This window comes from Syngnathoides biaculeatus, chromosome 16 (assembly GCF_019802595.1).
Source record: "Syngnathoides biaculeatus isolate LvHL_M chromosome 16, ASM1980259v1, whole genome shotgun sequence".
Taxonomy (NCBI): domain Eukaryota; kingdom Metazoa; phylum Chordata; class Actinopteri; order Syngnathiformes; family Syngnathidae; genus Syngnathoides; species Syngnathoides biaculeatus.
Window position 1 is genome coordinate 5037501 of NC_084655.1, and position 104509 is coordinate 5142009.

The 104509-nt window shown below is 41.0% G+C and overlaps 4 protein-coding genes across 10 annotated transcripts in view; 1 reads left to right on the plus strand and 3 right to left on the minus strand.

The window, feature by feature from the left end:
• Positions 1–4072, plus strand: part of si:dkeyp-72e1.6 (transmembrane protein 238-like) — a 16504-nt gene extending 12432 nt beyond the window's left edge. The window contains exons 1-3 of one of the 4 annotated variants that reach the window (XM_061846598.1): positions 1–787; positions 876–965; positions 4008–4072. The exon at positions 1–787 is cut by the window's left edge and continues 251 nt beyond it. In XM_061846598.1, coding sequence (XP_061702582.1) covers positions 438–787; positions 876–965; position 4008 — 441 coding nt within the window. In that variant the 5' untranslated portion in view covers positions 1–437 and the 3' untranslated portion in view covers positions 4009–4072. Of the gene's footprint in view, positions 3746–4007 lie in introns of those variants that run through there. The other 3 variants (XM_061846596.1, XM_061846595.1, XM_061846597.1) reach the window with 3 other exon arrangements.
• A 478-nt stretch (positions 4073–4550) lies between these two features.
• rogdi (rogdi atypical leucine zipper) lies at positions 4551–32895 on the minus strand. 2 transcript variants are annotated; one of them, XM_061846594.1, is made up of 11 exons: positions 32615–32895; positions 26346–26417; positions 20365–20447; positions 18919–18973; positions 18749–18829; positions 15740–15835; positions 15566–15664; positions 13733–13846; positions 13592–13641; positions 12961–13087; positions 4551–6282 (listed from the first exon to the last, which is right to left on the minus strand). In XM_061846594.1, exons 1-11 carry the CDS (start codon positions 32687–32689, stop codon positions 6250–6252), a joined length of 885 nt encoding a protein of 294 aa, XP_061702578.1. In that variant the 5' UTR covers positions 32690–32895; the 3' UTR covers positions 4551–6249. The 2 variants fall into 2 exon arrangements, with proteins under 2 accessions (XP_061702578.1, XP_061702577.1); XM_061846593.1 differs by lacking the exon at positions 4551–6282 and adding an exon at positions 8544–9932 and having other exon boundaries at positions 32615–32893.
• Positions 32896–36772: 3877 nt separating this feature from the next.
• glyr1 (glyoxylate reductase 1 homolog (Arabidopsis)) lies at positions 36773–74530 on the minus strand. 2 transcript variants are annotated; one of them, XM_061846374.1, is made up of 17 exons: positions 74408–74530; positions 73206–73242; positions 73040–73119; positions 72830–72968; positions 70703–70813; positions 61704–61781; positions 52170–52223; positions 51752–51802; positions 51591–51664; positions 50095–50194; positions 46382–46492; positions 46192–46293; positions 45801–45963; positions 41994–42173; positions 41698–41822; positions 37565–37645; positions 36774–37392 (listed from the first exon to the last, which is right to left on the minus strand). In XM_061846374.1, exons 1-16 carry the CDS (start codon positions 74443–74445, stop codon positions 37571–37573), a joined length of 1518 nt encoding a protein of 505 aa, XP_061702358.1. In that variant the 5' UTR covers positions 74446–74530; the 3' UTR covers positions 36774–37392; positions 37565–37570. The 2 variants fall into 2 exon arrangements, with proteins under 2 accessions (XP_061702359.1, XP_061702358.1); XM_061846375.1 differs by lacking the exon at positions 61704–61781 and having other exon boundaries at positions 36773–37645.
• A 3011-nt stretch (positions 74531–77541) lies between these two features.
• ppl (periplakin) lies at positions 77542–100613 on the minus strand. 2 transcript variants are annotated; one of them, XM_061846365.1, is made up of 23 exons: positions 100345–100613; positions 100124–100267; positions 95529–95628; positions 93773–93927; positions 93571–93691; positions 91877–92002; positions 91659–91700; positions 90243–90404; positions 89919–90026; positions 87972–88067; positions 87749–87871; positions 87516–87662; positions 87016–87167; positions 86838–86938; positions 84937–85094; positions 84667–84845; positions 84373–84511; positions 83569–83762; positions 83341–83491; positions 83148–83231; positions 82952–83068; positions 80695–80787; positions 77542–80618 (listed from the first exon to the last, which is right to left on the minus strand). In XM_061846365.1, exons 2-23 carry the CDS (start codon positions 100168–100170, stop codon positions 77946–77948), a joined length of 5268 nt encoding a protein of 1755 aa, XP_061702349.1. In that variant the 5' UTR covers positions 100171–100267; positions 100345–100613; the 3' UTR covers positions 77542–77945. The 2 variants fall into 2 exon arrangements, with proteins under 2 accessions (XP_061702349.1, XP_061702348.1); XM_061846364.1 differs by having other exon boundaries at positions 100124–100613.
• Positions 100614–104509: the final 3896 nt, after the last annotated feature.

Here is a 104509-nt window from a genome sequence, read left to right on the forward strand (position 1 = left end):
TCTGGAAATATTCAATAGTGACAGCTCTAATAATTGAATCTGAACTGGGGCTCTAACATGACATATTTGAAAAGTAGGTGGCAGATATCTGAAGATGTCATATACGTACAGTGCATTGGGATGATCGTCAACGTGCTTCCTTCCCCCCCTCACATTGTGTTAGGAAATACAGTACTGTGCTGTAGAGTACTCTGCTCAGCTTTCATTCTGTACTTCACCAGTCTGTGAGAGTTATGAAGGATTTATACTTTGTGTCTCACAACCAGTGATACTGCAACGCTTTTGTGACAGACGACGTAGCAGGTTATAAAACCAACACCAAAAGAGCAAATTGCAGGTAGTGTCCTTTGAGCCCCTCCTCCATTGAGTCCCCACCTGCGGTCTCTCACCGGTCTCACCTTACAGCCGTCCTACTGACACAGACACCGCACGCTGACATGGAACCAGCCTACCGGGGTCTGGGTCGCTGCGTCTGTTGTTTCTGGCTCGCCGTGGCCTTCGACGTCTTGGGACTGCTCGTCCTTCTCATCGGGGTGTTCGTCAATGTATTTTTCTACGACCTACTCATCTACGCCGGTGCCATTGTCATCTTCCTTAGCCTCATTTGGTGGGTGTTTTGGTACTCCGGCAACATTGAGGTCCTCTCCGCAGAACTTGAGGATGACGTGGGCCTGGTAAAGAAGGACAAGGGCGCTCTGGGTGGCATCAGCGTGGTGGTCCGGCGGCTGTCCACCCGTGTGTACAGCGGCATCAGGAATTCTTTGCGCAGGAACGGAGGCGCGCAGAGGTCGGTTGCAGAGACGACTGTGGCCCCATGCTCGAAGCAGGTGGTTGTTACTTTAGCGACCTTAACGCCAAGCGAGCGAACTTTACAGACATGTGCCTCTTCGGTGGAGTGGAATGATGCAGCGATGCCACCCACAGCAACAGAGACTTTCCCGACATAATGGAAGGGAAGACCAGTGGTGAGGACTTTGCCATGACTGTATTATCAATCAATTATTTTGTAGTAACTATAATTTTAGAATCACAACGTGACCATAGTGCATTTTTTTAAAAAGTGTAGTAATTTAGCATTTTGTATATACGATTTACAATCATATCAAAATATTAGGGATGGTCGAGTATCAATAGGAGATAATTGTATTGAGCGATACCAGTTTTATTTGAAGGTATCAGGTACTTGTGAAGGCTACTGATCCCAGCCATTGAGAGTTACAGGCCAAAAAAAAAAATCAGACATTGACAGTAGAGTGCACTACTCTGCAGCAGTTTGACACATCACTAAATCATATGCTGTAGGGGGAAAAAATAATTACTGTATAGAAATTGTATTTATCAAAAGCATTATTCAGTGCTCTGTATCAGTATTTGCATAGCTGGTCGTGCAACCCCACCACAACTTTTTTTTTTTAATCTGTTTTCAGTTCAAATTGGTGGTAATCAATCACTTTCTGCCCACTGAAGTATTCCAGTACCTATTACTTAAAAACATGTGTCACATATATGCTGTACATGTATTATGTGCTTTTCCACTGTAATTTAGTACAGCCTTTTCTGTAACAGCAGACGTTTTCCTCTTATTGCGATAAAATCAAAAGTGGGTCACCCATTTTCGACAAGTTGAAGTTAAAAAAATATGGCTCATTGCCTCATAATTGCGCCTAGAGATTCTTTCCATTAAAGTTGGGCACAAAATCGGTGACTAAAAGGGCAAACCCCACAGGACTCCCTGAGATACACGGTCGAACGCCTTCTCCGAGTCCACAAAACACATGTAGACTGGTTGGTTGAACTCTCATGCAACCTCAAGTACCCTGCTGAGGGTGAAGAGCTGGTTCACTGTTCCACGGCCAGTACAAAAACCAAATTGCTCCTCCTGAATCTGAAATTGGGTTTCACGACGGACCCTCCTCTCCAGCACCCCTGAATAGACCTGAATCTGAAATTGGGTTTCACCATGGACCCTCCTCTCCAGCACCCCTGAATAGACCTTACCCTGGAAGCTGAGCAGTGTGATCCCCCTGTAGTTGGAACACACCCTCTAGAACCCCTTCTTAAAAAGGAACGACCACCCCAGTCCGCCAATCCAGAGGCATTGTCCCCGATGTCCATGCGATATTGCAGAGGCATATCATCCAGGACAGCCACACAACATCCAGAGCCTTTAGGAGCTCCGGGCGACTCTCATCCAACCCCAGGGCCCAGCCACCTCGGGGATCTCAAACCCCTAAGATAGAAGATCCTACCTCAGAGAACCCAGATTCTGCTTACTCATGAGAAGGTGTGTCGTTGGAATTGAGGAGGTCTTAGAAGTATTCTCCCCACCAACTCAAAACATCCCGAGGAGAGGTCAGCAGTGAACCATTCTCACTATACGAAGTGTTGGCGGTGCACTGCTTACCCCTTCTGAGACTCCGGACAGTGCACCAGGATTTCCTTGAAGCTGTCTTAAAGTTGTTCTCCATGGCCTCACCAAACTACTCCCACGCTTTGGCTTCTGGCTCAGTGACCACCAAAGCTGCATTCCACCTGGCCAGCCGGAGGAGGTGGGAGTTAAAACTGGCAGGATAATCTGCCACCCGTTCCCAACAGACCCTCACAATACTTTTGGGCCTGCCACGCCGGACTGGCATCTTCCCCACCAACAGAGCTAACGCACCACTTGGTGGTGATCAGTTGATAGCTCCACCCTTCTCTTCAACTGAGTGCCCAAGACATGTGGCCGCAAGTCTGATGACACGACAACAAAGTCGATCATCGGACTGCAACCTAGGGTGTCCTGGTGCCAAATTTGGACACCCTTATCCCTCAGCATGTGTTCATTATGGATAATCCGTGATGAGCACAAAAGTCCGGTAACAGAACACTACTTGGGTTCTGATCCAAGGGGTTTTTCTTCCCAATCACCCCCTTCCAGGTCTCACTGTCATTGCCCGTGTGGACATTGAAGTCAACCAGTAGAATGATCAAGTCCCCAGAGGGAGCGTTCTCCAACCTCTCAAGAGGACTGGTACCCGAGCCCAAGCGGTGGGTAGAGGCGAGTCCAACTTTATCTCTTCGGAACTTCTCGACCTCACACACCAGCTCGGGGTAACTTCCCTGCCAGAGAGATGACATTCCATGTTCCTAGAGCTAATTTCTGGAGTGGGGGATCAGATAGCCAAGGTCCCCGCCTATGGCTCCTACCCAGCTCACATTGCACCCGACCCCTGTGGCCACTCACACATGTAGTGAGCTCCTGGGAAGGGGCCCAATATCACCCTTTCGTGCTGTTCCCAGCTGAGCCCCATGGGTGCATGCCCGGCCACCAGGCGCTCGCCTTCGAGCCCCACCTCCAGGCCTGGCTCCAGAGGGGGGCCCCGGTGACCCACATCCAGGCAAGGGAAACCAAGATCCAATTTTTGTAGTCATCATAGGGGATTTTGGAGTCGTACTTTGTCTGGTCTCTCACCTAGGACCTGTTTGACATGGGTGACCCTACTAGGGGCGTGAAGCCCTAGACAATTTAGCTCCTAGGATCATCGGGACACACAAACCCCTTCACCACGATAAGGTGACTGGTCAAGGAGGGGACCAAATATCACACCTTCACTAATGTATTATCAACACTGAAGTATTAACACAACCCGGTATGGGTTTTATTTTTAAAGATAATATATTACACTGTTGTAATAAAGACAGTATTATCATCTCTTAACCAATCTTTTCGTGTGCGTGTGTGTGTGGGGGGGGGGGGGGGGCTATTCCCACCAGAGTGTTTTTGAGCATTTTAATGGCTCTCAAATGTTCAACTAAAGCCTCCAAGTGGTTTCGCGATCACAAACCACAAAGTTTTATCAGTAGCTAATTATTAACCCTAGTTCGTTACTTACTGAACGAACACACTAGTTCAAACATTGGAAACCTGATTTCCTTACAATACAAATCAGACACCAAGAGGTGCAAAAGTCATGCGTTAAGTTTGTCAAGTCCCTGATGCAATTTCATTTTTGCTTCACTTGCAGACTCGGTGAAATAAAATCCTGGCCCAAGAAGACTCTGCATGTCCTTCCTTCAACTTGACTCAGTGATTTTTATTTTTCTTACAATATCTGTCTTGAATCAAGAATCTAGCAAGCTGGATATTCATGTAAAATTCTCGTCATTAATGGTAATGAATAATTTATATTTTCAATAAAAATACTTTGGAAACATGACTGCGAGGTACTACCATGCTTTTAGCCTTGAAGCCATTCTTGCTTGGATTGCACGATCATAATCTAAAATGACTCCCACGATTTTTGGATGTGCGTGCACCATCAAACTGTACATATCAATAATTAAGCTGCCACAGTGGGGTTTGTACATCTGCCTCAAAGGTCTGAGAACATGGGTTCAAATCCAATATAGGTGAAGTCACAATTTCCTCACGATCTTTTGTGTCAGGAAATATTTACATCGTGTTTGTTCAAAGTTCAAACCAAAATGCCATTCCATGTTCAAAAAAAGCATTTTAAAATATATTTCCTCCTTTAAAAGTTACAATAAATTGGGCTTGAAATAAATGACAGCATACACAGCAAATGTTTCATGAATAAATAATCAATCATGATGGATAGCCTCCCCACAATCTGCCTTTGCAGATGAATAAATTTTAAATATCATTTTCATTTCACTGTCATGTGCAAAACTTAATGACTTTGTTATGAAACTACCAAAGCTAACAAATCGATCCATCTCACTGCCATCTTTCTAATAAAACTTTTTATCTTAAGTTGCTGTCTACGTGGCCCTCAAGGATGTTTTAAATTCGGAGAACAGATTTATCCATACTTTGTGCATGTAGCAATGTAACTTGAAACAACTGAAAACAAATCACACCTGCAAGGCTTTTATTTCAACAATATTTCTACATACCAGTCGCCCAAATACTCAACATATCCACTCCCTCCTGGTTATTTGTGTGAGAACTTACAACTGATTGGACAAAAGTCCAATATCTTTCCATACAGCATTACGTATGGTACTACACACATGCACTGGATAGAATGCAGTACTGCTTAAATGCCGAAGTTGCAGCAACTTCCTTGTTCACACCCAGAATGATAACAGACGTCAGTGATTAACCTTTAGAATGGGTTGAGCTTTATTGAGTTGCTTCACTCTGCTCTCAGTATGAGTCTGAGCACTTCGACATCCTTGCAAAATACAATTGCTATAATAAACAATAAAGCACAAGTTCCAAAACAATTAATTACTATATGACAAATAAATGAATAATTACTGAACACTGGGCTATATGAAAAGGGTTGTTCATTATTATTTTTTGCAGTTTCAGTAAAATCCATTCTGTCACATTAAAATTATGTACATGTCTCATTGTTAGCTCCTGAGACTGCGCTGACTGGTTTGCATAATGCTGTGTTGAATTAATGACCGTGTACATTATGTACAGTGTGTATATATATATATATATATTATATAAACTGTATAGTGTAAATATTTTAGTCATTAGCACCAGAGGAGCCAACTTGCCTGATTACGATTTTTCACGCCTTTGGTGTTTGCGTTAGTGTGCGTTTTTTTGGGAATTGAATGGTTGCCCCACTCCGCTTCCCTGCAGTTCCTATGACTTCTGGTGGCCACAAGGTGGCTGTCTTTGTCCATTAATTAACAGAATCCTTGCTCCTTAATTTGGAGCCACGTCACAACGTCCCGTATTGAGTCACCGTATTACGTAAGTAGTCACTTTCTACACGCACCAAACTAAAATGTCTAAATAAGATAACATTAAAAATACACCACTTGGCTCCCCTTCATGAACTCCTTAGCGTTCATTACCAAAACACTGGTGCAGGAAATGACACTAGGCAACAAAATTCAACAGCCCAAAATTTTGAACCTATTACCATCAATTGGGGAGAAAAGTATAATTGGTTAGACTGTTAGAGGTGAACATCCATCCTTTTTCTTTGCCGCTTATCCTCATGAGGGTGGCAGGGAGTGCCGGAGCCTATCCCAGCTGTCAATGGGCAGGAGGTTGGGTACACCTTGAACTGGTTGCCAGCCAATCGCAGGGCACATTGAGACAAACAGCTGCAGTCACAATCACACTTAGGGGCAATTTAGAGTGTCCAACATGTTTCATGTTTTTGGAATGTGGGAGGAAACCGGAGTGCCCGGAGAAAACCCATGCAGGCATGGGGAGAACATGCAAACTCCACACAGGGATTGAACCTGGGACCTCATAAGTGTGAGGCCAACACTTTACCAGGTGCCCCACTGTGCCGCGCCAGAGGTCTACAAAAGACCACAAAGAGGAGTTAGAGCCTGGGGAGAAGCTGCCAGCCACACAAACATCTATAGAGCTCGTGCACCTACGTCATAAAATCACGTGACTTTTGTTTACCTTGCCATATTGCCGGTCTAGCAAACCATTGTTCAATGCTAAGCCGGTTGGAGACGACACAAAAATATGTCTTATAGCACGACGACCAGTCTTGTCCGATATCGTTAAACATTTAGAAGGGGAAAATAAACAAAGGTACGTGGAAAAATTAGATAAACCAGGCATAGAGGACCCATATTTAATGCAGGTATCGATGTTTTTGACGATAAGAAATTGGACTGTTAATTCGCGCCCGCTAGCCTTGGACATCTACACATGTATCTGGTGAGTAAGTCGTTGAGACTAACACAGAAAAGTTTGAAAGCATATAAAAGTCTGGACGCATACAAATACTTTGTTGCAGGATCTGTTCTCATCAGGAATAAGTCCCACGTAGTGACGGTTTTGACGTCTCGAACGCTTTTCAGCTAGTTTTCAATACAAACGCCAATATTTAAATTAAAATATTTAAATTAAAACGACCCCTGGTTTTACACAAACTAGCATTCATTAACTATGGTTGGAAAAGAAAAAAAAACGGGCCCAACTGTGCTGCCAAGTATTTTTTTTTTTTAATGCTGCTTTTAATTTATTGTACTGAAGTAAATTCCGGCTTGTTATTTGGAATTCTTGGTAGAGTTCCTCACACGTCCTAAAAACATTGTTAAATAGCTGTCATAGATGATCAATTCCATGTTGTTCCCAGTTGTTAAAATGAAGGGGTATACTATTATTTTTTTTAAATCTGGAGATCCTGCCCCAAGTGGAGTAGTTTAAGTATCTTGGTGTCTTGTTTATGAGTGAGGGAACAATGGAGCGGGAGATCAACAGGCGGATATCCAGTGTGCAAAGAAGTGTCCGAGGATACAAACATCTTGTCCTCTGGTGCAGGATGGTCAGTGCGTTCAGTTCCCCGTTGTAGGATCCCCTTGAAAGAAAGCTGGACATGAGGCTGGCGAGTGGAAGTGATGGCCCTTGTGCCTGGCTTTCCCTCTTTGGTTTCATCTCATCATCTTTGTCTCCAGCATCATTGCAGACCATCAACAAGACAGTCCAACTTCTTTTGGTCATGGTTCATCACACAATCATCATTATGAGGAACAACCAGTTGGATGATAAAAGGACTGCCAATCACTGTGTTATCTACAAAGCTCTATTTGATTCCCACTTCGCTTTCCTCCATGCCTGGTTTGATAGCCATGTTTTGGATAACGTGGGAAACATCCATCCATGTTCTGAGCCGCTTATCCTCATGAGGGTCACAGGAGTGCTGCAGCCAATCCAGGGTGACATCGGGAAGGAGGAAGGGTACAGCCTGAACTGGTTGCCAGCCAATCGCAGGGCACATGGAGACAAACAGCCGCACTCACAATCACACCTTCGGGCAATTTAGAGTGTCCAGTTAATGTTGCATGTTTGGGGGATACGGGAGGAAACCGGAGGGCCCGGAGAAAATACGCAGAACCATGGAGAGAACATGCAAATTTCACACAGGCGGGCTGGAATGGAACCCGGGTCCTCAGAGCTATGACGTCAATGCTCTACAGAAGCACCACTGTGCTGTCCAAAGAAAAGAACAATGGACTTGGAATTACATCCACTGGTGACCGCATTTTTATTTTTAGGGATATATGGATTTTTTTCTTTAATCAATGTAAATATTTTTTTAAAAAAATGAACTTTTGTAGTAGGCTTGGGACTAGTTAGTATTTAGAAGGGAGACTGCCTGGGAATACAAGTTGTTGTGAGTTTTTGCAGGTTTTACATTACCCTTAATCAAAAGGGAAGAATTACAAACCTTTTTCCCCAAGACATTTAGGTGACGTGGTCACTTGTAAAAGTCAAAGTTTTAGCCCTCCTGGACATTTGGAAATTGTAAGATCAGTCATACACGGAAGGGCTCTTCTCTAAAATAGTCGTGATTAAAAGACATTTGGTTATGTGGTGAGACATGGACAATTTGCCCTTTTTTTTTTAATTGTACAATAGCACAAATTTCATTTTTAAACACTTACTGGAATGATAGTGTTCATGAAAAGCCGTTATCTCAGAGACCATTTTCACACTGTGAAGTTCAACGGGTTCTTCAATGGGATGTTTAGGACTTGAGGATCCATTTAAAAGTATTTGATCAATGATCCCTATGACCTCTTTGAAGTCAAATGTCCAAATGGCAGGTGAGACAACGAGCGATTTTATGTGCTTCACAAGGAATCGACAACGTGCAAAAAATTAAATACATAGATGCATGATTGATTAGCTTATTGAACAAATGCAATGTGATTAATGACACCCAATCAGGCAATTAATAACAAAAAATGGGATACAATGATCCTAATGCCGTGCTAGCATTTGTATTCACATAACTTTCAAAAGACTTGCACCACAAACATTTCTTTTTTGTAAACAGACCTGTGAATCAGTCCAGATATGCCTTACTCTGAGACGTTCATAAGTTTCTCAAGATTCTTTCTAATACAATGAGCAAGTGTTTTGGACAATATACTGAATTGGTGGTGCATGCCGAGCCGGTTAGTGCCCGCATGACTCGTGAACCATTATTCCACTTTATTGCACACTTTTTACTAAATGCAAATGATGAGATGGACGTTGATTGCAGCCAAAGCAAAACTGAAGCTTAATTAATCAAGTAAAGAGGACTTTGGCTTCGCATCATCGAACACAGCAAGTGCTGCAAGAGTGCTAGTTTACACACAGAGAGCATGGCGAAAGATACATAACTCATACAAATGAAAAGAAAATATAAGATTTACCATTTTCCAAGGTGTAACTGATAAGGTTTGGAAACATCCTGTGAGTTAGTCTTATCGTGATTCATTTGGGGGTGAGTGATGCAAAAATACCAGAACATTTTTGTTTGTCAAAAGAAGTCAGGCAGCCAACTAAAATGAGTAGTGTGTCAAAATTTTCAACCAAGCTTAAGAAGCAAAATGTGTACAAATTTCCTGTCATAGACTAACCTACTATTTTACTAATCTTGACGTGTTTGGCCCAGTTTTCACCCATGAATTTCTGTAAAAATTCACAATTGTAATGGAAATTTTGCCATTTTGCAAGTTTTTTGCAACTCCTACAAGCAAGGGAATACATTAACCTTGAAACTCATACCTGGAAATGAAAAGAATTCCATAATATACTTCCCTTTCCGCTATTTTCACCTGAGTCCAGAAATTAGCCTTTACCACCAATGAGTGGAAAGTACGAGCTGATAAATAGACAAAACATTAGTTGTGCCACAAAAATTGCCCTTAATGAAAAAAAACAAAACGTACATACATGGAGAGGTATTAGTCAAAATTGTGAAATGCAAAACACATGAGAGGAATGTGGGCCCATGGCAAACCCCAGAAGGAAAAACGTAAACACATCTGTTATTTCTAACTGGCTCCTTCTGATGACCATGCAACAATTGAAATAGAATAACTGGGTTATGAATATATACAAATAAATTATAGAGCTTGTCCTTTACACTTGTGTGGTTTGTTTGGGTCTGCGGTGATTAGAAAGGTCTGTAGTTCCAGAAACTGGAGAAGACCGATATCTGCAGGTACAGGAACATAATCTGTTAGTCAGCGCTCTCGGTTTGTACATAAATGAACACATTGTATTTATACTTATGTTGTATAGCCTCACTACATACACTATATTGTCAAAGGTATTCGCTCACCTAGCCAAATCAGAATTACGTGTTTCAATAATGGCAGACTACACATGCCAGACTACACAATTGTAGACCCTACATTGGCCAGATTAGATATTGCTGATGATTTTAGAGATCAGGCCCAATGTATTTGGTTCACAAAACTTCTTTTAGTGTGACAAAATCCACGACCAATGATTTGACGCTAGGACGCGAACATGAAAAATTTAGCATGCTTGATTTCGTGGGATATCTTCTGTTTAGTGTGATTGATCAATGACTACTCTGACAGTGCGCCTTCACATCGACCAATAAGATTTCATATTGTGCCCAGCGCATCGCTTCACGTGCTTGCTGTTGTCAACATTCATTCACATTCACAAGCCTATGTTTACTGCAGGTTTAGAGCATGATTTGACAAAAATTTTCCCGCCAAAGATCATAGAAAGTCAATGCAGATAGACGTGAATCTGCGTAAGGCAGTGCGAATGACGTGGCCATGCAAATCCACCTCCTCCACCCGAATGTTCGAAGCTGGGATGAGCCGAACATGTCCAGGAAGAAATGTGGTCGGCGCCTCCCAAGGGGAAACCCTGGCCCTTGCCAAGTTTACATTGCTGGTGAAGATCATGCACGTTCAATGTGTCCAGATGTGTCACACATCAAACTCAAGTGGGGGACACAAGGCAAAGTGATCTTTCACATCCATTACGGGGTTTCTCTTACAAGAGTTAAGATAGCTTGCTGGACTAAAATAATGTTTTGTTGCCTGCTTGCAAGCTGTATTGTATTAAAAATGTGTGAACATACCTCAAGCAATCCTTGAATGAATACCCTCTCCCAAGTACCGGTGACTACCACCACACGTTCTTCCTCATTTTGTCTCCCCCCAACACGCACACTATATTGCCATTAGCCACCGTCGTTGCAATCACCATGGTAGCAGGTGTATACAGACACATTGACTGGTGACGTATTTTCTGGTTGCGCCTCACTGAAAGTGTCTGATTTGATAAGATAACCCTAACCCAGTGATTGTAAACGACAGGGGGTATCGGAATACGTTGTGTAGTTTTACCACTGTCTGACTGAGATTTGTCTTGTCCGATCCAGGCATTAGCTCCAGTGACACTAAGTCTAAATGCTTCACCATACCTCTACCAACATGACTATTTAGCAGTGGACAAAGCAAGGTCGATAAAGATATGGATGAACTTAACTGGCGTACACAGAGTAAAGACTGAAAGCCAAGCGTTCTCATCCAACATCAGTGTCTGACTCACAAAGGCACTTCTGGATAAAAACAGCCTTAAACCTTAAGGAGAGCTGTTCTAGAAGAAGTGAAGCTGGTATAGGTAAAAGAATGGACTGACACCAATTGACACCAATTGAGCACAATGGATTAGGAATGGGATGTCACAAAATTCACATGTGGGTCAAGGTGGGTGAGGGAATAATTTTTGGCAATATAGTGTAGCTACCAACAATTCAACTGAAAAACCTGATTCTCTTGGACATTTGGCAACTTTTTATCATGTTTTGTCACACGATGAGGCTTGGAGGAATCTTGGTTAGGGCACTTTTTGTTCTAGTTTGAAATGTCAGGTCAGTCACAGTTGAGGGTTCAATACTGTAGAGCTCATGGACGTGACGTCACTATTTTCACGGCGCCATATTGCCGGTCAAACAGAGCTGCTTGACATCGTGGGAGGCATTGAACCGGAGGAGAATATTTACAACACCCGAGACCTGTTGTGCTGTTGGTTGTCACAACAGACGAGACAGATATTCAAAGGGATCATTTTATGGAATACCAGCTGAAAAGAACAGAAAATATTGATGGATTTCGGCAATTAAACGTGATGGATGGTGCCCAACCAAAATATACACACGCCTGCGTAGCGATCACTTCATTTCAGGTAGGAATTATTCTTCTCAATCTCAAATTACCAAAAAGTATTTATAATGACAAGATGGCTCATTTGAAAACAATGCGTTTAAAAAAAAAAAAAACCTGTCGCAAAGGTTTATGGAGGTTAGGTGTGGCTGCAATCGCTTCCATGTACGTTCCATGGAGATGACTCTGTCCTCCAATCATAGTTAATGAATGCAAGTTTATGTAAAACCAGGGGTCATTTATTTAAATGTTGGTATTTGTATTGAATACTAGCTGAAAGATCGATAGATTACAGCAAAGGTTAACGTGTAAGGCTTCCCCATTCACGAGCCGTCAAAACCGTGTGTGTGTGTATGTGTGATTTATTCCTGATGAGACCAGATCCAGCAACGAAGTATTTGTATGCGTCGAGACTTTTATATGCTTTCAAACTTTTCAGTGTAAATCTCGACGACTTACTCACCAGATCCATGTGTATATCCAGGTGTCCAAGACAAGCGGAAGCGAATTAACAGTCCATTTTCTTATCGGCATAAACACGGGTCCTCTAAGCCGAGTTTATCTAATTTTTCCACGTACTGTCATTTATTTTGACCTTCTAAATGTCTGACGGTATCAGACAAGACTCTGGGGGCCGTGCTACAAGACATATTTCCGTGTCGTCTCCAACCGACTTAGGATGGAGAAATGCGTCGCTTGACCGGCAATATGGCGAGGTAAACAAAAGTCACGTGATTTTATGACGTAGGTGCATGAGCTCTTTACCGGTCAGCACAAAACCTTTGGACATAATGAAATTCTGAATCCACTTTACAGCATGATATTGATCACAATACTAACCCAAAAAAAAAAAAAAAACGAGTAATTGACTAAACTGACAAAATGTACATGATATATTCACGAGTAATAGCACATCAGTAACAGTGTTAATCAAAGGCACTTAAAATAGTGCCAGGTTAACGCTGAATACATCACATTTTTTTAGGCGTAAAGTGAATAGGGAATACTGTACTCACAATCAGAGAGACATACCTTGTCTTTGAGCTGCTGACAGAGCTGGAGTGAGATGGTGAAAAACACCAGAGCATCATTTAGCCAAGGGACAACACACTCCACCTTGTGGACATGGCTGACCTCAAACCGGTTGTTGTTGAGTTCACTGTGGAGAGGGGAAGAAGGAACACAGATTGATACACAAGAAATACATAAAATATTGCATGAAAATACTCAATTGTTTAATAGTACACAAAATAGATAATGGAAAAAAAACTGTTTATCATGACATACAGAATTTCGCTGTATGTGCAATTTTTGACATTCTGTGAGGTCATGTGACTTTCTTGTGTCGTTTGTATGTGGGAGTTGCAACTTTCAAAGTAACCCATCAGAGGTTGCCACACTCAGTCACGCTCATAATTGGCACAGTTATTAGCCTGGATGCCGTTCCTGACACAAACGTCCAGGTTATCCGGTTTTGGGACCGTCAGTGCCTGGGTATTGGGGCACTTGCCGGGAATCAAACATACATTCTCGGCATGAACAGCTGCCAGATATACCACCACAGTACTAGTGCACACACTGTATACAGAAGTTAAACATTGATTGGTGGATGATGGAATGACTTGCTGCAAAACAATAGACCAACTGAAAGGTTTCATCTTACAACATGGCCCCAGGATTGTGCAGTACAGAACTTCCAGACGGCTTGAAATTCTATCAAGAGGCAAGAACATAAAACACAACTATCATTATAGCTTACGCAATTTCATGTAGTATTGTATTTAAATCCATCATGTGTTCAAACCTTGGTGGTGTTTGGTGGCAGGACGTGAAGCTGGTAAACAGTGAGACACAGTTTGCTCAAGTTGATGTAAAAATTCACCATCACATCACCAGGCATGGGAGGAGTGAACATTTTCTGATGAAAAGGATAGCTTGTTAAGGGCCATTAATCTTGTGCTGCATGGAAAATAATTTCACATTGTGCCGGCCCAAATATTTGGCACTCTATTTTAAATCAATTAGTATTACTGGGATTTCAATTTGTAAATGCCAGCATAATGAAAGGATTTTTTGTTTTAAGATGATTTTTCATTACCTTCTTCAAAGTCTTAAATTTGCTTACAGTAAGATTACCATGGGTTGCTATGCAAAATACAATGCAATTGGGGAAACCCCAGATGATTTCATGTCTTTGGAAGCTTCTGATACATGAATTGACAATATCCAGGAGTGAGACACTGCAGTTCATGTATTTGAACTAGGCACAACTGAAACACATTCTTTTTGTAACATCATAAAAAAAATAGCCAAGATATCAGAATGAGAACTTTGGACAAGTCTGGTTCTCCTTGGGTCCAATTTCCAGATGCCTGAATATCATCTGCTCAAACAATTATACGCAAGTATCACTGTCTCTTTCTATAGTGGATTTAAACATTTCATTTCAACTATGCCTAATTATACTATATAAATACATACTGAGGAGGTAAATCAGAGTTATTAGAAAGATAATATAAGAGAAGCAGTCCAAATGTGCTTTGTTGACTTATAGAAGGTGCTCAACCGCGTCCCTCTTGAGGAGGGGATTTTTCAGGATATGGGGTATCAGACCCACTGATACAGGTTCGTTGTATCTATACAACAGGTGTCAGATTTCAGTGCACCTTGCAGGCAGTGAGTCATATTCATTTCCAATGAGGTTTGTACTGCACCAAGGTTGTCCTTTATCATCGATTCTGTTCACATAACAGTTATGGACATAATTTCTTGGCACCCAAGGCATTAAGGGGATTTAGTTTAACAGTCAATGTATTACTTCTCCGATTTTTGCAGATAATGTAGTCCTGCTAGTCGTATCTAATCACGATATTCCACTCTCATTAGAGCACTTCGCAGCCTAGTTTGAAGTGGAGTGAATGAGAATCTGCACCTCTGAATCTGAGACAATGGTTCTCAGTATGAAAAGGATGCGGTGACCTCTTCAGGATGGGGTCATCCCCATCTTGCCCCAAGTGGAGTTCAAGTAACTAGGAGTCTTGTTCACCTGGGTGGGGAAGATGAAGTGGGAGATCGACAGGTGGATTTGTGTCGCATCTGCAGTGATGCATATTCTATATCGCTCTGTCGTGGTAAACAAGAAGCTGCATAAAGGGCCAATCTCTCAATGTTCCGGGCAACTTACAATCCTACCCTCACCTATAGTAAGTATATCCCTGAGCTGTTAGTAGTTTCTGTCTGTCTCGCTGTCTCTATCTCTCTCAGGGTAGAATCACTGATAGAGGAGCCAAAATTCCAATAAGATGACTCGATGATCTGGTCAAAATTCCTCCGACCACCTCCATTGTGAGGTGTTTTGAGCACATCCTACTGAGAAGACCCAGGACACACTGAAGATCTGTCAACTGGAATGGAAATGCCTTAAGATCTCCCTGGAACAGCTGGACAAAGGGTGTATAGAAAGCCAAGTCTGAATTTCCATCCATAGGCTACTGCCCCTGCTACTCGATCCCAGATAAGCAGAAGAAGATACATGGATGAATTGTGATTAATTGTTTATATTAGTAGCACTCTCAAATCATCAATACTATTAAATTTCAGGACACCGTGAATTTTCAGGAGAATAAATAGTTTGTACCATCAGCCCACTAGTGGCCAATTCAGGGAGTGTCATTGACGCTGGAGTGGTGAGGCGGTTTCGTGCACGTGTCAGCTGGAGCATTACAGCATCCATTAGCTAAACAACAGAAAAGTGAGGTTAGCATCACTACATCATTTGTGATACAGTGATATATTGTTATTGAGGGAAAACCTTGTTAACTTCAGCTCCTGTTTTGAAGTCATAGTTCTCATCATGGCTGCTTAGCAACTGAAGTGCCTGAGTCACATGGTTTCTTGCATCTTGGATCTGACAAAACATGCAAAAAGTGGACAGGATTTTCGTTATGTGGGAAGAAGCTGTACTACCTGGATAAAAGCAATCCAAGCATAGGGAGAACAGGAAAACTCCACAGAGGCGGGCCAAGAAGAACAGAGAGGGACATTTTATTGAATTTTCGTGTTCAATGTTGCCTTCGGGCAACACTGGCTACTTATGCTTCACTCTCATTAAGTTTAGTCAATCAGAATTAGACAGTTTGGTTATTTAGTTACTTGTCCACCACAGACAGGAGCAGTTGAATTTGTGAGGATAATGATTTGGTAATAAAAGTTGTCTCATATTTGCATACATTCCCCCCACCCCCAACCACTGAAAAGAGGATCGTCCAAAGGTGCTTGGTCCCTTCCAACATTTATCGTTTTGCTTTTAAATAAATAGAACTGTAACAGTTAGGATTGGGAGGTACTTCATAACTTTGAAGTAATTATCCTGTGGAAACCTTATGACAAACTATTTCCCTACAGATGAAATCCAAATGCAGTCACTCACATTTGAAAAATGTACGGGTGTGGTCAGTCATGCCCACAGATATAGTTACGGGTGTGGTCCACCAGTTATGCCTGCAGATATAAAGTTGCGGGTGTGATTACGGATGGGATCTCAAGATCTTAAAATAACTTACTGAGTTGTTATACACGAGTATGTAGTTGTTACCCAATACCATAATCATAATTTGATCATATTACTTGCACTGTATGCGGTTTTAATTGTGTTTTTAATATTGTGTCATTTTTATTGTTTTTCACATTTTAAATGTTTTCTCTCTTTGTTTGAAATGCCTTTAATCATGTAATGCACATTGAGTTACCTCATGTATGAAATGTACTATACAACTAAATTTGCTTTGCTTTGCCTAATTTATTGACACAGCACAGACTGAGACAGACATTTTTAAAGAGGTCAATAGACATTCAATTCCAAAACTAAATATTAATATAATCAAATCATTTTATTTCATCATGATGTATTGTTATAATCTAGCGTAATTTGCGGCGGTATCTATTATCGATCCATTGATGTAAACTAGCAGTTGATTGTCAATATCTTCCTAAAGCACGGAGAGGGGAAAAGTTTTCAACTTCATGATAACACGGTAGCACTGGGAAAATGACCGTTCGAATTATATATATGGACCGACTTGTCAAAGGTTAGAACTTAGATCAAGTTAAAGTAAATCACAATCTCATAGTTATTATAGTTAAATACTGAAAAATTACTTGCGTTATAGCCCAGAAATGCTTTCAGTGAAACTGAATTTCCTTTGGCATGGCTAATGATGTTGATGAGTTTCGATGTAAATGCGCTCACAGTGTGTGAAGAAGCTCAGAACATGCTTTTGGCATAACTTCCGAACATGCTCAGTACAGTTAACTCGCAATTCCTGTTTCCGGGTTAATACTAATTGTTTAGGATCAGGCTTCTTTTGTAACCAACGTTTATGAAATAAACACGTAAATTAATCTCAAGAGCAACGTTCCCTCTAATTTTTTACCTGTGAGCAAACAAACTAAGCCCGTGAGCGCCCCCTTTTGACCACTATGGGCAACATCAGACGTATGCACTGTGGTCAGATCAGTGTCATCCATTGAAGTTACATGGCTCATTAAAAGATTCAGATTACACCATTTACATTCCATCAGAACATTTTTAAGAACAATTGTGTTTTTGTAAACTTAAAATGAAAATGTCAACATTGCTAACCAAACCAAGCCAACTATGAACTATAAATTTCAAAGGTTGCTTCCAATTTTGTCTTTTTTTTTTTTTTTTTTTCAAATCCACAATGATATCCCTGTCTGTTTTTCTTGGTGTAAAACGGAATTATTGCTTGCAGAATATCTTTGGCAATGCATGTTGAAAGCTGAATGATGCTCCCAAACAGTTTTAAGGTTAATGTTATGCTTCTATATTTAAAATACAGATTTTTTTTTTGTGCACTGTATTGTCTGTGCTTTCATCCTTTATCAGGCTATCCCAAGGTGGAATTTTAACATTATACACCATTTCATCCTGTTGCCAGAAGAATGGAGGAAAAGTGTGCTTGTCCCCATTTTTAAGAACAAAGGCGATGTTCAGAGCTGTGGAAACTATAGAGGAATAAAGATGATCCACACAATGAAGTTATCGGAAAGAATATTGGTGGCTAGACTCAGGACAGAAGTATCTGCGAGCAACAGTATGGTTTCATCCCTAAAAAGAGTACGACAGATGCATTATTTGCCTTGAGGATGCTCGTGGAAAAGTACAGAGAAGGTCAGAAGGTGCTACATTGTGACTTTGTGGATCTAGAGAAAGCCTATGACAGAGTACCAAGAGAGGAACTGTGGTACTGCATGCAAAAGTCTGGTATGGCGGAGAGATATGTTAGAATAATACAGGACATGTATGATGTTGTTCACGACACAAAACCAGTTAATACCTTTACATTCTCTTCTACACTGTTTTTATAACTAGATTTTCAAATATATGGCTACTCTACTAAAATCAAAACGAAATTTGTGGTGGTTTGGAGGACTCTGATTAAGTGGAGGATTAATTGCATTTCAATATATTTCACAAGAAATGTGTTTTGAGATACAAGTGTGTTGTGATAAGCGCTTGGTCATAGAACAAATTAAACCAGTACCTCCAGGCAGAGTGATAGACTCGAACCATGAACAGCCAAGATTTGTGGATAATTGACACCCAATTATAATTGCATTCCAATTGCATTATTTCTCTTGAATAAGCAGGGCTGAACCACAAATGAGCATTTTTGGGGGTTCGTCCCCCACCCTCCATTTTTTTTTTTAATTTCAAATCTGTAAATACAGTAGGTGAATTTGTCAATGCAAAACTGTGAGTATGCACTCCAGTGTAGTTAAATTCAATCAGACATACCTGCTGTAGTTTCCATTGTTTGTCCTCCCTGAACTGGAAGTGTAGCACTTGACTACTCTTTGCAACCTTCAGATTGATATCCTTTTCAATGTAAAAACAAACGATTAGGCGACACAAACCACTCCATTTTCACGAGGAAAACAGCTACTTTAAGAGCAGCTCAAACTCACCGCCTGAGTCAAAGCTTCTCCTTGTAGTGTCAGCACTCCTTTCACTTGATCCATGCTGCAAAACAACTCTATTTTAAAATTTCAACACAAACACCACCACTAATACTGTATATTTGTTCACAACGACCTCCACTAACAGAATACAATAGAGCTCGTGCATGTGACGTCACCATTTTCACGGCGCCATATTGCCGGTCAAAAACAGCTGCTCGACAGTGTGGGGGATATTGAACTGGAGCAGAATATTCACAATGCCCGAGACTTGTTGTGCTGTTGGTTGTCACAACAGACGACACAGATATTCAAAGAGATCATTCTAGGGAATACCAGCTGAAAAGATGAAAAAAGATCGATGGATTTCAGCAATTAAACGTGATGCATGGTGCCCAACCAAATACACACAACTGTGTAGCGATCACTTGATTTCAGGAAGGAATTATTCTTCTCAATCTCAAATTACCAAAAAGTATAATGCCAAGTTGGCTAATTTGAGAACAATGCGTTAAAAAAAAAAGGAAAACAGGGAGTAGTCTCCAACATACACAAAGGGCGTTGCGGCCACATGTTAATCTTTGGTAAACCACTCCCTAACAGACTTTTTTTTTTTTTTTTTATAATATGCATTGTTCTCAAATGAGTCCAATGCGTATTTAAAAAAGGAAAATAAACTGTCGGTCACACAGAGGTTTACCAAAGTTCAACGTGTGGCCGCAACGTGCTTCCGTGTATGGGGGCTGAAGCCTATCCAGCGATTTATTTTCTTTTTTTAAATATGCATTGGACTCATTTGAGAACAATGCTTATTTAAAAAAAAAAACATCTATCACAGAAAAGCTTAACGTGTGGCCACAACACGCTTCGCGTACAGAGGAGCCGACTCGCTGTCTTTTTTTTCCCCCCCAATCATAGTTAATGAATGCAAATTTGTGTAAAACCAGGGGTCATTTATTTATATATTTGTATTTTTATTGAAAAAAATCTGAATGGCTGCATTGCTATGTGGGATTTATTCTTGATTAGGAACAGATCCAGCAACGAAGTATTTGTATGCGTCCAGGCTTTTCTACGCTTTCAAACTCTTCCGTGTAAATCTCGACGACTTAGATAGATCCAGTTGTCCAAGACAAACCGAAGCAGGCTAATAGTACAATTTCTTATCGCCAAAAACATCGACTTCGGCATTAAATATGGGACCTCTATGCCAAGTGTTTCTCATTTTTCCATGTACCTGCGTTTATTATCTCCTTCTAAATGTTTAACGGTCTTGGACAAAACTCTGGACGTCGTGCTATAAGACATTTTCACGTCGTCTCAAATCGACTTAGCAGTGAAGAATGGTTTGTTTGACCGACACTTCCGGTCAGGGACGTGATTTTATGACGTAGGTGAACGAGCTCTATAACACACAAACACTGATTCATTAAGAGAAATGGCAGATGGCATTACGTTGAGCTGCCCAGGATGAAATTTTCCTGTTTGAGTTGACTCTCCAGGCCTGCCGTAGGCATAGTGAAACGTCTGGAAGCCTCCTGGTAAAGAGCAAAACCGAAACAAAATGAAGACATAAGGAGAGAGATATTGGTTGTAGATACTTAATACCGGGGATGGTGAACACATCTGCCTCACAGTTCTGAGGTAAATGTTCATGGGTTCTAATCCGGCCTCCCCTATGTGGCGTTTGCATTCTACAAGTGCCTGTGTGGGTTTTCTCCAGGTATTCCAGTTTCTTCACACAAGCAAAAACATAAACGTAGATTAACTTTCCATTATTATTTAGAGCCGTATGTATGAATGTGAATGGCTTGTTTGTTAGTATGTTCCCTGCAAACAGATGGCGACCAGTCAAGGGTTGACCCTGCCTCTCATCCAGAGTCACTCTCTCTCTCTGTGCTGGATGAACTTATCAAAAACAACACAGTACATCATGTGAAACAGCACCTGACAACTACTGTATGCCGGTAGCTGATAAGAGTAAAATGAAACAGTAGCAAAGGGAGGGGAACCATTTAGTTAGACAATGGCAATTAGTTAATGACTAACCACTTGGTTCTTCTGATGAAAGATTTTTCCAGAATTTGTTTTTCTATTGTGTCGTGTCTACCTCAAAGTCAAGAGGTGCTGGGTTTGATTCAAACTCAGGCCTTCATAAGCAGACATCACATGTTCTCATTCTGCTTATGAGGATTTTTTTCTCCAATTGCTCCGGGCTTCCTTTTACATTAAAAATGGAGCACGTTAAGATCATGGAAGCCTCTAATCACTGGTGTCAATGTCAAGACTGGTGGACAAGATCTGGTCCTCGATATCATTTTGTACCACAATATTCCCTTGACTTCTGTTTAAACACTAAAATGCTTGTAACGACTTAGCGTGATGGGGTACTATTGAGCAGATGTGGGTCGTAACATTACTCCATTACATTGACTCAACAGTTTGGATAAATTGTACTTGTCAGGGGAATTTAAATGGATCGTACATACTTTATACTTTTACTGAAGTATTTAAGAATAAGCTATACTTTTAGTCCATTACAATGTGCCACACCGCCGCTCAGTATTTTTAGTAATCAAATATTTGCGTCTGCGATATATTTTTAGACTTCAGCATTGGACAATGTTTGCACCATTCCAATCTGTTGTCACTCATGTCATTTGACTCCATTCCACTAACAAAACAACACAAGGCAGGCACATGACTGCACAGCAAGCCTTGACAGGCCAATCAGAGGGACTCATGTTGGGAGGAAGAGGATGAAAATTGTGTTGCATTTACATTATCGATGCCAAAAAAAAAAAAACAACAGCAGCAGCTTTGTCATGCCGTGTAGTCTTACGTTTGACTGAATAAGGATATTTCAGCCCACTGCTCACTTGATAAGAACACTTTCCTGTATGTTTCAAATGTTTTTGTTGTCTTGGCTTATATATGCATCATTTAGGGTGTGTTCTGTGAATCTCTTGCTTGCACACTCACACAGACACTATCATTAGGTCTGGTCAGCAAACAGCTTCTTCATTCAGCCATTTGTGCTGTGCTGTTTAACAAGTAGGAATAATCTCGTATAAGACCATTTCTTGGAGGTAAATATGCCTTACAAAGATTTTACTTTATTTATTTTAATAAAGATTGTAAAGATTAAAAATAGGCTTAGATGGAAAAAGATGACACGCTGTGGCGACCCCTAACAGGACAAGCTGAAAGGAAAAGAAGTATTTAACAAAGATTGTATTTACATTTTAGATTTTGTTCATTAATATCCTTTAAATTGCCATTAGGCAGTATGTGATTTGTGTATCTTATGTGCTGACTGTTTATTGGATTGCTTCTCCCTTTTTTTTTTTTTTTTGACCATCTGTAGCCCATTGTCCACCACAATATTGTGCAAGCTGGCCGGTCCCAAGCCCAGATAAATGCAGAGGGTTGCATCAAGAAGGGCATCTGGCGTAAAACTGTGCCAAACATATGAGCGTTCATCATACGAATTCAATAACTGTTAGGTCGTGGCCCGGGTTCCCTACGCCCGCCCCCGGAACTGTTAATCTGCAAGGCATAGGTAGAAATTCAGATAATGTAGGTCAAAGACAAAAAACGAGGAGGAAAGCAGCGTCGTCGGCAGAAAAAGAAGAGGAATGCACAAACCCTACAGCTTTGTGTAGGGACTTTGAATGTTGAGAGTATGACAGGAAAAGCTCGGGAGTTAGTTGACATGATGATTAGGAGAAAGGCTGATATATTGTGCATCCAAGAGAGCAAGTGGAAAGGGGATAAGGCCAGAAGTTTTAGGTGCAGGGTTGAAAATAATTTATCATGGAGCAGATGGGAAGAGAAATGGAGTAGGGGTTATTTTAAAAGAAGAGCTGGCTCAGAATGTCTTGGAGGTGAAAAGAGTATCAGATTGAGTGATGAAGATGAAATTGGAAATTGAGGGTATTGTGTATAATGTGATCAGCGGCTATGCCCCACAGGTAGGATGTGACCTCGAGTTGAAAGAGAAATTCTGGAAGGAACTAGACGAAGTAGTCCTGAGTATCCCAGACAGAGAGAGAATTGTGATTGGTCCAGATTTCAATGGACAGGAGGCGAAGGAAACAGGGGCAATGAAGAAGTGATAGGTAAGTGGTGAACACTTATTTCCAGAAGAGACAGGAACATTGAGTGACCTACAAGAGCGGAGATAGAAGCACGCAGGTGGATTAGAGTTTGTGCAGACGGTGAGGTGGTGGGGAAACTGTACCTCGACAGCATAGGATGTTTGTGTGTAGGATGACTCTGGTAGCGGGTAGGAAGACCAAGAAGACAAAGGTACAGCAGAGAATCAGGTGTTGGAAGTTGAGGAAGGAAGAATGTTGTGCGGACTTTCGGAAAGATGTGAGACAGGTCCAGATGGATAGGATGAGCTCCCAGAAGACTGGAATACTACTGCCGAGGTATTCAGAGAGGCAGGCAGGAGAGTACTTGGGGTGTCTTCTGGTAGGAAAGAGGAGAAAGAGACTTGGTGGTGGAACCCCAAAATACAGGAAGTCATACAAGGAAAGAGATTAGCGAAGAAGAAGTGGGACACGGAGAGGACTGAGGAGAGGCGAACGGAATACGTGGATAGTAATAGATGCGTCGTCAGGCAAAGGTAGATGTGGCGAAGGCTAAAGAAGAGGCATATGACGACATGTACACCAGTATAGATACAAAAGAAGGAGTAAAGGATCTCTACAGGTTGACCAGGCAGAGGGATTGAGATGTGAAGGATGTGCAGCAAGTAAGGGTGATTTAGGATAGAGATGAAAATGTATTGACTGGTGCCAGTAGTGTGCTAAGTAGATGGAAAGAGTACTTTGAGAAGTTAATGAATAAAGAAAATGGGAGAGAAGGTAAAGTTGAAGATGCAAGCGTGAATGACCGGGAAGTGGCAATAATTAGAACAGAATGAAAAATGGAAAGACAGTTGGTCCCGATGACAAACCAGTGGAGGTATGGAAGCAATTTGGTGAGGTGGCTGTAGAGTTTTTGACCAACTTATTCAATAGAATACTAGCGGGAGAGAAGATGCCAGAAGAATGGAGGAAAAGTGTGCTAGATCCCATTTTTAAGAACAAAGGCAATGTTCAGAACTGTGGAAACTACAGAGGAATAAAGATGATGAGCCACACAATGAAGTTATGGGAAAGAGTAGTGGAGGCAAGACTCGGGACAGAACTAAGTTCCTGAGAGCAACAATATGGTTTCATGCCTACAAAGAATACCACAGATGCATTATTTGCCTTGAGGATGCCTGTGGAATAGTACAGAGAAGGTCAGAAGGAGCTGCATTGTGTTTTTGTAGACCTAGAGAAAGCCTATGACAGAGTACCAAGACAGGAACTGTGGTACTGTGTGCGCAAGTCTGGTGTGCTGGAGAAATACGTTAGAATAGTACAGGACATGTATGAGCGCAGCAGAACAGCGGCGAGCTGTGCTGTAGGTGTGTCAGAAGAATTTAAGGTGGAGGTGGGACTGCATGAGGGATCCGCGCTGAGCCCCTTCCTGTTTGCGGTCATAATGGATAGGCTGACAGACGAGGTTAGCCTGGAATCCCCTTGGACCATGATGTTTACAGATGATAATGTGTTCTGCAGTGAAAGCAGGGAGTAGGCGAAGGAACAATTAGAAAGATGGAGGTACGCATTGGAAAGGAATGAAGATTAGCTGAAGTAAAACAAAATATATGTGCGTGAATGAGAGTGGCGGAGGAGGAAGAGTGAAGCTCCAGGGAGAAGAGATAACGAGGGTGGATGACTTAAAATATGTGGATCAACAATACAGACCGATTGCGAGTGTGGTAGGGAGGTGAAGAAACGGGTACAAGCGCGATGGAACAGTTGGGGGAGGTGTCTGGTGAGCTATGTGACAGAAGAGTATCCGCTAAGATGAAAGGCAAAATTTATAAAACAGTGGTGAGGCCAGCCATGATGTACGGATTAGAAACGGTGGCCCTGAAGAAACAACAGGAAGCAGAACTTGAGGTAGCAAAAGTGAAGATATTGAGGTTCTCACTTGGTGTGAACAGGTTGGATAGGATTAGAAATGAACTCATTAGAGGGACAGCCAAAGTTGGATGTTTTGGAGACAAGGTTTGAGAGAGCAGACTTCGATGGTTTGGACCTGCCCAGAAGCGAGGGAGTGAGTATATTGGTAGAAGGGTGCTGAGGATGGAGCTGCCATGCAAAAGAGCGAGAGGAAGACCAAAGAAAAGGTGGATGGATGTTGTGAGGTAAGACATGAGGGCAGTTGGGCCTAGAGAGGAAGATCCATGTGATATGCTTGGATGGAAAAAGATGACACTGTGTCGACCCCTAACGGGACAATCCGAAAGAAAAAGAAGTTCATCAATATCAAAATCTGCGGTCCTATTTTATTTTTATTAGATTTGTTCGTCATACCCTGATGTAAGGGACTGAACTCTCTCTCTTTTTTGCCATCTGTTCCAGCTTTTTTGTAATGTGTTGCTCCCATAAAATTCTACATTAATGATTATTTGCTAAAATCAATTAGGTTTATCAGTTTGAACATTAAATACCTGCCCTTGTACACAATTAAATATAGGTCAAACATAATTTGCAAATCAAAGTATCGTGTTTTTGTTTAAAACAATGTCCCCAAACGTTATTGGAATTGGGTTTGTAGTTGCTTTCATTTTTTTTTTTTTTGTTTTTTTTTTGCTGTTGAGTTGACAAAATTACATATATGAATAACTCTCCCTCTGGCTCTTTGTTTGTATCGTGTGACTAGCTCTGTGTCTTAAAAATAAAGACTGCTTCCTTAATTATGCAACAAAAGATACATTTCCAACTGCGATTTTGTTTTGCTGCTGTTTTCTGTGATTGAAGCATTTTTGTTTTAAAGTTGTTTTATGTTCTTGCGTGTTTCTGCTGTTGAGAGCACATTTGTCCGTCGGCCACCGTTCAGATGGTATGTGGCCAAAAATACACTTTGATCGTCAACATAAACCGTTGCCGCTCAAAGTACATAGGAGAACAAAAAGGTTGTAGCATTGAGGGGGGTGTAGCTGGGATGGTGAGTTCACTGTTGAGGCCTTTTGGCCTCAAGCAACGAAATGTCAATCAACAGTCTGATGACCCCTATGATTTACTTACCCTCCCTTTCACTATTCTATGCCTACAGCTATCTTCAAGAACTACTGATCTCACTAAAGGTCAATCTAGTCCTACTAACAGAAACATACAATTCACCCTAAAAATATATTTTCAACTTCCAGTATGTCCGATGGTTAAAGCGGTTTCTAAATCCAAACAAAACGTGAGCCAGCCAGCATCCTTTCATGGACATATTTGGTTGCATTACTTGCATATATATATTTTTTTTAATCTCAGTCTTAAATACACCAGTCAGCCTTAAAAAAAAGATAATAACAAACTCATTATCTTAACCCTTACCTTGAGAACATCCAGCAGCTGCTTAAGAACAGCGTGAACTTCTTCTTTAAGAAGCCAGTTGAACTCTTCCTCCTGTCATACATTTAATCAGACAAAAGGCAAATGAGGTGTTACAATGGAAACAGACAGAAAATATACAGTGCCGTGAAAAAGTATTTGCCTCCCCCCACCCATATCACACAGAAAGGTTTCAAATTATCAGAACAATTTTAATATCACTCAGAGACAACCCAAGGAAATACAAAATGCATTTTCCAAATGACAATGAAATTTATAAAGGCACAAAATACAAAAAAATTCAAACCTTTCTGCCCCTCCCCGAACCTATGAACAGGTTGTGTCACCCTTGGCAGCAATAACTGTAACCAATCTTGCTCTTCTTCCCCACTCTTCTTTGCAGAATTGTTTCAACTCCGCCATATTAGAGTTATCTAGCATGAACTGCCCACCCTTTTAAGGTAAATTGGATTAAAATCCAACTTTGACTTGGCCACTCCAAAATCATTTTTTTTCCTCGAGCAATTCAGAGGTGGACATGTTGGTATGTTTTGGATCGTTGTTCTGAGCTCAAGAGCTCGAGTTTGAAGGCATGAACGGAAGGCCAGATGTTCTCCTTCAAGATTTTCTGGTACACAGCAGAATTCATTTTTCCATCAATCACAGCAAGTTATCCTGGTTCTGAGCCATTACACTGCTACCACCATGCTTCACTGTTGGCACAATATTCTTTTTATAAAATGCTGTGCCATTTTTACAACAGATGTAATGGGTCGCAGAGCTTCCCAAAAGTTACATTTTTGACTTGTCAGTCTACACAATGTTTCCCCAAAAGTATTGAGGATCATCAAGATGTTTTTTTGGCAAATATGAGACGAGCCTTTGGATTCTTGGCTGACAGAGGGGTTTTCGCCTGAGAACTCTCCCATGGATGCCTTTTTGGCCAGTGATGTTCTTATGGTAGAGTCATCAACACTGACCTTAACTGAGGCCAGCGAGGCCTGGAGGTCTTTAGCTGTTATTTGAGGTTCTTTTGTGACCTCTTGGATGAGTCGTTGTCGCACTCTTGGAGTCATTTTAGTTGGTCGTCCACTCCTGGGAAAGTTTGCCACTGTTCTGAGTTTTCTGTATTTGTGGATAATGGCTCTGACAGTGGTTCGCAACCGGCATCTCAGGAGGGGGAAGCGGTGTACCATCAGCACTATGAAAAGTGGGGACGGAGTGCTCCTGATCTCGATTTGGGACATTGTGAGTCGGTTAGGAGAATACTTAGAAGACGTCCTCAATTCCGCCAACGTGCTTTCCCATGAAGAAGCAGAGTCTGGGTTCTCTGAGGCGGGCTCTCCGATCTTTGGCGTTGAGGTCAATGAGATGGTTAAAAAGTTCCTCAGTGGCAAGGCCTCAGGGACAGCTGAGATTCCCCGGAGTTCTTAAAGGCTATGGATGTTGTGGAGCCGTCCTGGTTGACATGCTTCTGCAACATCACATGGATATCGGGGACAGTGGCTCTGGATTGGAAGATTTGGGTGGTGGTCCGCCTTCTTAAAAAGGAGGACCAGATGGTGTGTTCCAACTACAGGGGGATCACACTCCTCAGCCTCCATGGTAAATTCTATTCAAGGGTGCTGGAGAGGAGGGTCCGTCGTGAAGTCGAATGTCAGATTCCAGACTAGCAGTATTGTTTTCGTCCTGGGTGTGGAACAGTGGACCAGCACTATACCCTCAACAGGGTCCTCAAGGCTGCATGGGAATTCACCCAACCAACCTGACCATGTCCCTCAGTGAGTCCTCTGTGGTGGGGATGCTTCTGGAGTATGATGAACCAAGCCCCCACATTGAGGATGTTTAGTCCCTGTATGACTGGTGTTAGAGTTTGGTCCACATTGCCGGCAGTAAATGGTGAGATTTGGACTCTGCCAAGGCTACCTTTTGTCACAGATTGTGTTCATTACTTTGATGGACAGAATTTCTAGGCACAGTAGAGGGTGTCCGGTTTGGTGGCCTGAGTATTGCATTTCTGGTTTTTGCAGATGATGCTTTTCTGTTGTCTTCATCAAGCCATAATCTGTAACTCTCACTGGAGCGGTTCACAGCTCAGGGTGAAGCGGTTGTGTTGGGAATCACCACCTCGAAATCTGAGAACAGTCAGAAAAGGGTGGTGTGCCCTCTCCATGTCGGGATGAGACAGTGCCCTAAGTGAAGGAGTTCAAGTATCTTGGGGTCCTGTTCACGAGTGAGGTAAGAACGGAATGGGAGATTGACAGGCAGATCGGTGCAGTGTCTGCAGTGATGTGGACTTTGTATCGGTTCGTTGTGGTAAACAAGGATATAAGCCGAAAGATCGACGAACTCAATTTATCAGTCGATCTATGTTCCTACCCTCACCTATGGTAATGAGCTGTGAAATCATGACCTAAAGAACAAGATCCTGGATACACGTGGCCAAAACGAGTTTCCTCCGCAGGGTCTCCGGACTCTGCCTTAGAGATAGCGTGAGAAGCTCGATCAGAGGGGAAGGGCTCAGAGTTGAGCTGCTGCTCCTCCACATGGAGAGGAGCCAGGTGAGGAGGCTCAAGCATCTCTTTAAGATTCCTCCAGAGACACATTGGAGGGACTACATCTCTCGGTTGGCCAAGGAACACATTGGGATTCCCCCAGAAGTGCTGGATGAAGTAGTTGGAGACAGGAGAGTTTGGGGATTTCTGCTAAAGCTACTGCACCTGCGACACGACCTCGGATAAGGGGCAGAAAACGATGTATTCTTTTGTTTAATACAATGCCCCAACTTTATTAGAATTGAGTTTATGGATTTTTGTGATTTTATTATTTTTACATTAGCTGTGCTGTTCTGACTTAAACTAGGTTGGAAAATTCAAGTGCATTTAAGTCGATATATACAGTGAAGAAAATAAATATTTGAAAACCCTGCTATATTGCCAGTTCTCCCATTTACAAATCATGGAGAGGTCTGAAATTTTCATCGTAGGTGCAGGTCCACTGTGAGAGACAATCTAAAAAGAAGAATCCAGAAATCACAATGAATTATTTTTTTTTAATGATTTGTGTGATACAGCTGCAAATAAGTATTTGAACACCTGAGAAAACCAATGTTAACATTGAGTACAGTAGCCTTTTTTTGCAAATACAGAGGTCAAACGTTTCCTGTAGTTGTTCAACAGGTTTGCACACACTCCAGGAGGGATTTTGGCCCTCTCCTCCACACAGATCTTCTCTAGATCAAGACAGGTTTCCGGGCTGTCACTGAGAAACATGGAGTTTCAGCTCCCTCCAAAGATTTTCTATTGGGTTTAGGTCTGGAGACTGGCTAGACCACGACAGAAGCTTGATATGCTTTTTACAGAGCCACTCCTTGGTTTTTCTGGCTGTGTGCTTCGAGTCATTGTCATATTGAAAGAGCCAGCAACGACCCATCTTCAAGTCTCTGACTGAAGGAAAGAGGTTGATCCCCAAAATTTCACAACACAAGGCCACAGTCATCCTTTCCTTAATACAGTGCAGTCATCCTGTCCCATGTGCAGAAAGATAACCCCAAAGCATGATTCTACCACTCCCATGCTTCACAATAGGAATGGTGTTGCTGGGATGGAACTCATCATTCATCTTTCTCCAAACACAGTTCGTGGAATTATGACCAAAAAGTTCCATTTTGGTCTCATTTGACCACAAAGCCTTCTCCCATGACTCCCCTATCATTCAAATGGTCATTGGCAAATTTAAGACAGGCCTTGACATGTGCTGGTTTAAGCAGGGGAACCTTCCGTGCCATGCATGGTTTCAAACCATAACGTATTAGTGTATTACCAACAGTCACCTTGGTTAACGGTGGTCCCAGCTCTTTTCAGGTCATTGACCAAGTCCTGTCGGGTAGTCCTGGGCTGATTCCTCAACTTTAAAGGATCATTGAGACCCCACGAGTTGATATCTTGCATGGGGCTCCACTCCAATCGAGATTGACCATCATGTTTAGCTTCTTCCATTTTCAAATGACTGCTCCAACAGTGGACCTTTTTTCACCAAGCGTCTTGGAAATTTCTCTGTAGCCCTTTCCAGCCATGTGGAAATGTACAATTTTGTCTCTGGTGTCTTTGGACAGCTCTTTGGTCTTGGCCATGTTACAAGTTTGAGTCTTGCTAATTGTATGGGATGGGCAGGTGTCTTTATGCAGCTAACGACCTCACACATGTGCATCTGATTCAGGATAATACATGGAGTGGAGGTGGACTTTTAAAGGCGGACTTACAAGTCTTTGAGGATCAGAATTCTAGCTGATAGACAGGTGTTCAAATACTTATTTGCAGCTGTATCACAAATAATTTAAAAAAATCATACATTGTGAATTCTGGATTTTCTTTTTAGATTATCTCTCACACAGTGGACATGCCCCTACGCTGAAAATTTCAGACCTCTCCATGATTTCTTAGTGGGACAACTTGCAACATGTGTTCAAATACTTATTTTCTTCACTGTATGAGATGGATTGGTTCTGGCACAATGAACAACTGCTTAGAGCATCTGCCGAATAGATCTCAGGACCGGGGTTCAAATCTCCGTTTTGCCTGTGTGGAGTTTGCATGTTCTCGCCGTGCTTGTGTGAGTTTTCTCCGGGCACTCCACTTTACTCTTACATCCCAAAATATGCATTCATTGGAGACTCTAAATTACCAGGAGGTGTGACTGAGTGTGAATGATTGTTTCTATGTAGCCTGCGTTTGGGTTCAAGGTATACCCTGCCTGCTGCCCGAAGATACCTGGGAGAGGGCCACCACTCCTGCGACCCTTGTAAGGATAAGTGGCTCAGAAAATGGATGAATGATTGGTTCCATGCAGTCGGTTTAATGAATCATTTCGATTGCCTTTTTTGCAGTTTCAACACTGGATGAGTGTTGATTTTAGACGTGCTGCTCCAGATTTCCACACAATGGACCTTTCTGACTGGTGATCTTCAGCTCCGCCTCCCTTAGCTACAGTTGCATTCTCCCACAATCTTCCAAAATGGCGACTGAACAGAACAGGTTTGAAATGGATTCTCTATCGCGTATTCCCAGTAAGATTGCGGTATGTTTTTTGCCAAATGCACCACACTTGTCCAAGAGAGTTCTACAGAGAGGTCTCAACTATTTCACCCAAGGATATGTACACGGAATTAAGATTTTGGACGGAGCAGGACGCAATGTTAGAGTTACAGTGAAATGTTGGCGTTCGATGCAAAAATGTTTGCGGCCATCTGATTGCCTATTATTGTACGAGTGATTGACAGGTCGGAAAGGTCCATAGGTCATGTTATGACAGTAGTGTATATAATGACTATTTAATTACTTTGGATCACTGTTGGCTGTTTTTGCTGTGTACAACCAAAACTCAATGTTAATGGGGCAGCCGTGAGCCAAGAAGTTAGATCATTGTTTACCACCATCAGGAGGGAATGTGGCTTAAGAAGCTTAACGGCAGAAGGATGTGGGGGAAACAAACAAACAAAAAAAGATCAACAAATAATCGTCAGTATGACAGATCTTGTGCGTATGTGGCAAAATACTAGCTACCCGGAGTGCTGTGTTAAATAACACCCTGCTCCATCGTGCCAACTACTAGTGATGTTTGCCATGCCCACTAACATGGGGAAAATGCAGGGTGAAAATTTCCCATCCATGTTTTTGTAATGTTTTGCCCCGGTTGTTTGAACTTCTATTTTGAAGGTCCTTGTTAGCCCTTTCACAAACGAACACTGTAAGGAGGTGATTGATGCACTTCTGCTGGAGTGAGAAATAAAAGAAGCCACATTGAACTTCAAGAGCAAGTATTGTCCAGTTATTCTTAGATTGACCTATAGTACCTCTCGTTCTCTGAAAGATCACAACAGTGTTCACGGCGATTAAAGAATTGTTTTTCTTCTTGGTATTTTATTATGTAAATACTGGATGCGTTCCTAACAGTGACAGAATTATAATTTATAATTTTAATTCAACCACTAACTCGGGTTATTGGTTGCCTGGCGTGTCCCACATCGCCCTTTTTACGGCGCCTCTGCGCTTCCATTCAACGGACTGTTCGATTCGGTCGGGCCCGCCGCAAACACAGAGTTGACACCCCAAACCTTGCCAAAACAGCACCTGCATGCTATCAGCATATGGGAGCCGCGCAACCTACAAACGTAGCAACGCATCACTGATTTGGCCAAGCGACTGCGAAGTCGGCGTTTGGTTGAGATTGTAGCAGCTAGCTTCCCTGCACACTGACAAAAAACATCAGCTTACCAGAACCGTTCTCTCCACTTGACTTGCCGCCGACATCTTGGGTAGTTCCGACAGAGACCTCTGAGGGTTGAGCATTGTGCGCAGTCAACGGCTACAACGCGTCGACAACAACCTCAGGACACGTATTGAAGTATCCGCTCTCGCGTGTACGTCTGCCTAGAATGCCTCCTAGTTTAGCAGATGACCTGCTGCATTGAGCGTCAGTAGCTGTCGCAGGGGAAACACACACACGATGGGATGGCAAAAACGGACGGCTTCACTGACAATAAGAGCACGTAGCATAACGTTGACAAATTAGAACGTTACATACCTACACAGATACGCAGTTTGCGCCAACGTATCAATTTCCGTTTGAACTTGATGAGGTTTTCTAATTTACTTTATTCGGCCTCTCTCTGAAAAACAGGCTACTGTTTTAAAGCTTGCGATACGATTAGACAGAAGAATACATTACATCTGTAAGATAACTGTTCAATGAATCAACATGTCAAGTGGGAAATTGCGGAGGGTCTTGAATGCAACATACCGCGGTCACACCTCCAGAATTAAGTGGTCCCGCCTACTTATCCTTATATGATTTCCATAGTACGGTTTATATTTTGAGTAGAATGTTTTTTAAAAAAATGTGTCCGTATATTTACATATGGTTCATCCCAAGACCTAAAAAATATATATGGTACGCACTTTTTTTGTCTTGCAATCAAGGTTTGTTCCCTGAGTGACCTAAAACTAAAAGAAGGGGGGGGGGGAAATGCAACAGAGAAAATGTCATTCTTTATTATGAGACGAAAACACGCATCCTCCGGAAAAGGGCATAACACACCATATGCGAAGAAGAAAAAAAGAGAAAACGAGAAAAAGAAAGGCAAGAAATGAGCTCAGAATACTGTACCACATGCACCTCCTTCGAGCCCGGAATCCAGTAGTCCTCATGTTCAGACATACAGCAATCGTGGTCACATGTAAACAGCACAGATAGGCCCAACAAGTACTGAGGATTGGGCTGAACAGGTTGCCCCATCTTGCGCAGCTATGGTACTCAGGGAGAACACTAGTGCACTGGACACCCCCATCCTAAATGGACTCACCGCAAATGCTGGTAACCCAATGGAGGCTATTAGGTGGGTTTTTTGTTGCATGTCCATCTCGTAAAAGTACAATAAATCCTGTTTTTAGTATCCTTGGGTTACATATTCACACCGAATCATAAAATGGACTCACAGTGGGTATGGAGAGCATTCAAACCGGTGTGAAAAACTTGCTCTGCGTCTTTCCCAAAATGACCCATGTCTATTTGAGCTCAAAAGGGTGTTCTTACTAAATATCAAGCAGAGGGCCTGAATACTGAGAGCTGTGTGAAATTTCAGTTTGTCTAATTTAATCTGCACAAATTTCAATTTTTTTTCTATTATTGTGTGCAATGAGGGGAGAAAAAGATTTTAGAAAATGGCAGCAATGTAACAGGAAAACAAGAGGATCTGAATATTTTCTGTACCAACTGCACGGAATGAATAATTCAGGGTTATATTTTCCCATTTGCAATCATGCTTTTTTTTTCCAAGACTTGCACAAGTTTCATCCATGTGCATTCTCCTGTCCAGACGTCTGACATAACTGCATTTAATCAAATCACCAAAGAGTTGATTTACTTTCAACTTGACAGCGTGTTTAAATCTGTGCAAAAGATGACCCACGCTTTGTTCAAAAACACCTGGAGCAGAAGTTGATGTTGCAGCCAGTTGAGCGTGCAGACTACTCCGGCTATACTTGTGAATTTGAATGAGTGTCCTCCCCCCCAATTCTGTATGGAATAAATTCACTACAAGTAATTTAATCAATACTTTCACTGCATTTTTAGAGGTCTTTAAATAAAAGAGCGTGTGCCTACTATGCACTACGATTCTACATCACTGACTGCTTTCACAGACATTTGACATCCATCAATTTTATGAGCCACTTATCCTCACAAGGGTCGAGGGAGTGCTGGAGCCAATCCTAGCTGTCGTCAGGGAGAAAACAGGCTACATCTGAATTGGTTGCCAGCCAATCACAGGGGACATGGAGAAAGACAACAGTCACACCCACAATCACAGCGAGGGGCAATTTAGAATGTACGTTTTGGGGATGTTGGAGGAAACCGGAGTGCCTGGAGAAAATCCACACAGGCACGGGGAGAACATGCCAACTGTTCCTCAGAACTGTGAGGCCAGCAATCTACGGCTGCATCACCACCCCATTTGATGCACTGACAAATCTACACCTCACCATAATGACGTTACAATAATGTCAGTGTTTAGTGGGTGTCCTGTGTCGATTTCTCTTCAACAAGCAAGTCCCATTAAGAGAAAACTCTAGGTTTGTCTTTTTTTTTTTTTTGGTGTTTTTTTGTTTGAAGCAGTCGTTCCTCACATTTGTAGTTGAAGATGAAAGGCAAAAAAAATAAATAAATAAATAGTTGTGCAAGTGCTGTTGTTCTCCACAAACAGGAGTTATGGCTAAAATGATGAAATCAGATTCACACAGAGCAGTTTTTGATCAACTCAAGATAGCTTTTTGTGCAGTAGAACTGTGGAGGTTGAGGACACCCAGTCGAGATGATTGAAATGAACACCGATCAGTGGGTAAATTATATTTATCGGTGTATGCCAACATTGGCAAAGTGCATAAAGTTGCTACCAAATATGTAGCCATATGATAAAATGTGATTTGATATTTTAGCTTGAAATAGCTTGATTTTCACAAATGGCCTAACATTTTAGCATTTAATTAACATTTTAATTTTAACAAATTTCAATAAACGATTATTTTCAATTCTTGACAAGCTATAAAATGTTTCGAAATTTGTGAAACAATTGGAATAGTACATTCCAAAATTTTCCATTTTATGGGTCAATGTTGAAGTGCTTAAGAGTTTCGAGGCATATTCTTTTTCTCTTGTCCGCTTCAGCTTCACAGATACGAGTACAATATACTTGTTGGGAAAGTGGTGTGTGCTGTGGTAATGGAAGTGTACTGCAGGGAAATTGACATTACGATGAAGGTAATTCAATTAGTTTTTATATTATTTCATAAATGTAGAGTCTAATTAAACTGCACTACACAAACAGCATCAAAGGGATTTCTGTATCCAAATGGTGTAAAGGCCACTATGAGGGAATAAAGTTAACACAAACGCAAACAACAATTGTCAGTAATGAGAGGATTTATTAAACAGCACAAAAGCCTTGATAATTCCACATGTACACAAAATCATAAATATCCCCAGTCTCCATAGGGTTGCTTTTTCTTTAAACTGTTGCCAAATTATTTGCATCAGGTTACACTTCTAAAGTTTCATGACAAAACTGTTAGCTTGTTGCTTTGAAGGGTCAAAATAGTTTAGGCCAGTACTTGAAGATATAAAATATTTTGTAGTCAAACTCACGGTGCTATTTACATCATTTTTTTTTTTTTTTAAACATCTTCAAACTGTCTGGGGGAACTAATGTAAAACCCTCAAAATTTGAAAACTTACTGAATGCTATGGTGGACTCTTAAGCATGCGCCTCAATTCTGTCTTGACATGAACAGCTAAACCCAATTAAAAAAAAAAAAAAAAAAAAAAAAGGTTTGCCTGCAAGAAAGAGATTCATTACACTAGCTATTCTGATTAAGCCTGCCATCTCTGATTTGTTTATTCAACTATCATGAAAAATTCACCACTGTAGCACTGTCCTTTTGTTTCTACTATCACTAGCAGTAACCCGTAATAGATTTAACAGTTTCCTCAGTGCTTGGTTCTAGGCCCTGATCTGTAACAAAATGTACTTAACTAGTGAGCTTTGGCAGGGTGTGTGCTTCGCGTAGGGTGACAATGACTGAACAATGACGTTATATAACAAAAATTGGCCGCTGAGAATATGCCATTTATTCTGCAGCTTGTCAGTCAGTTACAAATTTCTCAGTCATACAAATTTTTTAATTTTTTCTTACATTTGTCCAATTGAGCAAGTTCGAATGTTGCCTTGCAGAACGCAGACCAAAAAAAAAAAAATCCCTGATTGACAAAGGGGCCATCCTATTTAACTCAGCTAAAATATAACTCAAAAACGGATTACCCTCGCTGCAGGATTTTTTATATATATATATATATATATATATATATATATATATTATATATATATATATTTATATATATATTTTTTTAAAAGACAAGTAAATGAGAACAAACCAAGAATTAAGCAAACATGGAAATCTCACATCTTAATGAGAACGTCTAAATCTTACTGCATTTTAACGCGGATGTCCTTATTGGGTCAGGAAATACAATAAACCCCCATTTTAAAAGCTCCAATTGCCTTTGTCAAATACAGAAATATGCCAAAACCGAACTGCACAGAAGACCTCACAAATAAATAAATTCACTTAAAGATTGGAGGGACTATTATATTAAGGCAATGCAGTGGCATATTCTCCGTTTCCCTCTTAGAATTTTAGATATTTAAAGAAATGAATAGAAGTGTAGACAAATTTAAATTAACTCATTTGCACATAAAAAAATATTTGGGGTTATGCATTTAGAACTTGAGCCATCCATGTGGCCTGGACTGGACAACCAGCTCGACAATGGGTCTGGACACCACAATCTTGCCCTCACAAAACAACCTACATTACTTTTACCACGAAGTCTGATGTCAGAGGTCTGATAAGCTGCCTCCATTTGCAGTAGTAAAACCTTGTTTCGAGCAGTACTCACACGTCTTCCCCCTTCATTAAGTCAGTGCAATGTTCAATGTTTCCTACAATGAAGAAATTGCAATCCCATCAGTAGTGGGCATATAACCAGGCAGGTGCAAAATTGGAATAACGAAAAAAAAAAAAAAAACTTGAATTAAGAATATAAAACTTGTTACATCAAGAGGTGGGAAACTGAAGGATTAAAGACTATGTGGTCCAGACAGAAAATCACACCTCAATCTAATGAATGTAGGCTCTGTAGACTGCAGAGATATCATTGTCTGACTGGTCCAGTGCCTTGGCCCTCTTGTACACCTGTAGATGAAAGATAAGATTTTTAAGCACGCCGTCACACGATCAACCAGAACTGCCTCGCGATCGAGGCATTGAGCACCCCTGGTGTAGCTGAATTTCCTTTTACATGGCTCATTATGTTGATGACTTTCGACGTAAATGCGCTCACAGTACGTGAAGCAGCGTGGAACATGCGCTTTGGCATCACTTCCAAACATGCGCAGTACGGATAACTTGCATTTCGTGTTTCCGGGTGAATACTGATTGTGTGGAATCGGGCTTATTTTGTTACCAACGTTTATGAAATAAACACGTAAATTAATGTCAAGACTACACAAAATACGAGACATCTGTCAATATCTATTTTTTCTACTCGGAACAAATTTTACACAGGTGATTTTTTGTACTGGACTGCAAATTTGCGAGTGCAGGCACCCAAGAAGTGGTAACGCCGGGGGCACTTTGATTCTTTTTGGGATCCAACGGGAAGAATCAACCACTTCATGCAGCAAATGGCAAAAAAAAAACACAGCCTCAGAAACGTGCCTATGTATGGTGCTGCTCGTCGTACTGTGCAGGAAGTTTTCTAACCTCATCAGTGAGGGGTGCTGGGTGCAAGTTTTTAACAAGGATGAAACAGGCCTTTTTTTTGAAAAAGATACCTACGCGTACCTTTTCTAGGACCATATTTACGGTCATCATGTGGCAATGCTGCAGGTGCTTCAACTTAAAACCTATAAGAGCCTCTGCTCAGCCATCAACACGAGCAAGCCTCTTTGCTACAGAAGGCATCATTGATGAACGTAAGAGTTAGTGAGAGAGAGAGGGGGGGGGGAGAGAGTAGGCAAGTGAGAGGGGAAGAGAGAGGGGGCGAGAGAGAGAGAGGACTGCGCAGGCGTGTGAAGCAGTGGGTGAGAAGGGATAGAAACACAGCACAAATGAAAACTCCTGGTGTGTATGTATGTATGTGTGTGTGTGTGTGTGTGTGTGGGGGGGGGGTTCTACTTTGTTTTTTCACATTTCTCAGGAGGTTCCTGGTCCCCATTACTGTGAAAAACAAGGGACTGCTGCAGTGGATTTGTCAGACATCAGGCAATCCTTGTAGACAGGAGACAATTCTAGCCCGGTGTGTGTTTTCTAGTCGCCAGAGCAGCTTTAACTGGCCACTGACAGGAAAAGCACGATTTTTAGTACAGTGAAGAAAATAAGCATTTGAACACCCTGGTATATTGGAAATACTCCCACTTAGAAATCATGGAGGGGCCTGAAATTTTCATCATAGGTGCATGTCCACTGTGAAAGCGTTAATCTAAAAAGAAAAATCCAGAAATCCCAGTGTAAGTTTTTTTTTAACGATTTCAACACCCGAGAAAACCAATGTTAATATTTCGTACAGTAGCCTTTGTTTGCAATTAGAGAATTAGGTTTGCACACACTACAGGAGGGATTTTGCCCCACTCCTCCACACAGATCTCTAGATCAGACAGGTTTCTGGGGAGTCGCTGAGAAACAGCTTCAGCTCCCTCCAAAGATTTTCTATTGGGTTTAGGTCTGGAGACTGGCTAGGCCACGCCAGAACCTTGATATGCTTCTTGTGGAGCCACTCTGTGGTTTTCCTGCCTGTTTGCTTCGAGTCATTGTCATGTTGAAAGACCCAGCCACGACCAATCTTCAATCCTCTGACTGATGGAAAGAGGTTGTTCCCCCAAATCTCACAATAGATGGCTGCGGTCATCCTCTCCTTAATACAGTGCAGTCGTCCTCTCCCATGTGCAGAAAAACACCCAGAAAGCATGATGCTACCACCCCCATGCTTCACAGTAGGGATGGTGTTCTTGGGATGGAACTCATCATCTGTCTTCCTCCAAACACGGTTAGTGGAATTATGACCAAAAAGTTCAATTTTGGTCTCATCTGACCACAAAACTTTCTCCCATGACTCCTCTGTATCATCCAAATGGTCATTGGCAAACTTAAAACGGGCCTTGACATGTGCTGGTTTAAGCAGGGGAACCTTCCGTGCCATGCATGATTTCAAACCATGATGTCTTTGTGTATTACCAACAGTCATCTTGGAAACAGTGGTCCCAGCTCTTTTCAGGTCATTGATCAAGTCCTGTCGTGTAGTCCTGGGCTGATTCCTCACCTTTCTAAGGACCATTGAGACCCCACGAAGTGATATCTTGCATGGGGCTCCACTCCTATTGAGATTGACCGCCATGTTTAGCTTCATCCATTTTCTAATGATAGCACCAACAGCGGACCTTTTTTCCCCACCAAGCTACTTGTCAGTTTCTCCGTAACCCTTTCCAGTCGTGTGGAGTTGTACAATTTTGTCTCTGGTGTCTTTGGGCAGCTCTTTGGTTTTGGCCATGTTACAAGTTTGAGTCTTACTGATTGTATGGGGTGGACAAGTGTCTTTATGCAGCTAACGACCTCATGCAGGTGCATCTGATTCAGGATAATATACGGAGTTGAGGTGGACATTTAAAAGCGGACTAACAGGTCTTTGAGGGTCAGAAACCGAGGTGATAGACTGGTGTTCAAATGCTTATTTGCAGCTGTATCACACACAAATCGTCTTTGTCATCGCTTGCGGTATTGTCATACATACTGACGGGAAGTTTGTTGTTAGTTAGAAGTGATCCGCATATCTAAATATGGCTCGAAACCATAGGGGGGGGGGTCACTTCAATCGATTGTGAGATGTTCTCTTCTTCGAAAAAAGCTTCCGTGTCAGAAGGGGCGTCGGAAAAAATCCGACAATATCTGTTATTCCTCTCCCTAAGCAGGTGCCACTACGTGTTTTCAAAGGCGAATGTCCCAGGGTGACGTCTGCTAATGACATTCCAGGAAAAATGGATACCACTTGGATGTCTTGTGAGACATCTGCAACTTTGCGCATGGATGACACACTCTCCGCTCATATTTATTTTTTGTATAGCCAGTGAAGTGAATCATGTTACATGTATTTTTCTTTACACTATCTATTTTAGAAGGCATGACAGTGGTCCTTTTATTCACAGTTTCAATGCTGTCTCATTGATTGGACTCTCGGTTAGCTCATGTCAGACTGATTAGTACTTGGGAAAATCTGTAGTCTAGAGGCTCTTACTTTTTCCTCCCTTCTCTTTCCACTTACTGTAAATGAAAGTCTTTAAATCATACGGTAGACATTTTTGTATTGCCAGTACCATATATGTTATATTGCACAGCCCTACCATGTGTTCCTAAAAGTGGACAGTGGGCTGCAAATGCCGTGCTGGCCCTAGTTTGGGCACCAATGGCCTTGCACAATCCCTGGAAGTTTGAAGATTAGATTGTCTACCTTTACTGGACCAGTGAAGCCATGTTTGGGAACAATTATGAATATCGTGTTCCCCCAGTTATTCACAGGGATTACGTTCATGACACAGCTTTGCAGCATCCTGGTGTGGCACGAAGGCCCTCCATAATCCCGCAAACTACGCTGGGAGCATGTAAATAGCATTTGAAGTGCATGTTTTGTGTCCAATTATTTTGTGAGTCACTTTTATTTGCTTTATTATTGGCTAATTATGCTACTCTATCTGCTGTGGTGTGATAATTTTAGTTTTGATGTGACACCGTGTGGAGATCGTTAGTAATGACCTGACTACACAGGTAGTGTGTGGGGCAATGTAAGCTTTTTCTGCTTACAGATGGGAAATGCAACTGTTCTTCACTGCCTCATGAGTGCAATTATATGGTATCATACATTCACGCTAAAACACTTTCTAGCATGCATGCTCAGAGTGTAACCAGTGTGTTAAAGTGTACATTGTTGGACAAGTTACACAACAACAATTGCAAATGTTGGAATTTAGTGTGCAGAAAAGGTACACTACATTGTAAAGGACCATGTCTAATATGGCGCCTCGTCTATTTAGAAGAAAAAAAATCTGGGAATAGGAGTGCCCACGAACGGTGAACCGTGAATGGGCAAGGGCTCAATGTCCTGTCAAACTAAGAAAACAGCATCTAGTGTTTTTCTCTTTATGGTAGAACAAGATAATTAACGGGATTACAGAGAATGAAGGCCATGCATCAAGTACCTCATTGGCAGCTGCAGCCATCGGGGTTGGATGGTTGGCCATATCGCCCATTGAGATGGCTAGCCTTAAATCCTTCTGAATGTGCTTTAAATAGTAGTCTGGTTTAAAGTTGCCTTGTAGAATATCTAGACAAAGCAAAATGAAAAGTCATGATTCAAATAATAGTATGCTATGATAAAAGCTTAAATTAAGAATTGTCATGTACATTATTTCCGCATGAATACACAAATCCTGCCATCTGTCAGGAATATGCGAACACATAAAATTGTGTTTTATGTATGATGTACTTCACTTACTTTGGCATTTCTGGTCCACAAAAGTGCTCGCCATCTGGCCCTGGCATAGGATGTCCAGAAAGGTCTGTTGTGATTGGCCAGTAGCCTGAGCCAGAGTGAGTCCTTCTGCAATGGTGGCCATGAAGCTGCCCTGCACCATGTTGAGGATGAGCATCATTCTTGCTGCGTTCCCTGCTTCACCTTTTAAATAAACAATGAAATACAGAAAATCATTTTGAAAACAACAAACAACTCAGTCTCCTTAAAGATGTTGATCTTTTGAGCAAAAGTGTTTGTGAGAATTACAGATTCAATATAGTACAATCAATCAGCAATGTGGAAAACTACTACGCTTCTTTTTATCTCTTTGGGCGAATTTTGAGAATCAACCAATAAAAAAATGCTATTTTAGCCAACACTGTAATTTTCTGAAAATAATGCGCAATTTTTTCAAAAAATATTTTCAAAAAGTTAATAGAGCGCATTGTATTTAGATATGTATTAAAAATTAAAAAATACAATCACATTGCATAGTCGTATACAAGTACATAGAGTGGTAAAAAAGGTATACATCTAGATTTCAATATGATATTCAATGTCTTATGTTATACATTTATATATATTACGGTAATGTGCACCACCAAACCTGAGTTCTATGATCTTCTCAGGGAGCTTCGCATTTTACGATCGTTAGCGTAGCATATTTTTTGCTCGTGCACCATAGATAAGAACGACTGCCCGTGAGTTGGTTTTCACTAAAATTAAGACAAAAAAATTTCGACTACAACGACAAGTTGTGCAGCCGCTTTAAAAAGAAATGTGTCATCGTTGACGCGAGGAACCCAGGAGCAGCGCGGCAGTCAAAACAACAAGAGCTCAATGGCTTTAGGTCGTTATCAAAACAACGTGAGCTCAAACTACATAGTAAGGGGGTAATGACTACATTAAAAAAAAAAAAAGGGGGGGGGGGGTCCGCACACAATTGAAATGCTCGCTTTTTTTTTTTATGTGCACATTATGGTCGTTTCAACATAGTTTGAACTCGCGTGGTTTTGATAGCCACCTGAGGCCAGAGAGAATGATGCTACAGAGTGGAGCGGAAAGGAGGTGGAGAGGCTGCGCAAAAAATGTTTCGTCACAAATGCTATGGATGGCACAGAGGATGACATGCAGTGGGAGCAAAATGGGATGTTCATGATGCAATGCAAGAGGCACCCGAACTGTACCAAGTCATCAATGATGAGCTTGACAGTGATGCACCAAAGGCAGCTGTGATGGATATTTTTCAGACTGGAGATGAATCAGGTGCTTCTTTTTTTATTTATAAATTTCTAAGTCCTGACCCCCCAAAAATTGGGCAGAAGTTCCCCAAGGGCCAAGCCCAGATTTTTTTGCCCCCCATGCCCCTATCACTGGATAGTATAAAATAACATGTCATTAAAATATGCCATTTTATCTCAAGACAAATGAATTAAGTGAATTATTCAGTAAAAAGACATCTGAAATTGTCCTTTTCCCCACATTATACATATTCTAAATATAGAATATACACGGAAATATATCTTAAGAATTTCTACACTGTTCAGCAAAACCTGTTAAAGAAGTTGATCTGTAGTAATTACTATTAACGTTTAAGTCTCAAACTTGTGACGTCGCGTTGTACTCATACACTCGACCACATTGCTCACTATCATAGATATAGATCTAGTAATACTAATAGTATAATAAGCTGCCTTTAATATTTTCACACACACACACACACACACACACACACACACACACACACACACACACACACACACACACACACACACACACACACACACACACACACACACACACACACACGCGTTTGAAAAATGTACTGGTGTGGTCAGTCATGCTCGCAGATAAAGTTGCGGGTGTGATTAGGGATGGCCTTAAAATAACTTACGGGATTAATATAACATAACCGTAAATTAGAAATAAAATAAACAATTACATAACTAAAATAGAAAAATCTAAAACTCAGAAATGATAATTTCCAATATTAATTGATATTAGTACAACATTATATAAAACGGGATTTAAAAATTTTCATCAATAATCAATAAATTGATCTGCCAAACATGATCTGAAGACAAGTCAAATGCACTGGCCTGTCAAGGAATAAACACGGTCGGTCTATACTCGCAATGTTTTGAAAATGCTGAAAGTTTCGTGGCAACAAGCTAGCGATACATTGTAACAAACATTCCTGTTGGGAATCGTGACATATTGTTGTGTGTAAGTGTGTGTGTGTGTGGGGGGGGGGGGGGGGCGCACCACCAGACTGCCGTAAATAGGAGGCCGGCTTGCTAGAACACGGCTTTATGTGCATGCGTTCGACGTATTCGCCACACCTGAATCAAACGACGAGGTGGATGATAGTCTCTTTTTTAACGCCGTCACAGCCCTGCCTGGTGTAACTGAATTTCCTTTGACATGGCTCATGATGTTGATGACTTTCGGCGTAAATAAGCTTGCATTACGTGACGCGGTTCTGAACATGCGCTTTCGTACATGCTCAGTACGGTTAACATTGCATTTCTTGTGAATACCGGTTGTTTTTCGAAGCAGCCTTGTTTAGTTAACGTTTATGAAATAAACACGTAAATTAATGTCAAGACCACACAAAATAAGCGACGTTTAGAGAGAATGCAAGGGGAAGGGCGTTACTGTTACTAGTCTTAGTGTCTCAACATGGCTCCGCTCGTGAAAGCAAAACCACGAACTCAAACGCATGTTAGTTCAATTTTGTCAACTAATATCCGGATTAATTTTAGGCAATTTTTCCTCAATTTTCCGGAGCAATTTTCATGAAAACTTAAAAATCCGGAATTCCGGGAAAATCAGGAGGACTTTATCACTGAAAGTAGAGGATAAACTGGACTATCCACAAACATTTTATGCACAAATATTTAATGCAAAAAAAAAAAAAAAGTTTGTTCAACAATATTAGTTTATTTATTTAAGACTAATATTTGAGCATTTATTTTAGTCGGTAGAGGGATTCTGTTCTGACAATTAGAAGGACCAGGACAATCGTGTCCTGTGGCCTGTCCCGAGTTATATATTACCGCTACATCAGCACATGCACAATGATTATTATTAAATATTTTTTGTACAGACAGTTTTTGAAAAAAAAAAAAAATACAAATCTAACAAATTCTAAATACAGATAATTTCTAATATTTTGAACATATGAATAACAGCAAATTGGTGGTGCGCATTGTACATTGGTAGAAGGGTTTTCCTGATTTTTTTTTTTTTTTTTTTTTTAGGTCAACTTTGGGGGTGCGCATTATACTCGAGAAATTAGGGTATACAAATTATTTATATAATCCGAAAATATATTATATACATTATTTCCCTTTTGGTTTTCCATTTAAAATCAAACAAAAAAGGAGTAATACTAGTGTGGCAAAAACTATTCACAAAGCAGGTGTAACAAAGTGAAGCACATAAAAGCCAAGAAATAATATATAAAATAAATAATAAAATATTTTCCTAACTGAGCTCCCTTCACATTAGCATTTAGTATCAAGGTATTCCAGAATTTTATGTTGATGTGAGAGAGGAACGTCCCAACGGACCTGTGTGTGTGTGTGTGTGTGTGTGTGTGTGTGTGTGTGTGTGTGTGTGTGTGTGTGCGTGCGTGTGTGCGTGCGTGTGTGCTGCAGATGCTAAAGCTTCAATCTAAACATTGAGGGCAGATTCCTTGCTGGCTTAATCTACGGTTGCCATAAACTGTCATAAATTGAGACAAAGGGAACCACAAGGTGACTTGTATCATTACATCCTACATACCCAAGAAGAAGGAAGTCTTCCCCATAGCCTGAAAGCAGCTGCTGCAGTCCTCATAAACTGTTCGATCACCGGCTGCCAAGATGACCAACATGCCGTCATTTGAGAGCTGCTGACTTCCTGCCACTGGAGCCTCCAGGAAACGGCCACCCCTTGAAGTGATCACCTGATTTAAAAAAAAAAAAAAAAGATGCAAGAAACAAATTGAATGTCACAATTTTCAAGGTAAAAGCCAAAAGAAACACACACACACACAAACTTGTTTGCTAAGTAAGATTCTTTCAGCTTCTCCCGTTAGGGGTCACCACAGCGTACAATCTCAGATGAACGCTCAACTGGGGTGGTAAATCCAGAGTAAACTATTTTTGTATATTAATGCTAAGATTTGACACACCTGTGAGAGCTCTGTAATGGTCTCTGGATCAACAGTACTCATCTCTATGTAACACTTTCCCGGTCTGATTCCTTGCAGCACTCCACTGGGACCTAAAACCAACTGTATCAAAACACAAACACAATTCTATCAATGAAAGCAAGATATCCTTCTATCATCAATCCAGGAAGATATATACTGTTAAACTCACATCTCTGGCAGCTTTTGGGTCAGAAACACAAGAGAACGTGATGTCACACGTTGAAGCCACTTCTGCAGGAGTCCGACCCAACCTGGCACCTTCTTGGATGAACAGGTCACACTGCAACATAAGAGAAAAGGACCAGTTCTAAACTGCATCGCCAACTAAATGTTAACTTTTTTTCTGCAAGGTGTATACGCTCACACTCGTCTAAACATTGTATTATGATGAATATTGATTGTGTTCATGTAATAATTCAACTGATTAATTCATCAATTTTCATCCATCCCAGGGGGCTGGCATGTTGAGCAGTATCACCTTCTGCTGTTGACTTGTATTGTGAACATCACATGACCAAACTTGGAAAACAAAAAACATTTTAGAAAGTCTGCGGTAAAACCATCATGTCATCAAACTGGAGTTATGATAGTGATCACAGCATAAATGGGGAGACCACTATGCGTTTTTCGGGTTTGTATGTGTGACCTACGCCATCCAAAAACAGTTGTGACAATTTATGTCGTCAGGAGATCACAATATTGTCCCACTGAGATGGATAAAAGTTCATGAATTAATTTAATTCTTCCTCCACATATTATTCAGGATATAGTGTTCAAACGACTGGTGATACTCATGGATTTTTGCAACAATGCAAGAAATGCGGGGGTGGGTAGTTTTGAAAGGTAACTCAATTGTTTTAGCACGAACAATATCTTGAATAAGGACCATCGAGATTGTATTATATTTCGGTATAAACTATTACAGAAACATAAGTGTGGTTGTTACCAACGTTGTTAATATACAGCAATTATGGCATAGACCTTGCACTGGGTAGTGAGCTATTAACTTTGAGCACGGTGAAAGGTTGGATAAGGCATTTAAAAAAAAAAAAAAAAAAAAAAAAGCTTGTAGTTCCAATTTCACGACTGACCTCAAAAATTCCTGCTGACCCTAATATTTTTTGGACCACGTAAAAATACGTCAAGGGGGTGGTTCTCCACAGCCATGTGTGCATTTGCGACACGCTCTGCTCTCTGTTAAGTCATGTGTTTGACAGCAGCCGCGGCGGACCTGGCCATGTCCCACTTGTGCACGCTGCTGCATCTCGTCGCTCCCTGATTGTTGTTTATTTGGTGTTTAAACCTTGTTTTTCATGCCACTTGTTGTCAGATTGTTGTGTGTGTATATGCATGTGGTCACGAGTATCAGCTAGATGAACTGCCTTGTCCCATGTCAGAGTTACTGAGTCAAGTCGGGTGACGTTTTCATATTTTGCCAAGTCCGAGTTTTGACATTGTTTCATGTTACTTGGGCCAAGCCTTTTGCCTTGTGATTTTATTACAGTCACCTTGTTGGATTGCCTTCCCATGTACAACCTCTGCCTGGCAATAAATGTTCCTAAAATCCACGCTTATGCCTCGACTTCCTGCATCTGGGTACTATCGTGCGCCTTGTTCGTGACAAAATCAAGTTGTCATCTCTGCTAATATTCTGTTATTTCGCAATGGGTGACGCCATCATCATCAATTAATGACCATGTGCTGGAGACGGAGTAAAAATATTGTGGGGAAAAAAACTATACCCTGATTGTGAAATGTAGGAATTTGGAACCACATTTTTTGGGGGGGCCTAAGGGTCATACACAACTGCGGAGGTGTATGTTTGCATTCAATACTTGTTATACTGTATATACATACCAGTTTTTAGCTTTTTATACTATTTGTACTGTATTTTGTAGCACCGTGGGACCTTGAGTACCGTGTCATTTCAATCCTCTGAATGTTACGCAGTGAAGACATTGCATTAAAAGCCCCTTGAACCTACAAGCACTTTCAATTGTCCACTCAAGTAACTTTTTATTCAAAATTTTCATTTTTCCATTTGCAGTCTTCAACGAGCAGATGTGTCAATTGTTTTATGTAAAAACCTGAAAACTGATTACACTGATTGATAATGGTTGTCTTCTCACAGTTTGTGACTATAAAGTGTGTCAAAGGTTCCAGGAATGGTGTCACAAAAAATACATTTTAAATTTGAACCAATCCAAGTTTTCTCCTTCAGTCATCCCTCTGGATTATAATCTTTTCTGTCATGCCTTCATGTTCACTTGGAATGATTCTTACAGGATCCTTGGCAGCTTTGTCATCTTGATGTCATCCATCCTTCCAGCTATCCATCCATTTACTGAGCCGCTTATCCAAAGAAGGGTCGCAGGCGTGCTGGAGCCTATCCCAGCTACCTTCAGGCAGGAGACCTGAACTAGTTGCCAGTCTATTGTAGGTCACATTAAAACAAAAGCATTTGCACTCACAATCACACCTACTGGCAATTAAAGGGGGTCCAATTAATGCACGTTTTTGGGATGTGGGAGGAAACCTCAGTGCTCGGACAAAACCCACGCAGAAATGGTGAGAACACAAACTCCACACAGGTGGGGTCAGGTTTTGAACCCCAGTTCTCATAACTGTGAGGGTAACGTTCCAACAAGTTGTGCCACCATGCCGCCTTGATGTCATCCATGTTTTTAAAAAGGTCTAATCCAGTGGATCTATATTTTATTTTTGTATCACACAAACGTAGCTACTGTTTCAATTTTTTTTTTTTAAATATTCTCAACACAGATAAGAAATAAATTAGCGCAATCTGAATGCCTCTGATGGCTGTTTCAACCTGAGGCTCTGTAGAAGCTGCTTCATCTAGATAACCCCAGTAAACAATGGATAAATCATACACGCTGCAACTGGGATCTAGAGGAAATAGCAGTGATGAATACATTTTTATGGAATGCTCTGTGGAAGAGATAGGAACTGAAGAGGAGGAATTTTCTAATTCTTCCCATGTTCAAAAAAGCATCCCATGCAGGTGTAATTAAACCGTATAGCCATTTGCTGTTGTTGTACTAAAGACTGAATACGCGAGGCGCAAAACAAAAATCGAAACTTTCGGTATCGTTCTGCGTTTAAAGATCACATGTTTATAGCACATTCTTCGGTTTATTTTCATGCATTTAGCCCGTATTTTAAATAATGCACCTAACAGTTGAGAGCACACACTCCCGTAGTCGAATTTCAGGAAGACCTCAGCGTCAACAGTACGCTACCTTTATACAGTGTCCATATTTCGTCACCTCCAAAACATCACATGGATTACGGATATTACCGGTATTGTACTTATAGTTAAAACGAGGTAGATAGAATTCAACATGTACGTACTTACTGAAGCCAAGTGAACGCTGTACCGGGTTTTCAAAGCAGTCTTCCGTGAAGTGCTTGGAACATGTTACTGTCGAGTTTGATTTGTACCTCCAATGTGCCTGCTTTGTCTTCACAAACCTGGCCCATAGCCTGCCGATGTGTTGGTCTTTCGGCCATTCATGTTAGATTACTCTGTCAGCAGTATACAACACACTTCCTCACCATCTTTGCTAGCTTTTTCACTCTCTGGCTAAATTTTGTCCGGATGTGACGTCACATTCCTGGGAGTTACGGAACTTGTCGAATCTAAGTGACATCTCGAAGAAAATGTCAAGACTGACTTTGACACTAATTTATTTCATTTCTGTTGTGTTGAGAATTTTTAAAATATTTTTAAATGAAATTTTAGCTACATTTGTATGACAGACAAATAAAATACAGGTCCTCTGGATTAGACCTTTAAAATATTTTGAGACACTAGACTCGGAAGCTTCTTGACAACTTATGTCTTGTCTTGTGATATAGTACCTTTTCTGCTGTGCGGTTCCAGACTGTGACGACATGGCCCATTTTCAACAGGTTGGAAACTATTCCGCTTCCCATCAGCCCCAGACCAAGAAACCCTATCCTGGAGGTAAAGGAGATGAAAAGTAACTGGTTAAATGTGTGCAGCACATAAATGTTTTTAAGAACCCAGGGGTTCCCAAACTTTCTTACACAACATTCTCGTTAACAAAATGTTTTAAATGAGAGAAATTAACAAAGTAAAAAAACAAAAAAAAAACAGGTAACGACATTTTACGTTTGCAAAGCTAACTTCTTTGCCTTTGTCAATTAGTTTCATATATGAGCTTTTGGCATAGATTTTAAATGTATTTATTTTGGTATAGCCATATAGATACAGAACAGGTATGGAAGGAGGTTTGACTGACAGACACACACACACACACACAAAATTATTGTAACATTTTACCAAATTAAATACCGGAATTTCCGGTCGACAGTGCCCACCGACCGTTCAAGAGGCTGGTCCCATATACGAGCAGCACCAGATGATACAATATGCAGTATAACGTACACACTGGTACGTTGTAAAAACTTGATATTCAGACAAAAACTTATTTCTACCTTATTTCTAGAGTGTGACTAACTGCGGTAAAAGGGCTCAAATATAACAGAAAAGTCATTGTTTTTAATCAATCCTCCAATCATCCAGTATCAGAGTATGTATTTTGTGTTTATGAGTGTTGCGCAGCTCCTCCCTTCAGGACGCTGTCTTCTACGCCCAATTGACTCACATTCTTCTTCTTCTACGGCCAACTGACATAGATTTTTTTTTCTCAGCCCGCTGAAAGCAAAGCCTTTTTATATGCATGTGAAAAGTCTGCGCATGGCTGAACCAAAGTGCACTTTCAGGGACAGCTATATTTGAACCATTTTATTTGGATAATTATTTGTTATACTTTTAAACTCGAAGTCGCGACCAAAAAAAATAAATAAATCTTCCGCGGCACTCTATATGGCACATGAGACGTTTTTATATTGCACAGCTCTAATGTCAACTAGACCTCAGCATTGCCCTGGAAGTGTTGGACTAAGTGGCTGTGAAAAACGAAAGTGGGTTTCCCTGCTCAGGCTACTGTCTCTGGAGTCCAACTGCAGATCGACAGATGGATGGATGTTTAAAAGAGTGAATATGCTGATTTCTTGTTTTTGTACTGCTGCATGTACCATATTTTTTTTGACTGATGATTTTGGTCACTAGAGTTTCAATATTATCTTTCATATTATCTAAAGACTTTTGGCTTTGAGAACTACATGAACACAACACAATGGGAGGAAAGCCCAAGTTTAGGATAGAATTTAGTCACACTTGTTGCTTGTTTCATTGTTGAATTTCTGCAAACTCACAGATCGCATATATCCGTATTTTGTTTTGTTAAGATTTGATTACTCCACAATACATTCCGATCTGTCATTTTAGCCTGTGGACAAAATAATATCGCAGTCCGGCGTGTTAATACCTTTTATCTGTGGGTGTGATGCTGCCATTAATGGCCGTGCTGTCTGCAGCTTGAATGGATGTTGATGCTGTGTCCTGCAAAAATCAAAAGCAATACCACGGTCAGTTTTAGAGTGAAATTGAATGCAAGACTACATTTATTAATTCCACTGTTAACTTTACCTCTTCAATAATTTTTAAGCGCTTGCTTATAGGTTCCATGGATGAGGCAGGCTAAGGGAATTAAAAATAGAGTACATAGAGTGAATTTTTTTGGCAGAAAGCAGCTTCCCAGTTTTAGATGCATAATGTCAATGAAGGATCACACTTTGCTCATACGTCAGCACCAGTATGATTCTTAATCTTTTGAAGTTTGTTAGACAAACTGTAAAAGTAGGAAATGCTTTAAATTGTGTCCACAAAATCTGTGTAAAAATGTGATCCTGCTTACAAAAATAATGATCCATAAGAATGTCACTGACTACAACAGAGGGTGACTAGTTAACAGGTGGTGTGGCAAGAATCTAGTGTGTGTTTCAAGACCTAACAGGGAACTCTAACTGTTGAAGGACAATAACGTGAATAATGTTCATACTCTTACCTTCTCAGACTGGCTAAGCAAGAAGTGATGAAAATGTGGGTCATCCTTCACAGGCTGCAAAAGAATAACGGCACAGAGTTCAAATGTGCTTTCTTTGAGAGATACCAAATTGGAGCTAGTACTCAGCACAATGCATCATGATAAAGGCAATCGTTTTCTGTGACATTGCATTTGCAATTCCCATTATCTTGACAGAGCTAATTGCAGCTTCTTTACCAGAACCCATCCATCCATTTTCTGAGCCACTGATCCTCACAAGGGTCAAGAGTGTGCTGGAGCCTATCCCATCTATCATCCGGCAGGAGGCGGAGTACACCCTGAATTGGTTGCTCGCCAATCACAGGGCACAAAGACGCAGACAACAACCACACTCATAATCACACCTCCGGGCAATTTAGAGTTTACAATTAATGCATGTTTTTGGGATGAAGTCAGAGTGACCCGGTGAAAACCCACACAGGCACGGAAACAACACATTCAAACCCCACACAGGCCAGGCTGGGATTTGAACCACAGTCCTCAGAACTGTGAGGCCAACGTCCAACCAGTTGAAACACCGTGCCGCCTATTTCCCCACAATATCTATCAATTTTCTTTAGCATTTGTCCTTAGTGTGACGTCGGAACAACAATTTACATTCAAATCTACACTTATGTAAAATTAAGGTTCTTCTATTAATCTGACTTGCATGCTTTTGGAAAGTTTGGTACAGCCAGAGTACCTGCAGGAAACCCCAAAAAGCAAACAACAGGAAATTCTACCCAGGAGGGCCTGAGCCACGCTATCAAGTGCAAACTACTATACCACCACACACAAACACACTGACAAAAACATTGAAAATAAATTCACAAAACGCAAAACGTAGCAACAGGGTTGAAAACCAAATAGGGAAAAATAAATTATCATTTTTGAAAAGAAATTTGTTGGGTTTAACAGTGCTGTGAAGAAATCAGAAAGCTGCACTGGCATTGCTTTAAATATCGTGAATAACAGTAACTCGATTAAAATTGGAAGTAACTGTGTATATTTAAAGCGAAGTGGAAGTGAGCACATTTTACATACAAGTTACTGTGGTGATTTGAGATAAGAGTTTTACTTCATTCCTTGTCAACACATGTACTGTATTTTCCCGACTATAAGGCGCACTTAAGTCTTAAATCTTGTCCAAAATGGACAGGGCACCTTATAACGCAGAGTCCCTTATATGTGAACTGAGGTCCAAAATTTGTAACTGACTGGGAGTATTTCCTGGTTACATACTACTTATATAGAGAAAAAACGGACGCGTAAGAGGCCAGCATGCTGACGTTACAGGCACGCCCACAGAAAGTATGAGTTTTGCACTAAACAACTTTGTTTTGGCTAAGGACCCCCCAAAAATGGCACCAACGGAGAGACATGCTTACAAAGCAAACTGTAAACTGCCAGCTATCAGTTACGTTGATAAACATGGGACTCAAGCAGCCGTGAGAGAATTCAAGACCAACGAATGCATGGTGCGAAAGTTGAAGAAGCAGGAAAAACGACTTTTGCCAAGTCAAGAAGATGAAGCTGAGTTTCTGTGGAAAAAAGGCGAGGTGGCCCGAGATGGAAGAACAACGGATCAATGCTCAAAGAGCTGACAACCACCGTGAACAAACAAGAGCAACAAATGGACTCAATATTAAGAGGCAGCACCGGGTGAGTTACGCCACAATTTGTGAATGTGTTGTGGATGCTTGGGCTATCGAGTCTTCTTCCGCTGTTGTTCGAAAAGCCGGCATCCTATCTGAGGAGCCACATGGCAACAAGACTGACAATGACAATGATGAGCATGAACCTGACGTGTTTGATGGGGAACTTGCCCAGCTGTGCATTTTGGATACAGAAAAGAAGCACTTTGATGGATTTGTGAATGAGGATTTATAAAAATTGTTAAATTCTTTGCATCCCACAAATCTATTCAAAGGCTTTGCTACATTCTGAGAAATGGTGGCAGCAACCACGGTAAACGTAAATATTTCTGTATCCGAAAAAGCTAAGACACTGCATAGTGAGACCTTCCCTTGCATGTTCTTGCCTGGATGGGATTTCGCAGAGTCCTGCAGTTTCCTCCCACAGCCCAAATACATCCATTGTAGGTTAATTGAAAACCTAATTGCCCGAAAGGGTGAATGTGTGTGCAAATGTTTTTTTGTTTGTGCACGCTGCATTGGGCAGTTTTTTTGTTTTTTTTGGGGTGTGGGTGGGAGGTTCTTTGCATTTCTGTAACACACAAAGGTTTCAAATCCTCAAACCTATTTTAATATTTCAGAGAAAACTCAAAGAAATACAAAATTCAGTTTTCAAATGACAATTCAATTTATTAAAGCGCCCCAAAAAAAAACAAAACCCTTTCTGACCCACTGTGAAAGAGTAATTGTCTGGTATGTTAAACTACAAATTTGGGAAAGGTGGGTTGAATTTCACAAGTCACACCGAATTAATTAACACCATACATGTATAATTAAAAAAAGAACCAATACCTTGAGAACCTCAAGAAGAAATGAGAAAACAAATCAGTCTGGAAAATATTACAAAGCCATTACCAAGGCTTTGGGGCTCAAGAGAACCACTGTCAGAGCCATTATCCACAAACTGAGAAAAACGGGAACCGTGGTAAACCTTCCCAAGTGTGGACAACCACCTAAAATTACTCCAAGAATCCGACGAGTCATCCAGGAGGTCACAAAAAAAAAAAAAAAAAAAACTGCGAACAACATCTAAAGACCTGGAGGCCTTGGTGGTCTCAATTAAGATTAGTAGTCATAACTACCATAAAACACACTGGCCAAAAAGGTCATATATGGGAGAGTTCCCAGGCAAAAAGCCCTGCTGTTCGTAAAGAATACAAAAGGATTCTCACCTTTGCCAAAAAACAAGAATTCTTTGCAAACCGTGAAGCATGATGGGGGTAATGTAATAATCTGGGCCTGCTTTTCCGCCTCAGTACCAGGACAACTTGCTGTGATTGATGGAACAATGATTTCTGCAGTGTACCAAAAAATCCTGTCTGGCCACCATTTCATGCCCTCAAACTCACACACTGTTGGATCATGCAGCAAGATGATAATCCGAAACCCACCAAGTCCACTGTAAATGGCTTTAAAAATAAAAAAAAAAAAAAGGGGGGGTGGGGGGGGTGGAGTGCCCAAGTTAAAGACCAGATTTCAATCCCATTGAGAAGCTGTGCTGTGACCATAAATGGGCAGTTCATGCTAGAAAACGCTTCTACAACAATTCTAAAAAAGAAGTGGGGAACAAAATTCCTCCAGAGTGATGTGAAAGACTGATCACCAATTATTGCAAATGCTTGATTCCAGTTATTGTTGTCAAGCATGGCACAACCTATTACTAGGTTTGGGGGACAATTTTCTGGATTGTAAATCACTCCAGAGTATAATTTGCATGAACCAAAAGCACCCTCTTGCAGTTGTCAGTGTGAAAATAATGGATAAGTGCCTAAAAAAACAAAAATGGATGGATATAATAATGTGCGAATAATTTCACATATAAATTGCTCTGGAGTATTATATATATATATATATATATATATATATATATATATATATATATATATATATAGCACCACTGGGCCAAGTACGGGGGTGGGGGGGGGCGACTTATATTGCCAAAAATACGGTACATTGCCCCACACACTGCCATTGAAACTAATACTACCACTCCACATCAAACAGAGTAGCACAACTAGCAAATAAAATGAGTTACGAACTAACTGACAAGATATGCACTTTAAAAACTGTGTTTACCTCCTCCCAGCAAGCTTTGCGGCACTGCTGGCACGAAGTCTTCCAGTTTGTTGCCCTTTCTCTGCGACACCTCAGCCCATGGGAATTTCAAACGTGAGGAGGAGCTCATTTGTCTATGCTAATAATATGGTCTTGTGTAAAGTTATGCTTAGTTAAATGCTTGGGTATTTTTTTTTTTACTCAGGACTCATGTACACAAGAAATCATTTGCTAACCATCAGAGAGCCTTCTCCGAACTTTTTTTTCCGACAACTCTCACTAATTCTCTGAAACTTCTCCCAGAGTTACTCCTTGGTTCTCCCTTTGGGGGTTGCGGAGTAGTTCACCTCCGCAAAGAGGGGACACAAACTGACGGTTTCACTTCACACATCCACTAAGTCGCACCACCATCCACTTCAACATCTCCAACGGCACCGTTTACCATCCTTGAATAGGACGTGAGGCAGATCTTCAAACGATAAAAGACCAAAAAAGCGCTGGGCCCAGACCTTGTGTAACTGCCTCAATGTCTGGGCAGACCAACTTTCTCCTGTCTTCACAAAGATCTTTAACAGGTCTCTAGAACTGTGTGAAGTATCAACCTGCTTCAAACATTCCACCATCACACCGGTCCCAAATAAAAGCAGCACTCTCAGGTCTTAATGACTTCAGGCCTGTTGCAATGACATCAGTGGTCAAGAAGTCCTTTGAACGCTTTTATACTGGCCCACCTCAAGAGCGTCACAGGTCCCCAGCGGGACCCACTGCAGTTTGCCTATCGCGCTAACAGGTCTGCGGATGATGCTGTAAACATTTGTCTGTACTTCATTCTTGAACATCTCAACAGCTGACCTATGCGAAGATCCTGTCAGTGGACTTGAGCTCTGCCTTTAACACCATCGTTCCTGAACTCCTCTCCTACAAGATTCTCCAGTTCAGTGTCTCACCTGCCATCTGCCAGTGGATCTACAACTTCCTGACAAGCAGGAGGCAGCAGGTGAGGCTGGGGGACAGCAACTCATTCAGATGCACTATCAGCACCGGGGCACCCCAAGGTTGTGTCCTCTCCTCTATCCTTTTCTTGCTCTAAACAAATGACTGTACCTCATGGCACCTGGCTGTCAAACTCCTGAAGTTGCAGATGACACCAAAATCATCGACCTCTTCAAGGATGGCAATGTGTCTGCGAATCGACAAGAATTGGGGAAACTGGAGCTTTGGCGTGGTCAACACAACTTGGCGTTGAACACTCTAAAGACTGTAGAAATGATAGAGGGCTTCATGGGGTATCCTTCACCACACCTAGCCCTCACGCTATCCCACTGACTTGCGTCAACCCTCAAGACCTTCAAGTTCTTGGAAATCACAATCTCACAGGATCTGAGGTGGAAGACGAACATCAAATCCTTCTTCAAAAAAGCCCTGCAAATGAAGTACTTCTTGCGGCTTACGAGGAAGCATGGCCTGTCACAACAGCTGCTGAGACAGTTCTACACAGCAATCGTCGAATTACTACTGTGTTCCTCCATCACAGTCTGGTTTGGGGTTGCCACAAAAAAAGGACACTTCGACTAGCACAGACAATCAAAACAGCTGAATGGATTATCGACACCACTCTACCCACTATTGAGGACTTACATGCAATGCGAAATAGGTCCAGAGCGGGCAGGATCCTTTCAGACCCTCCACATCCTGGCCACCAGTTCTTCTAGCTCATTCCATTGGGAAAGCGCTACAGATCAAGTCAAAACGAGCAGGAATTCAAATCCCTCTGGCAATCAAGTCATTAAATTCTTGATCAGCAAATTTACTATTTTCTGCCTTGTGCCATTGTTGGGACGCTCACATCCTGGTGGTCCAATCAATATTCGCATTAGTAATATTTTTTGTAGATTAACACAATTTGTCACTTTAACCTGCTCCCTCTGTACAGCTGTCATTGAACTGTTCTATAACGGGAACCATGAACGGGTAAAGGGATTCTGTACAAGCTTTACACAATGTGAGATGTTGACACACACACACACACACGTCTTACCTGTTCTAAATGAAGATTTTACATCTTGCACGACTCTTATAAGGAATAGTTCATATAAATGGAAATGTCTCTTGTTTTTGTTGCTCTTTGTTCTGTATGTCGTACGAGGGCAGCACCGATTGCTGGAGAAAAACTTGCGTTTTTACACACTTTGCCAATAAAGCTGATTCTGATGAAAAGGCTTCCCTCCGCAGCACATTCTTCAAACACTTAAGTGTAAACTCATTCCTCAAACTGTGGCAACGTAGCTCTTAGCGTGTGATTAGCTTTTTTGTTTTTTCCTCATTTCAGTGAGAGTAACATTCGCTTTTCGCTGGTCCCTTACAAGTTTCTCGCTCACTCCAAAATCTATTGCTCTGAAGTCATACCCCGGGGCCTAACTATGGAAAAAAACCTGCCACTTACTATGCCGAAAAATACTGTCCCTTTGCACAGATAGTCAGAAAGGTTTGGAATTTATTTTGTGCCTCCATAAATTGAATTATCATTTGAAAACTGCATTTTGTATTTCCTTGGGTTGTCTCCGAATAATATAGTATTTCAGCACAAGTCAAATACAAATTGTGTGACAGACAAATTTCTGCTTTGGTTCTCACTTTAAGCAAATAAAACACCCAGGCGTTCACCTAAAAGGATATTGATTTAGGTCATGATATTTGAAAAAGCTGAGAGAGCCAGAAAACATGAAAAACTGTTTGTCATTACAGACTAAATTTCTTGTTAATCCATCGTTCAAGGTCAAGGAACAGTTCTGATTGTTCTTACATTTCTAGAGCATATGCTCGATGAATCGGATATATCAATTTTGTTTGGTACAGTTTTTAAGCCAGATGCCCTTCCTGACACAACCCCTCTTGGGGAGTGGAGGCCTTCAATGAGAAGCGGACTCACAACACCTGGTTCACCAAAACCAACACTAACCACTGAGGGATGGGGCCTTCTGGTGACAAATGTGATTAAAAGGGTATTTAATTTTCACGTACAATTAAAACAAGCAGTTGCGTGGCAAGTGATTAGTAGGACATTTCGCCATTGTACTTATGAAGGATAAAAGGGGCTTCCTAAACTTTAGCTGAAGCTAATCTGAGGAATCAGCAGTCCATTAGATAGTGTGTTTGTGTGTGTATATTAATCATCTTCCCATCAATTTTAACCATCTTCCCTTTCCCTGCTGAAGAAAAGCAGGCCCAAACCATGAGGATGCCACCACCATGTTTGACAGTGGGGATGGAGTGTCCAGGGTGATTAGCTGTGTTGCTTTTATGCCACACATTTTGCATTGTGGCCAAAAAGTTCGATTTTGGTGACGAGTGCAACTTCTTCCACGTTTGGTGTGTCTCCCAGGTGGCTTGTGGCAAACTTTAAATTAGACTTTTTATGGATATCTTTGAGAAATGGCTTTCATCTTTGCACTCTTCCATAAAGGCCAGATTCGTGCAGTGTAAGACTGATTGTTCCCCTTTGGACAGACCCTCCCACCTCAGCTGTAGATCTCTGCAGTTCATCTGGAGTGATCATGGGCCTCTTGGCTGCATCTCTGATCAGTCTTCTCCTTGTTTGAGGTGAAAGTTTAGAGGGACGGCCGGGTCTTGGTAGGTTTACAGTGGTCTGATACTCCTTCCATTTCAATATGATTCCTTGCACAGTGGTCCTTGAGATGTTTAAAGCTTGGGAAATCTTTTTGTATCCAAATCCAGCTTTGAACTTCTCCACAACAGTATCTCGGACCTGCCTGGTGTGTTCCTTTGTCTTCATGATGCTCTCTGCATTTTAAACGGAATCCTGAGACTATCACAGAGCAGGTGCATTTATACGGAGTCTTTTTTATACACAGGTGGATTCTATTTATCATCATCAGTCAACATTGGATCATTCACAGAGCCTCATTGAACTTCTGGAGTGAGTTTGCTGCATTGAAAGGTCCGAATAATATTGCATGCCCCATTTTTCAGATTTTTTATTTGTTAAAAAAAGTACACAATATCCAATAAATTTTGTTCCGCTTCATGATTGTGTCCTACTTGTTGATTTTCGATGAAAAATGAACATTTTCTATCTTTATGTTTAAAATAAGGGGAAAGGTTGAAAAGTTCAAGGCGGTCAAATACTTTCACAAGGCACCATTTTCTCTCTCTCTCTCTCACACACACACACACTCTCACACACACACACACACACACCACACACACACACACACACACACACACACACACACACACACACAGTGAACCATTTTAGGACTAATAAGATCGGAAGTTCATTGAGAGAAATAAACAACAGATTTGACAAAGACTAATTTCAACAAGGTGGTACTAAAAACCCAAAGATAATGAGTTTAAAAAGGTAAAGATTCTAAAATTTAACTCAAAAGTAGGGGTGTCCCAACACCTCATGAGATCGAAAATCAAGGTCGAAAATGGGACTTTTGTTTGATTAATTTTTTAACATTTTAAATGTCACAAAGTGACAAAATAACCCAAAGGTACAAAGATCATCCCAAATGGAACAATAAAAGCTTCTTTTTATAATGTGAATTTTCAGGTACCTATAGTACCAGTATGATATAAATGACAGTGACATAAAACCACAGTCTCTTCCCTCGAGTGTGCTTTAAACCGTTTTGACACGACAGGTGTAGTTTACTACTAAAATAGATGGGCAACAAAAAACAAAATCACGTACATTTTGATATAAGACATGATCGCTTGAGAAATTGCAAGCTAACGCTGTCAATGGAATGCTAGCTAGAATTTACATTATATCATGGGTGGGGTTTATTTTCAAATAAGGACTATCTATACACAAACTACATAGTCACACAAGCAGACAAGTAATATAATTATACTCGCATGCACATATTCCTTATCTGTGAATAGCGTTAAATCAATGTCTTAATGCAAACATGTAGCTCCTTCCATGCATCGCATCACACCACATAGCCCAAGGCATGCACAGCAGGAACACCCAGTCTGTCTGAAATGAAATTAGGCCGATATTTTGATGCAGTTTGGATTACCAAAATTATTTCAATTTGCTGAAGATTATTATTTTTTTCCCCACATTATTTTACTTCTCTATTTTGGAGGTTGTGCTTTTAAATATTAAAAGTTTATTTTTGTATTTATATGTATTGGATCATGACTATTAGCAGGTCCTTAAAATCAAAAAAATCTGAAGTACAAAAGAATGTGATCAGGACATTCCTACTACAAAGTCCATGCGAAAAATGAACGTAGGATCAATGCTAACCTAAATTTAGCACAGAGATTCCCCCCCCCCATTTGTGCAGGTTGAGTGAGATTTTAAAATGTAGCTATCTGTTGTGCACGGTAGTTTTATCAAAATATTTAATATTTTTTTTAAATGTCAATTCAGAACAAGACTTTAAAACAGTAAATCTACACTTAACTATAAACTACTGAGGCCACATATTAGGTTCAAGTAAACCCCACAGTAGAGCTACAACCGATGTTTTAAGGATATTAAAATGTTTGGTGGCTTGGTAAAATAATATCTTCTGGTTCAACTGAAACAAATCAGGCATTTTAAAGCTGTGGCACAGTGACGTGTCAAAAACCAAAAGGGAAAACAGAATCAGTCGCCAAGTGCAAGCACCAAAAGATCAGAAGGGAAAAGGCCTGCATAGTTGGTCATTAAAGCCAAAGGTTAAGGTAAGGTAGAAGAGCAAGGCAAGCTTGGTGGGAAGTAGGGTGGGGAGGGTTCACCTACACTGCTTTCCCATTTGAATCCAGGTCCAGCCCCCAGCCTCTCAAGAGTGGATGGCTCGGGGTCAGAGTCAGTTAAGTCCTTAAGAAGGAGAGAGAGACATATTCACCTTTAAAACATAGGGTGAATTTGCTGAGATTCCTGTTTTGCATGGGGTATCCGTTTGAGATATTTCAAAACCAGTAGTTTTGAGGTTTAAGATGCCAATGCTCAAATTAACTAGTGTGAGGTCCACAAATCCAAAACAAATATCTACAAACATGAAAAAATAGTTATGTGAGAATTCCTGACAAAGGTGCTTGAACAGAAAGTCGAGCATAAATCCCCAGAACATAACACCTAAAAAAGATCATACTAGAACTGCCAACCTATAGAAATTCACTTCCAAAACAATTTGGCCAAATTTCTCTGACTACACATTTTCAAAATTTTGTCAACATTACTGCAGACCAGCTATTGCTTTAATATTAAGTAATACAATGAAAATAATTCTGCATTCTGTTCAATTGCACCACAATGACGACTTAATCATTGCAATAGTTAAGTTATGGCTTCAATATTTATTTATTTTTTTCAATCACATCAACCTTGTAATGGCAAATGCAGTTGCAGCCTGATTCAAAGTATGAGATGTCGACGTGCCATCGTCCAAAACAAAGATGGATTAATTTGTCTTGACCAATCCTGTATTCAACCTTGGTTTAAAAGTAAATTTAAACTTAGCAATATTTTGCAAGTTTATGACTGGACAGTTTACATTTCTACGTTTGTGAATGTAGTTTCATGTCTTCTCTTCTATGCCATTTATATTATATATTTCCTGCATCCACTACTTTACTGATATTGTGGAAATGTCCCTATTATGCGACCAATAACATTATCTTACCTTACAAATATTTATAATTAATAACATACTTTTAACCTGATCCCCTTATCAGATGACAGCTCCAGTACATATTTCATTTACAATTCAGAGGCCGTTAATTATTTTACATTTATATCTCCATACGTGCCTGGAGATTTAATTGCCTCGTGTATATGTTGTTCAAACTTGTTTAGTTTCAGCTATAATGTGGTTATAGCCAGGCCTATGCAACAAATGTACCGCATAACCCAATCAAATTTATGTTTTGTGCGACTTCATGACATGATAGCTTATCAATGAGCATTATGCATCTCATTTTTCTAACCGCGCTCTCTCTGTGATAAACCATCTCTCGAAGCATGGTAAGAAGTGTAGTTTTTTCGATACCGTGTAGGCAATTAATAATGACTTACGTATGGACAATGGATGGAGAAAAATTGTCTCCGCAGCTTGACAGCCTGGGGAGGAGGAAGGGCGTGTAATAAAAAAAGCATGCCCCCAAGCAGCATCCCCTTCCACCTCTTTTTTTGTTACAACAATATTCCAATGTTTAAACAGCATTCGGTTCCTTAAATTCGTTCATGGAGTTTTCGTCCCTGTGGCTGGACACAGTGTCATACTGGCCATTAATATCAGATGACCTTTTTGTTGATGTTCTATGGTATATTAATGCTTGGAAACTTATTTTTTTAAAACTTCCTCCTGGCTGATACGTTTGAAAAACACGATCCCTGTGATGCTGTAGAAGCTTTCCATGGACCATGGCTTGGCCTGAGACGTTATTACAAGTTAGGAAAAGCCAACTAGAAAATATTAACTTTATTTGGAGTTAATCAATGGCACTTCAGATGGTGCCAGGTGTGTTGATTCCCATTAACACATGGTTAATTCTGGGAAAAAAAAAAAACTTCTGCAACCACATTGTCACTTATTTTTACTTAGCCTCTGTAAAAGATTTCACACCCCAAAGTTGATGCCAAAATCTGGAAAACCTTTCAACCCAAGTATAATGCATTTTTACAATGCATGATTGTGCTTCAACCCATGTGATCAAAACAATGTGTTATTTGTATTTTTTGTTTTGGGAATAATTATTCAGAAGTTATGCATTTTATTCAAACAATTTGTATTGGTAGCTCTTCTTTGAAATTCGTGCATATTATACACAGGAAATTGATGGTAGTTATACAGGGTATAGGTTACATTAATGGTGAAATAGGTTTTGATGAAATGTGAAAGATGAACAGGATGTGTGTATACATTGTCCATTTGTATGTTCTAAGGGTATCTACGATATACACTAAAGGAGAATATCTTGGTCTTTATTTACAGAGTGAGAGGGTTGTGTACAAAACAGGTTCAATGTGGTTGGTGCACACAAACCAATGCTGAACCTGATCTACAATCTCGTGGTTCATGAAATAGATTTAAAAATCAATAAATCTAGTATGTGCAATGTGATTTATCAAGTCGAAGAAAAACTGCCAGGGCTCGAAGTTCACTTTTCAAGGCCCTTGTCCTTGTAGCAAACTTTAGTTTGGCCTTTTTGGTCAAGTCTCCTCAAAAATTTTCTCTCCCGCTCAATGTTTGGTTTTATCACAGTATACCCTCTGAAGTATGAATATGATTGCACTATTTTGGGAAAGCTCACGGTATTGCAGAAATGTTGACAGCACAAGTGGGGCAGATTGTCAAGAGAAGGAATATTGAAAACATCTCTTTCTTGCTCGCAGTCTTTTTTCCTGCCAAGTCTCTCAACAAGCTTTAGCTTTCTATGCACTCACAGGTTCACATCAAATATTACTAATAATCAGAAGAAAATGTATGAACAGAAATTGGTTGTATTCTAACATAAAAAATTACTACCCATGAACAGTGATTGAAAAAAAAAAAATCTGAAAGGCAGGAACACTAAAAAGGCAACGGGTTTCGAAACACCCATGTAAAAAATAAACCATGGAACTCTGAGTTTCTTTTCCTCCAGTTAGTGATATTGGAAAAAAAATTTCTGAGCAGCCTCTGATCTGTCTTTATGTGAAATGTAGACAATTCCATCTAAGCAAGAAGTATGCACATTTTTCCAACGATATTGTGTGAATGGATTTTATTATTATATTATTGGGGCGAATGGAACGTAAATGTACCGGTGTACATTTTAACATTGTTCGTCCTTCTCCGCGTGATGTTTATACAATTTTGACTCACACAAAGAGTGATACTGCTACGATACGCTTGAGCAATTCAGCGGCGGTGACATGTATACAAGTCATGAGCGAGGACACTACTGGGACAGAGGCCGAAGTGTACAACAAAGAGCCTCTATCTTGCCCAACTGATTGGGAAGCGATTCTCTGCGAGACGTAGTACGCTGTAATGTGTTGCAATGCTAATGCACTCCTAAAAATGTCGGAATGGTGTGACCCAGGCAGCCAGGCTATTTACTTTATATACACATGGTTACACATCTAATGGGGTGCGTTTACACTCAAATGAAGTGAAGCACTGTAGTAGCTAAGCGGCTTGGCTTATATTTAGCCCAAAACTACATATTAAGCACAGCGGCTCATTATTTTATCCCGAAACAAAGCACTTTTACTTTTGCGGTATCATGACTACGTTGACATTCCTACATATGACAATATTTGTTTCGACTATTGCGCCAACCGGGACTGGTCTATGTTTTGCTAGTTTATGCTCATGCAAACTGGTGCGCCGAATGAATCAGTAGGGTATGGTGATTTATTATGACAAGAGCGCCAATGCTTTGTTTACTTCTGCCGCCATTTTAACTTATGCTCATGTGCTTATGTGGCACAGTTGTACTCGGTCATGTGCATCATGGAGCCATACTCTCCCCGAAGATGATGATCACCATGGAATGCTGTGAAGCTGCAGTGTTGTTCATGGCAGACTGCGACCACAGAAGATGAAACCAATAAAGCAGGGCTCCACAGTAATTTATGTACTAGTAGCACTAGTGCAACAAACTGAAAAAAAATTGGTCAGACCAGCACATGATTTGGTCACACCAATTTTTGAGGAGGTACTGCATAGCCATGGCATACCATTGTTTTGTATGATAATTAACAGAGATTCAAAATATATTTGCTATATAGTTTGTAAACAAGAAGTGTGGATTAACAAGCAGAGGCAGACGAAACACGTCAATTAAATATACTGTATATCATTATTACTCCAATCAATAATTGCACATTATTTTAATGACAGTTTGCTTTTCTATAGCATTCTGTTTGAGTGAGTCTACAATATTGTTTTCAATTGCACACATTTATGCTGTAAATGGGGTTTTGTGAGAGAGAGACACTGAGTGAGAGGCTTTGCTATCTTTATAACTTTTAAAACCTTTGCAAATGACTGTTATTATAATGAGTGAAATGAAAACAGATTAAGATTATATGCAGTTAGTCAGTACAACAGGTAAAAAAAAAAAAAAAAAAAAAATATGCACTTGCGCAAGTGTAACAAAATGAAATAAAGTCCACGTAGGTCGCAGTCTCGAGCCCTGTCAAGTTATGCAAGAGAGGATTAAACATTATCGTGGCAGATAACTAAGGAATTGTGGTAGCTGGCTAGCTCTCCACTATAACTAGCAACTAGACAAGCTAGCTGTTTTAATAGAAGTATATGTTGCGAGCATTCATGGATTTCCACATTTTGCAGCGCTGAGGCTGGCACAAAACAGACCTGGTTAAAGCAACTGTTTTGAAAACAGCTTTTACCAATGGGAAAAGCACTTGCTTAAGAGCGCTAGCCAAAATACAGCCGCTGTTCTCCGGTGTTGTGACAAGCATCTTCAACGCCACCAAAAATGGGAGGGGAAAAAAAAAAAAAAAAAAATCACGACTGTGACCTAACCTAGTGTCCTTCCATACAAGTCCCTAAGTGGTATTCCTTTACAACAGGTGTGCTAAAATTATGGCTCAGAGGCCATTTGCCGCCAGCCGCTCATTTTTTTTTTTTTTTTTTTTTGCAGCCCGTATCATGTACTTTTTATCTTGGAATTTTGTTACCTTGTCAAGTGTTCCATTCATTGTGTTAGCTTGGACCTAAGTGATTTTTGGGGCTAAAAACAAAAAAAGTTTACGAAGTATTTGAACATTCAATTAGTGTAATTCTTTTGTCATCCAAGTTCGATTTATCGTGACCTTGAATGGCAGTGTCACAAGCAACGTTGAATCTTACTTCTACGATATTAGCACAATATATTAGCATTATTTGCCTTGAGGATGCTAGTGGAAAAGTACAGAGAAGGTCAGAAGGAGCTACATTGTGTCTTTGTGGATCTAGAGAAAGTCTACGACAGAGTACCAAGAGAGGAACTGTGGTACTGCATACGTAAGTCTGGTGTGGCAGAGAAGTATGTTAAAATAGTACAGGACATGTATGATGGCAGCAGAACAATGGTGAGGCGTGCCTTTGGTGTGACAGAGGAATTTAAGGTGGAGGTGGGACTGCATCAGGGATCAGCTCTGAGCCCCTTCCTGTTTGCAGTGGTAATGGATAGGCTGACAGATGAGGTTAGACTGGAATCCCCTTGGACCATGATGTTCGCAGATGATATTGTGATATGCAGTGAAAGCAGGGAGCATGCAGAGGAACAATTAGAAAGATGGAGACATGCACTGGAAAGGAGAGGAATGAAGATTAGCCAAAGTAAAACAGAATATATGTGCGTGAATGAGAAAAGTGGAGGGGGAAGAGTGAGGCTACAGGGAGAAGAGATAGCGAGGGTGGACGACTTCAAATATTTAGGGTCAACAATCCAGAGCAATGGTGAGTGTGGTAAGGAAGTGAAGAAACTAGTCCAAGCAGGTTGGAACAGCTGGCGAAAGGTGTCTGGTGTGTTATGTGACAGAAGAGTCTCTGCTAGGATGAAGGGCAAAGTTTATAAAATAGTGGTGAGGCTTAGAGACGGTGGCACTGAAGAAACAACAGGAAGAACAAATGGAGGTGGCAGAAATGAAGATGTTGAGGTTCTCGCTCGGAGTGACCAGGTTGGATAGGATTAGAAATTAGCTCATTAGCAGGACAGCCAAAGTTGGATGTTTTGGAGACAAGATTCGAGACAGCAGACTTCGATGGTTTGGACATGTTCAGAGGCGAGAGAGTGAGTATATTGGTAGAAGGATGCTGAGGATGGAGCTCCCAGGCAAAAGAGCGAGAGGAAGACCAAAGAGAAGGTTTATGGATGTGGTGAGGGAAGACATGAGGGCAGTTGGGGTTAGAGAGGAAGATGCAGGAGATAGGCTAAGATGGCAAAAGATGACACGCTGTGGCAACCCCTAATGGGACAAGCCGAAAGGAAAAGAAGACGACTATATTAGCACCTTAGCAACCTGCTGTGATCACGTCGGCTCTGTATTCCGTCTCAACACTGCTGGATAAAAGTCCTAAAGCAATGGACTTCTTAAATCATCTTTTTCTTTCAGCTTGTCCCGTTAGGGGTTGCCACAGCGTGTCATATTTTTTTCCATCTAAGCCTATCTCGTGCATCTTCCTCTTTAACACCCACTGTCCTCATGTCCTCTCTCACAACTTCCATCAACTTTTTCTTTGGTCTTCCTCTCGCTCTTTTGTCTGCCAGCTCCATCCTCAGCACCCTTCTACCAATATACTCACTCTCTCGCCTCTGAACATGTCCAAAACATCGAAGTCAGCACTTTCTAACCTTGTCTCCAAAACATCCAATTTTGGCTGTCCCTCTAATAAGCTCATTTCTAATCCTATCCAACCTGTTCACACCAAGCGACAACCTCAGCATCTTCATTACTGCTACCTCAAGTTCTGCTTCCTGTTATTTCTCCAGGGCCACCACCTCTAATCTGTACATCATGGCCGGCCTCACCACTGTTTTATAAACTTTGCCCTTCATCCTGGCGGATATTCTTCTGTCAGATAGAACACCAGACACCTTCCGCTAATTGTTCCACCCAGCTTGGACCAGTTTCTTCACTTCTTTACCACACTCTCCATTGTTCTGTATTGTTGACTCCAAGTATTTGAAGTCGTCCACCTTCGCTATCTCTTGTCCCTGGAGCTTCACTCTTCCTCCTCCACCCCTCTCATTCACACACATATATATTCTGTTTTACGTCAACTAATCTCCATTCCTCTCCTTTCCAGTGTGTACCTCCATCCTTCTAACTGTTCCTCCACCTGTTTCCTGCTTTCACTTCAGATCACAATATCATCTGCGAACATCATGGTCCAAGGGGAATCCAGTCCAACCGCGTCTGTCAGCCTATCCATGACGACCGCAAACAGAAAGGGGCTCAGGCGTGGAATCCTGATGCAATCCCACCATAACATCTTGTGACATCCCAACGGCACATCCCACCGCTGTTCTGCTGCCCTCTTATTTGTCCTGTACTATTCTAACATATTTCTTCGCCACACCAGACCTGCGCATGCAGTACTATAGTTCCTCTCTTAGTACTCTGTCATAGGCCAATGGACTTCTCAAATAATAAGTTTCTTTCGGCTTGTCCCTTTCGGGGTCGCCACAGCGTGTCATCTCAGATGAACGCACATATATGTTTGGCACAATTTTTACGCCGAATGCCCTTCCTGACGCAACCCTTCTCAGGGAGTGGAGGCCCCAGTGGGATACGAACCCACAACCCCTGGTTTACCAAACCAGTGCTCTAACCACTGAGCTCCAGGGCCAATGGACTTCTCAAATAGAGTGCTAAAAATCGAAAAAGTTAATCAGTACAAGCTGATGCTCATTTTGCTGACATCGGACTAAGTTCTGATTTCAACAAGTGGAAAGTGACATTCCTATCAAACAATTATTGTTTTGATTAATGTTACCTACACCTAAGGATTGGTTTTAGTGTGTCAAATAAATGGAGAATTTCAAAGTGGCCTTTGCAAACAGTTTTTTTCTTTCGGCAGGCCTTGGAAAAAAAAAAAAAAAAAATGAAAACTTTGGGCACCCTTGCCTTAGAGATAAACGATTCGATCATTCTAGCAAAACTCACTGCTTATCTGCCACACTTCTTGATATGAAATCATTACAAGAGAGAATCTGTGTTGATGTAACTTGGTTGAACTATTTCAACAGTATTAAGTCTTGTCTTTTAACCGTTTGGTGTTGCAGGCTTTTGACAACTGTTGTCAAAAGCGCCACAACTTCAGTAAATCATGCGCACATACAGAGCAACATCGTACAATCTGATAGGGCAGGTTATCTGTAACAGTCACGCAGTCCTCAAGGACCCGTACCTCACTAATGATGGAGCATTGTGATTTCCCAAGAATGCTGTTGAAAATGTAAATACTCGTAGAGATTTACAAATGGTGTTGCACATTAGTAATTGATGTTTCCGACCTTATTAAATCCTTATTGAGAGAAATTCTTAACACGATCAGTGTTTCCATAGTAACAAATATCATTTTTAATAATTAAAAGGCAACTGCACCAGATTAGTTTTTTTTGTATGTTTTTTTTTTTTTTAGAAGTATCGTAACATGATCAGTCTTCACATCAATGAATATAATTAATATTTCATCACAATGAAAAGGCAATTTCACTAGATTTGTTTTTTAAGAAAGGTATATGAAAGTCGCCCTAAATCCTTCTGGACATACTACTTAAAAGGACATATGAGCCATGGCAATTCATCTCAGATTTGAAATCAAACTCCGCATACAAAATTTATACTTTTACTTATACCCTCCTACGGCACCAAGAAATTTCCCGCAATTTTGGTCGTGCCAGAGAATGCTTGGTTAGTGAATAAGCTTCTGCATCTGTGTGCACAATTACGTTTCTGCCAATTTTTGCAAGCACCTTATTAGCTGACCACGCCAACATGGACACCAACAGCGCACGCAATCAGCGCAAAAAAGGCAATTTAATGGTCACAACAAGGCAAAATCATGAAACAAATCGAGGAAAATAGCATGCTGCAGTATACGTCTGTTTTTGTATTCTTTCTCATGGCAGCTGCCACATTTTTGTTATAGCATTAGTTACATTTCACATATGAAGGAGCGGACTATAACCTGCAGCATCTCACTGAATTTGTGGTGTAAAGTTGAGTGTGTGTGACTTGAATAATTTGACAGCTGACATATTTTTTGTCTCCCATTCTGTTATTGTCTTACTGACCTTTTCAGAGGGGTCCCTCAAGGCACTAAGATCCTCATCATCCTCATCCAGTATTTTTAGTGGTTTTTTAGGAGTCTTCTTTCCTTTGGAGTCTCCTTTACCTTCGGAGTTCTTAAAAAAAAAAAAAAAACAGCAGTGGTGAGGCCAGCCATGATGTACGGATTAGAGACAGTGGCACTGAAGAAACAACAGGATGCAGAACTGGAGGTAGCAGAAATGAACAGCAGACTTCGATGGTTTGGGCCTGCCCAGAGGCGAGGGAATGAGTATATTGGTAGAAGGGTGCTGAGGATGGAGCTGCCAGGCAAAAGAAAGAGAGGAAAACCAAAGAGAAGGTTGATGGATGTGGTGAGGGAAGACATGAGGGCAGGTGGGGTTAGAGAGGAAAATGCAGGAGATAGGCTAAGACAGGAAAAGATGACACGCTGTAGCAACCCCTAACGGGACAAGTCGAAAGGAAAAGAAGAAGTCCCAAAAATGAAAAGTTAGGAACATTCAGTAGACACCACGTGAAATGTGTCAGAAAACTACTGCTCTAAAGAAACCTAAATGTCACAAAAGTTACAACATATGACTAAAGGTTTTTAATTTTTAATCACTCTTTAAAGTTTCACCACCATTCATCCATCTTCTACCGCTTTTCCCGGTCAAGTCAAGCCACTTCATCCAGCTCTCTAAGGGGAGGAACCTAAAGCGTACCCAGGTCAGCCAAAGAGTCGATGGAGTCTCTCCAGCATGGTCGGGGTCATTTCCGGGGTCTCTTTCCAGTGGGACGCGCCCGGAACCCCTCACCATGGAGACGTCTGGGAGGTATCCAAACCACATGCCCCAGCCACCTCATCCGGCTCCTCTTAATGTGGAGGAGCAGCGGCTCAACACTGAGCCCTTCCCGGATGACACCACCCTTTTCTGACTGAGGATGATAGTCTCAGAATTAGAGGTGCTAATGGTCATCTCAGCCGATTCACACTTTGCTGCAAATTGTTCCAGTGAGCATTGGGAGATCATGGCTTGATGAAGACAACAGAATTTGCAAAGAGCAGAGATGCAATGCTGAGGCCACCAAACCGGACGCACTCTATGGCTCGGCTGCACTTAAGATTCTGTCCAGAAAAGTTAGGAACAAAATCAGTGACAAAGGGCAGCCTTGTCCAACGCTCACCGGAAATGAGTCAGACTTAGTGCTGGCAATGCGGAGCAAACTCTTGACACCGGTCGTAAAGGGGCCGGACATCATGTATCAGGGGGTTAGGTACCACATACTTCCAAAGAACCCCCACGATCCTGCTGAGGGTGTAGAGCTGGTCCACTGTTCCACACCTACGACCACATTGCTCTTCCTGAATCTGAGATTGGACTTCTCGACGGACCTGCCTCTCCAGCACCCTTGAATAGACCTTACCAGGGAGGCTGATGAATGAGATCCCCCTGTTGTTGGAACACCCCCTATGGTCCCCCCTTCTTTAAAAAAAAGGGGGAGCACCACCCCACTCTGCCATCCAGAGGCACTGTCCCCGATGTCCATGCGATGCTGCAGGGGTGTGTCAACCAGGACACCCCCATAAACATCCAGAGCCTTTAGGAACTCTGGGCGAAATCTCATCCATCCGTGGGGGTTTGCATACAAGGAGCTTTTTAACAACATTGTTGACCTCCTTCCCAGTGAGAAGAGAGCACGCCTCAGAGACCCCAGACTCTGTTTCCTCATGGGAAGGAATGTTGGTGAGAAGGACCTCCAAGTATTCTCCCCATCAACTCACAACAACCCAAGTGAAAGTCAGCAGCAAACCAACTTCTCCGGAGACATCGAGGACCTCGCCAAGGTCCCCCTTGACTTATAAACCAAAAGTACAAATGACAACATACAGCTCTACTGTTGAGATTTTTTTTTCCTACTACATCAATTATAATCCATAATGGCAAATTTCAAGAAATGGAAAGAAACTAATGTATATATTTTACATTCATGTGGTGGAATTCTAAGAATATTTTACAATAACATGTCTTATCAGTATATTTTTATAAGTATGGCTCTACATTGGTGCAAATACAGCAATTAAAAAAATAAAATAAAATAAAAAAAGAGCATTGCCTCAACTGTTTGGTGTTATATGACAAATCCCTCACCTGTTCTTTCCCCTTTGATTTTTTAAGAAAGTCTTCCACTGCATCAACAGCCTGCTGGAACCGCTTGCCTTTATTTATCTTGATCATCTCCTCTTTGTGAGCATGATAAGGCTTTAGCTGTTCCACTTTGATCCAAGCACTGGGACAGAAACATAATCATTCCCTTGTGTTGAACTACTGAATACAATCACAGTACACAATTATACTTACTGGTCTTCAGTTCCAAAGAATTTCACAAAATGGCATTTTTTTCCCCTTGGCTTTTTTAGATCCTTGGGTGGGCTTACAATCTAAATTGGAAGATAAAAACCAACAGTGACATTGATCATTTGTGTTCATTGGAGCCATAAACTAGTGGTTTTGCCACCCTATTTACCTTTCCAGGCCATGGTGGATATCGACCAAGTTTCCCCCTAAAATTATACAAGTATTTAGCCATAATGGTTTTTTTTAATCTACCGCAAGTAACATGCAGAGAAAGTACTGTACAGAAATATAGTACTCAAATGAAAAAGCATTATTTGCATGACATTTGGCAGGCAAGAGATATGCATACATTATTAAAACCAAGGGGAAATTTCTAACAAGGTATGGTGTAATTAAGGAACCAAATGTGGTACAGTTAATTCAAATGTCATTTATTTACTCAAACGTTTGGACGTTGGTAAATAACTAATTGTATTTTTTTGTGAAATTAGATGAGGAATTTCTTTGTTTACAATTATATCCTTGAGTGTTTTCGGAATAACACTTTAAACAACTTACAAAATATCAGCATGACATTCTGTCAAATCCATGTTATTCACAGTCAATTGGCCACTTCCCACACACACAAATCAAAAGAAACTTTGGGCAACAGTATTTGGAACGAAAGGACGAGTGTTCCATGTTGAAAACTGTATAAAGGATTAACATATAGTGATACATCAACTTCATAGTAAACTGTTCGGTGCTTTACGTCCGTTTTTTTTCCGCTGCATTAGTTTGGAAGTCTGTGATAGCAGCGTTATCAATTCACAACGAGAAACGCAAACAAGTGCTGCTTGGCTAGCATTTCAAGCCGTTCAACATTATAATTCCACAAAAAAATATACCACAAAATCCAAAATGATAATGATTAAGCAAGCGACGAATAAGAGTTTTCAGCGTAGTAAGTAACCTAGATTTCCGCTTGAGCAACTGTGCTAGAAAAGCTAGTCTTCAAAGCAGGAAATTATACATGTACACTGCAATATAAACGTGAATAAAAGGTATAACTGTGAAATTAGTACACCAAAAAATAGAATTGTATCCACAAAACTATTTAACTTAAGTAAATAACTCCGCATTATTTGAAAATTTTACATTGTTTTCCGCCAATGTTAGCAACGAGCTAGCAACGAATGTTGAGTCAGCTTAGCAAACAATTTGTTGGGGTTGTTCATCAACCAAGTGGCTAACATTCCGATTAACATTGACTTTGTTACTCATCATATGAGTATATATATGACAGATTAAATTACACGAATCTAAACTAATAAACATCAAGACCATTAACGAAGGAAAAGAGCAGGTTTTAACGTTTAAAGAATCTCTCACCACACTAGATCCCCGATTCTCAGATGCACCGTCGCCATCTTGCAACTCCAATAAAACGTCGCAACGAATGAGAGGAAAAGACAACACTTGGCAAGCGTTTACACACCCACTCATCACAAATAGAAGCCCCGCCTCTTCCTCAGCACTGAGCGCCTGCCATTGGCTCAGCCGCACTTTACGGCATTTCCGGTTGTCAGGTCACATGAACAAAATCCACTGGTGTTGAAACACAAAGACCAGCAAATTCCTGTACTGTTTAACATAATTGCGACACAAAGCCACGAAATAGACCTGAACGTGAGTAATAAGTGTATCACTTCATGAAATAAATGCAAAACTTTAAATGATGAGATAAATCAACTGTTGTCATCCTGTCACCCACATTTTCTCACTGCTCAAAGGCGACCCACTTTTACTGAAGTAAAGAACAATCATAGGAATCAGTGATGCTATGAAAACACCACTCACTGGCATTCATAAATGTTTGAATGTCTCAAGTAATGGTTGTTCCATGGCTGTTAAATTGTAGTCTATCTCCTGACCCTTGTCAAATAACTGGTAAGTTTGACCTAAGATGCAGCCTACATTACATATTTCATTGCTGGCAGGGATTTGAATTGAATTTGTTTCCAAATTGGAACACACTATCGTCTGTCACTTACGAAAGTCAGAATTCCAGTATATACGTGTTTGGTAAAGAATAAAAGCGATGCATGGTGCCATGGTGTGGATCAGTTGGTAAAGTGTTGGCCTCACAGTTCAGAGGTCGCGGGTTCAATCCCAGACCTGCCTGTGTGGAGTTTGCATGTTCTCCCCGTGCCTGTGTGGATTCCTCCCACATCCCAAAAACTTGGAACATTAATTGGACACTCTAAATTGTCCCTAGGTAGGTAGTATTGTGAGTGTGGCTGTTTGTCTCCATGTCCCCTGCGATTGGCTGGCAACCAGTTCAGGGTGAACCCTACCTCCTGCCCGTTGACAGCTAGGATAGGCTCCAGCACTCCCCGCAGCCCTCATGAGGATAAGCGACGAAGAACATGGATGGATGGGTGGATGGAAATAAAAACCTGGGAGTCTAGTGAGAAAACAAAAGATTAATCCGTTGGACAGTCAAGACTTATCTAATTATTATTGTTTTTAAGTTCTTAATTGCATTCTTTGGATCACTGATGGTGTAGTGGTACACACACCTGACTTTGGTGCAGGCTTCGTGGGATTGAGTCCTGCTCAGTGATTGTGTTATGTGCCCTGCGGCTGGCTGACAACCAGCTCTTGATGTAATCTGACTTTAGCCCAAAGTTAGCTTGGATAGGCTCCAGCACTCCTGTGACCCTCGTGAGGATAAGTGAGTTGGAAAATTGATGGATGGCTTTTTTTTTTAACAAATAAACCACTGGTATCAAAGTAAAGGCCTAGGTGCTATATTCGCCCGACCACTTAATTTCGTGTGGCCCCATTGAAGGAAATCATGTGCATCAATTTCACGTTTCTTGCTAAAGTACTAAAATTATAAATTGTATTTGTTTTAATAACGAGACATCATCCATGTTGAATCTTTGTTTTAGCAAATTATTACAATGAGAGCTATCTCAGATTTTGAAATGCATCTCTAGCTTTCGGTGAAATAGGTAGAGAATTTGGTTCTAATCTCAACTACAATTTCCATCCATCCATTATCTGAGGTGCTTATCCTCATAAGGGTCATGGGATTGCTGGGTCTTATCCCATCTATCATTGGGCAGGAAGCAGTGTACACTAGTTGCCAGCCAATCACAGGGCACAAAGAAAGAAATGAGCATTTGCTCTCACAATCACACCTATTTTAACATATTTAGAGTCTCCAATTAATGCATAATTTTTTGGGAAATGCTGGAGGAAACCGGACTGCCCGGAGAAAACAGGTATAAAATGGCATAACTGTTTACTGGCCAAATTATAAATGAAAGAGGCAAATCTGAATTTCTACATGTAAAACTTTGTAATAGACAAAGATACTACTTCGGAAGGACTTAAATTGTGAGTATAATCACTAAATGGGTATTTCACATTATGTGCTCTGCTTCACTTTTTGATTCCTTTCCATCCAACCATTAATTTTCTGAACTGCTTATCCTTACTAGAGTTTTGGCTGTGTTTTTACACACTTGGCCAATAAAGCTAATTCTGATTCTGGTGTCAATCCGAGCTATCTTCAGGCGAGAAGCAGGCCAAACAATTACATGGCACATGTAGACAAACAACGATTTGCACTCATCTTCACACCTGTGGACAATTTAGAGTCTTCAATCAATCTACTATTGATGTTTTCGGAATGAGAGAGGAAACTCGGAGAAACCCACACAGGCAAGAAGAAGAACACGCAAACTCCACACAGGTAAAGCCAACTTTGAACCTAGCTACTCTTGAGGCAGATGTGCTAACCAGATGTCCACCATGCTGCCACTTCCTTTCCAGTGTGTAAGTATTTATTTTCATCTTGTATAGCAGATATTGCACACATAGCACACCACACATACCACAAAGTTTTTATTTTGAGTCTATGAGTCATGCGTTTGTATGTGGTGTTTGAGTGCTTTAGTGCTTACTCTGGGTACTCACACAGTAAAAACAAATCCATTGTTACAATTTGTGTGAATTAAATACATCTCTCTGACAGTGGGACAGAAAAAAATAGACAATGAATAGCTGGATAGCGTGCTCAGTACGGTAAACGACTATTTAAAGCATCTGCCTCATAGTTCTGAGGACTGAGGTTTGAATCCCCGCCCTCGCCTGTGTGGCGTTTGCATGTTCTCCCCATGCCTGTTTCCTCCCACATTCCAAAAAGAAGCATGGTAGGTTAATTGTAGACTCTGAGTTTGGTGTTTGGTTCTATGTGCCCTGAGATTGCCTGGCTACCAGTTCAGCGTATACCCGCCTCCTCCTCGAAGATAGCTGGAGTAGGCTTCAGCACTCGCGCAACCCTTGTGAAGATAAGCAGCTCAGATAAAGGATGGCCAGGTGGCTCAATGCCCTGGATTAGTAGATTTTAAAATTTAAAATACAGTATAGTGTTCCATATCAGTTGTGCAGGATAACCCTGTGATCGCAAATAAAAGCATGTTTTAAATAATTCTCGTTACACACAAGACCTCTCTGTTTAACTGGACTTTTATTTAAACATAGAGCATAGCATACATTTAATTTCCTGGAGAATCCCACAAGTGCCTAAAGCATTGTACAGTATTTGAAAAATCAAAGGGAAAAAAAAGTTGTTGACCCCAGTGCAGTAAAATAAAGCTCAGCGATCAGTATTCTTCCAAGACCATATTTAATAGAAATTTCATCTAGTTGTAAATGCATGTTCATTTTACCAAAGACTGGAATCTGAATAAGCAATAAGTACATAGTGCATTTTGTCATCAAGGAAGTGGAGGGGAAAAAAAATTCCAGGTCACCACAAAATCAAAGATACAAGACTTTTTTAAACAATGTGATAGTAAAATAAAATGTTATTGCTTGAAACCAAACATGCCTTTGTAGCTGTTTGTAGATTAATTTACTTGCTCTTTCCTGACACCAATGCACCAAACTCCTGGATGGTTAATTGTTTGTTCATGTACTGCTGAAGCTGATGATTTGTTATATGCCCGAGACTCAAAGCATCATCAATTGAGAATTTTTTCCCTGATTTCCGATCATGGAGAACAGATGATTCTCCCTTGGGGCCCTTGACTGTGATCTCCTCCCAGTCACACTCCTGGCTTTGCAAATTGACAAACATCTTCCAGTCAATCAACCCCAATTTAAAGGCCTCCTCGGGTCGCATTTCTTTCCCTGTGTCTGGGTCAATTACAACTATAGATCTTCGCAGATGGCTCTCTCTCTGTTCTCTCTTCATTCTAACAGCTGAGAGATTCTTTTGTAGCCTCTCAATCTCTTCATCCTTTTTTATGGTAATGCCTCTCAGCTCTGCAAGTTCTCTCTGCAAAGAGTCAAGTCTCAACTCCAGGTTCTTTCCATCCTCTCTTGGTGCAGACTCAGTGATAAGCTGTGTCTCTTTGCTTGTGATCTCAATCTCAGATCGAAGCTTGCGAATTTCATTCTGCAGTCTTTGGTTTTCATGCTGCAAGCGATTACTCTCTTCTCGGATGTAATCAAGCTCTTTACTTGACTTGGTGTTGGAAAACTCCATCTCAGAAAGCCTGGAAGTGACAGTCACCAACTCTTGGTCGAGGTCTCTCTTTCTCCTCTTCTCCTCTTCCAGAGTCCTCTTTAGGTTCTCAATTTCAAGCTCAGCCTCAGGATCCTTCTCCACCTGGACCTTCTCAGTGCGAACAATTCTTTCTTTCACATCCATCTTCTCCAAGGTGACCTGCTGCTGTATCAGCGCATTCAGTTCTTTTTCAAGCAAGACACGCTTATGCCTCTCTTCATCAAGCTGAAGTTTGAGAATAGAGTGTTCCTTCTCTTGTTGAGGATCCTGCTGCAGGACTACCTTTTGTTTGACAGTCACCTTTTCACGATTCTCTTTGTCTCGCATCTCCAGTTCAGTAAGTCTGACCCGAAGCCTCTGGATCTCCAATTCAGCTTCACGTCTTGCCCTACGTTCACGCTCAAGTTCTTCGAGCTGCATGTCCAAGTCGGCCTTCAGTCTCTGCAGTTGATAGAGTTCTGCTTTCAGAGTATCCTTCTGTCTTTGCTCATTGTTAATGTTTTGTACGAAGGTTTCACACTCTGATCGAAGTAGGGCATCTTCTTCCATCTTGACAACTTCCTGTTGAACAAATTTCTCACGGACCTGAGAGAGGTTGATCTTCCTCAGTCTGATCTTCTCTTCTTGGGATGATTTTTCTCTCTCAAGGTCAAGACGTTTTGACTGTTCATCAGCTAGTTTTCTTTTAAGGATTTCAACCTCCTCTTTAGTTTTTGGATCCTCTCTATACTGTAGCACTTCATTGACAACCTCTTTAGTCTGCACTTGAGGTTTCATATCTTTCCATCTTTGAATTTCATCATTAAGTTGGCGGATCTCCATTTCAGATTTCTCAGTCTGGTGAGTTTTGTCAACAATTTCATTGCGAAGTCTCTCAAGTTCTCTTTCAGTCTGTGGATCTGTCTTGTACTTGATAACCTCTTTAATGATCTCCTTGATTTCCACCTGAGGTCCCCGGTTCTTGAGCATGGTCAGCTCATCCTGTAGGGATCTAAATTGCAGTTCTGCATCTTTATAGCGCCTCTGCTGTTCAACTAGTTCAAGTCGAAGATTGGCGACCTCATTCTCAGCTTTGGGGTCAGGGCGGACAATTTCCCGCATCTTTTCTTGGATCACAACCTTGGACTTCTCCTCCTCTAGACTAGCAATTTTCCTTTGGAGGTCATTTTTTTCTCGCTGGGATGACCTCCGTTTGGTTTTCTCATCTTCATATTGCCTCCTCAGATTTTCTACCTCCCTCTCCAGAGCAACATCTTTCTCTACTTTAAGTACCTCCTTAATGGAAATCTTCTCCTCAGCCATTGATTTCTCTTTCTCCAGCCTACGGAGCTTCTCTTGAAGGAATTTCAATTCATCCTCCAATTGCTTCCTTCCGTCAGTTTCTTTTTGCTTTCTGTTCAAGATAACTCTATATTCTGTTTCAAGTTGTGGGTCATTTTGTACTTTTATTACTTCCTCTTCTTTGATAACTTCTTGCTCTTTATTCTTCTCTTCAGCCAGGATTGTCACCTGCTTTTGTATCTGAATGAACTCATTGTCTTTAATCAGCTTCTGCCTTCTGAGCTCATCCAACTCTTCCCGAAGTTTGCGCATCTCCTCCTCCTGACCACGATCTCTTTCAATTCGGAGAACCTCTTTGACCATGTATTGCTGTGCCCCTTCTTTGACCTCAGTCTCAAGACCACGCAGCTTCAATTTCAATACTTCAAGGTCATTCTCCAGACCATGAGTAATACGACGTTCCTCTGAAAGCTTCTGCTGAACCTTGTACAGTTCTTCATCGAGCTGAGGATCTGGAACTTTTTTGATTAGTTCCTTCTTGACAATAGTATCTTGAGGCTTCTGTCCTTCTAGGACATATATTTCAGTCTGGATTAGCTCAATTTCTTTCTCTAACTGCTCTCTCCTCTGAATCTCATCTTGGAACTGCTTCCTAATTCTCCAAAGCTCCCCTCCTGGGGCAGCAGCGTTGACTGATTGGACATTTGTAGACTGGATCATAGGGATATCTGGTTGCTAAAAATGAAAGTGTAAAGCAATATTATAATTTATACAAGTTATTTTTACCATTTTGTGTAATGCAGAAATTCACCTGGTTGAGGAGGCTATGGGTGAACTCAAGATTTTGTAGTCTTTGCTTGTTCAGAGCATTCACCTCGGTATATTTGGCCTCAATAGCAGCTTCCTGGAAAGGGACAAATAAAATGTCATGGGAAGAAATACCTGCGAGGTCTTTTTTTTTTTCCTGAACTAACAGATGGTTACATCACGTGTGTATGTTAATGCACACAAACAATGCCACAAACAAATGAGATGTTGCTGTCTGGCCACCCATCTATCCATTTTCTGAGCTTATCTACACTAGGGTCACGGGAGTGCTGTAGCAAATGCCAGCTATCATCGAGCAGGAAGCGGGGTACATCCTGAGCTACTTGCTAGCCATTCGCAGGGCACATAGCGACAAACAACAGTCACACTCGCAATCCCACCAAGGGGCAAATTCGAGTCTCCAATTAATGCATGTTTTTGGGATGTGGGAGGAAACTGGAGTGTTCCTTAAAATAACCCATGCAGGCAGGAAGAGAACATGCAAACTCCACACAGGCGTAGCCGGGATTTGAACTCCTGTCCTCAGAACTATGAGGCCAATGCTCTACAGCTGCGCCACTGTGCCCCCTATGTCGTTTTACAGTGACAGTTATTTTTCTACCAATAATTTTCCATCAGACTATAGACTTTTATTCAGCTCTTATACACATACTTCAACTTGATAGGCTAACTTGAGTGAATGAATATTTGACTCACGATTCAATTCATTATTAGGAGTAGTTTTAGTATGTTAAGTAGATTCCTACAGCTATTTGATTCTATTGTTCATGTTGTATAAGTTACATAACTGTTTAAATCTCAGAAGGGTGAAAAAGAAAACAAAAACCTACACTCTGAACAAGTTTGTTCAGGCTGCATTCTTAAAGTGTAAAACCCAAGCAAGATGGTGTAAATGGAGTTCAGTTTTACAGTGCGTTTCTTCTCCATCATGTTTCCCAAAGCAGTTTACAGAGGCTCACATTCGCACAATTCCACACACATTCATACAGTTATGCACAGCTGCTGTCATGCAAGATGGTTCCAGCCCCACTGGGAGCAATTTGTGATTTGTGCCTCAGTGTCTTGTCCAAGGACACTTTGGTAACAGACAGCAAGCCTGGGATTCGAACCGGTCGTCCTTTTACGACCCACTTTACCAACTGAGCCACAGCTGGCCCAGTGCGTTTGAGTAGTTTATATCTGAATCAAAGAGACAAATGCAGCTTGGACATTTAAGGAAACATTATGTAACTGCACATACTGTACAAATACTGTGTTTCAGGGTTTCCTTTAATTGCTGCTGTGGAAAATGAGAAGTTAAATCCTCAATAAGCTTCTAATTTAAGAGTCTTCATCAGATAACAGTGCTGGGAGACGTGTATCAATTCCAGTCCTAATAAAATGAAAGGTATTACATAAACAAAAGGGATGGCACACTCATTTTTAAAAAAGAACAAAGCGGCACTATTTTAAAGTACATACAATAAATGTAGAAAGTCTTTATGTAGTACAGAACACCATAATGGCCCTAATGGAACCCAAGTCATAAAATGATAAGTTAGCATATCTTAACTGACATGAGGCAAGAGACAATGTACACCATAGACAGATCAGTAAATGTTCTGTCAAAGAGACTACATTTTATCACAATTAAGTATTTTTTAGGTATTGTGTTTTTAGTCTATGCAGACAGTTTCCAGATTTTTTTTTTCTTTTTTTTAAGTACAAATAGGTAAAGGAATTGTGTTGTTATATTTGCATTAACGGGTTACTGGTGTTTGCCAACCTTTTGTGAGTCAGGGGACCCAGTCAACATAGACAAATATGACACACCACCAACAAAAAAAGGAACAAAAAGTATAAAAACTGAAAAAGAATTTGTCCTGTCTCAAATTGCTCACAAATCTTTTACTGTGTGAAACCTGGGCCTCTCCAAATTGAAACAAAACTCATACTGTCCTTGCTGGAAGAAACATGTTACTCGTTTGCATGAATGATAAGACCTGGGTAAAAAAGGTTTTTGTACTTTTCAGCATGTTATAGAAAGTAATTTAATTATTGTCCATGTAACAATACGTCTATGGGATGGATAAATCAACAAAGATACATTTGTAATGTATGTATAAATAATTTTTGGACAACTTAAGTGAAATTGGATACTTTCTGTGAACACATCAGTGTGCCATAGCTTGTTGGGATTCAGTGTTCTAAAAATCAAGCATACATTGATTGCACTGAGAAACTTTGGCAACGTGTCCCACCTCTGCTTTGACTGCCAGTGCAGGTGATTCCATTCGGCTCCGCTTGTACGTCTGAGGTACAAGTCCATCATCAAGGTCTAGTATGGATCTGAACTTCTCTGTTTCACTCTCATAGTCCTACAAAGATTCAAACTATTACCATATTATTTTTTTATTTTGTAACCTATGACTGGTGTGGGATAAAAAAATCTCTTACTTTGATAGCTTGTTGGTAAAGTCTACCATTTTTTGAAAGATTGTTCATGTCGGATTCCTTTCTTGCAATATCAGAGAGCAAGTTCTGCAGACAAGGGAGTAGACTAATAAATCACACCTTTAACCATTATTACCTATATCCTCACCACTGCAAAGGATACTTTATAATAGGTTCGGCTGCACATCATGCTCACCCTCTGATTTTTCAGTTTGGTTTCCAGTTGCTTTATGTCATCAGTCTCAGATGGCTCATAGTTTGGGATACGAGAAAGCCAGTTGTTCATGTTGTTATAATCATTGCGATAATTACCGTAGGACATCTTAGCCCTCTGCAAACTTTGGGACCTGTGGCAGGGTAAAGGGAACCATTGAATATCACAGTCTTCGGTTGGATATTGTCTTGCTCAACAGAACATTCTGACCTGGTATCAAGCTGATTGTTCAGGATGTTGAAGCGCTTGTTTAACTTCTGCACATCGGATTCCTGCCTCTCAATGTCAGGGCAATGCTCTTGGAATTTTATTGCCATTTGGTCCACGCTGTTTTTGGCTGAACGTAGGTTCTGCTCAGTCTCGTTGATCACTGCCCTCTTGGACCTTAGGTCTGAGCCAATATCCTGTCAGCGTAAACAGGGAAACAACAGTTACGAAGACGAGTAGCCTTAGAAAGAAAAATACACAGACAATCTTTGGGGAGTGAACAGGTAGAATCTAAATAGCAAAATGGAAGAGCGAACCACACACTTAGTTCTTGACTAAAGTAGAGAACATCATATTGTTCACAGGATGTCCTCAAGCTAAAATAATCCTACTAAATGTAGAGCATGCAACATTTGAAATCTATAGAGCCATTGTAAAAAGTAACCCCTTTAGTTTTCTATTTGCCATAAATACAAGTTAATGATGCATCCTTTCCTAGGTTTCACTATCATTCATTGTCTTGTGTGCTATAACCATTTTTTTTTCAGTTTTCATAAAATATTTGCAAATTGTATTTATTTCCTGGACTTGATGGCTCATTATTATTTTTTTTAATGCCATTTGTTTGTTTTGCTATTGGTTGACTTAGCCAATTCTTTTCAAGCACAAAATCATCTGGTATTTACAGTACGCTCTTTGGTATGCGGATGACCAGAGAAGATTATGTAACTTTGTTGCTTGTAATGTTTTTATACAGTACGTCCTCTGTGATATATCTTTTCTGGTACAATGGAAGGTTAATCTTACTCCAAGTTCGCGTTGAATTTTCTCCAATGAGGAGATGTCAGAGGGTGCCACATCCTCCCTGGCCAGCCTGTTCTCATAGTTGGACAGTAAAGCATTTCCATTTTGAAGTGAAGCCTCGAGCTGGTTGGAATTCTTCATTCTAAAGAAAGCCGAATTTAATTATTATTGTAGTGAAATTAAACTGACCTGAAGAAGATTGGAAAGAACAGAAGCATATCAACAATTCTGATGTTAGATGAAGTAGAGGAAGGAGGTAGGAGAAATAGTCAAGTGTTGAATAATGAAGCGTCATACTTTTCCTGAGAGCACTGAAGAAGCTGTTCTAGGTAGTTGTACTTCTTGTTGACTTCATCTGCTTTGCTGTGAAGGTGAGGAGCGCTGGGACATGTCGGGTTGGAGACCAAGAAGTTCTTTGCTTCTTGCACTCTGGAGGTCTTTTCTGGTTCAATTCTATGGACTGCAATGTCAATATCCTGAAGAAAATGCATGTATTGGTCAGTTTAAACCTGGAAAAATCATAATATGAATTCTCTTGAGGTAGAATGGATAAGAGCAATTAAGTACCCTCAAATCCTGCAGTCGGTCCCCACTATCCTGCAGTGGCTTCTTCAGCTCGAGTGGTGGGCGCAGTCGAGCTTGAATGGCCCTCTCTTGTTTGTCCAGGTCACTGGCAACCTTATCTAGTCCAGCCATCATCTGGCGGCACTGTTGCTCCTGCTTGTCTGATAACACAAAATTACAACACAATCTTTTCATGATCTCAATCAGAATGTCTGATAACATAAAACCACAACGCAATCTTTTCATGATCATTTCAGCTGTCATTTTTAATGATGTAGTACTGTATTGGATCACAATTCTTTTTCTTCTTCTTCTTCTTTCGGCTTGTCCAGTAAGGGGTCGCCACAGCGTGTCATCTTTTTCCATCTAAGCCTATCTCGTGCATCCTCCTTTCTATCACCCACAGTCTTCATGTCCTCCCTCACCACATCCATCAACTTTCTCTTTGGTCTTCCTCTCGCTCTTTTGCCTGGCAGCTCCATCCTCAGCACCCTTCTACCAATAATATACTCACTCTCTCGCCTCTGAACATGTCCAAAACATCGAAGTCGGCACTTTCTAACCTTGTCTCCAAAACATCCAGCTTTGGCTGTCCCTCTAATGAGCTCATTTCTAATCCTATCCAACCTGTTCAGACCAAGCGACAACCTCAGCATCTTCATTACTGCTACCTCAAGTTCTGCTTCCTGTTATTTCTCCAGGGCCACCGCCTCTAATCTGTACATCATGGCCGGCCTCACCACTGTTTTATAAACTTTGCCCTTCATCCTGGCGGATATTCTTCTGTCACATAGAACACCAGACACCTTCCGCTAACTGTTCCACCCAGCTTGGACCAATTTCTTCACTTCCTTACCACACTCTCCTTTGCTCTGTATTGTTGACCTTGAGTATTTGAAGTTGTCCACCTTCCCTATCTCTTCTCCCTGGAGCTTCACTCTTCCACCTCCGCCCCTCTCATTCACGCACATGTATATTCTGTTTTACTACGGCTAATTTTCATTCCTCTCCTTTCCAGAGCGTACCTCCATCTTTCTAACTGTTCCTCCACCTGTTCCCTGCTTTCACTGCAGATCACAATATCATCTGCGAACATCATGGTCCAAGGGGAATCCAGCCTAACCTCGTCTGTCAGCCTATACATTACTATCGCAAACAGGGAGGGCCTCAGCGCGGAATGCTGATGCAGTCCCCCCCCCACCTTAAATTCTTCTGAAACATCAACGGCACATCTCACCGCTGTTCTGCTACCCTCAAAGTCCTGTACTATTCTAACATATTCCTCCGCCACACCAGACTTGGCATGCACACCACAGTTCCTCTCTTGGTACTCTGTCATGGGCTTTCTCTAGGTCTAACACTGCTGTTTCTAATAGTTTGGTTACCTAATTTGGGTACAGTAGGTGAAAATATTACAAACATCAATCCATCCATTTTCCAACCCTCTAGCTGGAGCCTATCCCAGCTAACTTCGGGCGAAAGGCGGACTACACCTTGAACTGGTTGCCAGTCAGTCACAGGGCACATAGATAACATCTCTGAGCGAGAATAAATCTCATGCTGCCTGCAGCCTATCCTGACTTTAACTGACGTTAACTCAACGTTAACCTAACATGTTGGGTGTACTGGAGCCAGAGTACTTGGAATAAACCTACGCAAGCACAAGGAGAACATGGAAACTGTGCTGACACTTGTACCTCAACAGACTGCAAATCATATGGCCAAACTACATTGGCCACCATGCCACAGCACTATTGAGTGAACATTTTAACCGTTGTGAAAGCAGAATGTAATCTTTTAGACTGTTATTGTTGATAGTTGCGGAGCTCAGTATAGATTAAGACAACTGTAATTTTGCACGAAACTCTAATTGATGAAGCATAGTATATAAGTATCAACTTTACCTGCACCACCACTGGATTTTTTCAGTTCATCAAAGCGTTTCAACAATGCTGCTTTGCTGTCTCCCATCTTCTGCTTAAGTGAATTTTGCTGTCCAGCCAAGCTGTGAAAACACAAAAGCTTAGAACTTCATAATCCCCATTCCAAGATAGACTTTGAATTTTGAATATACCAACTCACCTGTCAGCGATGGCCACTGCCTCAGTGTCTGTGGGGGGGATAATGAAACAGATTGCTGGAGCAGATATTTTTTGTCCTGCTGCATCCTTCACATCCCACTTGGTTCCATTGTTGCGGAGCAGAGTGTATCTGTTCCCACGCACAATTTGCCCCTGCACCCATCCAGAAAGTACACTATCTTAGTGTCATGGAATTCAAAGAAGCTATATTCAAGTGGCAAAAAAAAATATATATTGCTCTGACAACAAGTGAATGATAAAATTCTCAACTGTGTTCAAGTCCTAAGAACGGGAAGATAAATGAATCATGTCAAAAATGGTTCTGTATTCAGTTTCCAGAGTTCCATAATATAAGTAATGTACACACAATCAGTGGCCTATCACATTTGTCTATGCGGAGTGGCTTTTTTCTCCTATTAATGTGGTCTACTGAATTTCAAGCCACAAGTAAATAGACCCTATAAAACTTTTAAATGCAAGGCCATCAGAAGAACGATTTACCTCATCTGAGTCAAAATCGCATAAAGACTCAACGGGGAGAATCTTTTGAGGAGTTTCCCGTCTGTACTTGAGAGGTAAAACTTGCACACCCCGTTTCTGCAGAGACTTGACCCGCTCATCAAGGTGGTCCATGGCCTTGGCTTGATCCTATAGACCCAAACAAATTACAATTTCAGAGCAGAAAGTTTAACAAATGCTGATAACAGTTTATCCGTCTAACAAGAAAAACTTACATCCAGCTCTCTTATCAGACCCTCCATCTGGTACACATCCTTAAACTCGGGGTTGTACTTCTGTTTGATGTCCATGTCCAATCGCTTCAACAGGTCCTGGGTGTCACGTGCCTCCTTGTGATACTGCACACACATATGTTTTTATCACAAAGTGTTACCCAATTAATAGTGTGGGGGTGAGTGTATTAACAACCCAGAACAAGTGTTGATATCAGTGTCTAACCTTGTGGTACTCATCCATGTGTTTCAGGTGATTTTCCTCACAGATCAGCAGATTTAGGTACTCCTTCCAGTCAGCATGCACAGCCTCCATATGAGCCTTGGAAGGACAGTATCGGTATGTAATTATTCTATTTATCGCATTCTCGTTTATGTGAAATGAGTTAAAATAAGTAAGTAGGTAAACTAAAAACGTTTGTTAATACGTAAAGCACTGATAGTGTAGTAGTACATTTGCCTGACTTTCATGCAGGCCGTGATGGTTCAGTTTCCACTCACTGAGGGTGTGAATATGACAGTGAATGGTTCTGTGTCTATATCAAGTAATCTACCATGTAGTTTGCCTTTGAACTGATGCCAATTGGGAAAGGCTTTAGCTCCATGCGACCTTGAACGGGAGATGTGGATTAAAAAAAAAAATGGATGGATGGTCGTGATGGGCTGTGTGAAACAAATGCAGATATCTCTGATACTATAGATGGATTTTTAATCTAGAATCAGTAATTAAATCTGAATATTGAAAATGTGGCGGTACGGTGGAACAGCTGGTAAAGCATTGGCCTCATAGTTCTGAGGACCCGGGTCCAATCCTGGTCCTCCCTGTGTCGGTTTTCTCCAAACACTCCGGTTTCCTCCCACATCCCAAAAACATGCAACATTAATTGGACACTAAATTGTCCATAAGTATGATTGTGAGTGCGGCTGTTTGTCTCTATGTGCCCTACGATTGGCTGGCAATCAGTTCAGGGTGTACACCACATCATGCCCGTTGACAGCTGGGATAGGTTTCAGCACTTCCGCGACCCTTGTGAGGATAAGCGGCTAAAAAGATGGATGGATGAACGATATTGAATGTGGATGCATAAACGTACTGTACAGTTTGTCATTAACAGGAACAGGAACAAGTGAAGAGTAACAAACCTATTGAGATCTTATCTAAAGGGTAAAATTAGTAAGTGTAAGTGGTGAATGCATATGTTTTGATGAAAGAAATTGAAACAAATTATTTGGGCATTTCAAGTTTTACATTTATTAGAAAATGTAAATTTTGGTAATCTTAATTCACCAAGAACAGCAAAAGTTTAGTTTGACTTAATGTCAGACAGCCAGGAAAAGAGTTTTTATATAGTGTTTAAATTTTGTGTTTCAATTGTAAATTGTACAAATAAGGGTATAGACATACCAATATGAGCATTTTGTTGCACAGTGCTAAGTGTACTGTATGTCCATTCATTTTCTGAACCTCTTAGTCTCACTGGCGGCAATCCAAGCTAATTTTGGGCAAGCTCCAGGAAATGTGGCTGCCAGCTAATTGCAGGGCACATATTCACACTAACGTTCACGCCTGCTGACTTTTCAATTAGTCTTCAATCAACTTATCAAGTATGATTTTGGAATGTAGGAGGAAAAAAACCACCCATGCGCAGGGAGAACATGCAAACTCAAAACTAAGGTTGGATTTGAACGCAGTATATTAAAATTGTGAGGCAAATGTGCTAACCAGCCGTCCAAAGTGCCCACTTATACAGTATTTTTGAAAACAAATGTTTTTTTATTCACTATGGCCTTTTCTTGCCCACGTCATATCACAGATTTTGTACATACAATGTTTTTTTTTTTTTTTTTTTATATACATGTGCACATACAGTTTGTCCTTCAGGCCCTGGGAAATATTTTTAACCTCAGAAAATCATTATTTTACAAGTCTGATATAAAAAAAAATTATATTTATGACAGTGATCATGATAACAATAAGAATAACAATGTACATCATCAATATAATATACGGTCAACTTTTTATCATTATCATTGACTTACACAATGAGGGGTGTGGTGTCTATTTCTACTTTTATCATACCAAACATGTTTTGCTCATGTACTCAACAAGAACTACAGATAATTGTGTATATGTGGACTTAGCACCAGAGACCCCGGATCATTTTAGTAATACCTCAATAACGTTTGACCCTGGATGCTTTGAAGAAATCAGCTTTTCTCCATCTTCATTGAGCTTGGTGATTGTCCCCTCCTTGGACTCCAGACATTTGCTGATGAAGGTCTGTTTGAACAAGAGTGATGCTGAGTATTTAAATTGAACTACAGATTTTTTGCTTCTATTGGCGCATGACTGTACGGGACAAGCTCTGCAAATGTAATAAAGCAAACATATATTCATACATTGTCATTTGATTTTGAAGAGGATCAAGATAGATGCAAGGCGGGCGAAACCACCCAGCATTCTGACAATTATCTCTAAAGTGTTTAGAGTGTGCACCTCATATTGCCTCTGGCGGGCAGGGTAGTCCAGGTTGCTGTCACTCCAGTCATAGTTGATTCTCTCCTCAGCCTGCTGGTCCATCCAGTAAAGCTCATTGGTGCAGCGCTGCATGTAGTCACGCAGACTCCGCAAGTGGCGCTGACGATCGCTCGAAAGGGCCTTGGGGTGTAGGGGTGGGGATCAGTTTTCTTGCACTGGAACTTTGTGTGATTCATGGACTAATTAAACCCAACTAACAATTTATAGTTACATGCTTTATGTATCATGTTCCTGCACTATTTTATTGAAAAATTCCAATTACATTTCCTGTATTCTATGATATACACTACGTATAGGCAGAGGTGGGTGGTCACGCATTGCATTTACTAAACTATCAGTTTCGATAAAATGTACTTGTCAGAGTACTTTAAATTAATCATATGTTTTACTTTTACTTAAGTATTTATGTGACGAAGGATCTATACTTTTAGGCGGCACAATGGCACAGCTGGTTACAGTATTGGTCTCACAGTTGTGAGGAGTGAGGTTCAATTACCAACCCCGCCTGTTTGGAGTTTGCTTGTTCTCCCTGTGCCTGTGTGGGTTTTCTCCAGGCACTCCAGTTTCCTCCCACATCCCCAAAACATGCAATATTAATTGGATATTCTAAATTGCCCCGAGGTGTGATTGTGAGTCCAACTGTTGGGTGGCTCTGTGTGCCCTGCGATTGGCTGGCAACCAGGTCAGGATGTACCCGGCCTCCTGCCCTATTATGGCTGGCATAGGCACCAATACTCCCATGACCCTCTTGAGGATAAGACACTCAGAAAATGGATAAATGGATGGATCTATACTTTTACTCCATTACAATGATCGACATGCCGTTTTTCTACTTCTATTTAACCATTCTTGTGTGGGGCACTCTGGTGCCGTATATGCACACAATCTCTAACTCTGTTCAGCAATCAGCAGTTCCGTGAAGGTATTTAAGTTAATAAAGTAATGTTTCTGTCGGGTTAAAAACAAATAAGTGTTCTTGAAATGGCAGATGTATGTCAACTCCTGTATATTATTATTCCATCCATCTATCTATCTATTTACTGAGCCGCTTATCCCCACAAGTGTGGCGGGAGTGCTTGAGCCTAGTCCAGCTTTCATCAGGCAGGTATATTATTTTTTATTTCATTTTGTGTTTATGCTCTGATTAAAAAAAAAAAAAAAAAAAATCTTAATTTACTCAAGTTACTTTTGAGTATTTTTATTATTTCTTTGTGCTACTCAAGTAAATATTTGGATGACTACTTTTTACTTTTACTTGAGTCATATGATTGTAAAGTAATAGTACTCTGACTTGAGTGCAGTATTGGACTACTCTGTCCACCTCTCCATCTACTATAGGTACACATGCACAGGATAGTGTGTGACTTTCATTACCAACAGTTTGTTGTACTTCATCTGGAGGCCACTGACATATTCCTGTGGAAACAGAGACAAAATATAAAAACACATTTTGCCAAGAAATTTGAAATGGACAAAGAGTATTTCATTACAACTTAGAAATTTCAGGAATATGCATTTAATCACAGAAAGTGGAAATCCTAACAGCTTTACATAAACCATGGTTTTCATTCTTTTTCCTTCGCCGTTTGTACCTTGTCACCACCGGCAGAAATGTGAGGAGCCAAAGCCTCCACCTCACTATGGAAGATGTTATGCTCCTCCACGTCATTCTCCACAGATGGCAAGTCCTGGCCAAAGCCCTTGTTGCTCAGAATGTCCTAAGGAACCAACCAAACATGTAACTTCACTCATGCATACTGCTGTAACTAATTCAAAGTAATTATCAATTTTTTTAAGTGACTTTCTTTAGTTGACCATAATGATAACTGCACTTTAGTCTTTTACATCTTACTCACTTGACTTTAATTTACATTAAGTGAACAAACCCAAAAAACAGGTTTGCAGACTACCTGAGGATGCCACGATAATTAGCATAACCATGGGCTGATGACACAATTGTTGTTTGAATTCAAACTTGCTAAAATTGAATTTCTTTATGGCTGTTGTCATTGGACAAAATGTAAACATCTAAGTGTGTGTGTGTGTGTGTGTGCGCGCGCATGTGTCTTTGGACAAGTGGTTGGTGGGCTTGATTTTAATTCACACAAAGCACTTTGGGTTTCATTGCACGTATAAAAAGTGCCATATAAATCATGAGTGATGGATTGAAGTACAGTACATGTATATTGTTTAATTTATACTGTTTATATATGATATGACATATAGACATAATATTTGTACATTTGCTTTATCCAGATCTCACGCTACTGGGCTCAGCCAGTTATGTGGACCAGAAGGAAATCCTTCAACCTCTTTTCCTGAATGTTAAAGTTAGTGGCATATAACCTCTCTTCAAGAAGCTTAATTTAATAATTCTAACACAGATGCAAAATGATTAACTCATGATATATTAATAATCTTCCTTTCAGCCTGTCCCATTAGGTGTCGCCATAGCGTGTCATCTTTTTCCATGTCCACCCATCTCTTTCATCTTCCTCTCTCACTCCAACTGCCCTCATGTCTTCCCTCACAACATCCATCAACCTCTTTAATCTTCCTCTTACTCTTTTGCCAATCAGCTCCACCTTCACCACCTTTCTACCAAAATACTCACTCTCTCACCTCTGGACACGTCCAAACCATCAAAGTCTGCTCTCTCGAACGTTGTCTCCAAAACATCCAACTTTGGCTGTCCCTCTAATGAGCTCATTTCTAATCCAATCTGCTCACTCCTAGAGAGAATCTCAACACCTTCATTTCTGTCTCCTTCAACTCTGCTTCCTGTTGTCTCTTCAGTGCCACTAATCCGTACATCATGGCCGGCCACATTACTGTTTGATAAGCTTTGCCCATCATCCTTGGAGAGACACTTCTGTCACATAACACGCCAGACACCTTCCGCCAGCTGTTCCAACCTGCTTGGACCTTTTTTCACTACCTTACCACACTCACCATTGCTCTGGAGTGTTGACACCTGCGCTATCTCTTCTCCCTGGATTCTCGCTCTTCCCCCTCCACCCTTCTTATTTACACACACATCATGATATATTAGTAATACAAATCCATAATGCAAGATGTAAACCATAAATTAAATACAACACTTATTAATTGTGAACACCTCCTAATCCAGAACAAAACTCAGAAATCATTCAATTTTAGTTGTCTTCACATTGTATTGGCCTTTATCGAGTCTATTAACTAAAACTGCCTGGCTGCTTGATTGTTTTCACAAACTAAAAGAGCACTGGATATGTATTATACTGTATACAGTATATCTTCTTCCTACCAGCTTCTCATCCATCATGTTGCCCCAGTTGATGGTGGGCACACCCTCTGTGCGGATGAGTTGGTAGATGCGATCATGGTCCTCCCTCAGCTTCATCACTCTCTCACGCAGTTGCTTCATGCTGTGTAAATAGACACGCGCACACAGACCTTTAGCCATTAAAGAAAAAAATGTAATGAAGAAGGGTCAGGCCAAAACTCACTCTTGTTCAATCATCTCTGCCTGAGGATGCTGAAGGCGCTTGGCGTTGACAGCATCCTCATCCAGGCCAACAAGGAGGTCCAGAGAATTGAGGAGTCGCTTGTTGGTGTCCTCCTGATACAGTGGTTGCTTGCCCTCATTGATCTTACTTACATCCTGCAGGAGGCAAGTCAGTGTGAGACAAACATAGGGGGAATAGGTTGAGTCCAAAACTCCATCTCTAAAGATGTTTTATTCTCCCCATGTTCATTTTGTGACTTCACCCACTCACTTACAATTAATGCATGTTCTCTCTTTTATCTTTCCTTTATTAGATGTTGGAGACTTGAGTCACCCGAGTCTGACTTGAGTCGCCAATTTGAGAACTTGTGATTTGCTTGGCTAAAACTTATGAAAGACACGACTTGGATTTGACTTGGTCTCCATGAGGATTGACTTTGACGTGAAATATATGATCCAACAAGTCATTCTGTTTAGATATGAAGATATCAATTTTTAAATATATAATTTCATAATTTGTCATGTGCAGTGCAGATATGACCCTTAGCCACCCCGGCCACCATTATGATACAAGAGGATGTTGAGGCCACCTTTTACTCTCATGTTGTGTTCATCTCAACAATTTTGTGTTCCACTCACAAAAGACCATTCCACTCAGACTCAACATAAAAGAAAAAAAAACTGTATTAATCCACATTATTGTTGAATAAGAGTTCCTAATTGACTTAACTATTGTTTTTTAGTAGCTTGTGTGCCTTATTGAAATGATCCTATAGACTCGAAAGATAGTTGTAAAAAATAAAAACCCACTACTATTGGAATAATTTGACTAAGAATTGTTCAGATGCAGTGATGGGCCTCTTTTGGACGAGATCAGTATGCATCACAGGAAGAAGGAGAGGCGGAGAAGGACAGCCATACAAATAACTATAGAGCAGATGAGAGAGGATGGTGGTACAGGTAAATTCAGATGTTTACAAGCAACTCACGTTTGAACCAAATAGTTGTTGCAGTCGAGCTACTTCCAAAGTGTCACAAGAGATTAGAAATATGACATAGATCATTCTGACTCAGATGTAGAAATGATGATGCAAAAGATAAAACAGCTTCAGCTCAGGTGGCCTCGTCCAAAAGGTACGTCAATGAATGGCGCTCCAAATTAAGACCATCAACTGCTACTAGGTGATCCTGGTCCCAGGACTCTCCAGAAAAATGAAAAAACAAGAGCTGTCTAGCTAACCATTAGTGTTTTGCTAATCACTTCTCTATACGGTATATGCTTATGTCTTGTATGTATAAATATACACATATCTGTTGCCAGTACTGTACATCATGACACAAACATCAACGTTGATCAGATCATCCACACACTGTCTGACAGTTTGCCAAATATCAGGCCAAAAAACTGCATGTAGACCCGTGTCTGTCCTAGAATGACAAGTGTGAAAACACACTCTTTCACACAGGAAAGAAGGCCTTCAAGAAGTCAAGTCAAGCGTAAAAATGTTCCACTGACTAATTGTAAATTCATTATTCTGCAATCAAAAACACACGCAGATGTGCATACACACACACACACACACACACACACACACACAGAGGAACATGTAACAGGCCAATAGTTTGGAAATAGCTTGTCTCGGTGTTTACATACTCAAATTCTGGGCCCTTTAAAGATCAGTGAGAAGGTTCCAAATCAGCTGACACTCAGGTTGTCAGTCATTGAAAGAGCTGTTAAAATTCAGACCAACTTGTACCTTGTTGAGGTTCTGCTCGACATCGTAGATGTTCTTCTCCACTTTATCTGCATTCTTTTGCAGCTTCTCGATCAGAGCTGTCAGTTCTGTGGAAGAAACTCTAAAAGAAGAAGCTGGAGTAAGAAACAAATGTCGCTTCATTTCAAATATTTCACAAGGTCACAAAAGCACAACATTCAGAGATCAGACAAAATGTCTTTGCTGCATATATCACCAAAAACTGTGACCTAGTGTATATAATTGTACACTCATTGGCCCAAGCAATGATTCTGAATAATAATAAATAATTATCATAAAAATAATAACGCCCTATTTTGACACTCTCAGGGAGTCTACTAATCTGTAATTAAACAGCATGGTGGAGCATCTGTTTAGGGCGTTGGCCTCACAGTTCTGAGCACTGGGGTTCAAATCCCGGTATCGCCTGTGTGGAGTTTATATGGTCTCCTTGTGCCTGCATGGGTTTTCTCAACACACTCTGATTTCGTCTCATATTCCAAAAACATGCTTTAATTGGAGACTCTAAATCGCCCTTAGGTGTGATTGTGAGGGTGAATGCTTGTTCATTTCTATGTGCCCTAAGATTGGCTGGCAACCAGGTTTGGGTGTGCTCTGCCTCCTCCCTGAAGATAGCTGGGATAGGCTCCATCACTCCTGTGACCCTTGTGAGAATAAGCTCAGTTTGGAAAATGAATGATTTGTAATTATACAGTATGCTTATCCACATTTAAATTTGAAATTCTGCTTTCATTTTAGCAATTATTTTATTCGCAATAACTGGAGCTGAGTCTCTCACATGAATCTACAATACATAGTCAGATGAGTATATAAACTGTGAAGATCTCATATACAATACTAACCCATCCTAGACTCAATTAAAGCAGCCAGTGAGTCATGGACTTTTGCACACTTTGCGATCAGAGCAGTCAAAGTGATAGCACAAGGTGTGTCTGCTCACAGACAGGAAAGGAAGCAAAAACCAGCTGGGCCAGTTTGCGCTCAAGTCTTCTGTTACCTTCATATTTAAGTCAGAGGAGCAATTCAAAATCCCATACTTTAATGCACTGTAACATTTGATCTCATTGTGATTGCTTTCAATAAGACGCTGATCAATCTAGGCCTTTTAGTAAAAGGTTGTGAGTCATTTGCTTGGTATTAACATCCCAGATGACATACTGATGAGTAGAAGTAGCTAGAAAATAAGGCTAATTACATATAATATTTTTATACTATATTCCTGCCTTTAAAACTAGTTCACATTTAAAGACCAAAGACTTCACATTTAAACACAAATATGGCTCAACAGAGGTTTGGTTTGTTTCATTAATCCTGAGATGCTGTTAGTTATGCAGTATATAAACTGACGAATCGTAAAAATGTCATCACAGCAAAATATTTGTCGAATCGGTGTTTTAGGTAGTTTTCTCTATGGCAACTTGTGAACAGCTTCGTGAGATAATTTGGGATTATGTGACAGAGACAGTGCAGTGAATGCAGGTGTCCGTGTGTGTGTGTGTGTGTGTGTGTGTGGTGTGTGTGTGTGTGTGTGTGTTTGACAAATTATGTGTGTCATTTTAAAACAATACTGTAGTTCACATTCATCTGCTCATGCACACGGGCCTGGCCACGCCCATCCATCCACAGCACGGAACAAATCTTACACAAGTCCCACTGGTTGAATGCTCATCAGTAACTTTAATTGCAGCCTCCTTTATTTATTTTTTTAATGTGAAACAAATCGAGAAAAAAAAATCTGATTTTGTTTCATTTTCTTTCATCCATCCATCTATTTTCTTAGCCACTTATCCTCATAAGGTCGCAGGAATGCTGGAGCCTATCCCAGCTGTCAACGGCCGGGAGGCAGGATACACCCAAAACTGGTTGCCAGCCAATCACAGGGCACATAGAGACAAACAGCCGCACTCAGGGGCAATTTAGAGTGTCCAATTAATGTTGTATGTTTTGGGGATGTGGGAGGAAACCGGAGTGCCCGGAGAAAACCCACGCAGGCAAGGGGAGAACATGCAAACTCCACACAGGCGGGGCCAGGACTGAACCCGGTTCCTCAGAACTGTGAGGCCAACGCTTCACAGTTGAGCCAATGTAGGTTTTTTTTTCATTTAAACACAATTCCATGATTCTGAAGTTAATATTCTCAACTTGTGGAAGACAAACTGTGGCTTTTACATAATGTCAGAACTAAAGAAGATGCTTTCAAAAGGCAAACAACAGGGTTGAGCAGTTGGAACATTTGACGGAAATGTCTTGTTTTCCTACATGTTTTTTTTTTCTCTAAAGATGTCAAATGTTTCCTTGGTTGCTCACTTGTACTAATTCAAACCTGTGCTGGTTAGGGAAAGTTCATGTCACAAAAGCATTAGAAACACACGACGCAGATGTTTCCACAGAGCGGGAAATTAATTGGAAACAGAAAACTCAAATGCTAAAGCCATAGTGGGTCTGGTTGTTGCTATTGTAATTTGTTTTGATCATCACAGGAAATCTGGTCTCTGAGTGCACCTCAGGAGAGACATACCTTATCAGTAGTCACATTTGCCAACATTCTATCAAAGTAAGTTAAGAAATACTCGTAACAGGTCTAAAGACGTACATAAACAGTTTGAGGCTTTTTGTCACTGTTTCTTATTTTCTCTGTTCAGCAACCAAATTAGAAACAAGAGCAACAATAAGAGAACCAAGAGGGCAGGATTGCGCCACACTAATTTCACACTATTGATGGAGGTGGCAGGCGGCCAACAGAGGGTGCTAGGGCCCAGCCCTGACATTCACCAAGAAGACATCCATCCATCTACTTAGCCGCTTATCCTCACAAGGGTCACGGGGAGTGCTGGAGCCTATCCCAGCTGTCAACAGGCAGGAGGCAGGGTACACCCTGAACTGGTTGCCAGCCAATCACAGGGCACATAGAGACAAACAGCCACACTCACAATCACACCTAGGGTTAATTTAGAGTGTCCAATTAATGTTGCATGTTTTTGGGATGTGGGAGGAAACCAGAGTGCCCAGAGAAAACCCACGCAGGCATGGGGAGAACATGCAAACTCCAAACAGGTGGGTCTGGGATCGAATCCGGCACCTCAGAACTGTGAGGCTAATCTCTTTCCAGCTGTTCCACTAAGCCGCCCACAAGAAGACATGAAAAAAATGAAAATATTAGGAAGTATTTATTTTTATCCTTACATCCATCCATCTATTTTCTTCGCCGCTTATCCTCACAAGGGTCGCAGGAGTGCTGGAGCCTATCCCAGCTGTCAATGGGCAGGGGGCAGGGTACACCCTGAATTGGTTGTAGTCCTCTTCTCTAGAGGAGGTTGCACTTTTTGGAGCGCAGGAATCCTGAGGCCAGATCTGAATCACTCTTATGCATTAAGTATTTCCACATTCAGAATTCAGTGGCATGTGAACCTTTGGTGACACTGTTTTCTGGAATTGCCAAAAGTTACCATGAATGAAGAAATGTGTTGCAGCGTAACTCCTCGGAGTACAAACTCAAAAGCTTTACATCTTATCGTACATTTGCAATTTTGAAGGTTAACTTGCTCACATTGGTATCGTCGTCTATAATACTGCTTGTGTGACTTGGTATGATGTCATGTTGTCCGCTGAGCCACATAGAGATAATCAACTATCTTTGGTGTTTTACTGCGGAACCATACAGAAAATACTGTTTATTCCCTTTGTGCAGAGCAAAATTGAGACATAATGTTAGTAATTCCATAATATGGTTTACTAGTTTGTAGGTTGATGTTTGCATACTGTAATTCTGGTCACTACTTTATTTATATATCTATACTACTTACACATAAATACTTATACAACAACTACTACGCCAATTTATAATAATGGTGTTTTTAGCTATGTATGTAAGTTAGAATAAATTGTACAATGATTGATGTCTGTTTATGGCAGACACGGAAAACTACTGGAAAAAAAAAACATGACAAACTCTTTTGCTAGTCACAATGTTGATTGGCCTCCCTACCCTCCCGAAAACCCACAGAATGACGCTCCACTCTTAAACACATCACTTGATCTTTGTGCAACTGAGTGACTGAGTAGGTTACTATCAATACCAATGAAAAAGGAATATTTTGGAGCTAATTATTTGTTTAACTTAATTCAGCTTAGTAATACACAACTGTGGTCTGTGGGAGAGGCTGCAAGCACTTGCATATTTTATATTGTCTTCTAAAGGAGGCACAGCTGAATACCTATCAGACCAGTTACTACAACTTCACAACAGTGCCACACCCTCTCCTGAAAAGAGCACAATTCATGCAAACTAATGGGCTGGTATTTAAATTCCACACCCATATCTGTGAAATGGTCATACCCGTATGCAGACATTTTGTAAATATACTGTAAATAATACGTGCAAGTGTAAAACAAAATACATGTAATGGACCTGGTAAGGTCGGCCTAATTTGAAGTCGTCTTCAAATAACAAACTACTTAAAATGGGGAATTGCAGGAATTCTAAACATTACTTAATGAACATGAACATAATAAGCCACAGTGAGAATTTCTCCAATCAAACAAAATGAGCCACATTGGGAATTTCAAAGGCTACTTACGTTTGCTTGACCGGAGTAACGATGGAACTTTTGCTCCTTTTTTTCATGGTGACAGGTGACCTGTCGGCGGCTTGCAAGCAAACAACAACGCCAGCAAATCGGGTGTCTTGTTAGTGTCGATTCGGCGCTGCCCGCGTGCGTCAGCTGTGTTCACAGAACCTTAGTTATGTCGACGATTCCCCGATCTGCACTGTGATCAGTCACCTTTAGTCGCTGCACACCTGTCTAGTTGACAGCCTGCAGGGCGGAGCTACATGCAGCTATGCAAGTCTTCATAGCCAAAGGCACGCACGCACGCACTCGTACAATGCGTTGCACTGGCTGAACCGGTCCGACTTGACAATCTTTTCGAGTATGTGAACGGCAATCCACGAGGGCGTGATACAGTAAGAATTTGACTTGACACTTTGCAGTGGGCCGACTACAGGACATTCACCTTTTCTTGCTGCTCAGCACCTCCCGTGTGGAGTTTACAAGCGCTCGCGGTGCTTTTGTGGGTGTGGCTTTTCTCTGACTGTTAAAAAAAAAATTAGTCAATTGATATGAATGCAGCGGTAGAAAGTTAGAACAGTATCTTTCTCTTATCTGTAAAAACACACCCATTTGAACTGTAATAACTTATCCTGATTCATTAGAAAAAATGATGTCTGACATGTTTTTTTGTGAGGATACTTGTTTCCACCCATCCATTTTGTAAATTTTCTATACTGCTTATCCTTGTTGGGGTCACAGGTGATTTGGAGCCAATATAACTTTAGGTAAGCAGCTAGTTTCACCCTGCAGACTCGGTTCTTTCTCTCCAGCTCTACTGAATGCCATTCAATATTGCCTTCAACCATTTCACCCCAACAGGAAATGGTATCACTGTTCTAATTGGGGGAAAAAAAGAAAAATATCTGTTGAGAGGTGTATTTGCAAATGGGCTAATATGCTTAAAGGTCTACTGACATCCCTATATACATTTTAACATAGATATTGTTATGAAAACTACAATACTAATATTATTCACTTCAATGTTTATACCAAAAAAAAATGAGCAGAGAGCATGTCATTCATGCGCAAAGTTGCATAAGTCTTACTCGACATCCCAGTGGCAGCCATATTGCCTGCAACATCATTTGCAGATGTCACACTAGGACAGTCGCCATTGAGAAGACGCTGTGCCACCTGCTATGGGAGACGAACAACAGAGATTTTCGGATTTTTCCAACACCCTTCTCACAAAGAAGCTCTTTATGAAGAAGAGAACATCTTACAATCGAGGGGCACCGGGGCAATATTACCCTATTGTTTCGTGCCATATTTAGATGATAGCTGTAAGCTTCTCTCTCCGGCTAAAATGAAGAGGGGTCAGGAAGGGCGTCCGGCGTAAAACTGTGCCAAACAAATATGCGTTCATCTGAGATGAAATGCTGTGGCAACCCTTAAAGGGACAAGCTGAAAGGAAAAGAAGAAGCAGATGCGGATCACTTCTAACTAACAACAGACCCGCAACAGTATGTATGACAATATGTGGTGTACTCAGGAGGACCCATGCTGGGCAAAGTAACTACTTCAGGGGTTCCCAGACACCGGTGGCCGGTTGGGGAAGAGCTCCTTTCTCCTCCCACATGCGGCCAAACCATCTCCCCGCCTGATCCACCTCCGCGGCGGCGATGAACAACGCCGGCCCCGACGGCAGTGGTGATGAACAACGCTGGCCCGCTCACATTGACACATTTAGCACATTTTCCCGACCAGTCTTTAACCAATTAATCATCAGTATCGAATCCACATGTCCAACACCTCGAAAAAAACAATTAGAGGAGAATGAAATATTTTTCAGTGGAATTCACATAATGCTCGCTTTTTGTAAACAATAAGGGTAAACCTGACTTTAGTCCTTAGTTCATTCGTCATGACAGAATAGGTCTAACCAATTCATAATTACAAATAAGTGCTTTACAACACAAATTATAAAGAAGTGTATTTATTTGTTTATATTAAATGTGGTTTTATGATAGTGTTCATCTTGAATGGCACATTCACTACGTTTTATATCTGGGATTTGGTTTTGATTGTTTTTAGGAAATGGTAATAGTTTTCATATACTGTAATGTTTTGAAATCCTTGACTGAAGGGTTCATTTAGAATGTTGCTCCCTAAAATGAACGGAACTTTGTTAAACTTTGGGATGTGGGAGGAAACCGGAGTGCCTGGAGAAAACCCACGGAGGCACAGGGAGAACATGCAAACTCCACACCCTCGACCTCAGAAACTGTGAGGTCTGTGCATCACCGTGCCGCCTCTTTACTGTTTTTAGTATTTCTTAATTATTTTCTGAGCACGTGATCTAATGTATATCAGTTGGATTGTTTTACTAGTTCATTAACGTGACAACACAATTGTTTCCTCCTAATTTCTGCGCAATTTCTGTTTGTCTCCGGCTCTCACTCCAATTATTGTAAAACTCGGAACACTAACAATAGTTTTCCTTACAGAGCAAGTCAAGGAAAGTTTATTTGTGTGAGGGGAGATTACAAGACCATTTTGGAGGTGAACATGGGTGTGAAGGATTGAAGACAAATGCAGGAAAAACACATGGGTAGATAAAGGAGGAGGAGAGCATAATGGAACAATTCTGGCTATGACACAATGCCAGTACTGCATTGCCAAATTAATTTGTGATCGAATTTAACCCTTCCTATGGGCTTACCACCTATGGGAAGAGCCAAGGATGCTGTGTGGACTGTGAGCTGGCTCTAGGGACATGGAATGTTACCTTTCTGGCAGGGAAGGAGTCTGAGCTGGTGTGCAAGTTCTAGAAATTCCAGCTTGATTAAATCAGGCTAACCTCAACGCATTACCAGTCGTTATGAGAAAGGCTGGACTCTCTTCCACTCTTGAGTTGCCAATGGTGAGATGTACCAAGCAGGTGTGGGGATATCGAAGGCTCCCCCAGTTTTGGTGTGTGCACGTTGGGGTTCAACCCGGTAGATGACGGTAGTCGCATTCCGCTTTTGGGTGGGGGAAACAGGTCCTGTATTTTGTTTGTGCCTATGCATCAAAAAGCACCTCAAAGTACCCACCTTTTTTAGAGTCCTGGGAGGCCGTACGGGAAAGCACCACTGCTGGGGACTCCCTCATTCTTCTGGGGGAATTCTACACTCATGTTGGCAATGACAGGGAGACCTGAAAGGGTGTGATTGGGAAGAACAGCTGTCAAGATCAGAATCTGATCAATGTTCTGTTATTAGACATCTGTGCTTGTCACTGATTATTCATAACAAATACTAATTTCAAACATAAGGGTGTCCATATGTGCACTAGGACACCCTACGCTACAGTTCAATGATAAACTTAGTGGTTATTTCATCATACTTGAGGAAGCATGTCTTGACACTCGAGTCACGAAAGGGACAGAGCTGTCAACTGATCACCACCCGAGAGACCCAAGTGTAGTGTGAGGGTCTTCTGGGAATGGCTAACGAAGGAGATTTTACTTCCACCTCTGACGAACTTCAACTTTGTCTTGCGGGAGGTGAGTGACATTGAGTCTAAGTGGATTAGGTTCCCCCCTCCATTATTGAGGTGGCTGACAGGAGCTGTGCCCATAAGGTGGTCGGTGCCTGTCGTGGTGGCAGTCTCTGTACTTGTTGGGAGAGACCAGCGCTAAGAGATGTCCTCAAATTGAAGAAACGGTCCTATCAGACTGATGTTTTTGGCCTGTGAGATTCCAGTCACCTCATGGGCACTCTCAGTCCAAAGAGAATAATGCTTTGGTGGTCGCTGAGGGAAAAACCCACATGGGAGTTCTGTGAGTCCAAGGAGAATGACCTCTGAATGGCTTCGAGGAACTTCGGGTACACAATCCAGCATTTCAGGAGAGAAGCGTTGCACCGACAACACTGTATTTTGTGGGGACAGGGTGCCGCTGACCTCAACTAGGTACATTGTGAGTTGGTGGGCTGAATCCTCTGAAAACCCAATTTCCACTGAAACATCTTCCTTTGGGGAAGAAGAGCCTGGGTATTCTGAGGTGGGATTCCTCCATTTGGGGTCACTGAGGTGGGTAAAAAGTTCCTTGGTTGTAGGGCCCCAAGGGTGAATGAGAATCGACTGGAGTTCCTAAATGCTCTGGATGTTGTTTGGCTGCTCTAGCTGACGGGCCTCTACAACGTCGCATAGACGCTGTTTTAAAATAGGAGTCCAGAGGAGCTCACACTCCTCATCCTCCCTGGTAAGCTCTATTGAGGGGTTCTGGAGATGAGGGTTCATCTGGAAGTTGTATTTCAGAGTGGGAAAAGTGTGATTTTCATCCTGGGTGTGGAACTGTGGACCAGCTCAACACCCAGAGCAGGGTCCTTGAGGATGCATTTGAGTTCACTCAAGCAGTGTTTTGTGCAC

What these genes read in the sequence shown, in the direction of transcription:
- rogdi (XM_061846593.1), bottom strand. Translation starts at nt 32,689, where the DNA reads ATGCTCAACCCTCAGAGGTCTCTGTCGGAACTACCCAAGATGTCGGCG. An exon ending in AAGTGGAGAGAACGGTTCTG is followed by an intron (nt 26,418 to 32,614) that starts GTAAGCTGATGT and finishes AATGTATGACAG; the next exon opens with GAGGAAGAGTTCAACTGGCT. An exon ending in CACAATCCTGGGGCCATGTT is followed by an intron (nt 13,088 to 13,591) that starts GTAAGATGAAAC and finishes CCCTCTCCACAG; the next exon opens with TGAACTCAACAACAACCGGT.
- glyr1 (XM_061846374.1), bottom strand. Translation starts at nt 74,445, where the DNA reads ATGGCGACGGTGCATCTGAGAATCGGGGATCTAGTGTG. An exon ending in TTCTTTGGAACTGAAGACCA is followed by an intron (nt 72,969 to 73,039) that starts GTAAGTATAATT and finishes TTTCTGTCCCAG; the next exon opens with TGCTTGGATCAAAGTGGAAC. An exon ending in ATCACACCCACAGATAAAAG is followed by an intron (nt 50,195 to 51,590) that starts GTATTAACACGC and finishes CTTTACCTCCAG; the next exon opens with GATAGGGTTTCTTGGTCTGG.
- ppl (XM_061846365.1), bottom strand. Translation starts at nt 100,170, where the DNA reads ATGAAAAAAAGGAGCAAAAGTTCCATCGTTACTCCGGTCAAGCAAAC. An exon ending in TTTCTGCCGGTGGTGACAAG is followed by an intron (nt 91,701 to 91,876) that starts GTACAAACGGCG and finishes CTGTTTCCACAG; the next exon opens with GAATATGTCAGTGGCCTCCA. An exon ending in TTTACCAACAAGCTATCAAA is followed by an intron (nt 83,069 to 83,147) that starts GTAAGAGATTTT and finishes GAATCTTTGTAG; the next exon opens with GACTATGAGAGTGAAACAGA.